The 144,179-nt window shown below is 31.4% G+C and overlaps 3 protein-coding genes and 4 long non-coding RNA genes across 8 annotated transcripts; 3 read left to right on the plus strand and 4 right to left on the minus strand.

Moving 5' to 3' along the window:
- Positions 1 to 8,311: 8,311 nt before the first annotated feature.
- LOC145326941 (uncharacterized) lies at positions 8,312 to 10,546 on the plus strand. The gene is made up of 2 exons (XR_013882026.1): positions 8,312 to 8,638; positions 9,255 to 10,546. It is a non-coding gene; the product is annotated as an uncharacterized LOC145326941 (long non-coding RNA).
- A 4,519-nt stretch (positions 10,547 to 15,065) lies between these two features.
- On the plus strand, positions 15,066 to 24,261 carry LOC145326954 (salivary endonuclease-like). The gene is made up of 15 exons (XM_080170409.1): positions 15,066 to 15,174; positions 15,609 to 15,678; positions 15,929 to 15,997; positions 16,360 to 16,427; positions 16,770 to 16,797; positions 17,299 to 17,336; positions 17,718 to 17,802; positions 18,194 to 18,304; positions 18,538 to 18,624; positions 20,866 to 20,999; positions 21,422 to 21,480; positions 22,450 to 22,527; positions 22,915 to 23,002; positions 23,658 to 23,736; positions 24,050 to 24,261. The coding sequence occupies exons 1-15, from the start codon at positions 15,122 to 15,124 to the stop codon at positions 24,158 to 24,160; spliced, it is 1,158 nt and encodes a 385-aa protein (XP_080026535.1). The 5' UTR covers positions 15,066 to 15,121; the 3' UTR covers positions 24,161 to 24,261.
- Positions 24,262 to 24,899: 638 nt separating this feature from the next.
- On the plus strand, positions 24,900 to 26,298 carry LOC145326955 (uncharacterized). Of its 2 annotated transcripts, none has more exons than XR_013882028.1 (2): positions 24,900 to 25,004; positions 25,746 to 26,298. It is a non-coding gene; the product is annotated as an uncharacterized LOC145326955 (long non-coding RNA). The 2 variants fall into 2 exon arrangements; XR_013882027.1 differs by lacking the exon at positions 24,900 to 25,004 and adding an exon at positions 25,036 to 25,126.
- Positions 26,299 to 26,303: 5 nt separating this feature from the next.
- Positions 26,304 to 31,197, minus strand: LOC145326611 (uncharacterized). Its single transcript, XR_013881929.1, has 5 exons — positions 31,157 to 31,197; positions 30,658 to 30,748; positions 29,793 to 29,884; positions 29,139 to 29,181; positions 26,304 to 26,348 (listed from the first exon to the last, which is right to left on the minus strand). It is a non-coding gene; the product is annotated as an uncharacterized LOC145326611 (long non-coding RNA).
- A 137-nt stretch (positions 31,198 to 31,334) lies between these two features.
- LOC145325304 (uncharacterized) lies at positions 31,335 to 32,209 on the minus strand. Its single transcript, XR_013881433.1, has 3 exons — positions 32,147 to 32,209; positions 31,824 to 31,857; positions 31,335 to 31,397 (listed from the first exon to the last, which is right to left on the minus strand). It is a non-coding gene; the product is annotated as an uncharacterized LOC145325304 (long non-coding RNA).
- Positions 32,210 to 32,215: 6 nt separating this feature from the next.
- LOC145326612 (uncharacterized) lies at positions 32,216 to 48,359 on the minus strand. The gene is made up of 13 exons (XM_080169982.1): positions 48,204 to 48,359; positions 47,794 to 47,875; positions 47,404 to 47,564; positions 46,825 to 46,950; positions 44,689 to 44,770; positions 44,200 to 44,505; positions 44,046 to 44,097; positions 43,110 to 43,339; positions 42,301 to 42,848; positions 33,753 to 33,793; positions 33,292 to 33,343; positions 32,880 to 32,928; positions 32,216 to 32,219 (listed from the first exon to the last, which is right to left on the minus strand). The coding sequence occupies exons 1-13, from the start codon at positions 48,280 to 48,282 to the stop codon at positions 32,216 to 32,218; spliced, it is 1,812 nt and encodes a 603-aa protein (XP_080026108.1). The 5' UTR covers positions 48,283 to 48,359.
- A 296-nt stretch (positions 48,360 to 48,655) lies between these two features.
- LOC145326613 (rho GTPase-activating protein 26-like) lies at positions 48,656 to 100,203 on the minus strand. The gene is made up of 28 exons (XM_080169983.1): positions 100,135 to 100,203; positions 98,231 to 98,322; positions 96,636 to 96,668; positions 95,078 to 95,150; positions 93,369 to 93,423; positions 89,002 to 89,102; positions 86,507 to 86,582; positions 83,585 to 83,632; positions 83,082 to 83,145; positions 80,915 to 80,982; positions 76,824 to 76,881; positions 71,155 to 71,211; positions 69,793 to 69,848; positions 65,582 to 65,663; positions 64,210 to 64,289; positions 62,419 to 62,463; positions 61,904 to 61,982; positions 60,123 to 60,197; positions 59,470 to 59,541; positions 58,214 to 58,297; positions 58,009 to 58,053; positions 57,357 to 57,498; positions 56,837 to 56,901; positions 55,241 to 55,314; positions 50,640 to 50,691; positions 49,584 to 49,631; positions 49,158 to 49,271; positions 48,656 to 48,865 (listed from the first exon to the last, which is right to left on the minus strand). The coding sequence occupies exons 1-28, from the start codon at positions 100,151 to 100,153 to the stop codon at positions 48,656 to 48,658; spliced, it is 2,067 nt and encodes a 688-aa protein (XP_080026109.1). The 5' UTR covers positions 100,154 to 100,203.
- Between the last annotated feature and the right edge of the window lie 43,976 nt (positions 100,204 to 144,179).

Genomic DNA, 144,179 nt, shown 5'->3' on the forward strand with positions numbered 1-144,179 from the left:
TTTTGTAGGTAAGATGGAGAGCTGTAACTTCATGACTTTTTAAGTTTAGTAATTATACGTCGGCAAGAGTTGATTTTATTAAAATATCTGGTCTGTGTCGGTCGTGGTGTTCGGTCAAAGTCGGTTGGGTAGCAAAAAAAATTAGAAAAAATTCTAAATAAATCTTAATTTCTACATTATGACTTGTGTATAAGGTAGAAACCTAAAATTTTTTGGTGAATACTTAGATATCAATGACCTTCTGAGAAAAGTGGTGTTATGACCGTTTGACCGCTCCCTGACCGACTTTATGACCAATTTTTGTCCGGCTTTTACTACAGACACATATCATGAATATCTTGGCTTCTATTACAGCTAGAGACCTATAATTTTTTTTGGTAAATCCTTGAGCAATAATAAACAGATAAAAATATTAATTTGCGCCGCCAACCGCCGTTTTAACGCCGTAACCGCCGAAAATGGCGGTTTCCGTTATTTGCCGTTTTTCGGCGATGATCAGAAAAAGTAATTTTTTTGTTATGAAAAATAAAAGTTCGTCCTAAAATTTGGTCATCCTAGCTGCAAAATTGGCCGCTCTACAGCTGTTTTAAAATTTAGCGGCTGGCCGCTAAAAAGCGGCTAAGGAGCGGTCTGACCGCTATGACTAGAAAAAGTAATTTTCTCTAAAAATACACATGAACCACCAGAAAAAATTTTTACGTCTTTATCTTTACCAGGAGCCGAGATAGAGAGGGGGGGCTCTTTGAGCCCCCCCCCCCCCCCCCCCCGATCTATTAAGGTGGGAATTGGGGCCCGATCTGTTAAAATTTAGCGGCTGGCCGCTAAAAAGCGGCTAAGGAGCGGTCTGACCGCTATGACTAGAAAAAGTAATTTTCTCTAAAAATACACATGAACCACCAGAAAAAATTTTTACGTCTTTATCTTTACCAGGAGCCGAGATAGAGGGGGGGGCTCTTTGAGCCCCCCCCCCCCCCCCCCCCCCCCGATCTATTAAGGTGGGAATTGGGGCCCGATCTGTAAGGGTTAAAGAAAAATAATTCTCTATTTGGTTATAGGCACGTTCGTGGCAACGAATCTTAGGGGCGTTTCATCGTGTATTTTCACAGTAGCTTTTCCCCCATATCTAGCCCCTGCGGGCCCAACTGCCTAACACTTCAGAGCAATTACCTAACCTAATTGAAAATAACCTATCTAAAGCTACTTATATATATATGGACTATACACCTCTAATATAAACTGCTTAGATTTTTAGACGCGTAACTTTTTTATTAGGATCCGCTTCCCTTACTGACTAAATCACTCCTTCCACAAACAGAACAATTGTATACGTCTATTAGAGAATATGCTATTAGAGTGCTCCTAGACAGAGTATATACTTGAGATGTACAATGCATATTCCTTTTACTATTAAATCAACCATTTTGTATTCTCTACACGTTTTCGAGGAGGGAGAGATCCATGAAAATTAAATCAGTATTTATTACATTTTCTCCCTCAGACTCTCTCTCACTCTCTCTCTTCTCTCTCTCTCTCTCTCTCTCTCTCTCTCTCTCTCTCTCTCTCTCTCTCTCTCTCTCTCTCTCTCTTTCTATTTCTCTTTCTCTCTTTCTCTCATTCCGTTCCTTTTTGCCTGTATCTACATAAAAATATATAGTAATTATGTTTACAGTAGTAATGTATACATCTGCGTATCTATGACCGTTTTCAGCCTTGTGTTAGATATACAAAAAAATGTAGAAATTTAAGATAATAAATAACGGAACAAAAACTTTACATGATAAAAATCAATATACTTAAAACTTCACCATTGCAAGACTTAAGTAAACTAATACTTCATAATAAAAATGATTTAATCAAAAAAGGCAAGGACAGAGATAAATATTCGATATATTTATATGAATTCTAAATATTGAGAAAAAAATAATGTTGGAAAATAAAAAATATGTAAACAGCAGAATAATATAGAAATTTAAAAAGTTAAATGATATTCACTTGCATTCAAGTTCTTCCTGTGCATTTTGACTATTTGTATCAGACTGTCTTTATAGGTCTGCTTATTCTACTGTAATATAACTCAGAACAAACAAAATATATACATTCAGCCGTTTGACAGCTTTTTTTTAATAACAAAACTATAAAGAAAGCTCCCTGGAGGCAACGGCCGTAGCCACAAGTATGTATAAAGTAAATGTTCAGTTTCTTAATTTAAATTATAACGTAAATGTTATACTACCAAAATAATCATTAAAGAAAAATAGCTTAAATCTATCTCAAGACTTAGATATGAAAATAAATTAGCCTTAACGACTACAGGACTTATGTGAAGTCTACCTAAAATAGGGAACAAAATCGGTTCAGTGGTTATTGAGATCTTAAGCTTCAGTCAAAAATCCATACTACTTTATATAAAAGGATAGTTTTAGGACAACCTTAAAATTTTCCACTAAAATCTTTAAAAAAATTAAATTATTTTAACCAAGGAGTAAAAATAGTGCTTTAAATTATGCTTTGTTGTCTTATTAGCTAATTTTCTAACAATTTAATTTTTACATTGCTTAAACACTTTTTAATACTGCTTAATACACGCAACCAAATCCAAGTTAAAGAAAGCAAATTAGAATATACAAATACATAAATAGGAGGGAAATAATGTGTTGCACAAAAAATCATTTATACTTTTTCTTAATTTTGTTTTGTTTTTCAACTTTTTTTATGGAGCAATTTTAGGAAAACGTTTAATAAGAAGCTTGTCCGAATCGGTTCAGTGGTTAGAGAAAACTTTCGGAAGAAACACACACACAGTAATTATGGTTCTTTGACAAGGAGAAGGAGAAGTTTTTGTTTTGATAAAAAGTGTTTAAACTGACATACCTAAAACGTTTTACTTACTTTAAGTGTATATATAGTCGCTACTTTTGATACTAAATTGTTCTTGTTACAACAATTAATTTGATAATTTCTATAAATCACTTTCTCTCGCACTAATTACTTTGTATTACCCGTTACAAGTATGACAATATCCAGAAAAAAACAGTTAAAACTTAAAAGTACAAATCAAAATTTTGAATTATTAGTATTGGATAAGAACGACAACTTCCCTAAAAAAATTTGAAAATCGTTTAGGAGAATACTTTTTTAGACTAACCAAAAAGGCTCTTCTTTACTTATGATATATAAAAACGTATAATTTAAGGTCATACACACATTCTATCATTATATAAAAGCTATGCGTTTAAAGTTTTATGATAAGAAACCGTAACAAAACATTAATGCAGTAATGAAAACTTAACAAAAAACCTAAACTTTTTCATTCACAGTTAAAACTGAATTTAGGACTGAAGTCGGTTCGTTCAAGAAGGCAATAGTAGATTCCTAAAAAAAATCACAACTTTAATATCACTTATTAGTTCTTTGGAATCAAAGGCTGATTAGGTACTGTGATATTTAAGAGGCCATTGGCTAAAAGAACCCGCCTTGATATTATTGCATGGCAGGAAACAGGCAAAGCCTATTTCTGCAGGTTCTATGGTTCTACAAAACAGTGACTGCTTTTTAGAATTATTTTTATTGATTAAGTAAAGTTAATGGTCTTAGACAGGTGGAAATTATGAAAAATGTAATTATCTTTTGTCTTTTTATTTTCCATCCAATGTTTAATCTCGAATGATTATTGTAGAGAAACAAAATTTAGATTTCAATGATTTACACATATTTTATCTAAACTTTAGCACTGCTTCAAATACAATTCACTGGGTACTTTCTTATTGGATTATTCAAACTTATACCACTATTATAAAGTTATGTATATAATTATAGAGTTGGACATATTTAGTTTTGCTACTTTTAAAGATTTCTACGGTTTTAAAATGCTAACTTTTCAGGTTGCCTTTTTCGTTATTTTCGAGGGTAAACACACCAACAAAGGATAAATAAACTGAAATACAATAAAAAATCTACTTTTTTCTTTTACTCTTATTAATTCAGTCTCTATGTAAGGATCTCTTTTACAGTGAAGCTTCCTGTATGTACAGGGAAGGTTTATAGCTACTCTAAGGGAGTGTAGCTCCGCTCTCTCGGGAGAAATAACCCCTACTTTTAAAAAGAAAATTAAAAGTGGAAGGTCGTTTTCCTTCCGTCCATTGTGTTCCAAGTCAAAAGGCGCTATAGTGATAATAAAATAACCTTTTTGTCAGTCCTTTTTAATTATTTTCAATAATATATATCCTTCCCCAGAGCATTAAAGTCGTAATGGTCAGCGAATGTGGGTTGCCTTAAAAAACTGTGGAATAAAGGGGGGGGGGGGGTAATACCCTTAGTGGGAAATAAACAGGTGGTATGAAATCATGAATAGGGGGACAAAAAGCTCTCTCTCCTCAATGTTTTTATACTTTCCCCAAAATCATAAAAAATCAAAAGAATACAAAAAAAAGATCTAGAAGGGGGGGGGGATGTTAGTTGTAAAAGTAGATTTTATATAAGAAGGGAAACATCTAATTCCCCTTTCCCTTCGAAAAAAATTCTAGTTTTAAAAGGGAAGTTTTCATTTAATCGGAAATGAAGAAATTGGGGATGGAAGGGAAAATATAGCAAGTAAAGGTAAGGTTTTTCTCAAAACTGACTCCCCCCCCTCTTTGCGCGGTCCCATCTTTAAATTTGTTTAAAAGGAAAAAATCATCTACTGGAAAGAAGGGGGGGGAGGGGGAGGTTAAAGCTTACTTCTGTTTAATCAATGTTAAATTTATTAGACAAAACGCTCAAAGACCAATTCAAATAAAATACATACAACTACATTTATTCTACTGTATATTTTTTAAAGCGAAGCTTTTCTATAATTAGGGTCGGTCCGTACGTCCGTCCGTCCGAGATAGATAGCTTTTATGCGTTAATTTAGGCATGTTAGAATTGTCCTATCGATTTCAAACTTTGCATGATGGTTCCTGTATTAGTTGGGTACGAAAAAGAAAGCGTAGCAACTCTATAATCATTACCAGAATGTCCGTACGTCCATTTTAGACATGTCGATTTTTCTACTTTTTTAACAACAAATTTTTAAGTGATCTAATTATCCGTTTGATCTGATTTTTGGTATATTGATTCCTGGAACAACAAATAACAATATTATAAGCGAAGCAACTCTATAATCAAGTCCTAAAAATGTAAGTATGTCCAGAAACATTATCCTGTAACAAGCAGTTTTTCAACAAATATACTTACAATTTAGCTTCGACCCTTATACTTTTATGTTCTGATTATTCAATTCAGACACTATACAAGTGTTAATGTCCGTTTGTCCTACCGTTTCGGTGCTTCGCTTTTATGGATGTTGTCATCCTTGTTACATTGTTAATTTAGATTTCTTTAACAGCTGATAAGTTAACTTTCTTTTTTAGGACAAAATAAGTCATATTATTTTTAAATTTAAAAAAAAACTGATCACAAGACAACAAAAGGAAATTTGAAATCCATCAACAAAAAAGGAAGATATTCATAATTAGGAAGTAAAATGTAGATAGTGGAGAGGGGCAATACCACCACCCACAACTCAAAAAAAAATTTAATTTTACTTCTCCTCCCTCATGAAAAAGCTTGGACGTCCTTGCAATGTGTCAGTTAGGTCTAATGTGTACAATTTTGAATCTGGTAACTTCTTTACCATTTGAACTTGACATTATAGAATGTATGGAATAGATAGATAGATAGATAGATGCCCTTGCTTAAAGAGAAGTTTCGTGCTAATCAAATGCACAATTGGCGTACAAGCCTAATTGTGCATAAGCCTTGCGAAATATTCCAAAGTCTATATTGCATGAAATATTATATTGTAAAAAAACAAGGTTGAAAAGGTCCAAAAATAACAAAAAAAAAAGGGTAAAAGGCAGTGTTGAGATAGACTGAAGGTAATAGTAAGATATCATATAGATAAAAGTTAACATAATTTTATAAACACATTATTTCATTCGTTGGCTTCAAACTTTGTGGACGTCATCAAATTTTGATTTGGTTGGACAAATTTTCCAACTTATCTTCAGATGGGGTAGTTTTCTGTATCATCATTGGGATGTACATTAATCAATGTCTTATCTTTTCCCTTAAGGTCCCTGAATTTTCCCCCGAGAGATTATTAGACAGACGGACAGACATTTGAAATACAAAGAGTAGCTTCGTTAATAAAAAGTAAGGCCGAGTAAAGCCAAGGATGTTGGAATGCCGGTACTTTACATTATTATGGCTTCAAAACCGATTAATATCCGCTGGATTAGAAGTGACTCCGAGCCATAATAAAAAAGCATGTATAGTACGGTATTACAGACAATTTTCAACAAATAGTAAAATAAAATCATAATATTAATTTTTATTAAAGGTGACTATAATAAGAGGTGATAAATAACTTTTTTATTCCGAATAAGATTCATTTTCGCTGGATTAGAACCAGTTCTCAGTCATAACAAAAATCTTCAATCATATTGGGTCATAAAGAATTTTAATTGAATAGTCAAATAAATGGTGAAATAAAAATCATAAAAGTAATTCCTATGTTGGACTATCCCGTCAGACTCTAGGGGCCAACAAAACTGAAATTAATCTTAATCGTGTAACTTTTAGTCAAAAAGGTTGTCTTTACTCTTTAGTCTTTACTACAACATCCCACCACCACCTCCCCCAAACCATTTATTTGAATTATTTGTTTTGTGAAATATAAAAATAGAAATGGTTTATTACTATAAATGTCGTTTTCCTCTGGCGATGTTTTTAAGTGAATGTTCATTAATAATACTGTTTTCACTGAATATTTCGATGTTGCATCATCTCAATTTAATATGTCTAAATGCCTTTGCAATAATGTAAAAAATGTCTACATTAGCTATAATAATTCTTAAATTTTAACTTCTTCTTAATAATCCTTGCTTTTGTAGAATTTATATTTTAACTGATAATTTTATTGGGTTGTTTCCCTAAAAGTATTCTAGCCAAGAACTTCCCTTTATTTTTCTTAGAAAACTGGCACTGAACTTCGCCTACTTTGATTAGAAATAAGAATGATAGTATTGTATTTGTAGCGAAGCTTTTCTATGATTAGGGTCGGTCAGTCCGTACGTTAGTAAAGTTCGTAACGGTTATCTCTTTTCGTTAATTTAAACACCAGAAAGTCCGTACGTCAATTTAAAACATGCTGAAATTTTAATTTTTTGACAACAATGTTTTGTATGTTAGAAATATCCGATTCATCTGATTTTTTAAATAATGATTCCTATTAGAACGAGGTACAATATTATGAGCAAATTATCTCTTGAATCAAGTCCTAAAATGTAAGTATGTCCTTGCAACAAATTTACTTACAATTTTATTTGGACTATATTAATATTCTGCTTATTCAGATCTGACACTCTACAAATGTTAATGTTCGTTGTCATTTCATTTCAGAGCTTCGCTTTTATGGATGTTGTCATTGTCATAGATGAAAAAAACTATCAAATTTGTTTTTTAGAAAAAGTGGAGAGGGTTCTGTGCTTGCCAGGCACATTTAGTGAAAACACCATTAATTTTCTATCGTACTTTTATTTCTTCAAAAAAAACATTATTGATTATAGATATCACCATAGAAAAAGAAAGCATTATAAAGAAAATAAAAATATATAAGCAGACATAGTACACTTTTTTGTTTTTATTCTGAAGCAGAAATAACCAGGGAGGAAGGGAGGGGACAATGGATCGAATATTCATATTTTAGGAGTCTCAGACTTTGGGGACTGGCTTAAAGGGAATGTGCATGAATTTAGCAGTTTCTGACTGACTTTGGGGACTAAAATATGAATGACGTCACGAGAAATCATACAACATGACGGGGCATTCTTATGCTAACTAGCGCAATAATAAAAATGTAAACAATAAACAAACAGACAGAAAATTTTCACTTTAATTATTTTAAAATCATAATGAAAAAATAATTATGGAATATTTGTTTGCAGTTATGATTATAGAAATTATTGTATAAATTTTTTTAAAATTAATAATTAAATTGCTTTTAGATATCTTTTATTAATCAAATTTAAAATAAATGAGTTATAAAGTAGCTACGCTAATAGAATATATTTTCTGCTGTTGATTATAGCTCAGTGTATGGCAATATTAGAAAGAAATACACAACCAAGCGTCTCAATATACACACACATTTCTGAATAAAAATTTAGTGACACGTGGCGATTTTTGGTTTCCTTTTTCAAATGTTTTATTGACAAGATATAATATAATATTTGTATCCTTTTATATATATAGTAATACGTTTTTTGTATGTTAATATAGTTCTCCATTTTAGAGGGCATTACATTACAAGATAAAATTTAGTCTAGTGATGATTTTATAAAAATTTTAAAAGCGAAGCTTTTTATAATTTAAGGGTCGGTCTGTCCGTACGTCTGTTCATTACGGTTAGCTCATTTTGTTAAATTAAATAGATTAGAATTGTCCTATCGATTTAAAACTTTACATGATGATTTCTATAACAATTAGGTATGACTTGGAAAACGAAGCAACTCTATAAGAATCTTTAATATTTTTCAGATGAAATCTTGTATAAAATGCAAACAAGCAGAAAATGTGATACTGCCTAGGTTTCCAGGAGAACAACAAAATGGTTACGGTATATATACATTTTTTATCAAAACAAAGTTGACAACTACCAAAGCATAGAAATTTAAATGTTAAGAAAATATGTTGTAATTAATGGAATGTTAGGAAGGGAAAGACATACAGATTGACATTTTTAATCATACTGTACCTTTGCCACTAATTATTAACAGTTAGAAGATTGCTTTTCGGTTATCATTTCATTCTTATTAGGTACCTAATTTTGAGAAAATAAGGGAATAGTGAATAGTCCCTTACGTAACATCGCCCCATATGGGGCTATTATTCGTATTTTTAAAATGGCTTTTTATAGGTTATTTTAGGTTAGGCTAGGTTAGGTTATCTTAGATTGGGTTAGATGATTGCCCCACAGGGTTAGGTAATGGCCCGTTGGGTTAGAGCCTCCCGCAGGGGCTATAAATAGGAAAAAAGCTACTGTGAAAAATACGAAGAATCGCCCCATATGGTGCGATGTTACGAAAGGGACTATATCCAAAAGTAATTTCCAGTTATGGTTTTTTAACTAGGTAGCAGTAGGTAATAATTTCATTGGTATTTATATTAGTGCCGAATTAATATTTTTGCCTTTCAGTGAAGCCTATAAATACTAAAAAAAATATTTATTTCAGATGACTAACAAAGAGAAAATTAGCTTTCCTGAAAGAAGAAGTTATTGATATGGTGCGAACGTGCAAGAAAGAATTTAAGTTACATCATCGAGGGTATCTGCAGCGTGTAGGGGTGGTCCGTAGTTTGACATTTACATAATTTTATTTTTTTTAAAGCGAAGCTTTTCTATGATTACGGTCGGTCCGTCCGTACCTCAGTCACAGAGAGTTAGCTCTTTTCGTTAATTTAAACAGGTTAGAATTGTCCTATCGATTCCAAACTTTGCATGATGATTCCTGTAATAGTTAGGTACAATTTAGAAAGCGTAGCAACCCTATAATCAATACCAGAATGTCCGTACATCCATTTGAAACATGTTGATTTTTAACTTTTTTGATAACAAATTATCCGATTCTTCAGATTTTTTGAAAACTGATTCCTATTACAACAAGGTACAATGTTATAAGCAAAGCATCTCTATAAACAAGTCCTAAAAATTTAAGTATGTCCTTAAACAGTATTATCTATTTATGCAGTTTTGCAACAAATTTACTTACAATATTGTTTGTACTGAAGCATTAATATTCTGCTAATTCAGTTCTGACAATCTACAAGTGTTAATATTCGTTTGTCCTTCCATTTCAGAGCTTCGCTTTTATGGATGTTGTCATCCTTGTTTAATTTTATTTAAAAGGGGGTCATTTAGAAGTTTATTTTGCTTTCATCAATTTGTTTTATCTGATACTTTCCAAAATATGTTTTATTAAGACTTTATCAATAAAAAGTAAATTTTTTGTAACTAGACCAAATATAATTAAGAATTAGAACCATAAATCTAAATACAAAACTAAAAATATCCTTGAGACATTCTATTCTGCAACCTTTTTTATTCATAAACATTTTTAATCAAGTTATTTTGTTTATACCTAGTGTGTGTAACTGTGTAGGTACGTCTTAAACTGACAATTTTTTTAGATTTTAAAAAGTTAATCTAATTGATTTTATTTTTATTTATTATTTTGTTGTAATTAAATCAGGGTAGCCCCTTTCGTGACAACACCCCTTAAGGGGAGTTTCTTTGTATTTTCACAGTAGCTTTTCTCCTATTTCCAGCCCCAAGCATTTTTGAAAATATGACGAATCGCCCCTTAAGGGGTGTTGCCACGAATGGGACTATACCCATAAATCATTTTTGATTCAATTGTTTTATATTTACCTAACAATTCTATTGTGATATGATATATACATATATGTATTATTTAAGTAGAATTTGTTGTTATTTTAATAATTTTTAATACAATTGTTTTAACTGGTTCTTGTTTATTATTTATTACGATTTAGAAACCATAAAAACTCAATTGTTACTAGAAAATCCGTACGTCCATTTATAACATGCTCATACACATATAGTAAGCTGCGCTAATATCCAATAAAAAGTAGTAAGTTTTGTTTATATATAGCTTAAGAATTTGGTTACCGATCCGATTAAGTTCTACATTTTAGGGAAGATGCATAAAGGTCCTGAAATCCTTTTAGACTGTTTTTATCATTAAAATCTTAAGATGGTTTTATGCTATTTTTCTACGCTAAATTCTAAAACTAATATTCTTTAGTAAATGAATTGCTACCAAGTTCTTTATCTTGATAATCAGAGGCTTTTAGTAAAGTAGAATTTGGGGGATGGTGCATTTTGAATTAAAATTAATTAAAAAATGAATAAATTTCCAATAAAAGTTGCACTATCAGAAATACTCGTTTTATCTGGAATTATCTGGTTTTTCAACCTTAAAGTGTCACAACTATAAAATTGAATTAATTGCCCATTGTCCCCTCCCTTCCTCCCTGAGAAATAACAGTTTGTTTTTGTTTGTGTGTTTCAATTGTGTATTTAGTGGAAATTATATAAACATTTATTGTGATAAAGAAGTCTTAATTTTGAATATAATCTCATTTTTTTAATGCTTAGCCTTGAAGAGTAGAATTTATTGGTATACTGTTTTAAAACAATGCCAATGGATATAATTATAGAATATGCGTGGATATTATGACAGAAAAAAACTATCGTCAAATTAAATCACCATAAGAACTTCAAATCTTGGAGATAGACCCTACAATGTTTAGAGTTATTGATGGGACATGTAAAAACCTCTATAGCCACCTTAACCAGATTTCTAACTCAATTCCTGCCAATTTGGTATAAAAAAGATATACTCAACCAACTTTAAGGCATGACGGCTCTCTCTATTTCTAGATCTTGATGATTGACAGGTCTTTATTTTTTATGTCAAATTAGCTCAGATTGTGTTAGAAACCTTGTTAAGGTGTCTATAGAAAGGTCATGCCACATCAAAAACTCCATACTTTATAGGGTCTATCTACAAAATTTCAAGTACTTATGACAGTTGTTCTTTTTAAAAAAGACAAATTTGCCTTAATTTGTAATAAAAATGCACTTTCGGCGTAGGGTAAATTTCTCTGCAATGGCTAATTCTGAAGCTCAGTGCTCTGGAAGGGTGAGTAGATTCAAAATTCAATATTGTTGTATCTTTGTCATTACATGGGCATAAATTGTAATATTTTTTCTCGTATTTATTCGAATCCGGTGGATAGGAACCGGTTCCCATCCATACGAAAAAACTATGTCTAGCACCGTATTATATCCAGCTTTCTACGAATATAAAAATGTACAATCATAAGATTAAAACTAGTTTTAATCTCATAATTGTACTTTCTATATCCGCGGAAAGCCGTTTATAATACGATGCGAGAAACAACTATTATTAGTTTTAGACTAAAAAGTAAGGTTTATATTGAAAAAAGTGAAGCGATTAGTTTTTTTTTCTAATACCCTTTAGGTTGCTAACATGGTTATTTCGTTAATCAAGTAGGAGAGAGGTGATGGATTAAATGCGGAGAATGGAGGGCATCGTTATTTTAGCCAGCTACAAGTTTCACCTCATTATAGTACATGATCTGGAGTAAGATCCATGTAATATTAAATTCATAACAATACCAGTCCAAGAGTGAGGTAATCACAGGGAGGGAGGGATCATTGGACTGTAAATTAATATGGTTCTCAAAATTTTATTAACACGTTCTTTACTACGTAAATTTTAAATCTTTTATTAAATCATTTTGATTACTTTATCAGTGTCCAAACATTTCCATCATTAATTCTAATTTAATGAAAGAATAATATAGTTTATTGTAATAGGGGTTGGTTAGCACACCAAAGTATCCTCTACTGTCTTATCTTCTAAGATCCCTGGATAAATATAAATGATATATATATGTTCCATTTTAAACATGTTGATTTTTTTACTTTTTTAACAACAAATTTTTATATGATCTAATTATCCGATTGATTTGATTTTTTGTATGCTGATTCCTGGGACAACAAAGTACAATTTTATAAGCGAAGCAACTCTATAATTAAGTCCTAAAAATGTAAGTATGTCCATAAACATTATTCTGTATCAAGCAGTTTTTCAACAAATTTACTTACAATTTTGCATCGACTCTCATACATTTATATTCTTATTATTCAGTTCTGACACTATACAAGTGTTAATGTCTGTTTGTCCTACCGTTTCAGCGCTTCGCTTTTATGGATGTTGTCATCCTTGTTTTATATTTAGGCAGGTGCTTGATATTGCAGCTATTCTATAATTCAATATTGTTTATCTCTCAATGTCAAATTGTACGACCCCCAAAACGTTTTAGACAGACAGACAGAGAAATTAATTCAGTTAATTTTAATATTTCTGATTTTTTAAAGTGAGAGGCATGTATTTTTCATCAAAATTCAATTTCACCGTTACTTTGGAAAGATCATCCTGTTTATATTTTATTTTATTTGCTTTACAATGCAAGTATCACGCAACAAGTGCATGCCTATCCATGACAGATGAAGAATTCATGTCTCCTGCATGTTGAATGTCTGTTTTGGAAGTGTACACTACACATCTTGTAAATACGTGTAATGTATTTTTAGAGTAGAATTGAAGCTGATCTATAGCTTATTTATGTTTACTAATTACCTTATTGGGGAGGGGTTCTCCCACGATTTCAAGACATCATCTAAAAAATTCAATGGTTTTATACGCTTGTAATTGGATGAAATATTTAAAAACCTACTTATAACATTAGGTAACATCCAATAGAGCACAAACCCAGCTTGTACCATTAACGAAATTAATTCGGGATAAAATCACAAAACCTATAAGTGTTTTTCAGCTGTTGTTGGGGGGCAACACATCGTAAAATTGACGACTTCTCCATTTTCCCCCAAATTATTATTTCGCTGGTTGGTTATACCTTATTTCTGGCACAAACCATTTGATTGCACGACTTTTGTCTAGAGGTTCTAACTTTGCATGATATTGAGTTGCACCTGTTCATGAGCTAAGGTACTCCACCTACTCTCACTATTAGTGTCACAAGCCAGACATAGGAGCATTTTAACCAGAAAATTTTGATAAGATTTATATTTAACCTATGCTAGGTTAGTCTAAATTTGGCTTCTAGGAGCAGCTGTGGATTGAACTCATAGATTTTAAGGGATATGCTTAAGGTTTTAATCAAAGATTTCGGACACTACTGGTTTGAACAAACCAGTAAATTAAAGATTTATTGAAAATCAAAGTTTAAAATTAATTAACAGTCTAATTCCAACCCCCCCCCCCCCCCAGCAAAATATCATTAATTTCAATTTAATTTAGCAGAGCATTCCAGCTAAATAAGGGGTTGAAGGTCTTGATACTTGAAATGATAATGCCCATTTGTGTAATTTCAATAGGTCTCGCTTTTATGAACGTTGTCACCCTCGGTGTTGTCGTCCTACAAATTTTAAAGGGGATTCAAATATCAAAGGTCAGACAAAAGTAAAAAATAATATTAATGTTTGTTTAAAATAATGGATTTATTGTTACTTGGATCTTACACCAGAATTATTTCTTTATTATAAAGTGAAACACGCAGCGGGCTAAAATAAAGATTCTCCCCCCTCCCTCGCTTTACCGAATCCTCTCCCATTCTGCTGGATAAATAAAATGACAAATAAATTACGACTATTTCTCCCCTGTCCTAATATCCACATATATTTTAAATCTATTGTTTGGAATTATTTAACAACTTTGAAAATACCTGTCTGTCAAGTGTATAGAAAAGAACCACTGAAATAGACCATGTAATGGCCGGTATAGAAACTAGAACCCAAATAATATAAAATAGAAGAAAAATTACGTAATTTGAAGTAATTAAACTAAATAATAATAAAAACTTTATTAAAACCTAAATATAAAAAAAGGTTCTGATTTCTGAGTAACTTAATTTGATTCAAATATAAAATTCCTGGTCTATGGAACCAATCATTTCCGAAACTTATTACGATATCTTAAAAAGAAAAAAAGATCCTTTAATTTATTTTTTGTTTCAGAAAAAGTTAATAGTATTAATGCTTTAGATTTGAATAATTCTCAAGTTAAGGAAGATAATTTTTTTTCATAATTTGTAGAGATCTATAAAAATAAGACAGTGGCCGATAAATTGATAATACACAAAATTACCCCCACTATAGATTACAATTAGTAGTTGAAATGTTTGGACACTCAAATTAATAAACCAACTAATCAAATATGAATTGTTAAGCCAACGGATAAGAAAACGTTATTGTAAATCTTTGGGAACTATTGTAATAAACAGCCCACTGTACCCTTCCTCCAAGATAATTTGTTGTCTGTTTTTTGTACTCGAACTATGCACATTTCAAAGGTTCACTATTGTATACCTATTTTAAAGATAAGAGAATGTAAATAAATTGATTACTTGTTTTTTATATCCATACAGTTAAATTTAAAATATTCTTCATTACAGTTAACTTAAAGATATGATGGAAAGAGCAACTTTTATATTTCTGCTGTCTTTTAATGTTGCATTTAGGTGATTGTTTAGATTTTAGCTCAGCTACTCTATAAGTAAAAATATCTGTCTGTACGACTGTCTACATTCTTTTTTTTATAATCGGAATGTTGTTTTCAACTTCTACAATTACCAATTACAATGTATACTGGCCTGCTATTGGTAATTTAGTCTGTGTATTGGCCAATCATTTTTTTAGGCTCTATAAAAAGGACATTCTTAGATATTTTTGGGAAGACTTATTAAGAAGAATTATGCTATTACATTATGTCCTTTAGGCATCAGGATTTTAATCGGCAAAATGCAATTTTCTCAGTTGCTATGTAAGATAGGCTTGAAAAGTAGACACACTGAATACAGCTCTCTTATATAGCTGTAAGCAATGGTATCAGTTACAAATGATAATTGATTTAAAGTTACAGCTTTTGATATAATCATCCTTGTTTTATATTTAGTTTGAATGCTTCAGAGAGATGTGAATTAGTTGTTACAGATTTAACCTATCCACCTATTATTACAGATCAAGTAATAACTTTTTTGTAAAATATATATATATTCGTAGCATTTTTATAAGTATTATCTCCCTCACTGTCTCACTCATTCCTACAGAATATTCATATATTGCTATTAGAGAAAATGCTTAATGTCAAGGCTAGTAGAGTAAGCTAGGATATATGTTAGATAATATTTTTTAATTGTACAATTTTCAAATTTTAAGCTTTATCAATTACGAACATGTTGTTGTTGCGCTTCTTATTGTCCTTGTTAATTTCAGAATTTGGAGTTTGTTCCTCCACAGCTGAACTCAGATGAAAATACTTTCATACCTTTAGAGTTTGGTCAGGTACGAGACCATATTTTAAAGAAAATCTTTGTATCAATAAAAGTTATTTATTGCATTGTATTATAGAGAGCTTTCTGTGGATATTAAAATCAAACATTAAAAGATTAAAACCAGGTTTGTTAGCCTGGAGGGGCCGTAAGCCCGGCCTAACAAAACTAGTATTGGTTTTCTTGATTTCATTTAAATATTCGTGGAAAATTGTTTGTATAACGATGCTATACATGATTTTTTTATTATGGCTGAGAACTGGTTCTAACCAAGCGTATATTAATCGGTTTGGAAGCAATACTAGAAAAACATATACATTTATTAATCTATCTAACTTATATATATTATATATATATATCCATCTATCTATGTAGGAAGCGTTGTTTTCATGTCCTGGTACTGAATTCCAAGGGGGGTATGGATCTGAAGGAATCATTGTCAAGTAAGATATATACATGTTTCCCTTTTTTTCCAATTTGTTCCATAAAAAAATTACATAAACCCTCGACGGTCAGCTTGGTCCTTGGAGCTTGCTGGAGACCTGCAGGATCATACCTCGAACAAAGGACTTGTGTCTTTTTGCCTTTATGACTAATTATTATTGAGGTAGTCAGATTTTTGACTCAGGAAATTGTAACTTGTCTTATAAAAGTCGTCTTACAAAAAAAGGAAATTAAAAATAACTCTATGGCAGCTAACTTTCAAATGTTTTATAACGTCACATATGACACTATCCAGCGCTTCAATTTTAAACTAAGATTAATTAATTAATTTTTATTGTTAGGTGTGAGGGTGGCCAAGATTTGGAAGTTGTAAGTATAATAAATTTTGTTTTGATAATAAGTATGCAGGGATCTAAAGGGATAAGACAATGGCCGATGTAATCCCAATGATAATGCACAAAATTACTCCTTCTGTTGATTACAATTAGTGGTGAAACGTTTGGACACTTAAGGAACCAACCAATCAAAAATCAAGTCCCCAAAGTTAATAAGCAAACGAATAACAAAACGTTATTATAAAACTAGTGTAATTAACAGCCCTAAGTCCCCTTAAATCATGATAAGTATGTTTAATTCGTATGTTCGTTTTTAGTAAATTGTATCAAAGTGAAAAAGAATGTTTTTTTTTATTGTTAAAAATCCTAACTTTTACTAATGGTTACCTACTTTTATTTAACTAAAACTTAATTAAACTAACATAACTTATAAACCAACAGTTTCTAATAGATAGATTATGATATATTTACTACTTAAAGTACTAATTTCCAAAAAGATGGAAAATTAAGGTTTTAATGGCAGTATATATTATAGGGAGCAGAAAAAGCAGTTTGGCGTGATATGGGATGTAGGTAATTTGATTTTACAGTATGGCTTCGAAACCGACCTACATCCGCTGGATTAAAACCGGTATCGTATATTACAGACAATTTTCCACGAATATTAAAATAAAAATCATAAAGTCAATAGATTGATGTAAACCCTAATTATGAAAAACAAAATTACACTTTTATGTAGATTTACATTATTGGCGGATAAGTTTGGACACATCTTGAACCAATCCATCAAGAATTATTTAAGGGTTATAAGCCAACAAATGAGGGAACGTGTTTATTAAATTTTGGTTAACTGTTCATTTTATAGTCCAATGTTACCTTCCATCCTTATTGCTGGCCTACCTTCATTAGTGAATATAATTGCTTCACTTATAAATTAATTCTTGTTACTTTTAGAAAACAGCCCCAGGATGAAGCCGAAGTAATTGGATCCTGCGGGGGCGAGGAGGTCAATGGGGTTCTTATAAGAATTGGGTTCCAGGTAATATATTCATAAGGATAGTAGTATACTCCAGACAACCACTGCCCATATGCTTCAGGGACCCCTTGCCTTGCAGAAAACATTTTCTTAGTATATTAGTTTTCTCACCAAGAGGATAAGTCTTATATTTGTTCAGTCAAAACAGCACATAAGTTTTCAGAATTCTAATTTTGATGACAACACTGTAAAAAGTTTATGCATTTAAACTTATATGCTGTGAAAAGAAAATGTAAGAGGTTTACTTGAACTAAACAAGACAATCGACTTATTGGTTTTAAGGATTTTAAAGCATACCTGAGGTTGACCCTTATGTAGCCACTATTTTTGTTGTAGGTGCATGAGTCCAGCATACCTGATGTTGACCCTGATGTAGCCACTATTTTTGTTGTAGGTGCATGAGTCCAGCATACCTGAGGTTGACCCAGATGTAGCCACCATTTTTGTTTGCCATGATGAAGAAAGATCCAACTCTATTTGGGCTAAACATTCACTATGGGATGAGGTATCTATCTATCCGTCTCTATATGTACATGGCTGTTCTCCTAGCATCTAAGAGCGCTGAAATCTAAGGAAAAATAGCTAACTTAATATGTTCAGTAATTAATGCAATCTTAAGCTTCAGATAAAAAAAACGTTACTACTTTTTACCAATCTTGAATTTGAAAGATCCAATTCAAGATTGGGACTGGATCTCTGCTTATGCCTCCGCTATTACTATTTTACTTTAATATTTAGATAAGTGCCCAGCAGCATGGTAATGATAGGCCTGACTTTAGAACAGATGGTTTCTATGATTATGATGTGGATCAAGCCTATACTAGGGTAAATATTTTTATACAAATAGATCAATTCTGAAATAACTGAGGTTTTAAAGAAATTTATTTACGCCCAAAGATTTGGTGATTTTGAAATCACAATGTTTGCAGCAAGATAATCCGGCGTTATCCTCTTAGGAATTTTTTTCTTCATTTTTTTCAATTTTATCCTTCCCCCCCCCCCCTTCCCCGACTAAATGACTGGGTTAGGTTAGGTTATATGGCTAGGGGCCGAGCGCCCGCGGCTAAGCAGGCCAGGGGGCCGTTATTTCTGGGGGGGGGGGGGGGGGGTATAAAAATTGTCAAAGAAGTTGTATCAACTTTTTTGCTTTTTATTTAAGATAGCTAGCCGGTTCTTTCAGTAAGTAGTAGATGTAAAATTTTTCATAGAATTCAGATATGCAATCGGTTTTTTTGTAGACCTCTTATTTCTTAAGTACTTTAAGTTTTTTAAAAAAATAATTAAGTCGGTTTTAAGGTACTAAAATGCAACAAAATAAAAGAAGAAAATGGCCAGTATGAACAAAAATAGTAAGATCTTTAATTTGACACCTTACTTTTAAAATTCTGTTGAGTAATTATTGAAAAAATCTTTTTTTTTAACCTCGGTTTAATAAAAACTTTAGACCTAAATATTTTCTCAAACAGACATAAAAAACATGGGTTCATATATACCTTTAGAATCAGAAAAATATTACGAATCTATTCTAAGCAAAATTGAAAAAGTTTTATAAAACTATTATAAAAAAAATAAGTTTATTTTAAGAATCATAATTTTCGGCTTTAATGGGTTAGCTTGAACCAAACCTAAACAAAAGACAATGCAATGTAGCAGATATTTTTTAAACACAAGAAACAATAATGTATTTTTAACTGCATTGTTTTGAAGTTTATAAACAGACTGATGCATATTTGTTCATAATTTTTCATTCTTTACATGTTCTTTAATATCACTATATTTATTGTAGTATCTATTGTATATTAGGGTGGGTTCATATCGGAATTAGACAAAGCGGGGATATGCAACAGATAAAATTAACCTTAAAAACATTTCTGACCGAAAAAGAATTTTAAAAAATTGAGTTTTAGAACACGACCACTTAAAAATATAATTCATTACTTATTAGTATGCAAAGACGACATTCAAATTTTTTTTGAATCAGAACTATGGCTTCATGGTGCTCCCTGGAAAGGCCTTGAGGAGCTGAATCAGGAACTTTTGTCCGTTTCAAAATATCTCGTTCCTAGCCTTAGAAATCACTAAAAAACCAAAAAAAATTAAGGTTTATTGAGAATTGTCCAATTTGTAGAGGTTTTTTAGATTTTCTCAGGCTAGGAACGAGATTTTTTGAAACGGACAAAAGTTCCTGACTTAGCTCCTCAAGGCATTTCCAGGGAGCACCATGAAGCCATAGTTCTGATTCAATAAATTTTTGACTCCCATTTACAAATAGCTATACAATTGAATGTCTGGTCGTTAGCGGTTTTAAGACTTAGGATAAATTTTAAATCACCCAGAGGTGTATTATATCTATATCAATTGAGTGCAGATCCCCGCTTTGGCCTCAGAAAAAAAATGTCCAAAATCGACCCACCCTATTGTATATATTGTATGAACGTTCTCCTTTTTTTCTGGCAATTCTATAGGTTAAGTTTATAGATTAAGCTTCCCGATTCGTCAATTTTTGCGATTTGTGATTGGCTAGTTTAGTAGTTACAATTCTTAAAATAAACTTTTTATTTTTTCTATTTTTTATTACAATTTTTTTTAACTTTTTCAATTTCGCTTAGAATGGATTCATGTTATTTTTCTCATTCTAATGGTATATATGAACCCATATTTTTTTATGTCTGTATGAGAAAATATTTAGGTTTAATGTTTTGATTAAACCGAGGTTAAAAAAATAGATTTTTTCAACAATTACTCAACAGAATTTTAAAAGTAAGGTGTCAAATTAAAGATCTTACTATTTTTGTTCATACTGGCTATTTTCTTCTTTTATTTTGTTGCGTTTTAGTACCTTAAAACGGACTTAATTATTTTTTTAAAAAACTTAAATTACTTTAAAAATAAGAGGTCTACAAAAAAACCGATTGCATATCTGAATTCTATGAAAAATTTTACATCTACTACTTACTGAAAGAACCGGCTAGCTATCTTAAATAAAAAGCAAAAAAGTTGATACAACTTCTTTGGAGAAAAATTTCCTAAGAGGATAATACCGATAATCCCTATCCTTACAATTAGGATGACCAGCAAGCAGCTGTTGCAGAGTTAGTTGGTTCTGAAGACCTTGCCCGCAAGTATATTGAATGGTACGGCAGTGATGTTTACCTGGCTAGAGGCCATCTGGCACCGAATGCTGATTTTGCTTATTACAGGTATGTTGATCTGCTGAAAATTTCGATGGGAAAAAGCATTTTTAAAAACGTTTACATGTATTTTCTATGTAAATCATTTGTCACTAATATTAAAATAGAAATCATAAAAATAAAACCAGGTTGCAAGCCCGGGCTCTGTGTCCCTCGAGGTTAACAAAGCAAGTTTTAATCTTAAAACTTTTCAATTTAATATCTGCGGAAAGTTGTCTAAAATACGATGCAATAAATAACTATTCCAATATGGCTTCAAAACCGATTAATATCTGCTGGATTGATACTATTTTTAGTGATACTAAAAAAACATGTATCATATTGTATAATAATGAGTTTTCCACAAATAATAAAAAAAGGATGCCCTGATAATATTCACGGAAAACTGCCTATATATAATACAATGCAATAAATAATTATTATTATTTTAGTTTGATGGATTCTACCTTCCATTTTGTTAATGTAGCTCCTCAATGGCAAACTTTTAATGGTGAGCTATAGTTTTTATTATTACTCTTTGAAATTAATATGTAATAGTATGCCATTAGGAGTAGGGTCAGGTTAGCTAATTTTCATGTAATTAAAGTTTTCAATTCCTATTGTACACTAGACTATAAAAGTTGGAAAGATTTTTAATCAATATAATAGATTTGAAATCTGCATAAAATTTTAAGGATTTTTTATAAAATTAGTTTTTTATATAATTCTTTATTTAAAGGCGCAAATACAAATTAAGTTAAATAATTTTAAGATCTGTGATTGGTGGATTGAAAACTATCTGCGCTCTGATTGGAGAAGCTTAAGTGACGTACATCTTTCAACCAATTAGAGCGCAGGTAGTTTCCAATCCAGCTATCCTATTGGTCAAAATTTATTAACTTAAATCGAATTTGCGCCTTTAAATAAAGAATTATATAAAAAAAGAATTTTATAAAAAATCCTTAAAATTTTATGCAGATTTCAAATCTATTATATTGATTAAAAATCTTTCCAACTTTTATAGTCTATTGTACACAACAACCCTTAAAATCAGTCGTAATCAAAGACATCTAATGAATTATCTCTAAACCCGGAATTGTTAAATTAGTTAAGTAGTAAGACATAATACTCATTTTTTAAGGAGTTAAACTTTATGAAGAGTATAATTTTTCATATTCTATGGTCAGATTTCTTTGCTATTACATGACTTAATCCTAAGGTTCTCTAGATATCAAAGATGAAAAATTTATAAACCTAACCCCTAAAATCGATATACCAAACTATCAAAAGTGTAGTCAATTTAGCTTTCTAAAATGGAACTCGTTTATTGGTCAGCTTGTTAATCCAGTAGGAGAGGATGGGAAAAAAGGGGTGAATGGGGGATATAGTTATTTCAGCCCGCTGCGTGTTTCACTTTATTAGAGAACATGAAAATCTGGTGTAAGAAAAGATCCAAGTAATAATATATCCATTCACCTAGGTGGAAACTGGATGTACTTTGAGATTGGGTTGAGAGATTTTGTTGTGGAACGCGGCATTGACGCTACTGTATATACAGGTTATATTTAAAACAGGGCTCTGCAGCTGCTCCTCAGCCGCGCATAAGTCTCAAATTAAACCTGCTTTGGAAAAATAAATTCTGAAAAGATGTATTGTTTGTTTAGCAACAGGTTTATACATCAAGCTAAACTTTAAAGTTATAAAAAGATGTTCTAACATTAGGCTTACATGCGGCTGACGCGCAGCTGCCGAGTCCTGTTTTTACTTTCCTTTCCTTAATTTTTATATAACTGTTCTTAATTTTATCTTATCATTCGCAGAAAATTGTCTATAATACTACAGAATACATGGTTTTTCAATATGGCTTAGAATCGATTGTAATACAGCAGATATTAATCAATTTCAAAGCCAAACTGAAATATTTTACACATTTATGACTTTATAGGTACACATGGAGTAATGGAATTAGCAGATATTAATGGAAATATGGTTGATATCTATCTTTATGGTGGTAATCAGTTACCTGTACCAAGGTACAACATTTTAATAATAGTTGGGATGTCTGTCTGTCTTTCAAAAAGGTTAAACTTGTTTGGTTTATGTTCATGGGGAATCTTTATAATGGCCATATACAGGTTTTAAGCTGTTTAAGGGAGGGTATGTCAGTGAATCCGCGAAAAAAAAACTTTTTCAAGTTGAATTTCCACCATTTTATTTAATCTTTCTTTTGAATCAATAGATATAGAAGATCTACATAGATAAACACTCGGTCACCATAATCTGTCAAACTTTTAAAAGGATTCCAAGCAGACTAACCATTTTGTATATTTCTAGTTATATACACTTTATTCCAATAATATGAGCCACGAATTTTTTTGCAGTATAATTTCCCTGCGAAATTTATCTTTTAATAGCTGACTGAAAATAACTGTCATTTCATACCAAAATCTGTAAACTCTAATCAATAATATGAACGGATTCTTCCTCCACTGTTTTTTTTTATTGGTTAATTAAGAGATTATGTATCTAAATCTTCTATATTTATTATTAAATCAAACATGAAAGATAAAAATGAGTTGAATGTTAATCAAATTGATTACAAAGTATTACAAATAGGCAGCTTTTTCACGGCTTGCGTATATGCATAACCAATACCATGTACAATTAATAGTATCTAAAATGAATTAGGTTTTTCTGGAAAATAATACACGATGAAGCTAAGAACGAGGGAGTTGCAGTTGTTGGTGTTAACAATCCTCATCTAGAGGTAATTCTACTACAAGTCATAGCATACCCTATAAATTCACGAGCTAGAGGTTTTCTATATATCTTAATATACTATTCCTCACACATGGATTCTAAGGTATTAGATAATGAACAAAACTAAATTCATCTATGTATATACGAAATTACCTTCTCTGTAGTTTAGGAATATTGGTTTTAAAGTGCTAGTTTGTACAAACCAATCAAGAGTTGATAAATGAATCCAACGTCTTTAAGCCAACAAATGACGTTAGGGCACTAGTATAATTTACATTCCATTGTCCAATCTCAATCTAAAATTTCTTCTTTATTTGTAGAGTATCAAAGAGTCTTACATCCTGTGCCCACCAATAGAGGATGCCAGTATTCTATCCAGTGTGTATCATGCTGATGATATTTATAAAGGATACATGTATGCCTGCAGGTAGGTTCTAGTTTTCATTAAGATATCAGGAACATCCTGTGCCCACCAATAGAGGATGCCAGTATTCTATCCAGTGTGTATCATGCTGATGATATTTATAAAGGATACATGTATGCCTGCAGGTAGGTTCTAATTTTCATTAAGATATCAGGAACATCTTGTGCCCACCAATAGAGGATGCCAGTATTCTATCCAGTGTGTATCATGCTGATGATATTTATAAAGGATACATGTATGCCTGCAGGTAGGTTCTAGTTTTCATTAAGATATCAGGAACATCTTGTGCCCACCAATAGAGGATGCCAGTATTCTATCCAGTGTGTACCATGCTGATGATATTTATAAAGGATACATGTATGCCTGCAGGTAGGTTCTAGTTTTCATTAAGATATCAGGAACATCTTGTGCCCACCAATAGAGGATGCCAGTATTCTATCCAGTGTGTATCATGCTGATGATATTTATAAAGGATACATGTATGCTTGCAGGTAGGTTCTAGTTTTCATTAAGATATCAGGAACATCCTGTGCCAACTAACAGAGGATGCCAGTATTCTATCCAGTGTGTATCATGATATATATAAAGGATCCATGTATGCCTGCAGGTAGGTTCTAGTTTTCATTAAGATATCAGGAACATCATGTGCCCACCAATAGAGGATGCCAGTATTCTATCCAGTGTGTACCATGCTGATGATATTTATAAAGGATACATGTATGCCTGCAGGTAGGTTCTAGTTTTCATTAAGATATCAGGAACATCTTGTGCCCACCAATAGAGGATGCCAGTATTCTATCCAGTGTGTATCATGCTGATGATATATATAAAGGATACATGTATGCCTGCAGGTAGGTTCTAGTTTTCATTAAGATAACAGGAACATCCTGTGCCCACCAATAGAGGATGCTAGCATTCTATCCAGTGTTTACCATGCTGATGATATTTATAAAGGATACATGTATGCCTGCAGGTACACATTGTTGATTATGAAGATATCAGAAACAGCAATAACTCTAAACTTTCTTTTTAGTTCAGTACATCATGAAACCAAAAAAAATTTGAGCATAAGACATATATTAGAGTAAAGCCATGGAAGGGGAAGGGTTTAAATAACAGTATGTTCCCACCTCTAGGACCCTTTACCGACTTTCAATTGGGTCTTTGAAAATAAATCAATAACGTCGGGAAAATTAACACAGCCTTGGCACTACGAAAAATCAGAAAGCAATTTACCTGCAGATGAAAAAGGTCCCCAACAGAGGGATCCAGGTAGTTGTCTAGTTATACATCTATATTTATAGACTTATTAGACAAATACAAAGGGTATAGTATTCTTATAATTTACCAGATCTACCCAGAGTTTACCCCAAAAGTTTTTTCGAATAAAAGCTTCCGGGTATTAACAAACACGCTTATGCAGTCCCTATAGCTTTGGATTGTTTTCATAGGCGAATTATTGACTGACCGTCCGACTGTTGAGCACTGTTCATTTAACTAAATATATTTTATACTGTTTCCATTGTTATATTTTAATTTTATAAAAAAAAGGCTACTTGTGGATTAATTAGTTTAATTTTAAATACTTTTAGGGTTGAAGATTTAGCCTTCGCAGTACCAGAAGTACCTGAATTACCCCTCATGGATTTACTCAATTAAAACTTTACGTAAATCTTTTTTTAAATGCTACTTTTTTTTCTTCAGTTTATTTCTTATCTAATTGCGGTCCTAGCGTCTAGGGGCTTTGTATTGAAAGGGGTAAAATGGGGACATGAACAGTCCAAAACCTTCATACTATTTAACTATTTAAAAGAAAGGTTTAGAGTCTAAACTTTAGACTATTATATATATTTGTAAAATTTCATTTGGGTTATTTTTATGCTATTTTTTTGCTTCCGCTAAGAATAGAGAACTTTTAGTTGATTGAACATGAACCTAACGTACTGTATTTGTAACAATTTTTCTTTTTTTTTCTTCTCATAATCATTTAATTTTTTTTATCTTTTTGATAAAAATACCGTTCATTTTGAACTCTTATCATCAACATACGCATTTACTTTTATTAACAAGAATTTATTATTTTGTTTATTGTTTTTATTTACAATTATTATATATGTTTATTTTTAATAAACTTTCAAATTTTAATTTTCTTATTTCTTTGCTTTTGATTGTACACCGTGTTGGAACCAGAAATCCTAAATAAAATGATCATAATATACATAACTAGCCTACAGCTCACGTTGTTCACTGGTCTGTAATGTTCTTGAAAATATTAAATATCCGTACTGGAAAGGTAGAAGGCTGATGCAAATATTAAGGTATAAAATCCGATGTATTAAGAATTTGTAGAGGGCCCGATCTTTCAGGGTTAAGACAGAATGCTTATTTTATGTTTGCTGACCAATACATGTATACTCTAAGAATAATATTGTCTGTCGGTCTATCGGTAATACTCTTAAATAATTTTCCCAGCTTTTATAGAAGATATTTTTTGTGTAAAGATTCAAATACCACTAAGTATCATTACTCAGCATGTCTGTCTTTTGTGCACCCTTTTTGCTTTCATTTGCTTTGCATTTTATTTTTTTTAATTCAAGAGCTTCTATAGTTATGGATTTTGTCATCCTTATTTATCTGTTAAATGTTAGTAGCGAAGTCAATAAATTTAAATTTAAAAAGTTTTACTTTCTGTCTTAAGTGCTCTGAAATAAATAAAATTACTGTAGGAGAAATATTTATTTTCCCTTCTGCTATTTAATATAGAAGGTTTAATTTTTTGGAAAGCAATACACTTCTGTCCAACTATAGCTAAAATATTTGTTTTGGATTACATTTTTTATCAAGATTATAATGGAGCATTTGCAAAATTCATTTTCCGCTGTTATTTAGTAGCGAATCTCATTTATAATTCAAAACGTCTGTCCGTTCGTCTGTTGGCTAGGATTAGGGGAAAATGTGATTTTTATCATTTACTAATCAATGGCTGAAAAATTGTGTAAATATTCCCAACATAGCTTGCCAGTATGGACCTCATTTATTGGTCAGTTTGAAAAGGGATTGTATAATGTTAATGATCTATTTCTTGTTAAAAGCATAACTTTTCTACAGTGGGGGTTGGTCTGTCCATCCGAATATCCCTAACAGATAGTTCTGATTGTTAATTTAGGCATATTAGAATTATCCTATTGAATTCAAACTCGACAATAAAATTTTTGAAACTGTTATGTCCTTCAATGCAGTCAAAGTCAAAATCTTTATTTTTTTTCCATTGCTTTACATAGCTGCTCTATCACGTTAGTATGTCCAAATAAAATATCTTGTATTTAAGCTATTTAATGATATATTTACTCAAATTTTATTTTACAAAAATTCAATATGTACTTCCCCCCCCCCCCCTTTCTCTCTCTCTATTCCCCCGTTCTCTCTCTCTCTCTCTCTCTCTCTCTCTCTCTCTCACTCTCTATCCCCTAATTCTCTCTCGTTCTCTCTCTTTCTTTCTCTCTCTCTCTCTCTCTCTCTCTCTCTCTCTCACTCTCTATCCCCTAATTCTATCTTGTTCTCTCTCTTTCTTTCTCTCTCTATCCCCCCGTTCTCTCTCTCTCTATCCCCTAATTCTCTCTCGTTCTCTCTCTTTCTTTCTCTCTCTCTCTCACACTCTCTATCCCCTAATTCTATCTTGTTCTCTCTCTTTTTCTCTCTCTCTCTATCCCCCCGTTCTCTCTCTTTCTTTCTTTCTCTCTCTCCTCTCTCTCTCTCTCTCTCTCTATCCCCCTGTTCTCTCTCTATATATATCCCCCCGTTCTCTCTCTCTCTCTCTTTTCTCTATCCACTCGTTCTCCCTCTCTCTCTCTATCAACCCGTTCTCTCTCTTTCTTTTAAAAATATTAAGATTACGACTTTGACGTCTTATTTTATAATATCTGTTTAACTGATTTATTCAGTAATTTTTTGTTTTATCTATATTTAATGTAACAATACATGATATAACGTTTTGCTTCATTTTTTAAACATTTTTTAAAGAATATACACCTAATATTTTTCATTTCAAATTTTCGTCATGAAAGGGCTAAAATGTTTAGTTTAATATCAGACCACATTACGGGAGTGTCGCACGAATCAATTTATATTAAAACTAAGTTTTCTTAGATTTACTATATTATGAATTTAAATTTTCTGTGTTATGAATATAAATCAAATACTTCAATGTTATTCAAATAGCAAAATGAATTAAAAAAACTGAATTAATGATGCTAAAAGTAGAATAATGGGTCTTATTGTTCTGGTCAATGAGAATTTAATAGGGATTATTGGAGCACTATGAGTTTTATACACTATACGTTTGGAAGATTCGAGCTCGATTATAGACGTTTATTTCCTATATAGATCTGTCATGAATCTTGATGCAATACAGCAGGCCGTTTTGTACATGTTAAAAATTAGAAGATTTCATTAAATAAAAGTAATCGCAAATATACTTAGTAAATAATACAGTAGCTTTTATGGGGGGAGGGAACATTGGACTGTAAATTTTACCGGAACCCAAAGTTTTATAAACCTACAGCACTCTTATTCGTGGCTCAAAAACTTTGGGTACTTTTATTAAACCTTAATTGGTTGGTTCAAACTAGTAGTGTTCAAACTTTTCAACCAATTATTTTAATATACAGGAGAAGTAATATTGTTCATCATCATTGTCAAATTTCTTTGCACTTTTGTTTTGGAAGCCATAGTATTTTTCTTCTAGCTGTAGCTTCTCTTGAACTATTTTATATCCAATGTCTTTTCAAGCAATCTAATTTGATATTTTTGTAACTTGCAAAAAAGAATATGTCATATTTTGTGATTTATTTAACATAATGCAAAGTATTTAGATTTACCAGTCTTATATAAGAGAAATCAGTTGCACCCGTTTACATGCTAAAGTATTTCATCTTTGATTACTTACTTTATAGATATTTTGTGTGTCTATATTCTGTTTTGATTACCTGTCTTTTTGTAAGAAAACCAAGACCCTTTTCTATCTCATCTCTGTAAAAAAAATATTTGTTAAATAGTGATAAAAGAGATATGTTTTTTTTCAAGGGTTATTTCTCTTGGTAGTTTGTAGAGTTGATACTTCCCCAAAATAGATATATACCTTCTTTTATCTTATTTAAAGTTCCACTGCAAAGGAGAATCATATTGGTCTAGCGTTTTCATTATCATATCTTGTTACTTTTATATATACTAGCGGCTTCGCCCCTAGCCTCTAGGGGCTTTGCCCCAAGAGGTGATAAAAAAAATTTGGGCGAAATACGTATAAGGACCAAGGAAATCCCCAACAACAAAAAATAATAAATGGGGGGGATTTTTTGTTTTTTTGGGGGGGTTGGGGTTGTCCAACCCCCCAAGAATAGCCTAAAACCACCACTAAATTAGCCTACAAACACCACAGGACCAGTAGGTATATTCCCTGAAGAGTAGAATCCGATCGGATCAGTGGTTACCGAGATCTTAAGGGACGGACGGACGGACAGACAGACAGACAGACGGACGGACAGACAGACAGACGGACAGACAGACATCGTTCTACTTTGTATTATAGATTAGGAATAGGATAAATATAATTACGAACCTAGTAATAGTGTCTAACTTTTTACCTTAAACTGCAGTTTTCTAGCTGATCAGAAAGATTTGAGAGATACACTTTCTCTCCTCCAAATTCTGATAAAAAGTTTTTATCCTTTCGACCCTGAAAAATATTTGTTAAAACTAAAAAAAGTTCATAGCTGTCAAATCCAAGCATTCTTTAAATATTTCTTCAAAAGTGATGTTTCATATCTACAGCTTAGAAACTTGATAATTACTAACAGAAATCCCATACGTTCATTTGTAAAAAATTTAATTTTTTGGTGTGAAAAAAAGGCACTTATTCACATGCGTGCTTAGGGGGTAGTTATTCCCAGAGAAAAGTGTACCCTCGGCCTCAACCTGAAATGTTTTGCCGCTTACCGCTGTTTCACCCAGGGATCTAAAGGGATAAGACATTGGCCGATAAATAGATGTCCATCTACAATATTGAGTCTCTAAGGTAACGAATAAGAAAACGCTATTTTAAAACCTTTGGGACTAGTATATAAACAGCCAAATGTCCACTACCTCCATGATTTTACCCTGAACCCAGGGTAGGAAATATTTTTAATATTTTTTTATATCCCAAATCATGTGCATGACTATAATAGAATGATGTTATGCGGCTTAGATATTCAAGAATAGTTATTTCTTTCATCGTATTATAAACCGCTTTCCGCGGATATAGAATGTACAATTATTAGATTAAAAACAGTTTTCTTAGACCCGAGGTGCTGAAGGCACGGGCTGAAAAACTGGTTTTAATCTTATGATTGTACATTTCTATATTCCTAGAAAGCGGTTTATAATACGATGCTAGACATAGTTTTTTCGTATGGATGAGAACCGGTTTCCTATCCACCGGATTCGAATGAATACGAGAAATATACTTACAAATTGTTGTTCAGGCGCCAATATTTCTTGTCTCTTAGTAAAGTCAGAAGAACTTGCCATTATATTCAGAGCTCCCTCCACCATCTCTTTGCTAAAGTCAAAACAACAATAGTACAAGAATGACAAAATTTCAGGGATCTGAAGGGATGAGACAATTTTATATCAATAGATGTATAATGTACATCCCAAATGATGATATGCAAAATTACTTTTTCTGTATATTATAATCAGTGGATGAAACATTTGTAGTTGGACACCTTAACAATTAAAATCTTAATAAAAGAATTGGAATACGTTATTATAGGACCTCAGGGACTAGTTTATAAACAGTCCAATGTCCCCTCTCTACCTGATTAACAATGATAAAATTGCATAGCTTATGAGAAACTGATTAGCCTGTAAAATCTTGAAAAAATTCGAGTGTAAATTTGTCTTTTATTCCTTGAAATGGATGCATAGCATCATGTCTTATTGGCCTAGGAATCGCCAAATCTGATACCTGAATTGTATTTTATCCAGAGATGTATAGACTGCACATTCAGATCTACAAATAGTCACCAAAAAACATTGAATAAAATTGTTCTTTTTTTCTGGTTCTTTTGTCCATTTTCTGGGAAAGGAAACATAGACACTAATTACAACTACAACTGTTTATGGTTATTGTATTTATGTTTTACCTTTTGATTCCTTTCAACACAAGCTCTTTTTCATGTGTTAGTAAATCAGGTTGCTTTAAAGCTCTGAAAAAAGTATCTTTTAGCAAAGTATACAAGGTAAAAATTCTTTAAATGAGAAAAGAACAATAGAGAATAATTAATTTTTTTTTCAATTTTATTTTAAAATAGTCAAAATAAAATGTTTAATTGCAATGGTAGAAAAAGAATTTTTGACCGATGAATTAATAAACTAAGGATGACGCGAAATTAAATATGGCTTAGAAATCGAATAATATCCGGTGGATAAAACCAATTCTCAGCAATACTGAAAAATCATGTATAGCATCTAACTACTGAAAATTATAAACGCATATCAAAATAAAAATCTTGAAAGAAACACCAGTTATTATAGACCGGGCCTTCGCGGCTAACAATACTAGTTTTAATTTTTTCATTTTAGTATCCACGTAAGGCTGTCTATAAAATGATGCGATAAATAACTATTATTACCTTTTGAAAGCTACAAGTGAATGTTCAAACCAGCCTTAAAATAGAACAATGTAATATGATTATATGTTTAATTTTCATGGTAAAACAGAAAAAATAGTATGTTCTCTTAATCGTTGACTTAAAAACTTTGGGCACTTTTATTAAATCCTGATGGTAGTTAATTGTATCCATTAACATTAAAACCAAAAATTTCAATTTACAAAGGGGAAATTTTATCTATCAAAATGGGGAATATTCATAAATTTATCATTAATTGTTTTATCCCTTTAAATTTATAGTCGTACCTACTTTCTATCAATGACATGGTAATTGGTAAAATTTACCTAAATGGTATAGGGCTTCTCCTTTAACATAAAGAGCTCCTGGGTGGTTAAAATCTTTCATTTTAATCATTACCTGAATAATTATCAAATTAATCAAGTTTAAATCACTCTAAATTGGTCATACTAATTAACAAGAGGCTACGCTAGAGGTGGAATTGGGGAAGGTGAATTTAACCTCTACATCTTTTTAGTTGAAAAAGAAAAGTAAAAAATATCCTAGTAGGAGGAGATTTTTTTAAGCAGAACCATATTGGTTCAGAGTTCCTTCTGCACTGACAGATTCTTTTAGTTTTATAAAAGGATTATCTAGTTTGTATTTAGGTAAAACTTTTTAATTTAGAAAGACTGCTTATGTTCTGCTTCTAATAAACACTAAGAAAATAGGTTTATTTTTTTAATGATTGGACAATCAAAATTCATACCGTATTTGCATCGTTAAGCGCTCCTGCAAAGTCTCCTTTTAATACTCGAGATTTACCCCTAAAAAGTTGAATGTTTAGGACACTAGCATCGCTTCTTATTAAATCTGTAGCCTGCTTATGGACAAGTAACCTGAATCTAATTACATGTAAAATACAATAGTAACAAACAGTAGGTTGATTTAATTTGATAAATATTAAAAATAAGTAATAAACAATATTAAGCACTTTTTTACGTCTTGCTTGGTGATAAAAACATTAATTTTTAAATTTTCCTATAAAGATTTGTTAGCTACAATCTTTTCTTAACTTACCTTTCAATCTGTGTATCCAAATCCATATCTTCTTTCAAACATTCATTTCCTGTAAATGTATATATTTTTTTAAGTCTTTTAAAATGCACTATTTCATCAGCTGCCACAGCCGAGAATCTAAAGCCAGCTGTAATATATAAACAGTTGCCTAAAGTAACATAAACAGCTGTTTGTCAACTTTATTTTTGATAATTTACAATCGCAGCAAAACAAGTTTCTAAAGTTTTTTGAATTTCAGCCATTTTTACAAGTTTAATTCCTATTTTGAACTTTTAGCAGTAATTTGTAGTATATTGTTGGCAAAGGTATTGTATTGTCCTAAAACGGGCAACTCAAACTTGATTTAAATACTATGAACCATAACAAAACATAACACCTAATATAAATAAACCAAAATGTTAAATTGCCCTACCTACTTTCATAGCTCTGTCAAGATAGGTGCAAGCTAATTCTGGCTTTTTCAACTAAATAGAAATTGTTGGTAATATCTAAGAAATTGTTTGTTTGTAACTACAGTACATATAAAGGTTGAAAATCTAGAAAAGTTTACATAAAGTTTTTTGCGAAGTTTTACAAATGTCTTTAGATGGTTTTAGGCAATTTTCCTGACCTCCTATGCTTCGCCTCTAGAGGCTATGGGCGAAGAAACTAGTCCTGTTTTATAAAGTAGTAATGTTTTTTTGTCAGTACATTAAGATATCGATAATTATTGAACCGATTGAGTTCTCCATTTTATAAAAGGCTATTTATATTTCTGTCCTAGGTTGGATTTAGGAATTTTCTCCCGTTCCAAACTCCTTAAATACAGAGCAACTAAATCCTAGGGACGCATCCGCTAGTAGAGATATATAAAGATAAAATTTAAACATTTACCCTCATTTCTCTATCAGCTTGTTCTCTGAGTAGTAAATAATCTGATGAAAAACATATTTTTAATCAAAATTGGTCACAAAGGTCAACTTTTGGTCAATTTGACTGAATTTAAATATCAAGATCGGCGTTGCTACAAAAGACCAACACCTACAATAGACCAACTCTACAAAAGACCAACACCTACAAAAGACCAACACCTACAAAAGACCAACTCTACAAAAGATCGACACCTACAAAAGACCAACTCTACAAAAGACCAACACCTGCAAAAGACCAACACCTGCAAAAGACCAACACCTGCAAAAGACTAACACCTACATAAGACCAACACCTACAAAAGACCAACACCTCTCTTGTAGCAACGCCTCAAGATCAGGCTTCTATTCAAATTTTATATGATTATAGGACTATTTTACACCCTCTAATAAATACTTTTTTAGCTTCTTTAGTCAAGTTAACACTATGTAATTTGTGAAAAGAAAAAAAAGGGGACAGCAGAAAGTGTCATGTGTAACAAAATAAAATATGTCTAAAAAGAAAGGAGAGGAAACCCTTAAAAATGAGATGGGTAATTTCTATTATTTTCTTTCCGATATCCAAGAAAAAAGTTTGCAGAGTTTAATTTTATACAAAATTAGGAATATAAATTATGCAAAATATACTTACCATAAAAGCTGCACTCTGCCTTTGAATTTTCTGCAGTCCTTCGAGATTTCCGTCGTTTTACTATTGATGCAATCAGGTCTTTTGGTCCCTATGGGTAAAATTATTAATTACAGCAGCTGCTTCTGCGTTTTTAAAAGAATAATAATATTTCTCGTATTCATTCGAATCCGGTGGATAGGAACCGGTTCTCATCCATACGAAAAAACTATGTCTAGCATCGAATTATATCCAGCTCTCTACGAATATAAAAATATACAATCATAAGATTGAAACCAGTTTTTTTAGCCGGTGCCTTCGGCACCTCGGGGCTAAAAAAGAACACAGTAATAGTGTCTGACTGATTATGACGTAACAAAAAAAAATAGCCAATGAGAGGCCGTTATTGACCAATGGTAAAATTTATAGTGGCCTCTCATTGGCTAATTTTTTTTGTTACGTCATAATCAGTCAGACACTATTACTGTGTTCCTAAAAAAACTGGTTTTAATCTCATAATTGTACATTTTATATCCGCGGAAAGCCGTTTATAATACGATGCGAGAAATAAATATTATGGCAATATAACGTATATGGTTTACAATAATCAAAAAATATGAAATAAAAGTTGTTACCCCTCCATTTAGAATTGCTCTATTTTTGTCAACAAAAATATCTTCCTGAAAATAATTTAAATAATCTGCAAAACTAAGACGAACCCCAAACTGTCTCAGTTTTGAGCAAGACGATTCCAGTTACGTCATATACGTTTCGGGAAAAAAAAGGGAAGGGGGGAAGAAAATCTCTTCAAAAGAGATGGGAGAAAAGGGAAAAGATGTTCTTCCCCCCTTCCCTTTTTATATGACGTCACAGGAATCGTCTTGCTCAAAACTAGGACAGTTTGAGGTTCGTCCAAAACTGATTTTATATAAGTACATTTTCCTTTAGATAACTACAATTTTGTAGATATGCATAAAATAAGACTTTTTTTTATAAATGACTAGCGGTTAATTTATCATAACAAAGCAAAACCATATGGTCATGTACGAAGCTTTCCCGAAAACCTTAAATCATATTTTTACACAAGAGCTATTTATTTCTTTAACAATTATGTTCAATTTTACCGCACTGAATGGACTTTCATGCTTCTGCCTTTTTAATCTTATTCTTTCACGTTCTTTTATATCTAAATAGATTTATATTTCCAGTATTGCTTTGAAACCATCCGCTGGATTAGAACCGGTTCTAACCTATACTGCAAGTCATGTATCGTATCGTATTTCAGACAATTTCTTATGATTGAAAAAATTATGATATTAACACCAGTTTGTTAGATCGGGCCTTCAGACCCTCGAGGCTAAAAAACTGAAATTAATCTTATATTTTTTTAGATTAACTATCCACGGATAGCTGTCCATATCACTATTCATGTTGATTTGTATTTTTAATTATGTAATGTAAAAGGTATAACATATAATGACAAAAGAAAAACTGATTAAAATCAAATAATTCAATTATCTTGTTTTCTGTAAGGGCAATGTTATGATAATCAATGTTAATGAACAGTGTCAAACTACATTTTATTTGCATTACTTTTGTCTACAACTGTTGCAGAAATCTTATGTATTATATATTTCTAACACCTTTAGTTATGTCATGGACAATCCAAAATTGCATGTTAGCATCATAACAAAGAGTTAAATTTTACCTGCTTGAATAATTCTAAACTGTTTGTTTGTCAAAGCAAATGCTGATCCTCCAATAAATAACAAGGATGATTACATACAATAGTAGAGAAGAAAATAGTCAAATATTCAAAATAAAAGAGAGCTAAAGTGACACAAGTAGATAGCATAGAAACAAGGATGAAAACATCTAAAAGTTGTGAATAAAGGATAAATAAAAAACTTTTACTGAATTATTAAGTAAACAGATTTACTGAAAAAGTAAGTTATAAAGTAAATGAACATTAGTCAAAAGAATTTTGTTAAGAAATTGCAGAATCCGATTTCATCACGAAAAGAATCAGCTTTGTAATTTAAGTAGGAGCCGAGAAAATCTGCCAGAAAAATAGCTTTGCTACTAAAAAGTAAAGGAAAAGTTTGAAGGAAATTTACACCTGACTTGTTCAGAGGATTCTCTTTTGTTTAAAAACAAGGACAAATGTTTTCATAGAGAACACAAATAAATACCTTGGCCAGGAATTCTTGTCTTGTCCCTAGAACCTAAATCAAGGACGATCATTCTAAAGACTTGAAAAGCTTACAAGAAAACTTATTAAAAAGATTGTCCTCTTTGATCATAGATTTTATATAAACAATTCTAAGTAATAATAAATGCATTTACTAAAGAAAATTTTAAAATGTTCTTTCTCGTATTCATTTGAATCCGGTGGATAGGAACCGGTTCTCATGAATACGAAAAAACTATGTCTAGCATCGTATTATATCCAGTTTTCTACGAATATAGAAATGTACAATCATAAGATTAAAACTAGTTTTTTTAGCCGGTGCCTTCGGCACCACGGGGCTAAAAAATCTAGTTTTAATCTTATAATTGTACGTTCTATATCCGCGGAAAGCCGTTTAAAATACGATACGAGAAATAACTATACTTGTATTAATATAAAAGGTTAAATTTTTGTAAGGATTAATGGTTTAAATATAATTAATTCTTCATCTTTTGTGCAGTTACAATTGATAAAATGTATAATATATTTATATTTGCTAAAGGTGAAGAGGATAAACTAAGCTGATAGTTGCAAAATATAGGACTTATACCTATGTATACTTTTAAAAAAAATTAAATCAACATAAAAAGAAAACAATGAAGCATTAAAAGTGGTTATTTACGGTCCATATGCGACATGAGAAAATCGTCAAAAAAAACCTTAAAATCTTTTACCTCTGCTATTAAAGGTTTTAATACCAAGCGCGCTGGCATTCGATCCAGAACTTCGTCGGGAAACACTCAAATTATCTTAAACAAAGACAATTTGATCAAATCTTTTAAAATGGCTTAGGCTGTCCTTAGAGTTACCTAATTCCTGGTTCTTATGGGTAGCGCTTTTTAGGGAAGCTCAATAAATGTATTGGGTGGTTTTAAAATATATTCTTTACCGCTCTACCTTCCCCTGAGAGGATAGAGGCGAAGCAATTAGGCTAGAAACTCTATGGCTAGCTTAACAAATTTTATATGATTTCACCTAATAAATTTGACTAGTAGAAAGAATATTTTGATAAAAGAAATCAACACTGTATGTTTCAGAGAAAAAACTATAATACAGTAAATATATTTTTACTGTATTATAGTTTAAATTTACCTATAGTTTCCAAAAAGTTGCGTCCTTTCAAACGATTCCTTCCTTCCATCTTTTCTAAAAACAATTAAAAAACACTGACAACAAAAGCTTCCCTGGAAACATTTATAGCGACTGTTATTCAAGGAATCGTTATAAATGTCTTGAATAGATTTCTTCACTTTCCAAGAGAAAAAATAATAATAATTGGATCTGTGTTTGTTTTTGTAGTTAGATTCTTTTCAACACTTAAAACGTTTATTTTTTATTTCTAAAAAATGTGGTTGTAATTGGGCAAGGAAAGGGGGGGGGGGGCGATTCCCGGAGACTAGTGCCAAAGCCGAATGTATCCTAAAATATAAAGTAATACGTTTTTGTTTGTTTGAAGCTTTAAGATCTTGGTAAATTATGGCACCAATTGTTTTCGAGATAAATATCCCAGTGTGGTTTTAGGCTATTTTCCAGACTTTCCTCACCCTCCCCTTGAAACAGCAGCAACTAGTTAGAAACAAATCAATAAAGACAAATACTTCCAATACCAAAATTGTTTGGAAATATAAGAAGAAAATTATACTGTCAAACATTAAAAAGAAAAATACTTTTGTTCCATTTTTGCATTCTGTTAAAGACAAACTTTAAAACATATGAAACAAAATAGATCATATACACATACCTATAGAGCAGCCTCGCTCCTAAAACCTAAATTCTTAATTAATTACTAAACAGTTGCTAAAAAGATCTTGACTGACTAATCTAAAATGACCTTCTGTTTGTAATAAAAATAATATGATCTAATATTCTGTTTGCATATTAGATCAAGACAAATAGATTGGTCATTAGCATAAAATGATCTGGGAATTGATAAAAATTAAAAAATATTTATTCTATTATATAAAGTAGTTTTTGAGTGTTTAGGTATCGTCCCTTTCGTAGCAAGGGGCGTTTCTTCGTATTTTTACAGAAGCCTTTCTCCTATTTCTAGCCCCTACGGGGCAATAACCTAACCTAACCTAAAATAACCTATCAAAGTCATTTTAAAATATGACGAATCGCCCCTTAAGGGGCATTGCCACGAAAGGGACTAAATTTTATATTCAAGGAATGGGATGGTTTTAGGTTATTTTTCTGTCAAATTCTTACCCCTTTTGAAATTAATATTTAGCTGCTAGTGGGAAGTCAGGAAGTATCAATCAAAAAGAAAAAAGATTTCAACAAAAAAACTATACAAATACAAATTTTATAGTTACAACTTTTTGTAGAAGAATTTTTCAAAGACCACTACTCTAGCAATCAAAATGAAATATTAGTAATTTTGGCTACCATCAAAATAGTTTTTCTTTGCCCTTTAGAAAACCAAATATCTGTAATTAATTACTATTAGTATTACATTCCATATATATTACATTTGGTATAAATTAAGTTTTTTTGAGATTTTGCTAATACTTTTTGCTTTGAAGGGAACTGTCAAAAAAAGGCGTATGATCCAAAGTTAATTCTAATACCTATTTTAAGTTATTGGAACTCTTACTGTTTCGCCCTTGGTGGCCATTAGGGGCCGTTTAAACAGAAGGCAGGTGTCGGTCTTAAATTTTATTTTCTGAGGGCGATTTCTCATGAGAGGGTTAGAGTACCGTCTCCTTATACCTTCCCGAGACCGTTAAGAAGCTCTGCAGTAAAGGAGAGCCATATAGGTAGTAGGTACAAGCACACACAGAAAGACATCCTCTTACTTTTATGTATATTAAAACTAAAGTTAATTCTGATATCTCGATCTAGTTATTACAATTGTAGAACATAAAGAGTAATAAAAATAAAGTCATACAATATAAAATAACCAATAATTTCCCTGTTTACTTTATTTACAACAAACAAATGCGCCCTTAGCAATAGGGAATATAATTTTTAAAAAATTTATTTATTTCCTATTGAGGGAGGGGCCATGGGACTGTAAATTACACCTTTAGACTAGGTTTATAACCTCGCTTTCTTATTCGTTGACTTAGAAAGTTGGTTCCAAACCATAAGTGTCCGTACTTCAATCAATAGTTTTAATGTAAAGAAGAGGTAGTTTTGATTAAAATCATCGGGAATACACAATAATTTATCGCCCATTATTTTATCCCTAAAGATCAATTTGCTTGAAAGATAGAGCTACCTTTCAAAATCAGTATTCAAAAAATCAGATGAATAGGATAATTTTAACATACAAATATTTGTTGTCATAAAAGTAAAAAATAATCTTGATTTAAATGGACGTACGGACTTTTTGGTAACGATTACAGAGTTGCTACGCTTTCTAATTCTTACCTAACTGTTACAGGAATCAGCATGCAAAGTTTGAAAACGATAGAACAATTCTAACCTGTGTAAATTAACAAAAAAATAACCGTTACAGACGTACGGACGAACCGAATCTAATTATAGAAAAGCTTCGCTTTTACAAAATCTAACATTTTAAACATTTATTATATAATTCATATTGTAACATTTAACAAAAATGATTTTTTAATTAACAAGGACAGTTATATCCACTAGTAGTATAAAGTATACATAGACTGGTAGTACACGGAGCTCTCTAGATTAGTTATCACAGATATAAAAAAATATATTTTATAAAGCAAATAGTAAATTTTTACCAGGGCTTGACAGCCGCCTGTCAGACGCGTATTTCCTCAAATGTAAACCTGATGGGATGTTATGAATTTTTTTTTTTTGAAAAGAGTGATTACCATATTAAGGATAGTTTCAGACTTCAAGCTGTGTTTTTTTTAAGTGTTAAAGATTAATTTTTCCAAGCTAAACATGCGGCTGAGGCGCGGCTCCCGAGCCCTAATTTTTACATAAACAATAGTTGTACCTTTATTAAAATCAAATTAAACAAAAGTCCTGAAAACCTTATTAAAAGAAATCAAATGAATGATCAAAATTTGCTTTATTGTAAAACATATTAAAAATCTCTTGAATTTTTTTCCTTCTTAAAAAGCATTATTTTGTGTTGTTTTAACATTAACAAAGCAATTAAGTTACAAATATAACTTTTAATAGTTATTAATCGCATCGTATTGTAGACATCTTTCCACGGATATTAAAAAGAAAAACTATAAGATTAAAACTATATTTGTTAGACCCGAGGGGCCGAAGGGCCGGTCTAGCAAATCTAGTATTGATTATGTGATTTATATTTTAATATTCGTTGAAAATTGCCAGTAATACAATATTATATACATAATTTTTTAGTATGGCTGAAAACCGATTCTAATTCAGCGGATAATATTCGGTTTCGAAGCCATACATGAAAGGTTTTTAAACACATTTAACACAAACAATATGCTTTTATAATTCTTAGGACAATTATAGATTTTTAAACATTTTTTACTTAAAACATTAAATTCATATAAACTTATAATGCTTTGTGACTCACCAAAAAATCAATTCAAACAACCATTCTGTTTTTTTTTCAATTAATATTAAGTTTATTAAGATTATATTGAAAACACCAATTACGTAATACGCCTTAGCATGATACGAACAATTATGTCAATAATTAGCGCAGATACAACAAGAAAACTAAATTAGTCAAAAGAACAGTAAACTATAAACAGTAAATAAACGTCCATGGTGGGGGGTAAAGAAGTGTTTACCCCCCTCAAAACTTTGACACCTCTCATTGCAATCCCCTAAAAATTCTTTTAAAATCAATAAGATTAGCCCCTAAAAACTTCAAAACGCCTAATTTGACACCTCTAAATATAAAAAGCTTGGACGTGCCTGGTATAAAATAGCTATACCTAAAATTGTATTCTAAGCTTTTTTCAATGTTTATCTTTTTACAGACATACTTTAATTATAGAGCAGCTGCTTCTATAAACCAAAATGCAGATTACTTTTTAAAAAAACGTTTGAAGCATCTTGAAGCATTACATTAACATTAAACATAAAACCGGGATACATAATTTTTAAAATTTTAACTTTTTGTAGGAATATGGGATAAGGCATCGATGAAAATTATTTTTACGCCTATTTTTACGTAAGTTAAAGATGTCAACATTTTCTTTTTATGTCAGCCATGATACATATTAGCAAAAAATAAAGGGTAAAAAATGATTTTCTTCGGAGCACTATCCCTACTTTCTCTGAATATATATTTTAACGAGTAACAAATATGAATGTCTTAAACATTTGATGCCGGACTAGAGTTCAGCAAATTTTTCAAGGAAGCTCGGCCTGAAATCAAACAAAATTTTATTTCAATCATCATTTGAGAAAAATAGTTGTACACCCGAAATTATGACAAATAAAATTATCCTTTCCCTTCGTTGTAATGTGTGGTAAAGTTTGGACACTGCTAGCTTGTACAAACATACCAAATCTAATAAAAGTTCCCACAGTTTGCAAGCTAACGAATAAGGTAACGTATATATACAAGTTTGGGTATCAATTTACACCCCCACCCTTCTGGAAATCAAAGAAAACGACTGTAGAATAAGCTTGGTTAGGTTTGGAGAGTTTAATTATGGTTTGAAGATGAGCAAAAAAAACTAAAAAATAGTGTGTTCTTTCGGTACAAATAGACAGTCAGACATCTTGTTACTTTTATATAAGCTTTACCTAATGTAAATGAAGAAGTAAGATCAGAACTCCTACCATCCGACCAATCTCCCTCTCCTCTGTCATCTCTAACAGGACTTGTGACGTCACGAGAATTCGTTGATTTATCCGAATCAGCTGATAACTGGGAAAGAAATTGTTTCGTAGATTTTCTTGTTTTCAAACTACTGGGGCGTGCCGGTTTGGTTTGGCTGTTTTTTACCGCGTTTTCTAGGTCGTGAATGTTTTGTTCAATTTCGTCATTCTCGTAAGGACCACTTGCGCGTAGATCTTTACGGGTAGGACTATCTCGTAGAAGCTCAAGTAGGTTCAGTTTATCCTCAATTGTCATATTGTCTTGTTTGGCCAGCCTGCTTTTATCATCGTTGTGCGAATTATAGGTAGTATTATCATGCTTTTTACCATATTTTGAAGAATAATAGTCCACGGGGTCGTAATGTGGGTTGGGTGAGTTGTCCATGTCTCTGTGGTAGCCTCCAGAACTTGGATCCTGCAGCCGTGGCGAGTCTGTGTTCTCATACCTGGATACACTGGCTTCCGAACTCTCACTAAAATAATTATAATTAGAAGCACAACTACTATATATGTCAATAAATTAATCATGTAGTTAATTTTTTATACAAATAGATATTTCATTTATCTTTTTTTAAATGTTAAAAGGATAAATATATTAATCTTAAGAAATATAAGATTTTTCCATATGCGAAACAATAAAAAGGTAAACGAAAGAGTGTTTTTGGAAATATTTCCAATTTACCAAAGGTTGATTCTCCAAGATAAGAATTAGGATATTCCTAGGTGTTTTATACCTGAGGCTTAGACTGGCAAGAGACGAAGTATCCTCAGACTGATTATACTTGCCCACTCCATGGCCAAGCCTATCCAAACTGGGGGAGGCTGTTTGGCCCCGCTCCCCCCGAGGGGTGGGTGAATTGGCCTTGCTCCTTCCCCCTTCCGTGTTGGTGGACAGGGTTCTCCTTCGCTCCATGTGAGGGGAGGGGGATAACAGAACTCCTGAGTCTTGAGAATTGTTTCTTTTCTGAAATAAGATTTTAATTAAAATAAAAAATAAACTTTTTAAGGCGAATTTTCTGCTTAACTTTTTTAGAAAAACTTTTTTGCCTCCCTATTGACCTCACTTTTTCTTTAAAGTAATGGTACTTGTTAAATAACAAGGATGAAACATCCATAAAAGTAAAGCACTGAAACGGTAGGACGAACGGACATTAACACTTATATAGTGTCAAAACTTAATAATCAGAATATAAATGTATAAGAGTCGAAACAAAATTGTAAGTAAATTTGTTGAAATACTGCTTGATACAGGATAATGTTTATAGACATACTTACATTTTAAGGACTTGATTATAGAGTTGCTTCGCTTATAACATTATACTTTGTTGTCCCAGGAATCAACATACCAAAAATCTTATCAATCGGATGATTAGATCACATAGAAATTTGTTGTTAAATTAGTAAAAAAAAGCAACATGTTTAAAATGGACGTACGGACATTCTTGTAATGATTATAGAGTTGCTGCGCTTTCTAAATCGTACCTAACTACTAAAGGAATCACCTTTAAAGTTTGAAATCGATAGGACAATTCTAACATGCCCAAATTAACGGAAAAAAGCTATCTCTCTGTGGCGGACGTACATACGGAAGGCCGGACGTACGGACGGACGGACCAACCCTAATTATAGAAAAGCTTCGCTTTTAAAAAGAAATTAAAAATATTACTTACATGCTTGTCAGCTTTAGTGCTCAAGTAGTTAATGCTGTGCTCTGATGCTCTTCTAAAAAAAATAAAAATGCTGTAAAACAATTTCAAATATTTGCAAGAAAAAAAATTTTCCTATGTATTGTCTTTCTTAATTCAAACAAAAATTTGCATTTACCTGTGATATGAGCCAGGCCCGTGATTGTGATTGGTTGTGTAGCTACCAATCACCTGCAGTTTAGGCAATTCTCCCGCGTTTTCTGTCGACGAGGACGACATTGTGGTCATGTGACTGTCGGCCGCCATGACACCTCCCCTCTCTTCTGAGCTAGCCTTGCTGTAGCTCACAGTTGGTAGGGGGGAGGAGGGTTCTTCGTGGAGGGGAAATTGTGAAGGTGGGTGGGAACAGCTCGGGGAGATCATACCTGGAAGCTTCGGCAATGGCGGCTTTCGGGTTACGTCCTGTTTTAAGCTCTTTTGGGATCTAAAATTAATATTGAAATTATATTGGTGCTTTCAAAAGAGGAAAAAAATATATAATTTTATAAGAGAAATAGACAATAGATAAAAAAAAATGAAAAAGGAGAGAGAGAAAAAAAAGTTGTTAGGAATATTGTATATCTAAAAGAAGCATATTTTGAGACAAAATTACTTTTAAAAAGTTAACCTGGAAGCATTTGTGGTAGATGACCTTCTTAGTGAGGATGTTAAGGATCCGGGAGATACAACTGGAAGGTCAGAGGCCAAACCTATGATGATAGATTAACATGAAAATTCTAAATGCTGTAAAACTATCTAAGGATAACTAACCAAAATAAACATTTTCTAAAGGGATAGTTGCACTAAATGGATTTAAACTTATCACGGTTGGACCCTCAGATGTCAAAACTTTATTTTAGTGTTTGGCCAAAATGACTTTGCAATTGTATCTGTAAGTACGTCTAATAACACCCTTTGCTATTTTTAAAATCCTAGAAAATTTTTTTTGCAAGAAAATTGCATAAATTCGCAACCTTTTTTAGAACCACTACATAACTCGAGTTTTAAAACTTTTTATATAAAATCCTTTTTACAAAAAATATCAATAATTACTTAAAATTAAACCTGAAAGAAAAAAAATCTCATTACACGTGTTAATTTGCATGTTTTAGGTCTTTTTTTGAGGAAAGTATAACTTCCACATTTTTGACAATAATTATATTTTTTTAACATTTCAAAGTAAAATATAATAAAACTTAAACGATTTTTCTTGAATTATCAGTTGAAAATTTCATCAAACATGCAATTTAAGTGATGAAAATTTAATAAAATCATTTTTTGAATGTTTAGAATTACCAATTTTCTACATTTAAAACAAAATGTTAACAAAATTTAAAAACATTTTAACATATAACTTCAAAAATCAATAACATTTTATAAAAAGATGTTTCAAAAAATAAATCATTAAAAGGTATTAAAATGCATTTCAAATTACTTAAAATTAAAACGAGAACATCTTTTTACAATGTATTCTGTGTAATAGAGTTTAAATGACATGATTAGTGAATGAAATATTTCCTAAACTCATTAAGCCTTTTTGTGACTATATTAAAAATAATTTATTTTGTTTTATATAGTGTTTTTTTATTCAAATATTTGACAAAATTTTCCCTACGTCAATAAAATAAAGTCAGTTTTTTACTGTTTCCAGGTTTTTCTTTATAATTATAACAATTAAATATAATATAAATCTTCATTATCTTTTATTTGAATTATCATACACATTAAAATGTAAAGTATAAGCTAGAATAGCACTTTTTTTAACGAATATTTTAATGACATTATATCAAAATAATTCCTCTTAAATATCACACAACATATGATTGGGAAGTATAGCCATTTCTTGGAGGTATAATATTTACAAAAATACCATTAATTCTGTTTTTATCAGAAGTTAAAAAAATTGAACAATTCTAAAACAATGGTTGGCTGTCTAGATATTGAGTACACTAAGACTACGGCTCTGTTCTATTGAAATAACGTTGCAAAAAGAGGGGTTCTGAAAGTAATCTACCTAATTATTTTTAAAGAACCAACAAGTACTGTCAGTATCTTTTTTCTTGTAATCTAGCAGACAATCAAATCATAACACAATTTTCATGATAAAATATTCAGGTTTCTACTTCACATTTTAAAAAATATACTGATCAATAAAATGTTCAAAATTTTACTTTGTACTAATTGAAAAAATATGTTGTAATTCTTATTTTAAAGTTACATTTTTATCCCTGACAAAATCATAGACGACTTTTAAAGGCATCTTATCTAAACTTTTTGAAGAAAAACTTAAAAACTTTAATTAAGTATTAAAACTATTTTCTTCGATTTTTCTGAAGTTATTATCGCATTCTATGGGTTTTTTATTATCATTTACTTATATCGAAAGTGCCAAACATTGTACCCTAACTTATTCATTTAATAAAAAACCAAGCGTGTTATATTTAGCCAACTGATTATTTTTTCCTGTTCAATGGTTTAATCTAAATTTATAGAGGGGTTATATTTTTCAATAATTTATATTTTCTACTATGTGGTTTTAAAAATATCAAGACTTGAAAATCGTATTCTTGTGATACATGCAATTTTTATGGCTGTCTTATTTTCACAAAAAACAGCATGACAACTATTTTTGGGGTGCCTAATTGTTTTTTTATTTATTGTAATACATAATTAATATTATATATGGTAGATGGTATGCTTGTAACTTATGCGTTAAATCATTTTTCTGAAATGCGCTTCATGCAACTATCCCTTTCCAACTGACCTAGCATCAACTCGACACTGGAAGTGAGGTCAGCATGCGAGCTCGTCATAGAGGTTGACAGTGACATCTTCATGGGGGCAACTATCTTCTCCAGCTGGTAAGACTTCGATCTTGGCCGGTCTTGACCTGCAAGTATAAAAAGAGTTACATTCAAAAAGATGTAAGAGACGGGTTTTTTAACACTCACAATGCATTTTTAAAAAAAAATAGGTAAGTCTGAAAAGACGACCAAGCTTAAATTTTTGGGAGATGGATAAAATCGTGTTTATTTTTTTGTGGGGGGGGGGGACGAAATCACTAATTTACATTCCCCCCTTGGAGATCCTTGGATTAAAATCCCCACAAAAAAATAAATCTTTAATTAATATGTTTACATTCCACTTGCATGTAGTTTCATCCACTAAGTACAAACAGGCAAGCGATTTACTTTTATTTATTCATTCCTTTTAATATTTATTTTTAACATTACATCGGAAACATACTGATTTAGACATAAATACAAATAGACAGATCATCGGGAAGCTATACCTCATAGAACACGCAATAAGTTTTTAAAAATATTAAATTAAATTTCATTACCAAGAGCAGTTTCTTCGTCAGTAACCGATTCTTGAATGGTTGGACTCTGATGTCGTATTCCCAGCTTCCCGCCAATTTTTTCAGAGTCTGTGATTGGTCGGTTTGTGGTGGAAACAGCTGATGACGTCATTATTTCAGGTAGAGAATTTACAAACAGCTCACTATAAAAATAAGTTTTCATTATGTTTTTTTAAAGAAATAGAAATCAAAAGAAATTAAAATTTAAAAAAATTAATTTCATACAGCACTATTCAAATATCATTATTTAATTTTTTCAGCTGTCTATATATTTTATCAGCAAAACTCTTTCACCAAGCCTTATCTAAGAGACTTACGTACTCGCATGTTCACTTAATTACAGGGTAGCTCCGCTACTTTAAATTCCCTTACCTTAGAGATTGAGCTCTTTTACACTTGTGTGGATGTGCCTCTTTCTCATTCCATGTATTTGTACTAACTGGCGTGTCTCCGTCTGAATAAAGTAAAATATATCCAATACAAGCAGATCAATAATAAGTTGGTAATTTTTTAAAGTTAAGAAAATAAACATGAATTAAAAAGAAAATATTTTGACAATAATTAAATAAAATGATTATCTGTAATAAATTCTGCAATATGTAGCTAAAAAGGACTAGTTAGTGAACTTTTTCTTATATGGGTCAGGTAAACTTTTTGCAATATGAAAACAACTTGGACTATTTTTAAAAAAAAGTATAGGTACACTATAAAGCCTTCCTTTAGGTTACATAATCATTGGAGCCCATCTTAATGAACATATTTAAGAATTGATTGTTATTTACCTTGAAACTTGTGTGTAGAACCAGGACTGTTGCTTTGACTAGCTTTAGAAGAATTTAGGGACCTCCAGGAGGTCGTCATGTGGGACTGCAGGCCTGTACTGCTGCCAGAGGTCTCTGATAAGCCCCGTACCTGGAAAGATAGAATGATAAATAAATATTTGTATGGATAGATAGTTAGATAGAGACCTCCAGGAGGTCGTCATGTGGGACTGCAGGCCTGTACTGCTGCCAGAAGTCTCTGATAAGCCCCGTGCCTGGAGAGATAGAATGATAAATAAATATTTGTATGGATAGATAGTTAGATAGAGACCTCCAGGAGGTTGTCATGTGGGACTGCAGGCATGAACTGCTACCAGAAGTCTCTGATAGACCCCGTACCTGGAGAGATAGAAAGATATATAAATATTTGTATGGATATATAGTTAGAACCAGGACTGTTGCTTTGACTAGCTTTAGAAGAATTTAGGGACCTCCAGGAGGTCGTCATGTGGGACTGCAGGCCTGTACTGCTGCCAGAAGTCTCTGATAAGCCCCGTACCTGGAGAGATAGAATGATAAATAAATATTTGTATGGATAGATAGTTAGAAAGAGACCACCAGGAGGTTGTCATGTGGGACTGCAGGCCTGTACTGCTGCCAGAAGTCTCTGATAAGCCCCGTACCTGAAGAGATTAAAAGATAAATAAACATTTGTATAGATAGATAGGTAGATAGAGACCTCCAGGAGCTTGTCATGTGGGACTGAAGGCATGTACTGCTACCAGAAGTCTCTGATAGACCCCGTACCTGGAGAGATAGAAAGATAAATAAACATTTATATGGATAGATAGGTAGATAGAAACCTCCATGAGGTTGTCATGTGGTGCTGCAGGCCAGTACTGCTGCCAGAAGTGAAAAACCCCTTACCTGGATAGATAGATATATAAATAAAAAAACAAGAATATATCTCATTACCTGTAAATGGGTGGAGCTACCACTAGTTTCAGAGCCCCTAGCCTGCAGATTAGGTGAACAGCTGCTTGACTCAGAAATGGGCGTGGCCGTTCCTCCATCTACTTCAGTCTCCGCCTTAAAATAAAAAGTATCATTGCTTATTTTAGAATGAATAAAATCATGAGACTTAGTGATTTTCAAATATAAAATAAACATTGAAATACGTATTTTATCTTTCTTAAATACCTATTTTTTAGGGTTAACCTAACCTTCTTACAAATAGACCATACAACCATTTACCGGAGTTACATTAAAACTTTCATATGCAAATTAATGAAGTCTTTTCTTAAAATAGAATTAATTTGTATATTGCTTAAAGTTATAGAGAAATAAAGACCCTATATTTAACTTAGCTTTGCTACAACAGGACATGCTGAAAAATATTACCTGGTCAGAAAAAAAGTATTCAGCTTGGTCTATCAAAATTTCTATAACCTAAAAAATAATGATTATTTAAATTCAATATTTTTTTGTGACAAATAATCACGAAACCTTTACATGAAATTCTGAACACAGTAATAGTGTCTGACTGATTATGACGTAACAAAAAAAATTAGCCAATGAGAGGCAACTATAAATTTTAACATTGGTCAATAACGGCCTCTCATTGGCTAATTTTTTTTGTTACGTCATAATCAGTCAGACACTATTACTGTGTTCGAAATTCTTAATGAAGACAATTTGCAGTATATCAAAATAGATAGAGCATATAAAAAAAAATACTTACTAAGCTGAAATATGTTGAAAATTAATTACAATGTTACTACGAAGCTCTTTATAGTGCCTATACAAAATGACGTCATTCAATACAAATGATAGACCAATACACAGACTAAATTACCAATGACAGGCCAGAATATCTTTTAATTGACGAATGGTAGGCCAGTTTGACGTCATTCTTTATAGGCACTATAAAAAGCTTCTGTTACTAATTCTATGCTACGGTTGCGATTGAGGATTATTGACTTACAACCAGCTGAACAAGAATATCAGCTGTGGCTGGTTAGATATAGCTGCAGCTGAAGAGGTGGGTATTAAAGAAAGAATATTTACTTATTGTATCGTAAGCTTTCCGCGAATAGTAAAATGAAAATTGTTAGGATTAATTCTAGTTTTGTTTGCCCCAAGGAAACGTAGGTCTGGGTCAACAAACTAGAATTATTGTCTGTAATACGATACAATACATGATTGTTCAGTATGTTGGAGAACCGGTTCTAATCCAGCAGATATTAATCGGTTGCGAAGACATACTGGAATAGTTATTTATTGCATAATATTATAAACAGCTTTCCGCAGATATAAAAATGTAAGATAAAACCAGCATTTTATTCGTAGAGAGCTTGATATAATACGATGCTATACATAATTTTTCAATATGGCTTAGAACTGATTATAATACAGCGGGTTTTAATCGGTTTCGTAGCAATCCTGGAAAATAAATACCTGGTTTCTAAACTTGATGTCAACAATGGAGGCACATGTTTCTTCTCGTGGCCTGAACAAAAAAAGTATTATTTAATTTTAAAATCTAACAAAGTCAGGGATGTAAAGGGATGAGACAACGAAAGATAAATTATATACACCCTTTTAAAACAAAATTATCACTTCGACAAATAAAATTATTGGTTGAAGGTTTTGGGCATTGGTAGTTTGTATCAACCAATCATTATTGGGTAAAAAAGTATTTATGGTTTTAAGCTGATGAATGAGAGAACGTTTTTATAAAGCAAATATATTTTACAGTTAAATGTCACCTTTCCTCTCTTTAAAGTAAAATACATTCTTTTAATTTCTATACTTATAAAGCATCTCTTTAATTTAATTAAAATTTCTATTTAAAGCCATAAAATATCAAATTAATAAAGTAATTCTAAGGTACTTAAGGGTTTCTAGCAAAAGCAATTAGCTTTTACAAAACCTTTTCAATTCTTTTCTTATAAAATAGAAATTAAATTTAAAGTTCAATAGGTTAAAATCTTAAATTCAATTACATATATCAAATGGAGATACAGCAAGTGTCATGTGTGACGTCATAAAAATACGCCTAAACAGGAAGATGAGAGGAGAAGTTAGAATGGAAACCTCTAAAAAAGAGAAGGATTTAGATATATTTTTATGACGTTAAACATGACACTTTCCATATCTCCATATTAAATTTTAGGATCATGGAAAGAAAACAAAGTCATTCCTAATTAGGACAGAAGTCACTAGAAATTGATCTAAAGAAGGCTACTTATGTCCTTCATCTAACAAATTCTAACTTAAGGGAGGTGACTTATGTCCTTTGTCTGACAAATTCTTACATTAGGAAGGCTGTTTATGTCCTTCATCTTGCAAAACATAGCAAATTCTTGCAAAACATGGCAACTTCTTGCAAAACATAGCAAATTCTTGCAAAACATAGCAAATTCTTGCAAAACATAGCAAATTCTTGCAAAACATAGCAAATTCTTGGAAAACTTAGCTTTTCTGTCCTTCACATAGCTAATTCTTGCAAAACATAGCAAATTCTTACAAAACATAGCAAATTCTTGCAAAACATTGCAAATTCTTACAAAACATAGCAAATTCTTGCAAAACATAGCAAATTCTTACAAAACATAGCAAATTCTTGCAAAACATAGCAAATTCTTGCAAAACATAGCAAATTCTTGCAAAACATAGCAAATTCTTGGAAAACTTAGCTTTTCTGTCCTTCACATAGCTAATTCTTGCAAAACATAGCAAATTCTTACAAAACATAGCAAATTCTTGCAAAACATTGCAAATTCTTACAAAACATAGCAAATTCTTGCAAAACATAGCAAATTCTTACAAAACATAGCAAATTCTTAGAAAACTTAGCTTTTCTGTCCTTCACATAGCAAATTCTTGCAAAACATAGCAAATTCTTGCAAAACATAGCAAATTCTTGCAAAACATAGCAAATTCTTGCAAAACATAGCAAATTCTTGCAAAACATAGCAAATTTATGCAAAACATAGCAAATTCTTACAAAACATAGCAAATTCTTGCAAAACATAGCAAATTCTTGCAAAACATGGCAAATTCTAAGAAAACTTAGCTTTTCTGTCCTTCACATAGCTAATTCTTGCAAAACATAGCAAATTCTTACAAAACATAGCAAATTCTTGCAAAGCATTGCAAATTCTTACAAAACATAGCAAATTCTTGCAAAACATAGCAAATTCTTACAAAACATAGCAAATTCTTACAAAAGATAGCAAATTCTTGCAAAACATAACAAATTCTTACAAAACATAGCAAATTCTTACAAAACATAGCAAATTCTTGAAAACTTAGCTTTTCTGTCCTTCACATAGCTAATTCTTGCAAAACATAGCAAATTCTTACAAAACATAGCAAATTCTTGCAAAACATGGCAAATTCTAAGAAAACTTAGCTTTTCTGTCCTTCACATAGCTAATTCTTGCAAAATATAGCAAATTCTTGCAAAAAATAGCAAATTCTTGCAAAACATAGCAAATTCTTGCAAAACATAGCAAATTCTTGCAAAACATAGCAAATTCTTGCAAAACATAGCAAATTCTTGCAAAACATAGCAAATTCTTGGAAAACTTAGCTTTTCTGTCCTTCACATAGCTAATTCTTGCAAAACATAGCAAATTCTTACAAAACATAGCAAATTCTTACAAAACGTAGCAAATTCTTGCAAATTATAGCAAATTCTTGCATTAGGGGTCCCAAACTCAAAAACAAATGTTCAGCGTGATCCGACCACCGGTTCTTGAGATACAGTGACCTGGTGTCCTTGGTACCGACTGTAAGATTTGGGAAATGGTTCGAATCCTTAGTAAATTTGGCTAAGTCCAAAAATATTCTGACACTTAGTCAAATTTTTGAAGAAAAAATACCCAGGTGACACCAAGCGTACCTACTGAGTGGACACCAGGTCGAAAATATTCTAAGTGTCAAAAAATTTTTGGACTTAGCCAAATTTACTAAGGATTCGAACCATTTCCCAAATCTTACCCTCGGTACCAAGGACACCAGGTCACCATATCTTGAGAACCGGTGGTCGGATCGCGCTGAAAATTTGTTTTTGAGTTTGGGAGCCCTATTGCAAGAATTTGCTATGCTTTGCAAGAATTTGCTCTGTTTTGTAAGAATTTGCTATGTTTTGTAAGAATTTGCTATGTTTTGCAAGAATTAGCTATGTGAAGGACAGAAAAGCTAAGTTTTCCAAGAATTTGCTATGTTTTGCAAGAATTTGCTATGTTTTGCAAGAATTTGCAATGTTTTGCAAGAATTTGCAATGTTTTGCAAGAATTTGCTATGTTTTGTAAGAATTTGCTATGTTTTGTAAGAATTTGCTATGTTTTGCAAGAATTTGCTATTTTTTGTAAGAATTTGCTATGTTTTTCAAGAATTAGCTATGTAAAGGACAGAAAAGCTAAGTTTTCCAAGAATTTGCTATATTTTGTAAGAATTTGCAATGTTTTGTAAGAATTTGCTATTTTTTTGTAAGAATTTGCTATGTTTTGCAAGAATTAGCTATGTGAAGGACAGAAAAGCTAAGTTTTCCAAGAATTTGCTATATTTTGTAAGAATTTGCTATATTTTGTAAGAATTTGCTATATTTTGTAAGAATTTGCTATATTTTGTAAGAATTTGCAATGTTTTGCAAGAATTTGCTATGTTTTGTAAGAATTTGCTATGTTTTGCAAGAATTAGCTATGTGAAGGACAGAAAAGCTAAGTTTTCCAAGAATTTGCTATGTTTTGCAAGAATTTGCTATGTTTTGCAAGAATTTGCTATGTTTTGTAAGAATTTGCTATGTTTTGTAAGAATTTGCTATGTTTTGCAAGAATTTGCTATGTTTTGTAAGAATTTGCAATGTTTTGCAAGAATTTGCTATGTTTTGTAAGAATTTGCTATATTTTGCAAGAATTAGCTATGTGAAGGACAGAAAAGCTAAGTTTTCTAAGAATTGGCCATGTTTTGCAAGAATTTGCTATGTTTTGCAAGAATTTGCTATGTTTTGTAAGAATTTGCTATGTTTTGCAAGAATTTGCTATGTTTTGTAGGAATTTGCTATATTTTGCAAGAATTAGCTATGTGAAGGACAGAAAAGCTAAGTTTTCCAAGAATTTGCTATGTTTTGCAAGAATTTGCTATGTGAAGGACAAAAAAGCTAAGTTTACCAAGAATTTGCTATGTTTTGCAAGAATTTGCTATGTTTTGCAAGAATTTGCTATGTGAAGGACAGAAAAGCTAAGTTTACCAAGAATTTGCTATGTTTTGCAAGAATTTGCTAAGTTTTCAAGAATTTGCTATGTTTTGTAAGAATTTGCAATGTTTTGCAAGAATTTGCTATGTTTTGTAAGAATTTGCTATGTTTTGCAAGAATTAGCTATGTGAAGGACAGAAAAGCTAAGTTTTCCAAGAATTTGCTATGTTTTGCAAGAATTTGCTATGTTTTGCAAGAATTTGCTATGTTTTGCAAGAATTTGCTATGTTTTGCAAGAAGTTGCCATGTTTTGCAAGAATTTGCTATGTTTTGCAAGAACTTGCTATGTTTTGCAAGAATTTGCTATGTTTTGCAAGAATTAGCTATGTGAAGGACAGAAAAGCTAAGTTTTCCAATATTTTGCTATGTGATGGACCAAAAACCAATTTTATGCAAGATTTTGCTATGTGAAGAATCAAAAAGCTAGGTTTTATGAGGTGAAGGGAGGCTACTTATGTCCTCAATCTTGCAAAATCTTTGTTAAGGGAGGCATGTTATGCCCTTCATCTAACAAATTCTCACTTAAGGAAGGCTACTTATGTCCTTCCTAGGAAGGTGACTTCTGTCCTAATTTAGGAATGACTCTGTTTTCTTTCCATGATCCAATTTTATAATAAAGCGAGGTAGATGGTTTTTTTGTTTGTCCGTTGATTGAGATTTGCTAACCATTTCTAATTAAGAAAGCTTTAAAAGAGTCCTGGGATGGTTTTAGGCTGGTTTATTTATAGATTTAAGTCTTGAGATTGTTCATTTTTCTTGGGGCGTAGTCACTATTTTTAAAACAAAAACATACCTTAATAAAGTGGGACCAAAAACAACTCCCAGGTTACTAGCGGTCATTTTGTTCTGATCACTGTTTTCTGCAACCTAAAATTTAAATGTTATGTAATCATAGAGTTTAGTGAAATTTTAGAGCAAAAGTCAATCTCTTGGGGAAGGGTGTAAGAAATTAAAGCTTCCAGATCTACCATCTAGACCTTTTAACACAACATTTTTTAAGATAAGAGGGGGGGGGGTGTCTGTACACCCCTCTATTAAGATATGTCTACCCCCCTGAGACGAGTTTCCTTTCTTGGAAATGAAATGATCAGGGGGGTGGGGTTTTCACAATTACCCCCCCCCCCATGTACACATTTATGCATCTACCTTTTTAAAAAATTCAAACTAATCTCTTGCAAAAATATAACATATGCCTTAAAATGCCCTTCATATTAACAACTCTTTAATATTTTAAAACTTACATAAACAACATACTTATAACTGTGAAAGTATAATATTACTCTTTTAAGCATAAATTTTCAACAGATTATAATAACTCGTCTATATCCAAAAATAAACTCAGTTCAAGGTTGTTTAAAATTATTCTGTATACGTGGCTATTATGACAGGGAAAACATTTAGGTTACTAACATGGATATCATTTCTTATCATGTAGAAGGGGAAGGTATGGGGTACAGAGATGTATCGTTATTTTAGCCAGCTAAGAGTTTTATTTGAGTACATTATAATCTGGTGTAAGATCCAAGTAAAATAAATCCTTTATTATAAAGTCATTGTGTGCCTAGTAAGATCTTTAAAATGGATAGATCAGTTAGTATACAATTTTTTAAAATTCAAATTTGTTTTTCTTTCTTTTGGCTGATATAAAATCATGGCATTTTGGCGAAAGGTTTAAAACAGGGATCGGAAGCCGCGCGTAAGCCGCGTGTAAGCCTCAGTGAAATCTTCATTTTATCACTATAAAATTCAGCTGGATGTATAAAACTGCTCTTTAGAAGACAATCCTTCTTTCTGAAATTTCTTTTTATGCTCACAAGCAGGTTTAAAACTGAGGCTTATGCGCGGCTGAGGCGCGGCTTCCGATCCCTGGTTTAAAATACTATTTTTGGGACAAATAAATATCAAGTTACTTAATTGTTTATAACCCTGAATTTCAATGTCTTTAACACATAAAAAGTTATATTGTTTAATGTTTATCTATCTATCTGGGTGTCTGTTGGAATTGCTGTCCCTCTTTATGTTTAACTGTCTTTTTTAAATGTCAGTTTATTTGTCTGTTTTACGGTGTGTTTGTATGTATGTTTGTCTGTCTGTGTGTTAGTTTGTCTGTCTATTTGTATGTCTGTCTGTTTGTCTCTTTGTTTGTCTAACTGATTGTCTGTCTGTCTGTCTGTCTCTTTGTCTGTCTGTCTGTTTGTCTGTCTATTTGTCTGTCCGTCTGTCTTTCTGTCTTACTGTCTATTTGTCTGTCTATTTGTGTGTCTGTCTGTCTCTGTTTGGCTGTTTGTCTGTCTATTTCTCTACCTGCCTGCTTGTCTGTCTGTCTGTTGGTCTGACTCTTTGTCTGTCTTTTTGTCTGTTTAATTATACATCTATTATATAGTTGTACCTTATGTAAATGTTGAATTAAAACAGATATTAATTGTCTGTTAGCATCAGGAAGCTCGTTCACAACTGAAAATAATACAAATCAAAATTAATAAAAACTTTCTGACATTCGTTATTTAAAAAATGTTATAGACATCGCGCTAATAAAACAATAAATTGACTAAGTATTGGTCCAAACTTTTAAACCTTTAGTTTTCCTTATAATAACAGGGTGTCTGTCTGTTTATTTGTACCGAGGGATCTCGCTAACCGCTGAACAGATATTTACAGGGTAGCTTCTCATAGGTCCTGGGAAGGTTTATAACTATTTTGAGGGAGGATATCAACACCCTCCCAAGAGAAATCACTCCTAGAAAAATACCCATTAAAGAAATTATACTTTTTCTTTTAAAATATAAATTAAAAAATTGGGTTTTTGAATTCAACTTCCCCCTTCCTCAAGTGTTCTAAAGGTCTCTAGAGGCGTAGCTGCTAATAGTCTAATATAGTGCTGTGCTTCTATAAATATCAAAATAAGTTACCGTCTTTAATAGCCTTGACCCTCTCGTTGTCATTCTCCTTCTTGGCGGCCTCAATGAACTGGTTGAACAGGTGGTAGGTCATCAGTGGCAACTCTCGCAGGTAGTGCTTCACTGCGCTAGCAAGCGTCTTAGACTCCCATGCCTTTTGGGCAGTTGTGGTTGTTTATACATTTAGTTATAAGGAGTTGAAGGGTTAGGGGGTCGATGGTACAAGTCCTCCAGTAGAATTTGATTATTAGGATTTAGTGCAATTCACGATAAAATGTTCCTGGTAACGATTATCTTTAAAAATCTATGAAGTTGTACGCCATGTCCGCACACCGTTTTAAGCGGCATAAGAAGGCTTATCACTAACCTGGAATAGTCAGGGGAAATTAAAGTAGGACACCTGTCATACACGGGCAAAGGTAAGGTATGAATTAGTAGGTTCCGCGTAGGAATGAACTAGATTATGTTGTGTCTGAGATCTGCATGATAAAAATACCGCAATATATTTTATGTTTTAAAATACCAATAATAAAAGTGTAGGAAACTTTGCTCACAATATTAGTTAAAACAAACTGTGAATATGTTTAAAAACGTTTAAATACAGGACTTTTACTCGTTTAAAATCTTTTTGAAAAATTGTTGTTTGAAATGTATAAACTCTCGCCTTTGGATCTCTTATATCTGGGGTAGGTTCGTCTGGGTTCATAGCCTTTAAAAATTAAAATCTTAGATTACAAAATAGTTATCGTATCTTAAATAGTTTGCCGCAGATATTAAAATACTTTTTTTTTAATTTTTCATAATATAATATCGCAAAAGGTCACCAAAATGTTTGAAAGAAATTATTGAACTAAAAAAATTTACCATACCTGATTTAAGAAATCTTTTACTTTTGAATTAACCCCATCCACTCGGTATAAACCAACTTCGTTCATCCCTCGGTGCTCAAGCTCCTAGTATAGATAGATACCTTGATGCATGTATTCTTAAAATAAAGTAACAGGATGTGTGTACTGAAGGATCTCGCTAACTGCTGAACCGATCGGGTTCTCCTTAACGGGGTAGCTTCTCATAGACCCGGGAAGGTTTCTAACTATTTTTGGAGAGGATACCACCACATCGATAATTTTTTTTACATAGAAATGTTACGTATTATTTAAAAAAACATTTATAGAACCACTAGAGGCATCTAGGGGCGAAGCGGATAGCAGATAAATAAATTAATTGAGAGAAAGATAGTTGGTTAGAATGTGTCCAATAAAAAATTTACATTATGCAATACAAATGGCTAAAGATAGGCCAGTATACATTGTAATTTACCATTGGTACATTGTACATTGGTCATTTATCTTGTATGACGTCATTTTTATTGGATACTAAACGCTGTTGCGTTAGAAAGCTATATAAATGGTTATATGTAGAATGTAGATGAATAAATAGATAAATAGCCTGATTGATGGATAGATGGATAGACAGATGGATGCATAGAAAGATGGATTTATATATTAAATTATAGTTAGTTAGACAAAAATATTGATAGTTGGATTAATTAATCACCCTTTCTCCTTTTATACTTTCCAACAGGTAAAAAAAAATGGTAATTTTTTGTGTACGTCTCAGTCTGTATTAGTTAAGAAGGGAGGGTAAAACTGACTATAAATTACAATCGATATAAACGTTAGCTTTTTAGCAATATAGTAGTTTCAACTAATAATTCAATCCACAAAAGGGATGATTTTGTTCATCATAATTTGGGATGTATATCAATTTATCGTCTATTGTCTTTTCCCTTTTGTACACACCATTCACAGAAAATAATAAATCCTATTTCTCTAGAGCAGATTATAGCAAAATTATCATGAAACTATTCATTTTTTTCTATTCATTAAAAGATAAAAAGAAATAAAAACTTATTTTTCATTCTCTTTTTTTTAATGAAGATTTTTACACCCTTTGGGGGGGGGGGGGCCTCCATGTCTAAACGCTTTTGAGGCTAAAGTTAAATTAATATCAGCCACAAAAGACAAAATTTATTCACTTAAGAACAGACAAAGGTTGATTAATCGTCCATTGTCCTCTCCCAGTTTACCTTGTGGCTTTTCAACCAAAAGAAAAACAATTATACCTCTAGACAATCTTTCAAAAATAAGAACGCTGAACTGTTGAGATTTTCTTCTATGCTATCTGCCCGTAACCTCTGAAAATAATTTATCAAATGTAAAGAAGCAAATCTATAAACAAGAACCATATCGGTTTAGCGTTTGGCAATATCCTTCGTTAAACACATAAAGACAGACACACATCCTGTTACTTTTATATGGGGATACACAGCTGTGCGTACATATTTGCTCATCTACCTGGCATAGGAAGCCCAACATATAATCTGGACAAACTTATGCTAAACATTACAAATGAAGCAAATAAAAAAGGACTAATTTTAGGCGCATTTTCTCTTACCGCACCCTACTATTATATAATCGGGCCATAACTATAACATAATATTTGTAGACTAATTAAATTGCAGACATTCAACATTTTGATTTAACATCCTTTATCTCAAAGTCTTAACAATGCATGATTATGAGTTGCGCCATTTAAACCATGAAATCTCCCCATCTCTTACTATTAATGTAAAGTATCTGACATAGCAGGAGTAAGTACAACTTTTATCGTCATTGATTATGCTACGGTAAGTGCCGAGGTACGAACCCATAACCCCTCAGTCGACGAGCGGTTGCACTACATGTTACGCTAGAGTCGCACAGGTTATACTCCTACCTGAAGTGTTGATAATGTTGACCAGCTGCCTCCTAAAGCCTCTACCCATTGTTTTCTTTCTTGGTCAGAAAGAGCCTAGAAAAATATAAATCTATAAATGACATTTCCACCTGACATTTCAAATGAAAAAAGAACATTCGATACCCAAAAAAATTTTGGACTAATCTTTATTTTGTAGAAAAAAAACAGTCCAAGCTTGTATTATAATTCGTCACCGAGACGTGCAGAAGGTGGGTCTGCAGCCCATAGGCGTCCAAGGGGGGGGGGGGTAATGGGCCATTTGGCACCCCCAAAATTTTGTGAACAATACCCCCCCCCCAAAAAAAAATTACCCCTACCTTGGGGGTGCCGTTGGCACCCCCAACGATTTTGGGGGGGGGTATTTACCCCCCCCAAACGATTTTGGGGGGGGTAATTACCCCCCCCCCCCAAAATAAATGTTCTTTAAAAAAAAAATTTGGGGGGGGGGGTATTTACCCCCCCCAAATTGAATGTTCTTTAAAAAAAAATTTTACTGATAGTTTATTTTAGGATAGGTTATATTGGTTTAGGTGATTGCCCCACATGGTTAAGCAATTGGCCCCCCGCAGGGGCTAGAAATAGGAGAGAAGCTTGTGTGAAAAAAACAAAGAAACGCCCCTTAAAGAGCGTTGCCACAAAAGGGACTATACCCCAATATAGTCCAACCAGTTAAAACAGTTCTTAACCATGATAACAAAAAATTTATTAGTTTGATCATGTTTTATTTGCTTGGGCCTTTATAAGGGCTAAAACCATCCCGGGGATCTATGATGTAATTGTAAAGCACTGAAGATTCCATAAAATAGATACCTAACTAAATTAAATATTTCATTAAATAATGAAAAAGAATTTCTATAGGCGATTTCTTTTGGGAGGATGTCAGGGTGTCTCAAAACTAGTTATAAAACTTACCAGGACCTATAAGACGCTTCACTTTAAAGTATAATCATATTGGTTCATTGGTTAGTGAGTTAATTATTGTATTCTTATGTTCTAAAGAATGAGATACTACTATATATTTGAATAGTAGTGGCGCCCTTAGCATCTAAGAACTCGTGTTTTCTAAAGGGTAAAAAAGGAAGAGAAAAATAGCCTAAAACCACTCAAAGGATTGACCTATAATAGTGTGGAACCATCATGGGATCTATGTGAAGCTTTCCTAAAAAGGAGAACTCAGTATTAAAAGTAATGAAATCTGAAGCTATAGTCAAATAAACCTTACTTACTACTTTATGTTATAGGATAGTACTTATTAACTTAATAGATTAGGTAGGTGCTTTTTTTACATAATTAAATTACCCCCCCAAAAAATTTTACCCCCGGGGTAAATTAGTTTGGGGGGGTAATTACCCCCCCCCCAACAGATTTGGGGGGAGTATTTACCCCCCCCAACAGACTTTAGGGGGGGTAATTACCCCCCCCAATCAAATTTTACCCCCGGGGTAAAAATTTTGGGGGGGGTAAAAAAAATTTCGGCGCGCTTCGCGCGCCATTTTAGCACCCCCAAACACGAATTACCCCCCCCCTAAAATTTTTTACCCCCCCCCCAAAAAAAAAAGCTTGGACGCCCCTGCTGCAGCCCCTCGAGTTTAGTTTAAGGGGGATGTCAAAATCGCAAGGAAGGAATTTTTGTGTGCGCAGCGCATCGAGCATTCCCAGCTAAAACTCTTTGCACGCCACTAATTCGTCAAATGCATTAAATAAGTTTTTACATTTCATTTTCTACAACCCACCAAAAACTTAAGCACGTCATTGTATACCTGGAGGGTAAAGGTGACCACGGGTATCCGTTGAGAATCTGGATTTACACTTGAAAGGTCATGGCCAGTTACGGTGAATCTAAAATAAATGAAATTTTTTTTTATACCTATTTATTTGAACCATATTTAAGCATTTATAAAACTGACTCTAGGCCAAATCCAATAAAAATATCTAGGCTAGCATATTAATATAATTTAATGATTTCCTTAGCCTTAATTAGTTTTTGTCTAAGTAGAAATTAACAATTAGGAAAGATTTGGCCTATTATGACATTACAATAATTCTATATATTTAGTTAATATACAGCACTGAATTAAAACGTTTTTAAATATGGTTTTCATAAATATTACTGTATTACAGCATGCTGTTGTATCTACTCCATGACTACTTAGGTCCAAACACTAAGAAACTATGGCTACACACACACATGCTGTTGTATTACATCCAATTTGTCAGCTTGTTTTGTACTACTTATGGACATAATTGTCCATGTTATTTGGAAAAAATGGTTTACCTGAATTTTTCTGGGATGTCGTCTTTGCATAAACAGTTAATCACACTAAAACAAAAAAATCTTAATTTTCATAATATTTGAAAATGAAAACAAATACTTTCAGCATATTTTTTGCTTTCCCTTAAAGCGACCAAATTGAAAAAAATTATATAAAATCCTACTAGTGGCCCTAACTATTGGATCAATGCTTCCATGAAATATAAAACTTATCCTATGAATCAGAATTTGTATGTAAACTTGATGGACGCAAGAAAAAGAAATAGCGAAAGCACATACAAAGTTTTGGCATTTTCCTCTCAACGTTCCTATTGAGCTCCAACCCCCCTTCTCCCTGATTTAAAACAAAAATAAAATTAAATTAAGTGGAATGGGGAAGGTAGAATTTTAAAATAATACCTCAGGGTAGTTTAGGTTATATTTGGTACTAGGTAGTGTCATATATTTAAGTTGCAGACAAGTTTAAGTTTTTACTCTCAATTACTCTCAATTATTCTGGAAGAGTTAAGAGAACATTTATTACAACAGTTGCAATTGAGAGTCCACACACAGAACACTTCTGGTTTGGGGTCGAGTCTTATTAGACCAATTCAGCTACTTACAGACATCCTACTACTTCAACGAGTTTGCACAGGCAGATATTCCACCTCTTCAAAGTGTATAGTTAATTAATACATTTGTATTAATTAAACAGACAACCATCCTACTGCTTTGGTGTTTTTACACACAATCAGACATCCCGCTACTTCAGAACTTTCCAGCATATTAAATCAATAGTTTGAATCATTTAATATATTTAACCATTGCTAAATAAAGTATACATATTTAATCATATTTACCCAAAACTGCATTTAATCCAATATAAATAAATACTTAAAAAATCTGTTTGTATTTTGAATTAAATATTGAATCTACTCTATCGTTAACTGGTGTAAGTCTGTCTACATTTCAGTAGCCCTGTAGGGTTAGGGCACTGCAGATATAGAACCCTGATTTGGTTAGACTTAAGGAAAAAAGCTAACACGGCTCTCATTGTCAATTCATTTGAAAAATAAGGGGAGAGAGGAGGGTTCGGTAATCAATAAGCACTTAAAGGGAAAGCGTTAAAGTTTCCATCATTGATGGATAGTTGAAGTGGTTTCTCATCTAAAGTTTTAGCGATTTATTTTTAAAAGAATATTTACAATACAATGCATGGTCAGGAGATTAAAAAAAGCAAAGATTTTCTAAAATCATGTTGTATTGTCAGGGAGAGAGTGGACAATGGACTGTAAATTACACTTTTTCCTCTTATTGTGTAAATCAGTATATATGTTAATTGAACGGTGAAATTTTTATGTTAACGAGATTTAGTGTTTGACCATTAAATATTCAAATCCCCTAGATTATTTATGAATATGTATATATATAAATATGTTTTTTTTTGTTTTTTTTTTTTGGGGGGGGGGGGGTTGGAGAACAGGTGTATAATTTCCTTGGGATTTATCTCTTGGGGGAAGATAATTATTCTCCTCCCCAAAATATTATCCTAAGACCACTACATACACTGAAACACATATAAACACTCACACATCTGTCTACTTAAGTATGCAGAACCAGCGGACATCTAATACGCCCCTAGATGCCTCTACGGGCACTTAAGAGGAATATGGGATGGAGCCAAATCCAATTTCAATTATAGTTTTAAAAAGAGTAAAGGAGAAACATATCGGATCAGCGGGCAAAATGCTAAAGCATGACAGGCAGACATCCTGTTACTTAAGTAAATGTGTGGGATTTAACAAATATTTTAACCTGATTGTTTCGCCTTGTCCAATTTTTCCATCAGTTTGATTGTAAGGTATCAGGGTCAATCTTTTTGTATTATCATGAACCTAAAGAAAAGATAAAATAGATTAGCCAAAGCTCTTTATAGTGCCTATAAAAAATTACGTAATACAATACAAATGAAGAAATGATAGGCCAATTCACAGACTAAATAACCAATGGTAGGCCAGTGTGACGTCATTTTATGTTTTATATGAAAAGCTACAGATTGCTTTCTGGAGAATTTACACCTTTTAGCGGAAAAAAGACTTTGGGCCCCTATATATATAGATTCCACGTAAAAATCTCAAAGTTTTATTGGAGATTTCCCTGAAAGTGCCAAGTCTAGCACAGGGACCCACAACATTGTTAAATAAATGAAAATCAAGGGGAGGGGGCAGTTGTCATGTGTTTGTTTTTAACGAAGGTCACTATTACTATTTTTAAAATTAGGGAGGGGGGGGGGATGCATTATGTGCTTGCTTTGAGGGAAAGCACCCATCATAAGACAAAATAAAGCGAAATGTATGAATGGGGACTGCAAAATAACACCATCACCAAAAGTATTATGGGCATATTTCCCATTCGTTGGGAGAAATAACTTTGCTCCTTGTATTAAATCTTGATTAGTTGGTACAGACTAACAGTGTCTAACTAACTTTTCCTCCACTAATCTAAAGAAGGGGATAATTGTTTCACATAATTAATCTTGCAACGACCAGTGTCTTATCCCTCGCGTCATTAAAAATACCAACATTTCATAGGAATCTACGTCTTTAAAGTTGAAAAAGATTACAAAAATGAATCCTATTGTATTTTTAATTAATAACATCCTTTGTTTTTTTGTTAATTTGAAACTAGTTCGATGGAAAACATTTAATAAGATTATATAATTGTATATAAATTCCTATAACAAATAAATCAAACAAAAATTTCTACAAGTAATTAAATAATTTTAGCAGTGTATCTTGATTTAAGCAAAGTTAATCGCATTTCTCCAATAGCAAAACGGACTAACAAGCTGTTTAACTGACAAGTTAATTATAGAGTAGCCTTGCTTAAAAAAGGCTGTCATAAGAAAAGTAATACCCCTAATATATATATTTATCTATCCCGTTTGAAAAGATTCGCTCTAATAGATGTTGACATCCTTGTTTTATTATTTGCTAATGAAAATGAATGAAGAAATATTTTATTGACATCATGTTATACATTCTATCCATCTAGGGACAAGGGACAGTTTTTTGAGTTAAAAAATAAGATAACTTGGTAAACAAAACTTTGGGTACCAGTCACCAGTGAAATTTACAATTAAATGTAATGTACCCTCCCTCCCTAAAAAGAATGTAAATATGCATACCTGTAACAGTTGACAGAAATGTTTGTACCATCCTTGTCCCATTTTCATGGATTTCTTCCCTTGCACATACAAATATCCTTGTCTGAAATATAAATATAAATATTATTAATTGCACCATTTTCATAATATCTTCATTTGTACATACAAATATCCTTGTCTGAAATATAAATATTAATAATTGCACCATCCTTGCTATAATTTTCATTATTTCTTCCCTTGTACATTCAGATATCCTACTCTGAAATGTAATATTAACAATTGCACCATCCCAGCTCTAATTTTTATTGATTTCTTCACTTGCACATACAGATATCCTTGTCTGAAATATAAATATTATTGATTGCACCATCCCTGCTCTAATTTTCATTGATTTCTTCACTTGTACATACAGATATCCTTGTCTGAAATATAAATATTAACAATTGCACAATCCTTTATCTAATTTTCATTGATTTCTTCACTTGTACATACAGATATCCTTGTCTGAAATATAAATATTAATAATTGCACCATCCCTGCTATAATTTTCATTGATTTCTTCACTTGTACATACAGATATCCTTGTCTGAAATGTAAATATTAATAATTGCACCATCCCTGCTATAATTTTCATTATTTTTATTCACTTGTACATACAGAAATCCTTGTCAGAAATATAAATATTAATAATTGCATTATCCCCGCTTTATTTTTTATTGATTTCTTCCCTTGTGCATAAAGATATCCTTGTCTGAAATAAAAATATTAATAATTGCACCATACCAGCTCTAATTTTAATTGATTTCTTACCTTGTATATACAGATATCCCTGTCTGAAATAAAATCTTAAAAATTTCACCATCCCTGCTCTAATTTTCATTGATTTCTTTCCTTAAAAATGCAAATATCCTTGTCTGAAATATAAATATTAACAATTGCACCATCCCTGCTCTAATTTTCATTGATTTCTTCACTTGTACATACAGATATCCTACTCTGAAATGTAATATTAACAATTGCACCATCCCAGCTCTAATTTTCGTGGATTTCTTCCCTTGTACATACAGAAATCCTTGTCTGAAATATAAATATTAACAATTGCACAATCCTTTATCTAATTTTCATTGATTTCTTTCCTTGCACATACAGATATATCCTTGCCTGAAATATAAATATTAAAAATTGCACCATCCCTGCTATAATTTTCATTAATTCTTCAATTGTATATACTGAAATCCTTGTCTGAAATATAAATATTAATAATTGCACTATCTTTGCTATAATTTTCATTATTTCTTCACTTGTACATACAGAAATCCTTGTCTGAAATATAAATATTAACAATTGCACAATCCTTTATCTAATTTTCTGGATTTCTTTCCTATTATATACAGATATCCTTGTCTCAAATGAAATATTAATAGTTGCACCATCCTTGCTCTAATTTTCGTGAATTTCTTCCCTATTACATACAAATATTCTAGTCTGAAATATAAATATTAATAATTGCAACAACACTGCTCAAATTTTTATTGATTTTTTAGATTCATGTTAAGATATAGCATCCAAGAAAATACTGTTGCCCTAAAAGAAATTGTTAAGTCTGCAAGCGTTTGAGAAGAACGAACATACAAACGGACGGACGATGTAAGTTGTAGAGTAGATGCACCGAAAAAGTTATGCTAACCATCTTCTTTTTTTGACAAAGGCAATAATTATTTGGCATAATCTGTGCATAAAAATGATCAATTATGGATTGGTTTGTAAAACAAGGGATTGGAGGATTTTTTTAAAAATAAGAAAAAGTTAGTCTCGGCTTTTTTCAGGGTTAGGATCTCGCTAACCACTGAACCGATATGGTTCTTCTTTACAGTGAAGCTACATATAGGTCAGGGGAAGGTTTTAACTATATTGGAGAATACGAGATAGAGAAACAGAATTAAAAATATGGGAGCGAGGTCCACTCCCCTTACCCCTCACCAACCTTATGTGCCCCTCGAGGAATATTGGGAGCGTATCCACTAGTATGATATTAAAGAACCTAATTTGAGGGGGTTGAGTTAACTATCCGCCATTTCTTGAATTACTACAGATTTTCAAGCAAGGCTGAGCATAATTACTTTTTACTTTATCTCAAAATCAGAAATAAGCATTGCCTGTTTTAGTATCAAAATTTTGTCAAATCTTGCCTTTTTATGGGGCTAGAAAATTCACAAGGATTTTTATACAAGGTTTTGAAATAAACAGGTTTATGAAATATTAGAGAGAGGAAACAATAAGTGATCTTCATGGATAAGCTCAATTGTGTTACAATACTCAATGATGATAAACTAAACTACACCTTAAAATTAGAATTATTGGTCAAAAACATTGACCCTGCTTGTATGGAAACAACCAATTAAAATTCATTAAGCAAACGAAAATTATGGCTTTCATGTTTTTATAACTTTATGTACCAGTGTAATTTACAGTCCAATGTCTTATCACTGGGGAACAATAGACCACCCTAAGGTTTTTTTACTGTTGGAAGGGGGGGGGGGGGCGGATGATATTGAATCATAATTGGCATATACCAAGTAACTGTGTCCAAGAATTTCCACCAATAATTTCCATTAACATAAAAAAGCAATTTTGTTGGTATAATTTGAAGGTTATGAATTTATCGTAATTCTTCTTTTAATTGTAACTTTTAGGCATATATTTCCTAAACTTTAGAAATGTAATCCTGGAAAATTTATAACAATTATGGCTTGATAGATGACAAGTTTAGGGCAGAAGGTTTGCAACCTGTGTAACTACAAAACAACAAACATTTTAGTAAACTTTTAATAAAACTATTAGCGGCTACGCATCTGGCATCTATGGGAAGGAAGGCATAAAATAGCAAAGCACGATCCAATGAAATAGCATAAAAACATCCCGACACCTATTTAAAGCTTTACTAAATAGGAAAAACGTAACATTTTCTGTTCAAAGAAAAAGACAAATCTACTTTTTATGTTAGACATATGGTCAAATCAAATATAAAAAAAGCAGAAGACGAAGAAAAACATTCTGACGTCATAAAAATGAGGGATGAGGAGAGGATGAGTGGGAAAGAAAACCCTTAAAAAAAGAGATGGATAATCCCTTATTTTTATGACGTCACATTGAGCGCCTTTCTTCGTTCTCTTATTGTGAGTATACTTTTTTCCGCTCATATTGAAAATATTATGCTGTTTTCACATAACACCTTGTTTGCATTATTTTGCATAGTGTCCATATTTGTATCCTAATTTTTTGGTTTAATAAGATGACAAACACGGTTGTCGTACAAAACTACAAGTTTTCTGAACGCTAGATAATCAGCCGCTATTTTTGACATGATTTGATTTTATCCTTATACTAAAGTAACAGGATGTCTGTGTGTTTGTTTGTACCGAAGGATCTCGCTAACCGCTGAACCGATTGGGTTCTCCTTAACAGGATAGCTTCTCATAGGTCTCGGGAAGGTTTATAACTATTTTGGGGGAGGGTACCACCACCCTCCCAAGAGAAATAATAAACAATCGAAATTGTTATTTTAAGTATAGAGACTCCTACTTAACATTGCGAGGTATCGTATAAAGAGAATCTTGCGCAACATATTGTAAAAACTTGAACGCAACAAAAAAAACCAAACATTTAAAGTGCCACTAGAGGCTTCTAGGGGGCGTAGCCGCTAGTGAAAAATATAGCTTTAAATTAACTCCATTCTTTGATTTAAGAACTCTTGATTGAAAGTCCTATTGTGGCTTTTTGGGCTTTATCTAATCCATTTCTAAGTAGAAAATATTGTATTATGCGGTTTTTTGGATAGATATTTTTGCTGGATTTCAAAATAACTGAGAATCGATGTTTTAAAAGTGGTTGTATTACGTAATTTCCACTCCCTAACAAGCTAATAAGGATTGAAGGTATTCGGTAACTTTATCTGCAATACAAATTAAAACAATGTATATCTGTTTGACTAGCTGTCAAGGCGAAGCTTTAGATCTCGCTATGGGAAGGTTTATAACTATTTTGCGGGCATTTACCACCACCCTCCTTGGAGAAATCACCCTAGAAAAATTTCCCACGTATTTTTTTGTACTTTTTCTTCCTAAAAATTAAATTTAAAGAGGAGTAGAATGTACTCCCCTACCCACTTCTATAGGCCTCTAGGGGCGTAACCGCCAAGGTGTGCGCTGCACATAAAAAAATATTTAACTTACCTTATATACATTTTGTTAAATTGTGCAGGGTCCTGCAGGTTTTTCGTCATTTTATCCTGAATAAACAAATATAATAAGTAACGAAGATAAAAATGTGTTTGTCCGTCGGTCGGTTATACGATATAATTACCATTTTTGTCCTATATTTTATTTAAGTTTACAAGAAATCGTTTTTGCTATAAGTTACCAACCCATAGCTATACTTGTACATATCACAAATGAATTTAATATTACTTGGATCATACACTAGTAGATTATCATTTTCTTAAAATAAAGTAACAGGATGTTTGTGTTTGTATGTTTGTACCGAAAGATCTCGCTAACCGCTGAACCGATCGGGTTCTCCTTAACACGGTAGCTTCTCATAGGTCCCGGGAAGGTTTATAACTATTTTGGGGGAGGGTACCACCACCCTCCCAAGAGAAGTCGCTCCTAGAAAAAAAATCCCTTCCTCCCCAAACAATTTTTTTTTTTCCTTTTTCTAAAATAAGAAATTGGGTTATCAAATTCGACTCCCCCCTTTTCAAGTGCCCCTAGAGGCCTCTAGGGGGCGTAGTCGCTAGTACTCTAATAAAGTGAAACATGTAGTTGGCTAAAACAACGATTCCTCTTCATACACCCACTTTACACAATCCCCCTTCCCACTGGATGAACTGACCAATAAATCATGTTCATGACTCCCATTTTTCCTTTGTCATAATATCCACGTATATTGTACATCCATTACTGCTCCACTTATTGACGTATTTTTCCTTTATAGGCTTACAATATTATTAGAAGACAGAAAAATATGTAATAATGAAAATTATTAATAGTATTAGGATTAGTGGTTTTATAAGCATTTTTTCTCAATGGAATAAAACAATATACAAAATAAGGATAAGTTTTCCAAAAGCGGCGAAGTTATCTATTCTTTTGCTTCCTTATCCTCCCCCCCCCCAAAAAAAAAAAAAAAAATATTGGAGCTTTCACAATTGAATCTTTATCTTTAAGTCCTAACTGTGCATGATGACAATTGTTTATAGGCCAGTGCACCTTTTTTACTTTTAGTATACATCTGAAGCGCCTGACATTGCAACAGCATGTATATTTATAATTTCTGGCTCTTGTATGCCACGGTGTAGACAATACTCGAACCCGACAACGTCCGACATTTCAAGCAAATGCAGCGGAAAGTTAATTAGTAGCTTTAAACACAAAATATATTCTTAACTTCTTTTACATTTTACATATCGCAAATAAACACGCAACCTTTGAATTGTCAAATCATTTCTGTAAACCCAAATATCTTCTCTCTGTTTTTCTAGCATTTATTTTTTAAAAATTTACAAGCGAAGCCAATCTATAAACTAGTCGGCTTACCTTCAAGCTACTGTATCGTTCCACTGTGTTGCTGTAATTGTCTCGTGCTCTTTTCACCCTACAGTTCTCATCATATCAACTTTTAATTAGATTTATGCTGGGGCTTTTGAAGAAAGCGTAAGAAAACAGGGATCTAAAAGGATAAGACGATGGCCAATAAATTGTTGTACATCCCCAATGATGCTATAATAAATAACCCCTTCTGTAGATTGCAAATAGTGGTTGAAACGTTTGGATACTCATCTTAATAAAACCACCAAAAAGATCTCAATAAAAGCCCCCAAAGTTGACAAGCCAACGAATTAGAAAACTTTGGGGACCAGAGCTGGATCTTTAAATCATTTTAGTGGTGATTTAAAGATCCAGCTCAGTGTAAAAAAAAGTAAGTTTGAGAATCTAGAATGAAGAATCATCAGAATTTTTAGGTTATGTAATCTGAGATTGCTCTCCAAAAACTGCTCTGAAGGTAAATTTATTTAAATTTAGTCCCTTTTACCATTACAAAGATGGGTATGAGGTAACTTCTTTTTGCTTGGGACAAGCCTATAGTAAGCAAAAAAAATGCTGTTTATATGCCTATCTTTAATATTGTTAGAATGTCTTATTGTATTCATGAGATCATGTGAGTCATAGTAATGGATGTATATAACATGGATTTAGCCTTTAACAATTGAAAATTGAGAACTATTTAGATGGATTCAGTATATTAGATACAATACTTAATCAAATGACTAATGGATGAATGTACAGAAACCCTCTATTTATAAAGTAGTTGTGTAACTTTAAATAACTTAATTATCATATTCTTTTAGAGTTAGATACTATTTTGATATTGATGTCTAATATATTTGTGCATTTTCTTAAAACAATTTCAGATCTATTTTATGACTAAAATTCTCTGTTAATCCAATATAAAAAGAATTTGATGGAAAAAATAATTCTTATTTTGTTACTTAAAGACAGAAGGATGGATTGATAAAATAGTGAACTAAGTACATAATGCTGTATCCATAAACTTTAAACATTAAATGTAAGATTTATTCCTATCTATTATGCAGATCTATGCAAATAACTTCATTATAAAGTCCATCAAAATTTGTTTTGAAAAATTTTATTTGGTTCCATTTTAAGTTTTATTAGAATCATTACAATCCAACAGTTTAGGAATCTAATAATTTTGCTGTAAAGTTGCAAAATATATGACGAAATTTTTTTTAGAAATTACTGAAGGAGTAGCTTACCATTTCAAGAAATGTGTATAATACAAAACATCTTGAAAACATGTAAAACAATTTCATTTTCAGCATGTTTTTAGCTTCAAAAAGTAGTTTCTATACTACCCAGTTTTAATTCAGGACTGAACTGCAGTTCATCCTTATTTTTTTTTGATCTGCTAGCTAACCAAAAGCATGAAAAGTAGAAAACTAAACTTTGTTTAATGACGTCCAAGCTTTTGGGAGGATATAATAAGGGGTTTAAAAGAATTTTCAACAATGTTGGGAGTGACTACATTACCACAAAATTTGTTTTTGGGTTTAGGAGGGGGGGGGGGGGGAGAGGTGACAACCCTGAAATTACAACAAGCCGCACTAAGTTACATCCAAAAAAAGCCACTGACTTTTTGTGATTTTTTCAAGAAACACTCGTATTTTAAGAAAATGTGGTCTGAAACACGTAAGATTTTGTAGTCAGATAATAGGAAAATTACAATTTCTAAATTTCTTCTTGTGAGTACATCAGGGAACATTAGTATGTAAATTTTACTGGTTCCCAAAGTTTTGAAAGCACGTTCTCTCATTCGTTGACTTTGCATTTTAAAATAATTATTGTTTGGTCAAACTTTTACACCAATGAATTTATGTTACACACAGGGTACTTTTGTTTATCATATGGGGGAGTATTTTAATTTATTGTCTTATCCCTTAAGTTCCCTGGAGTAGAGTGAGTAAGTAGGGCCTTCATCCTGGGGCTATTCTTAACATGCAATTGTATTGGGAATAACCTTAACAAATAAAATAGTCCCCATCCCCCTAAAAACTTGATAATCACAGGAGAATGAGCAATGATTATCAATCAATCAATATCATTTTCCTCCCCTAATATTTTAAAATGAAAATTTAACTAATAGAAATACTGATGTGTAATATTTTTTGTATCCTTTCACTGAATATGGAGAATAACTATTAAAAAAGCTAAAGAAAGAGACTACAATTCTTTTAGATAAGATTTTATAGAAGCTTGTTCTTGGTAAAGGTAAGCAAAATTATCATATTTTCTTTAGAAATGTATCTTTTTTGTATATTATCTTTGATGAATATTTGACAATATGCACAGAGATGCAAATATATGGAAACTGTCATCCATTTTGGATTGATGAAATATATTAAAACTAGCGGCTTCGCCCCTAGCCTCTAGGGGCTTTGCCCCAAGAAAAAAAATAATTTTCTGCACCAGCACCAGCAGCACCAGCTGCACCAGCTCCAGCAGCTGCACCAGCTGCACCAGCAGCACCAGGAGTATTTTTTTGGGGGGGGTAAATTTTCATTTTTGGGGGGGTTGGGGGTGTCCCACCCCCCAAGAAAATAGCTTAAAACCACCACAGGACCGATAGGTATATACCCTGAAGAGTAGAATCCAATCGGTTCAGTGGTTACCGAGATCTTAAGCTTCAGACGGACAGACGGACAGACGGACAGACAGACGGACAGACATCGTTCTACTTTGTATTATAGATATTATTCATTACAAATTTGGAGGGTGTTAAAAAGTTTGATTTGAACACAAAAGATATTTGCAGAGTGTGTCATAATTTTGCACAATGTAAATATTTTCAGCAAAAATAGAGATGTCAGACACAGAAATGATAACGTACATTCTTTAGGTCCATAATATAAGGACCTAAGGCAATCCAGGGTTTTTGAAAAGCGAAGCTTTTCTACAATGAGGGTTGGTTCGCAATGGATAGTATCGTTTCTTTCATCATTATAGAAATTGTCCCAACAATTTGACGTAGCAACTCTATAATCATTTTAGAAAGTTTGTAAGTTTCTATAGTTTTTTAATGTTTATTTCCAGGACGATAGACATTACTAAGCATAGGTTTAGATTATTTTTAAAAATCTCATAAAATTCAACAAATTATAAGAATCCTATTATTCCCTGCATTGATTTTAATCTACTAAAGGAGCAATATTCCACATCTTACTTTGATGACAATTATATATTTATCACCCATTGTCAAATACCTTAACCATCTTTAAATATTCATTATTCTATTTAGGTATATAAAGGAAACATTTTATATCTTCATAAGATCAAAGAAATAAAGATGTTCTTATTTGCATATTATATTCATTTTTTTCTAATTCATAAAAAATAACATGTTAAAATATCTATTTAATGTTTTTTGTTGAAAAATTATATATCTACCCACCACCTTTTTTCATGGTTCAGGGGTGTAATTGTGTTAGAAATGTTTTCCACTTACTCCCAAAGAACGTTTGTCTGTCTGCTAAGATCTAGTACTCGGCTGTACAGATAATTCCACAATTATTTTTTCTATTGGGTTGAGAGAGGTCTTAGGTTGTTTGGAAAGGTAGGACATCCTGAGAAAAAATCTTATTTTAATAAAAACCTGAAGAGTACATTCCCCCTCAGATAAAGCCCCTAGAGGCAAATTGAAAAGTGCATACCTAGTCTTTTAAAAAGAGAAACCCAGTTGTAATTTGTATTTGAAAGAAATGAATGTGTCATGACTCATTTCAAAATAGAAATTGGTTACTTGGGGGAAGTAGGAAAGGATACTCCTTAAGATAAAAATGTTATTTTGACCATTTTATGGATAGCTTTTTAACAAAATTAATATTACCACCTAACACCACATAACACCATTAGAAGATTAGTTTAAAACAAAATTTAAATGGCAGAAGTTCTCTTTACTATGGATCTAAAGAGATAAGACAATGGATGATCAAATGAAGTACATCCCCAATACTGTTAAATAAAATCACCCTTACTGTAGATTCAATAATGTTTGAAAAGTTACTTTTATTTTGAACTAACCAATAAACATTTAATAAATAACCAATGTTTTTACCAAACAAATAAAATGAAGTGTTTAAATTTTGGTAATAGTACAGTTTGAAGTCCAATGTCCACTCCCTTCCTGTATTTTTAACCAATTGTTTGAGGTTAGCAAAGCCACAAATCTTTTGAAACTCCTGTTTACTAAGAGATCTTTATCTAGAAACTATTCTAAAGAACTCATGTCAGATGTTTCTTCATTCAGGTTAAATCACTTTTTATTAGCAAAACACAGGGATCTAAAGCCAAAAGCTGATAAATTGATGTACATCCCCAATGATGATACACAAAATCACCCCTTCTGTATATTAAAATTAGTGGTTAAAAAATTTGCACACTCAACTTAAAAACAAACCAATCAAAATTCACTGAAGTCCCCAAATTGTTAAGCCAACGAATAAGAAACGTTATTAAAAAACTTTTGGGACTAGTGTAATAAACATTGTCTCTCTCTGGTTAATCAGCAAAACCCGATAGAATTTTTTTTGCAGTATTTAAAAAGAAAATGTTACTTTTTCTAAGATATATTTATCTTGAAGGGTGTTTTGAGCTACCCTCGCACAAAATATAAATTTGCCCTTAAAAGTATAATTTAATCGATCCAGTCGTACAGACAGACAAACTTAACTATTTTAGCTAAATTGTATGATAACCCCAAAGTTAGCCCCCGGATCAAACAAAAAAAAAAGAACATTCTTAGGTCTCAAAGGCTGAAGTTTGCAATTTTATTCAGATGCAAATTAGTAGGCAGGCATACACAGAGACTTGGCTCACTCATGGTTTTTGGTTGAAGTTCAGCTTTTATAATTCAAACTAAAGGAGAAATTTGTGTTTTATCAATACTGGGCGGACGTTTGTTTGAGTGTGTCTTTAGATTCTATTGGTTTGCATGTTTTAACTTTGAGCGAAGGTGGAAAACTATCAAGAGCATAAAATGGGTGAGGTCAGGTATCTTCAAAACTTAGATTAAGCGAGTATTGCATCTAAATAAGTCAACAATCAAGAATTTATGAAAGAGAACCTTTGATTGAATAACCTTGATTTATGCATGCATGGCATTTCAAGATGGACAATTCTCTATAGAAATGGGTTTTAGTGTGTGTGTGTGTGAGAGAGAGTGTATGCGTCATTTTTGGCGCCAATTTGATCTGTCAAAAGAGTTTTGCGGCATTCATGCGCACATGTGGCAACTATTCAATGGGATTTGAAAGCATGATTATTGCTATTTCATTCCAATGATCGGAGGACAAAATTAGAAGGGAATGCCAAAATTTGTTCTTTGATGATTTTTTAAGAATCTAACTTGACCAACAAAAATCACATAATAAATTCTCATTGGCTAGCGAAATTTCATAAGAAATTTCAGAAGTGTATCTCAAATAGGAGCATAGCATGTCACATTGATATTCTATTTTCCAATGCATTATGTACAGACAGGTCATTTGTTATAAAAAAATGCCTATTGATCATTCTCTCTATGCATTGCAGACTAACGCACAAATAGACAGGCTTAGTTAAAGAGTAACTTGACTACAAACAAATGTATTGCATATGATACAATACTGTTATAAGAGTTGATATAATTTCCTATTGTCCAAATCCAGGATATATTGTTCAAAATTATTCGCCTTGTTGAATCCAAGCCTGAAACACATATATTATATTTTTAAAAATTAACAAATAACAAAATAATAATCAGGGCGCGTAAGCTGATCGTCAGCCACGACTAAGCTTCAATCTTCAACCCGTATGGATGCTTTGAAAAAAAAAATTGAAAAGAAGGATTGTCATGTTTGGGTCAGTTTTAGATTACCAGCTGAAATTGTAGAAGATTTATTTCCCTGATTTTTACAGGCGACTGACGCACAGCTGCCGAGCCCTGATAATAATACAATAGTGACATCGCCCCCAAGAGGTAGTTATATCTTATATCCTTTTTTTAAAGAACACAATGACTTTATTTTTATGTTGATACAGTTACAGCAATAAAGAGAATATCTGCTAGATAGAATTACAATAATGAATATAAATAAATAAAACTGTTTAGAATTTATACAATGGTCTAGTAACAAGAATAATATCATCAATTAGTAGAAACGTCGAATCTTTAAACAAATACATATTACATATTAGCAGACGGGAAAAGTATCAAATCTAAATATGCAAATTAAAGTAAAAAAATAGAGGAAGCAGGGGTAAATAAATGTATGTTCACGGGGTTGGGACCCTGTGCCGACTTTCAATTTTGTCTTTAAATATCAGCCAATAGCATCGGAAATATTAAAACAGCCAAGTCGCTACTGTTTTAACTGTTTTACACTTTGTATATACACTACAAAAGTGCAAAAACAATTTTGCTAACAGATGAAAAAGGTCCCCATAACTAGAACCAGGTAGTTTTCTTGGCTATACATCTATACTTTTATACTAACAAACTTAGCGACGGATAAAGTAGATGCCAATGTTTAAGTGACAATAAATAAGTAATTCGGCTGTCTATATTTACAAGAATTAAGAATATCAGAAACATAGAATAAGGAGGAATAGAAATGGAACTTGACTTGCGCAGTAAAGACAATAATGCTAAAGTACAAAACACAATGACTAGTTGGACAAAATTTAAAAAGTTTAATTTGTATCAAAACCTAATAGATACTGTTTAACATTTTGTTTTATGTAGTGTTTTGTAGGTTTAGTCTTTGGATTAAATAAATATCATTTTCAGTGGATAGCAGGTACTCTTTAACCCTTTACTGTCAGGCCCCTTGCTGCACCTTAATCAGTTGGGGTAATGAATTTCCGACCTTTATAAATATCAAAATATAAATTTCAGGGGCCACAGCTGTACTTGGCAGCTGCCAGTCGCAGCAGTCGGCAGGAAAACGGCGGCGGATCTTTATGAAATTTTAATACGTTATGAAGACATGTAAGAAAAGCTTAAGTTTAAAATTTGAAGTCTAAGCCAAAAATTGTGGCCACAGGAGCCTTTTTAAGATTTCTGGAGACCTGGAGGATCAGGACCTGCAGGATCATACCTGGAATCTGAAAGTGACTTAAACACCTGTATTTAATATAAGGATGTTCTACTAGAGGATATTTTTGTATTTTGGTATGATAAAATGCTTTGTTTCAGTCAAAAAAATATTTTTGCTCTTTACCCGGATGACCCTGCCAGGTTTGATGGCATCCTGTGCCCGCCAGGATGGAGATAATCAATAATTCCAACTCTCAGTTATGTGTCATACCCATACTTAAAAAGTCACACAGTTTAGGCTCTTTATCTTTCACACACAGAAAATGAGATTGAAAAAACAGCCCCTCCCCCCTGATGGTTAAGGGTTAACCCTTAAATACATTGTTGTCATACTGAGAAAGCCACCACTGAAACACACCTCATATGGAAGTGGTTCCATCATTTGATGCTTGGTCGTTTTAGACAAAGATGAAAAGTTACTTGTTACTGTACACCTTGTTTTGATAAGTATGATTGACCAAATTTTTGATTTTCAAGGGTCAGCCGAATAGGTACAACCCCTCCCCCCCCCTCCCCTAACTCAAGTTCATGTATGGATGTAGTTGCTAGTATGTATAATCAGCTGTTTGAAAACAGCATAGGAGCAAAACCTATCATATAAATGCTGAGACCAATAATTTTGGTACATTTTTGAAAAGTAAGTTGCTTACTAAATTAAATTTTTTAAGGCTTTGCACATAAAATTCAATTTTAATCCATTGTGAATAGGGTAAAGAAAGCTGGATACACGGCTACATGGCTTTTAGTAAATTATTGCAAAAGAAATTTATTTTGAATATTTTTTCAGAATAATTATTTAAATCATGTGATTTACTAACAGCCTTATAGCCATTTTGGTCTTTCAAATGTTCCAATTTCATTTCAGGCTAGCCAGGCAGAATCTTCTACCTGGATTCTATTCTATACTTTATCTTCTTTGATCAGAAATAAAAACAAAAAGACAGACGGACAATTTTCATTATAAAGTGGCTTAGCTACTAAAAACATATCAAATAGAAAGATATAATGTTGTAAGTCATTGGCTTTACTGAAACATAACCTAAAATAAATATATCGACTGCCTTTCAAAGCAACAACAAAAAATTAAATAGCAATATCAGAATTGCTATAAACTTGTTATTATCAGAATAAAAAACAAGGATGAAATCATCCGTAACTAGCGAAACATGATAAAATAATGGATGGACAAAGGGCAAAGTAAGTTACGAAACAGCTGTTAAGTGGTCATTAAAAAGAGCGGAAGAAAAAAGAAACCTATTTATGTAACATGACCGACGGACTAACGGATCAAGTAAATTATATGCATACAGCATGCGTCAGCCCAAGCTTCAGCTCAGAAAAATCGACCTTTTAATTTAAAAAATCCGAAAGAAATCTGACATATTATTATGGCATACCCTCTTTTCAAAAATATTTCACAGCATCGAAACGGGTGTAGATTTGAGGCTTTGTTGTGGCTGACGCGCGGCTGCCGAGCCATGCGCATTGGTATAAGAAATATTCACATATGACAAATTTTTTTGCTATTTAAAATGAACATTTAGCAAATATATCATGATCTGTAAATACAAAACTTAACTTATATAATAGATTTATACGAGAAGCTTAAAAACAAAAAAAGACTATTTTCAGGAATTTTCTTAATCAATAATAACTTGTTTATTTAAAGTCTTATTATTAGAAACACAGTAATATTTAATTATCGCATCGCATTATAGACAGCTTTTCGCGTTTTTAAAATGAAAAAATTATAAGATTAAAACCAGTTTTGTTAGACTAACAAAACTTGTATCAATTTTATAATTTTTGATTTAATATTTTAATACGATGCTTTACATAATTTTTCAGTGGCTGAGAACCAGTTCTAATCCAGCGGATATTAATCGGTTTCGAATCCATATCGGATTTTTTAGCGACCTTTCGGTAATTGTCGATCGAACTGTCTTACAATAGACCATTAATTGGACAGATGGAAACACTTAAGCTAGTTATAAGGTAGTTTCGCTAGTTATAACCTAGTTCTAGTGTAGTTTCGCTAGTTATTAAAATGATTATTGCGGGATTGAATAACAACCGATATAAACAAACACAATTTTTTTGTTTATTCTTGCTTAAAAACAAAGATAAAGCGTTTATTGCTACTGAAATGAATATCTTTAATTAATAAAAATATTCATTTTTATAGTTCCAGTCCTAAAAGTATTTTTTTAAACAATTCATAAACATTATTTAAATATTTCAGAGATATTTTTCTTTAGTTTGTTGAGTGACTTAGAGTATCCAGATAGAAATGATTATCCACTGGACAAATTGGTCTATAATTTTAAAGGCAGGATTTTTGAGTTAATAAAATGAGTTCTAGAATATTTTTTCAATCAAAAAAGGGAATTTGAAGAAGTATTTATGTATTCTAATTGTAAATGGTTATTTTGTTCTAAAGATGGGTATATGGTCCTTTGAATAAAAAAAAAGTAACTAGCATGCCAAGGACCTAAAACAGCTTCTTTCTTACTTTTAAATATCATTTAGGTATTTGTGTCTAAACATTAACTACAATTCCTACGTCAAATTTGTCCATATATATCAAAGCATAAACAATCTGTTCAAGAACAGTAAACCGTAATACAGTAAATAAATGTTTACCTGTAATAGTCCAGCCAACTTTGGGTGAACTTCAGCAAAATTTCTACAAACTCAAACTTCTTCTTTTCCTGAAAAAAATATTAAAAACATTTAAAATAGAAAATCCAATCAAACTCAGAAATTTAAAGGGATAAGATGAAACACAAAATTACCCTTCTGTAGATTACAATTAGTAGTTGAAACGTTTGGACACTCAACTTAATAAACCAACTAATCAAAATCCCCAAAGTTGTTAAGCCAACGAATAAGAAAACGTTATAATAAACCTTTGAGGACTAGAGTAACAAATAGCCCAATGTCCACTCCTTCCCTGAATTGAATTTAATTAAAGAAAAGTAGTGATTTTAGAAAACTAGCATCTCAACTAAAAAAAATCAATCCATTAAACTAAAAAAAAAATTTATTGAGCCAAACATGCATAAAATTCATGTTCATTTGCTATATTCTGACTTTTAGTTTATTTTAAGAAATCATAGTGGTTTTAAAAAATGAAAAAAAACATATTCAAACAATCAGACAATTTAATTTGCTTACAATTGTAACGTTATGACACCCATACCCTAATTATAGAAAAACTTTTTTTTATAAAAATAGGCGACTGATGATAATAGTTATTTCTCGTATCGTATTATAAACGGCTTTCCGCGGATATAGAATGTACAATTATAAGATTAAAACTAGTTTTTTTAGCCCCGAGGTGCCGGAGGCACCGGCTAAAAAAACTGGTTTTAATCTTATGATTGTACATTTCTATATTCGTAGAAAACTGAATATAATACGATGCTAGACATAGTTTTTTCGTATTCATGAGAACCGGTTCCTATCCACCGGATTCAAATGAATACGAGAAAAGACATTATGTTAGAAAATGAGAAAGGTCAAATAGAAATCATTAAAAATGTTTTCTTATGCAGAAGAATTGGGGTTCAGTGTTTATGCGAAAGTAAAGATTTTCTTCATTCCAATTTATATGTATACAAACTTTATAATGTTTAGTAGGAGAGAGAGTACCCAACGTTTTTTAATAACGATTTCTTATTCGTTGGCTTAACAACTTTAGGGACTTCTATTAAATTTTACTTTATTAGCTCATTAAGTTGAGTGTCAAAACGGTTCAACGTCGAATTGTAATCTACAGAAGGGGTAATATGTGTATCATCATTTAGGATGTACATCAATGTATCGGCCTTTGTCTTATCCCTTTAGATCCCTGCATAATGTTGTTGTTTTGCAACTACACTGCTATGTTTTGTCTCGCCTAGCTTTGATTACAAAATACACGAAACAAAATTAAACATGAAACAGTTGTGGGGCTGACAACATTACTCTTCTCCTCATTACCCCCCACCCTACCCCTCCTCTTTACTTTGAAAATAGAAGGGAGGTATTAATTTTGTAGCTTTTAACACTTTGGGGATTTACTTACTGGTAATGTTTTTTTTTAATGCCATTGTCTAGTCATTAAATATAGAGTGTACAAGACGTACCGGACGGACGAATGGCCGACAGACAAACTTTTGGGGACCATAGTTTTAGATGTCCCAAGGGCCATGCAAATGACGAGAAAGCATTGATTTTATTTATTGATGAAGAAGTGAAACCTATATGACTTTTTTCAAAAGGGCAAAAAAAGTCAGATTTTTTCACTTTTCACTTTTAATATGCAAAACTAGAGGGTTCAAATAGAAAAAATATACTTTATTATATAATTAAGAGAAGAAAATTATATTTATTTACCCATCTGGTAAGCGCATCTGTATAATAATTTTAATAAAATAAAACAAAACACAGAAGAAAGGGCAAGTTCATATTATTTTAGTCGCCTAGATACTCAATAAGGCCTACCTCTCCAAATGGTATGAATCTAAAAGATTGGTACCAAAAGTTTTTAAAAAGTTTCAAAGACTTTGGAGATTTGATTGTTAATAAAAACCAACAGTGTCCAAGCTCTTCCAATAAAAAAATTTAACTTTTAACTTTTTTTTTTAAATTAAAAAAAATTCTAAGAGGCTAATACCAATTTTATACTTTTCTTTTTAAATCTAAAGTTAAAAAGTTGGGTTATCAAATTTAACTCCCCCCTCCCTAAGTGACCCTAAAGGCCTCTAGGGGCGTATCTGCTAGTATCTTGATATAATAACAACATAAAAAAGGTGTAGAATCCTACCTGGATCAAATGAAGATTGTAGACATAGTCCAGGGAACTGGAATTTAAATTCTTTTGTTCACACCTAAACAGAAAAATTCTGTATATAATGAAAATAAGATGATAATCCTAATACGAAAGTACCAGAATAGCTGTATTTTTGTTTGTTTGAAAGTCTATCTTTATGTCTGTAGCTTAGACTACTGCTTGACCGATATGGTTTTCCTTTCTTATAGGTCCTGGAAAGTTTATAACTATTTTTGGGCAGAAAAACCTACTTCCCCCCCCCACCCACACCCAAGAGAAATACCCTCTAAAATGATATTTATTTTTTGATACTAAAATTAAAAATAGGGGGTCGACCCCCCCCCCCTCTCCCACCTTCCACCAAGTAAAGAAGCATAATTTTATAGAAATAAATTATACATTTAACATATTTCTGAAATGGACTGACTGTATAATACTCCGAGGTATATTTTTTATCCTTTGTGGAGATGCTATGCTGCTGAATTAAATTATCTGACCTGACAGATTCTGACAACTCGGATAAGCTCTCCTCTTTTCTGTGGCTCCTAAAATATAAATACTAGCTTTAGTACAAGCTGAGTAAATCCTATTTATCCTCTATCGTTTGACAAAAATACGAAGAAAGTGAATTATAGAGTAGCTTCTCTATTAATAATTACACCTTATGGTATTATGTTCTAAATAATTCCTTATTGGAAGACATGATTTTTCTTTACGGTTAAAAAAATAGTGGATTCAGAGCCGATCAAAAAGCTAGTTAAAGCTTTAATTGGCTCAGAGATCTAAATGTACAAAAAAAACTTTTCTACTTTATATTATAGTATAATGTTTTAGGTAAACGATGTAAAAATTGTATTTTTAATAAAATTACTATTAATTTAACCCATTACTAATTTTGTTTTGAAAAAGTTTAGCTCAAAGCTAAGCAATAATGGATATAGGATATACCAGGATATATTGACAGGGGAAAATTCATCGTCAAATATGTTAATATGGACCTCATTTATTGGTCATTTAATTAATCCAGTAGGAGGGGAGGGGATGGGGATAAGGGGGTGGATGGGGGGTATTGTTATTTAGCCAGTTATCTTACAGTAAATGAAAATCTGGTTCAACATCCAGGTAATAATATATAAATTAAGCTAAGCAATGTGTATGTATATTAATAAACGACTACGTTTAGACTGCAATCAAATGTTTATTTTTGAAACATAACATTCTATAGTGGTAAACCCCTAGATGCTTCTAAGGATACTTCAGGAAGGGTAGTCGACCCTTATTTCAAGTTAAAAAAGGTACGATTTCTTTTGAGAGGGTGGGTGCAGGTACCCACCCCAAAAATACTAATAACCCCTCTCTGGTCCACAAGGAAAACAAATCTAAAATGTATCACTTAAAATTATTAGAACTTATTATGTTTAGCTGCTGCCGAGCCCTGATTATAATTTGCATAATTTTTGTATAATTAAATTGTAGTGTGGCACTAATCATAAAGCACACCGCGACAGGGATCTTAAGGGATAAGACAATGGACAATAAATTGCTGTACATCCCAAATGATGAAAAATAAAATTATCCCTTAAGCACCACCTACAAGTTTTGAAAAAGCCAATCAAAATGCAATAAAAGTAAATAGTAAACGAATAAGATAATGTTCTTAAACATGTGTAATTTACAGTACAAAGTCCCCTCCCTACCTCCCTTACATTGCGGCCATATAACAAAATGTCTACATGCCAAAAATCTGGATTTTGCACGGATTGTGTGTTTTTAAAAAAATGTTTATTGAGTATAGGTGAGATTTTCGAAGAAATATTAATATGCATAGGGGGGGGGAGGGGAATTGTTTGCTTCTAGGGGCGATTTATTTTGATGTGGTAGTGGTACCTATTACCTAAAAACCTTTCCAGGACCAATGAAAAGCTACATTGTAAAGGAAAACCATACCAGTTCATCAGATACAAACAGAGAAAAAGATCTGTTTACTTTATTATAAAAATTGCTTCGTTATTGCTCTTTTGATTATACTTGTCCTTGTTAATAGTTGAGAGTACCAAATTATTATCTAGAGATATGTAGAATCATATACATACTATTGACTGCAAGTGTATCATATGTTCAACTTCTATATCATGAAAATATAAAATATTAACTAGAAGACACCCTTAGAAAATATATTTTACTTTCAAAAGATTAAAAAAAACACTATAATGAAAGTAGCTACACTTCAAGTATTATTAGCGGCTAGGCCTCTAGAGGCCTCTAAGGAACTTCAGTGAAAAGGGGGAGGAAAAGTCGTCCACCTTTACGAGAAAGAAAACATTTTTAGGGGAGTGTAGGACTTCTAGGGGCGATTTCTCTTTGAATGGTGAAGGTGAACTTTCCTAACAAAGCATGTAATAACCTTCCCTATACCTATAGTAAGCTTCACTGTAAATAAGGAACCATATCAGTTCAGGAATTTGCGAGGTCCTTCCCAACATACAGACGTCATTTTATATGAAAATAAACAAGCTTTGCTAACAAAAATATTTAAAACAACATACAAAATTGAAATTCTCATATAATATCAGAAGAAATGGAAGGGGTATAAATGGCAGGTGTTCCATCCTATTTTAGACTTGCTTACTCAACACTCGCCTTGTATTGCATGTTTGCAGATTTAACTATCTGCACTGAATTTTAATTTCTTACACAAATTAGCAAGGTCGACACAACACTGTCGAATTGGATATGGTATTGATATCATATTACAATGTTTTATGTCGATTTTATTATTCGTAGAAAGTTGTCTATAATACGATACATGATTTTTCACTATTGCTCAGTACCGGTTCTAATCCATCAGATATTAATTTGTGTCAAAGCCGTACTGGAAAAATGGCTATGGCTGACATATCAAAATGCCGCATTTTATGTTGATTTTTATAGGTTTGAAAGTGGTCATCGCTGTCATTTGTCGACAGTATGTTTTCACAAAGACATTATAACTACAAAAATGAAATCAATATTCAAATCAAAACATACATACTGGCAAACCAATAGAAGCTTAGAACACGATTTGGGTATTAAAATGATATATACATATATACAAAATATGACTATGATTATAAATGAATATAAAGAAGTAAGGTTTTTCTGTATGCAGCTTAAGATTTCGAGAAAACTACTGAACCGATATAGTTCTTTATTTTTACATGTGTCTTAGGATGGTTTTAGGCGTTATTCTTTTTTAGATTTTAGTATTAGGTTGGTTTTAAACTGTTTTCTGTCTCTCCCTACCATTTATAACCTCTTGATGCTAATTTAATCCTGTATTGGAAAAACATCAAACTATTATGCAAAAGAAACCAATTCGGTCCTGACCAATCAGACAGACAGACAAACATCCTACAACTATAAAATGTAAAATATCCTACCTTACATATCTGTCCTGTGCGTCACACAGTTTCTTAGAAGCTTTGTCAAAAGATTTCTTAGACTGTTTCACATTATCTGAAATAATTATATTAGGTGATTCAAATAACAATTAGACATACAATATAGGTTACAGGGAGGGAAGGTACATTAGACTGAAATTAAAGCAATTCAGAATTTTTGTCTAATCTTGATAGGTTGGTACAAATTTGGAGTAAATAAAATTTTATTCTTCACAAAGGTAATTTTGTTATAAATTTTTTTCATAATTATTTCGTAAATAAAATGATGTATTGGGGATTAAAAGCATTGATATTAATGTTCGTACACTTCTAAATAGTAGCAGACAATCAAAATTTTAAAAAACTACCCAAAGTTTTTAAAGCCTAAGTAAAGAGCAAAATTTTCAATTTCCCCTCCCTCCCAGAAAATGAATCATTTAACATTAAAAATGTAAATAGGTTTACTGTAGATAAAAATAAAATAACGTAACTGTGTTTTCTAACCTAGAACTAAAAACTAAACTAAACTAATGCAATCCTGAAAAAATAGTGTTTATATAGACATACAGATAATAAAATACAGTGTGGTTTTTTTTATGAGAACTTTTTTGAAAGCAATTTTACCCCCACTTATAGTCATCAGAATTTAATGATTAATGGCTTATTTTCTTCGTTTTTAATGCAATTATTAGAACATTAAAAAAATATTACCGTTTTTGTTTAAAAAGTACAGTAAAATGTAAAATTCAAAACTTAGGTGTCAACATCTAAAAATGGTTTTAGCGCATTTTTCTTAAGTTCAAATCTTCTACCTTTTGCAAGAATGGCTGCAAAACGCTTCAAAGTTGAGATCTATAGCTAAAAATTGATACAGATACTATTGGGGACATGTACTAGAATATATCAAAGTTTGCAGGTCATATCTCAATCAGGGAGGGAGTACTGGCCCCCCAAAGTTGACTACTGAAAATCCAATTTTTTTCTTGCAAAGATTTGATCATATGAAAAATGCGTCAAAATCATTTTGATGTTGTCACCTAAGTTTTGAATTTTAGATTTTTCTGTACTTTTTAATTAAAAACTAAATTTTTTTTTTAATGTTCTATTAATTGCATTAAAAAATGAAGAAATATGCCATTAATCATTAAATTCTGATAACTATAGGTGGGGTAAAATTGCTTTCAAAAAAGTTCTCATAAAAAAACACACTGTAATTAACCAAAAAAGTATTTTCCTATTTATATAAAAAAATATGCCTATAAGATTACAAACAACTAACCCTATCACTTTGTTTAGAAGTCTGTTTATGTGCCAAGGCATTTCAATTTAGCCAACAATTTAATTCATTTAATTTGTAGAAACCACTAAAATCTCTAACCCCATCTGTATACAGATTTGTGTGTATCTTCACTTCCACCTATTGAAAAATCATCAAATTGTTTCATATTCGAAATAAGAATGACAACATTCATAAAAGCGAAGCTCTAAATTCAGTATGTAGAACAATATAGAGTGTGAGAACTTAATGAGCAGAATATGAGCAAAATTGCATAAATACCTGATACTATTTCTGGGCATTTTTGGGACTTCATTATAAGTACGAAATGTTTTCATATTACGAAATATTATATCTCGTTGTCATTTGGATCTTTATAAAAAATAGATGAAGAGATACAAAAAAGAAGTTGAAAAGCATCATTTTTTAAGATTAACGTACAGACTTATTATTAACGATTATAGAGATGAAATGTTTTCTAAATTGTACCTAACTGTAATAAAAATTATCATACAAAACTTGAAATAAAGTTAAGCCAAGTAGACGAGGAGTTTTGACAGTAGTAATGTTTTGCTGTTCTGATGATTTGATAATTGCGGTATGGATAGCTAACCATATATTGAAATATGATATTATCATGATAAACACCTATATTAACATTATGGATGTGCCCTCGAAGCTACAAATAAGCCTATTTTATAATAAAGTAAGTAAGCAAAGATGTATTTGATGATTAACCTATTAATTCAAAAAAAATCTTTCAATTTTTTGTTATAAATGTCATAGGATTTATATTATTTTTTAGCCCTAATAGAATTGATTGTTTCAACTTATTTATGATAAAATATGCTTTTATTTTTTAAAAAATCTGCTTGGAAATGATAGCACAAATAAACATAAAAAAATATAAATGGTTTATTACAAAAATTAGTCAAAACTAGCTAACATTAAGTTTTTTACACCCCATAATAAAGATTTTTGTGCTTTACTACTTATGGATGTTGTAATCTTTTCTTATTTCATTATATCTTAGTTTTGATTTGATTTAATTAAGAATCTTGTTTTTAATTGCCCTTTAGGGAAAAAATTCTCATTTTAAACTTTTAATTTTTCTTTATACACAGTGATGCTACACAATAAAGGCAACATAATTTTAAAACACGGAACAGTCAAACGGACGACATTGTATAAAAAGTGGCGTAGCTGTTGAACAACTTACCTAGCTGGTTCTTCCTGAAGCTGACTAGCGGGTTGATAAACTTACTCTCAGCCTCGTCGATCATTTCTCTAATTTCTGTCTCCATGGTTGTAAAAAATCCACTAAAATCATAATTCAAAATTTCTATTCTTTTCTATTCGTTTTATTCAATAAGTTCATGGCTAGGACAAATGACAAAAATTTAAATGAGATAATCTGTATTTGGTAAATTTTTGGAAATAATAAGCGTTTAAAAGTAATTAAACCAAAATGTTTGGCTTTGAAACTGATCATTATCCGCTGGAATAGAACCGGTTATAAGCCATACTGAAAGATCATTACATAAAATTTTCTACGAATAATAAAATCAAAAGCATAATATTACAGTTTTGTTAGATCGGGTCTTCGGCCCCAAATGACTATCAAAACTAGATTAATTCTTCTAATTTTTCAATTTACTCTATCAGCGGAAAGCCATCTATAAAGAAGAAAAATCGATATATTTTATTATTATTAGATTTATGTATGTTTTATTATTTGCAAACCAAAATATTAAAATTCAATTATAAGTAATGTTTGTTTTATAGCTGAAAACAAATGTTTTATTTACCACAAATATCCTTCGCAGTGTTTCATCACTTCTGCATAGAGACTTGTTTATTAAGATATATAAGTTTTCCGGAATTTTAATGTTGGGGGGAGATTTGAAATCTGCATCAAATTTTAAGGATTTTTTTTATAAAATTCGTTTTTTTGTATAATTCTTTATCTAAAAGCGGAAATGCATTTTAAGTTAATTAATTTTGACCAATAGGATAGGTGGATTTTAAACTACCTGCGCTCTAATTGGTTGAATGATGTACGCCATCCAATCAGAGCGCAGATTTTTAAAATCCACCAATCCTCAAAATTTGATGCAGATTTCAAATCTCCCCCTAACTTTAAAATTCCGGAAAACTTATATATCTTATTGTTTATTTCATATTGTACATTTTCATTGTCCTCCTAGTTTTAGGTTAAGGACTTACAAACAAAGGTTGCTAAAAAAAAAGGGTTATACAGTTACACGGAAAATCTTTAAGAATAAAGAACACTATAAAACATGTTTTATACATCCAGGAATACAAGTAGTTGATATTGAAAGAAAGGTGGGTGGTTCTTTGACCTTCCCCCCCCCCCACCCCCTATTTATTAAGGTTTTGGATTCTGATTTTTACCGAGATCTTAATCTTCAAACAGACAGGCAGAGGGCTGATATAATTTTACTTTTCTTCCAAAACACAAACATATCATGATTCAAATTCACAAAACCTTAATTTAAATATACCTATCGCAATATTTAGTTATCACAAAATCCTGCAAATCATCTAACACGATAATTAATAAATTATGCGGAAATTTTTTGCTTGTTTGGTCATAAATTTTCAAATTGGCATGTTCCACTATTGGCTGTTTCTTCAGTTTTAAATAACTAGAAATTACAGTAAATTTGGTACATATATAATCAATAAATGTCTACGTTTATAACTTTATATGATAAACAAAAATTTAAATCCGTGCAGTGAAGCGGTTGCTTTTCAGATGGCTATTATTAAAAGAGAAACTTTTCTATGTATATAGGTCTTGTAAGTTGTAGGCCTTTCTATTAAAAATCTGAAATTAGTCCTAATAATTATGGTTCAAAATCTTGAAAAACCTTTTCTGCCGTTTTTTGAAAATATATCTTTTGCGAATATGTGGTCATATAGCAATAATTTTGCAAGAAATACTAAAAACAACCAAAAGTTTACCACAACAAAGCTATAATGTCATAGACATAGCATTCATAAAGTTAGTTTTTAAGCAGATAAGGGTGTGTCTGTAGTTCATATAGCTGCTTATAAAAATGATTTCGCTTTGAACCTGGGAGGAAGGTTTTTAGCTATTTAGTCGGTGTAAAAATAGCTAAAGCATAGGAACACTCATTTTTGCAACAAATTAAATTCTAGGAAGAAATTGAAAACCAATCTTAACCAATTAATTTCTCCGGTTTTACCAGAAAGGGAAAGGACAATGGGAGATAAAGTAATCTACAACAATTTTTTCTCCACTCCTTGAATGTCATCAGCTAAAAAAGGCAGTAGGTGGATGGATGATTATTCTGCTATTTTTCTATCTCTGATTTAATTGTTTGATGAGAAAATATAAATCTTTCAAAAAGTAATTTTTGACAACAATTCAACAATTCTTTATGTTATCAATTAACTTAGAAAATGAACTGTACTTGAGCAATTAATTCTAATCTTATTTTATCCTCTATAGACTCGTATTCATCTACGAAATAGAAAAAAATGAGTAGAAGAGAATGTGCAATGTCCTACTAAAGACCTATTTATATAAAGCTCCATTAAAAAGCAATACCAATTAAGCATAGATTTAAACCACCATTTGAGTTTATAAGATTAAAACTGTCATTTCTACGCCCCTAGAGGCATCTGGGAAAATTTAGACAGGGGGGGTAAACCTCTACTTTCAATTTCATTTCATAAAAATCTTCAAGAGAAATGAACCTTTTGTCATTACATATGAATTTAAACTTTAGACCTCCAACTAAAATTTCTTTTGGTACAATCACAATTCGGATCTTTTAAAAGGAAAAAAATTAGCAAAAGTCATCAACAACAAAATTAATTAATGGATGCATTTCCAATGATCTAAAGGTATAAGACAATAGCCACTATATTAATGTACTTCCACAATGATGATACACAAAATTATCCCTTCTGTATATTAAAATTAGTTGTTGAAACGTTAAAACAATCAACTTAATAAGCCAACCAATCAAAATTAAGTCCCCATAGTTGTTGAGCCAATGAATAAGCAAACGTTATTATAAAACTTTGGGGGCTAGTATAATAAACAGCTCAATGTCCCCTTCCTCCCTGATAAAAGTCTGTGGTATATCTAATTATGGCAATTACTCTAAGAAGGACTGGACTTACATAGTTGCTTACATTTAAAGAAGAAAAAAGTCTAGCTGTATTATGCTGGATGTAAAAATGGCAGCGTACCATTAATTATTTAAGAACGAGATTTAGAGATAAATGACCTAAAATATAATACGCAATCCAGAGGCAACTTGATATATAACAATTTATTGACTACTAGCGGCTACGCCCCTAGAAGCCTTTAGGGAGACTGAAGGAATATAAGAAGGGAGAAGGCGACCCTTCCCTTTTAATTTTAGCTTTAAAAAGTATAAAAAAAATTAGGGAGTCATTTTTTTTATAGGCGATTTATCTTGGGAGGGTGAAGATATCCTACCAGTTATAAACCTTCCCTGGACCTATCAGAAGCTTAACTGTAAAGGAAAACCTTATAGGATCAGCGGAAAGCAAGATCCTCCCCTAAAGACAAAAAAAGCTTTATATAATAGGATAACGCCAGAATTTTAAATTCTATTTACCTATACATAAAGAAATGTAATGAAAAAAATGTAGCTTAAATTAATTGTTTTCTATGGACACTTTTTCTCATGAGCCCAGCATATGAGCATGTAGGTAATATTTAGAAACAGAGATATTACTTAAAGTAAGATATTATACAGGGAGGGATGGGACATTTAGCTGTTTATTACACTAGTCCCCAAAGTCATATAATAACGTTTTCTTATTCGTTGACTTAACACCCTAAGGGACTTTTTAAAATTTTGATTGGTTGAACCATTTAATTGAATTTCCAAACGTGTCGACCTTTAATTGTAATATACAGAAGGGGTAATTTTAGGTATCATTATTGGTGATGTACATCAATTTATCGGCCATTTGATAATGACAATATGACAATATAACGGTAGTCTTATAAATATAAAGGGATCTATTTTAACTCTGAATGTTTATAAGAAACCTTGTCTCGTTTCTGTTAATATTAGAAAAGGTATATTTATATTTTTGCAATATGTTAGATTGAGTCGTGAAAATTTACCTTTGAACAAATATTACTTACACAAGACATTTAAACTTTAATTTTTCAAATTAAAAAAATTCTATCAAAGTCTTTCATTTGAAAGTCTTAACTGACCTGGCAAAATCCTCTGAACGTTACTGAACTAAGAGTTTTGCAGGTATTTAAACAGGTCTTAAGGGATAAGACAATGGATGATGACATAATTTACATCACAAATAATTATAAACAAAACGTCTGTAGACTAAAATTATTGATTTAAAAGTTCTGACACTATTCGTTTGGAACCAACCAATCCAAATACAATAAAAGTACCAAAGTTTTAGGCCAACGAATTAGTTAACATGATTCTGAAACTTTGGGTACTAGTATACAAATTTACAGCCATTCTGGGTACTAATATATGTTTACTCTATGATTACTGAGAATAGAAATTTAAGATTTTCCTGAATTCTTTGAGAGAAGAGGCTATGATCATTTCATCATCTGTTAGAGTGGTTCCTAGATAGTTAGATAAATAGATAGATAGATAGATACAGTGTGTTTTTTTTATGAGAACTTTTTTGAAAGCAATTTTACCCCACTTATAGTTATCAGAATTTAATGATTAATGGCTTATTTTCTTCGTTTTTTAATGCAATTAATAGAACCCAAAAAAAATATTTCAGTTTTCATTTAAAAAGTACAGTAAAATCTAAAATTCAAAACTTAGGTGTCAACATCTAAAAATGGTTTTAGCGCATTTTTCTTATGCCTAAATCTTCTAAGAAAAAAATTTGATTTTCTGTAGTCGACTTTGGGGGGCCATTACTCCCTCCCTGGTTGAGATATGACCTTCAAACTTTGATATGTTCTAGTACATGTCCCTAATAGTATCTGTATACATTTTTAGCTCTAAATCTAAACTTTGAAGTGTTTTGCAGCCATTCTTGCAAAAGGTTGAATATTTGAGCATAAGAAAAATGCGCTAAAACCATTTTTAGATGTTGACACCTAAGTTTTGAATTTTAGATTTACTGTTTTTTTAAAATAAAAACTGAAATTTTTTGTTGTTGTTCTATTAATTGCATTAAAAAACGAAGAAAATAAGCCATTAATCATTAAATTCTGATAACTATAAGTGGGGTAAAATTGCTTTCAAAAAAGTTCTCATAAAAAAAACACACTGTAGATAGATAGATAGATAGATAGATAGATAGATAGATAGATAGATAGATAGATAGATAGATAGATAGATAGATAGATAGATAGATAGATAGATAGATAGATAGATAGATAGATAGATAGATAGATAGATAGATAGATAGATAGATAGATAGATAGATAGATAGATAGATAGATAGATAGATAGATAGATAGATAGATAGATAGATAGATAGATAGATAGATAGATAGATAGATAGATAGATAGATAGATAGATAGATAGATAGATAGATAGATAGATAGATAGATAGATAGATAGATAGATAGATAGATAGATAGATAGATAGATAGATAGATAGATAGATAGATAGATAGATAGATAGATAGATAGATAGATAGATAGATAGATAGATAGATAGATAGATAGATAGATAGATAGATAGATAGATAGATAGATAGATAGATAGATAGATAGATAGATAGATAGATAGATAGATAGATAGATAGATAGATAGATAGATAGATAGATAGATAGATAGATAGATAGATAGATAGATAGATAGATAGATAGATAGATAGATAGATAGATAGATAGATAGATAGATAGATAGATAGATAGATAGATAGATAGATAGATAGATAGATAGATAGATAGATAGATAGATAGATAGATAGATAGATAGATAGATAGATAGATAGATAGATAGATAGATAGATAGATAGATAGATAGATAGATAGATAGATAGATAGATAGATAGATAGATAGATAGATAGATAGATAGATAGATAGATAGATAGATAGATAGATAGATAGATAGATAGATAGATAGATAGATAGATAGATAGATAGATAGATAGATAGATAGATAGATAGATAGATAGATAGATAGATAGATAGATAGATAGATAGATAGATAGATAGATAGATAGAAAGATATGATTCTTTAATACAAATAGGTAGATACATAGATAGATGGATTCCTGATTAATATAGAAAGATTGTTACTAACCTAGACAGTCAAACTTGAAATTTTCCATAGCTCTTGCCAGCACCATCTTTGCATCAGAAAGATGTTTAGCACACTGTTTAATTATACATTGTTTACACTTTGGAGCATTAAACAAGCAGGATGTCTGTTTGACGTATGTATGTTTGTACTTACAGATCTCACTATTCGCTGAACCGATATGATTTTCTATTTCATTGAAGATTCATTTAGGTCATGGGAAGATTTTATTTTTAGTTTTTTAGAGTACTTAATAAAAACTATAAAGCTAAATTCTCAACCACCATGCTTAAAAAATAAAAGGATTTAATAGTTATTTATCGCATCGGAGTATAGACAGGCTTCCGCGGATATTAAAATGAATAGTTAAAACTGATATAATTCTATATAAATATAATTATTTTTTTAAATTCGTGAAAAATTATCAATAAACGATGCTATACATGATTTTTCAGATTGCTCAGAACCGGTCATAATCCAGCGAATTTTGAGCCATACTGAAAATTATATACTGTTGCCTTATCCCTCTATCTATTTTAAGAAAACAAAATCTAAGAAAAAATATTTTTTCTATTGGAAAATTAAGTTTTAACAAGATTACCTAGTTAAAAGTTATCTTAACTTTCAGGATTTATGGTCTATTAGATTAGTTTAGATGATGAATTTATGAATGAACTATTTAGGCATCTAAAGAGATAAGACCATGGCCGATAAATTGATGTTGATCCCTAATGATGTTACACAAAATTACCCCTTAGATTAGATCATTTGGCTGCAACTAGCATTGTCTAAACTATTCAAATAATACTTAAGAAAAGCTAACACATCATTGGGGATGTACATCAATTTAAAGTCCATTGTCTTATCCCTGAAAATTCCTGCTGTCATCCTAATAAAAAGAGAAATAAAAATAGTAAATTCAAATGAGCGGCTAAGTAATGATATTTCAAAATTTTCAAGTGAAATTACAATTTCGTATAAAACAACGAAAAACTGATTCTTAAATGAGACGTTTTTTTCAGGGATCTTAAGGGATAAGACAATGGACGACAGATGGTTTTTCATCCGTAATAATTTAGACACTGCTAGTATAACCAACCAATCAACATTTAACAAAGGAGAACGGTTTTTTTCCATTAAAAACCTGTTTAATTGTGGATATATATAATCCTAAAATTATTGTCATGTTCAGTGATTTATTAACAAAAATATTAGCTTGTTATTGTTGCTTTCAATTGTTAAATAAGATGTCCCAATGAATAAAGAATATACGTGGATATTATGACAGGGGAAAAATTGTCGTAAAATCTTTTGCTATTTCACTTGTCATTTATTTGTCAATTTGTTCATCCAGTGCAGTGGGAGGGGAGAGGTTTGATTAAAGGGGGGGGGGGAATCGTTAATTTAGCCCGCTGCAAGGTTCACATAATTGAAGAACATAAAAATCTTGTGTAAGATCCAAGTAATAATACATCGATTCCTTTTGCTAACTTCTATTTTAACTTGAGAACAAGAACATCCTGTATTAGTGTGGGCGGGGTTTATAGTATAAAAAAAGTTCCTGTATAACGTTCTGAATGCCACTAATCAACTCCTAAAAAGGAAGAGAAATTAACAAATCAAAATTTATTTGCATAATATTTAAAAATTAAATTGCGCAAAATATACAAACATGGTATAAGTATTATGCAAAAAAAGGACAGTTTTAGAATGTTTTAAAATTCTTCTACAATATTGGTTCATTTTTAAAGATATGTTTCCCAACTTTAATTTTTTTTTATTAAATTTTTTATTTAAATAAACTTTGTTTTAACAAAAAAATATCTTCAACTTTTAAATTTAAATAAAATCAATGAAGTTATTTTATAATTTTCTCTGTGGGGTTCTTCTATTTCCATATTTGCACTTTATCATTCTTGTTCTTTTTATCTTTTTATGAGTTGGATTTTTTACAACGTGTTAATTGGTTAATTTTGCCTTTTTAGAAACTTTTTATTAGGAAAAAATGATAATTTAAGATAGAAAAAGTAGGAAAGGCAATTGTAGAATAACCAAAAAACGAGTTTAAAGTAGGGCATTACCATGGAAAATTGATTATTTTTTATAGTATTTTCATAAAGAAATCTTTGTAAATTTAAAGACATACATTAACTAATGAGCAGATACGCTACTAATAAAAAATATATAATAAACAAGCATGTCTAGAATAATAAAAAAAGGAAGTTAAAGAATAATAAACAAAAAATGCGGGATCAAGAATGAAACACAAAGAAGGATCTCTGTAAGTAAACTTAAAAAGCTGCTTGCGACCAAATGGTAGGAAGCACAGTATATAATGGACATTATAATGATGTAAATCCCCTCCCCAACCTTGACAAAATGATCTTACTTTTTTAGACAAAGTTAGTTTATACAACTATGCTTTGTTATAGTTGCTGTATCCCCAACAAGATCCAAAAAGTGTTTGAATAATTTTTAAAGCAACAAAAAGAATGTAAAATTCAAGAGTCATTATGTTTTGTTTTAAAGGCTTTTAATGGTCGCTGTAAAAAGGCTATTTACATATGTATAATGTATTTTTTATACGTTAATAATGTACATATAACACTTCAAACAAAATGTTTGATTGGTATATCATAATCCTTATAGATAATGTAACAGGATGTCCGTCTGTATCTGTTTTGCTAAACCATCTAATATTAATCGTAACAGATTTGCTTAAAAGGGGCAAGGAAAACTAAAAAATAGCCTAAAACTATTCAAAAATTAAAATGCTCAACGCCACCTCGGGACCTGTATGAATCTTTTTTCAAATCAAAAAGTCAATTGGTTCAGTGGTAATACAAATCTCAAACCACAGAAATAAATCTTACTACTTTATATAAGCACTAGCGGCTATGCCCCTAGAGGCCTCTAGTGGCACTTTAAATGTTATTTTTATGTTGCGTTCAAGTCTCTTAGCAAAAAATATCGATTTTTTTTTGATTTCTCTTGAAAGGGTACCCTCCTCAAAAATAGTTATAAACCTTCCCAGGACCTATGAGAAGCTTCCCTTTAAATGAGAACCATATTGGTTCAACGGTTAGCGAGATCCTTCGGTACAGACAGACAGACAAATTTGAGTTGGAGCGTAGCTACTCTATGATATATACTTGCCTTAATACTGGAGCTTGTTTCTTCGAGCTGTCTCTCATGGCTCTTTAAATTTTCTCTAAAGTATGGAGAGTCCAACAGGCAGTCTCCAAATTCTAAAATAAGGACAATTATGTTGTTGAATAACGCAGCAATAACAGATAACAAATAACGCATTGATATTGGCAATAACAATTGCATTTTTTTGAAAATCAACGGAAAAAAACATGAGTTTTCCGTGACTTAATTGAAGTGAAGTTAAAAATACAGAAGGTATTTTATACCCAAAAACATTGAATTGAACTTTATCAATTTTCAATTTAAGTTTTTAAACGAAAAAGTAAAAAACAATTGTGGGGCTGGTAATTTTTTTCTTGGGGTTATTTTTCTTTGGAGTTTGGAGAGCCCTCCCCCAAAATAGTTATAAACCTTGTCTAGACCTATAATAAGCTTCACTGTAAAGAAGAACCCTATAGGTTAAGCAATTAACAAGATTCTTTGCTACAGCCAAAAAAGCTTAGTTATTTGTATAAAACAAGATATTTAAAACCTAATAATAATTTAAATTAGAGAGGCAGTATCATTAAGATAATTTTCCCTTTTTAAAACTTGAGTACATTTTCGGTCTAATGGGTGTCTGTAATCTCACATCAAAAATGTTGTTTTAACTTTCATTAATGTAATCAATCTCCTAATCTCTTGATACAAACTTTAAAATGTTTATTCATTCAAGTGGGAAAAAACAAGGATAATAATAACAAAAAGAGCGAAAATGTTATATGCGCTTTTTGGATTAAGGCTACTATGGCATGTCGTTGGGTATTTTTTTTTCTGTAGTCATAGATAATGATATGTAACATATATAACTTTTTTACTTAAACCAATAGCTTCACCCCCCCCCTTAGACCCGGGCCTCTAGGTGCCCTTATGAGGAGAAAATGGAGGGGATAATTTTTTATCATCCCCAAAATCGATAAAAATAATCCAGGGACCTAAGATTAGAAGAAGTTTATCTGTAAAGAAGAACCATATCGGTTCAGCGGTTAGGGAGATCCTTTGCTACACACACATCCTCTTAATTTATATAGGGATGAAGTTTTAAGAATATATTTTAGCATTTATCTACATATTGTAACCTCCTATAAATTAAACAAGACCAAAAAAAGTGGCAAGAACATCAATTTGAAATGTTTTCTAAATGAATTGCCATGTTCTAAATGTGCGTACTTTCTTATATAGACGAAAACATGCATATAAGTAAATAATGGCTCTTGCTTTTTATTTACTTTTTGTCGAGGCGTAGTTGGAGCTTTTATAGGGGGGTGTAAAAAGGTGTTTTTTGTTTTGTTTTTATAGCTTCCTTATTCAGGCTTAAATTTTTTTTGCAATCATAATATTTTTTACATAGGTTTTTTTAGTTTTTTTCTTCAAATTTGCGGCTTAACTGTCCTTATGTCTAATCATTTGCCAGGCCATTACTTAAACCCCCTTCTTTTTTTCATGTTGGTTTAACACCTCTCTTTATTTCTATGACAATGAATTTCAAACTTTGTAATGAATACTGACTAAATAAATAGAAATTTTTATGATAGAAAGGAGTAATTTTTAAAAAGCCTGAAAAAATATGTATTTAAATTTTTTAATTAGTTTGAGAGTAGCTATAATAAGTGCATAGATCTTTCAAATTTCATAATAAAATGTACAGAGCTAGGCAGCCGTTCACTTTTATGATAACTTGGCTGCAGATTATTGAAAAAGGACGATTCGGCTGTGGCTTATTGCATGATATCTGAGGCCAGACACAAATCCAACAGCTGCACATAGAAATCAATAGCGACCATGGATTGTAACTTCGACTGCAGAGTCCTTAATAATAAAGTCTTTGATGCAGCTGCAGCTGCCGAGCCCTGCTTTTAAAAAAAGTTTACCTAAAGGCAGAAGGCCCATGTTGTTTAGTCTAGAGTTAACCTCTGAAATCTCACATCTTTAATAATTCTGAAAATATAAATACATATTTCAACACTTTAACAAAATTAAATATTAAACAATGATGACAACTTAGATTTTTAGGGAAGCTCATAAATTTAGAATAATTTACCAAATTTCAACATTTGCGAGAGACTTTTTTTAATAATAAGCAAAAATTCATGGTTTATTTATAATATTTTTAAAATTTCTTTGCAACGTTAACTGTTCATTAAAAAAATTGCATTTTATTATTTAAAAAATGTATCATTGGCCAAAAAATTACGGTCTTAGTAATTTTAAAGTTTTACCAAAAAGGTAAGGGAGAAAAGACAATAGTTTATTAATTATTTACTCCTATGCACCCAAAGTCATAATAATGCATAAGAATAGAAATAAAAATATTCTTTATTTTCTTATCCCATATGTCAATGTATCTAAAAAAATCCGCTTCCAAGTATGTTTTCATCCATGTTACTATACTATAATGTCTATAATATAAGTATTTAGGACAGGGAAAGAAATCCACTGATTTTATTCATTTGCATCATGTATTGCCTAAAAGTACCTAGGTTAGAATAATGAATTTCTGCTTATTGAAAGGAGCGTGATAGGATTCAGTCTTTGTCCAGACCTCGTCATAATTAATTAAGTTAAAAACTCTTTTAAACAGCTGTCATGTCCAGCAGCAAGTAACCTTAAAACTTAAAGTAAAAGGAATATCGTGGCCCACAAACAGGCGCATCTCTTTACAATGACACGTTTAACAAATATTTTTCATCTTCAGAAGTGGTAATTTTATTTATCGCAATTGGGAATGTAAAAGGTCTTAAGATACTTATAAAAATCCCTACATTATTTTTATCTAATTAAATGTATAAATGTATGTCTGTGTATCTGCCTGAAATAGCCTACTGAACTACTCATTTTATTGTTGAAAAGAATATAATTATTTTGCCCTTAGCAAGGAGAGAAATAAATGTTTGGTAAAATCCAATTAATTGGCAAGTGGACCAAAAATACACCTAATCAATTATTTTATTAATAACTAGTGTGTGCGCCCCTAGCTTTTAGGGTAATGAAGGAAATCAGAAATAAGCCTAAAACAATGTTAATACTTTTAAAGAATAAAATAGCCTAAAACCCAGGAACCTTTCTAAGCTTTTATTAACAGACAGAAAGAAAAACCTTACTATTTTTATTTGAAGGATATAAAGGGCTATTATGTGTATAATAAACACAGCAATAACAAGCATATAGGGTGCAGATATTTTGGTGAAAAACAAATATTTTGGGTATCATTCGTAAATAAATCATCAAACATAAAATATTCTATAGATGGCTTGTCAAATTTTATGCAAGAAATTAATTTATAAAGCTTCACTTATTAAATTAAGGGGGGAGGGGGGGGGGGTAGATATACCACACTTTTCTGGGATCTTGCTGCGTCAAGTATCAACTGTTGGGAATATCAAAGGATGATCCCATGCAAAATTTGAGCCGGATCCGGCCAAAACCGGCCGTGAATTTTATAAAAAACCGGTTTTTTCCGGTTTTTATAGGGTATCTGTAAATCGATTCAGCTGGAGCAAAACCGGTTGGAGGTACAAAAAATTTTACTTCACATGAAATTTAGCCAATGCAATTGCCTACAAAAATGTACTTCATCATCAACTTGATTGGACAACTCTTTCCCCTCCTAAATGTCCATTAAAACCTCGGAAACGGCAAAAATCGCCAAAAATCACGCCTTCGGCGGCGAATAACGGCTAAACGGTCAGCCGGAGGCGAATGAAACATAAATAAAGAAATGTTCGCCTCAAAAAGTTGTTCAATATCAAAGAGATGCTTGAAGTCTCTAAAACGACTCCTTCCCCTCCTTTAAGGGGAAAAACTGAAAAAACGTTATTTTCAAAAGTATGCCCACTTCGTGGGTGTGGGGGGCACTGAACCCGTCACCCCAGGGTCACCAAATATAAAGTCTAGGCGGCCCACAATGCTGAATTTTCACCAAGTGAAAGTCTTGTGTCATTATCTCTTATGAGAAAAAAGTTATTAATTAATTAAAATTTCAAATTGTGATTTTTTGATGGATTTCTTTGATGAAATGACAGGCCGGTCAATTTTTAGGCCATTTTTTGTGGTTTTTGGGCCGTCACGCCCAAACGGTTTGAGATAATCTCACGGGACCTTTTGCCCAACCTAAGTCTGGTTATTTGTGAGGTCTAGGGAAAAAAATCAGACTTACGCAAAAGATTATAATTATAATCTTTACACAGAAAAATGGCACGAGGTGAGGGTTTGAGGGGGCAAAATGAGCCGACCAGCGATTTTTGACGGCGCGCAGCGACGTCGTGCTTCATCCAATCCGGGATTTTTTCTTTCTTAGACCTCACAAATAACCAGACTTAGGTCGGGCAAAAGGTCCCGTGAGATTATCTCAAACCGTTTGGGCGTGGCGGGCCGAAAACAGCAAAAAATGGCCTAAAAATTGACCAGCCTGTCATTTCATCAAAGAAATCCATCAAAAAATCACAATTTGAAATTTTAATTAATTAATAACTTTTTTCTCATAAGAGATAATGACACAAGACTTTCACTTGGTGAAAATTCAGCATTGTCATCCTTTGATATTCCCAACAGTTGATACTTGACGCAGCAAGATCCCAGAAAAGTGTGGTATATCTAGGGGGGGGGGGGATAAGCCTTACCACTGCTCGTCTAAAGGATGTTGTAAAAATCTTTTCATTTTGAAATATTCTTTAATTATATACTATTAATAGACTATAGAGTGTGAGAAAGAAAGAGAACGAGAGAGGAAAAGAGGGACTGAAAAAAGAGAAAAATAAAGAAACAGAAAATAAGATGGTGTTGAACCAAGATTTATGAAAAGAAAAAATATAAACAATTAAAATATAAATGTATAAAAGTTGAAACAAAATTTTAAGTAAATTTGTTGAAAAACTGCTTAAATACTATTTAAGGACATACTTACATTTTTAATACTTGATTATAAAGATGCTTCGCTTATAACATTGTACTTTGCTAGAAATCAGTATTCAAAAAATTAGATTAATCGAATAATTATATCCTATAAAAATCAACTGTTAAAAAAGTTAAAAATCAACACGTTAAATTGATTCTGGTAACGACTATAGAGTTACTTCGCTTTTGAAAATTTAAATATTCTTTAATTATCATTAGATGCTATCAGTAAATAAGTTTAAAAAAACATGAAAATACACTGTAATAAATTAGGAAATACAATAAAGTGTAATACAGCAATAATAGTTCTAGGAAGATAAGACAACAGTTGGTTGCTTGCATTTGCTTGGATGTTAGTGCCTTGGAACCTTCTTTAAAGGTCTGCTCTGCTGGTTCTAAGTTATTATCAATATCAATCATTCCCAGAGGTATATATCAGGGCTTGGCAGCCGCATGTAAGACCAGTAAAAACATCAAATCATGACTTTAAAATGCAGCTGGATGTCTAAACCTGTCCCTAAACAGACAAACATTGTTTTCTGATTTTTTTTCTGCACACAAGTGTGTTTAAATTTGAGGCTTATGCGCAGCTAAGGCTTCCGACCCCTTGCATGTTATAATGTTGAACAAATGACAAAATTTAAACATCTTTTTCTTACCTATTAAAATCATTTATAGCCATAATCTTATGGTTGTATTCATCCTTGCTTAAAAGCCTTAGAATTATTAAGAGCATTAGGCACTTTAATCTTTTTCAATTTTCAATAGAGGTTAATTATTTAAAAGGAACTATATAATTTTGTATAAGTATTCTTAATGAAAAACAACATTTATACGGCGAAACTCATAAATGGGAAACGCATCACTTGTGCTAAGATCAGAGAATAGAATGTATGTTATTAAAAAGCTGTGCTCCAAATTTCTTTTTAAAAATTGCTTCAAACCAGTGTTAATGTTATAGAAATGCATTACAACAATCGATATACTATTTTTTGTATGTTGGATATTGACGACAAATTTTCCCCTGTCAATATATCCACATATATCCTATATCCATTATTGCTACATATGTAGATTATAGAAAAATTATGGTTATGGTGTTTTTATTTTAATCTTTGTCCTTCCTTTTTTAATATAAACAATGTTTCTACGAATACTTATTTAAACGAAGGTTAAACTATTATTTGATGCAGATATGATTCTAATCTTACTTTTAGAGACACACAGACTAACTATTTTAGTAGTTTCATTTGCAGACATTTAGATTAGTTGGTTCAAACTTTTTAATCAATAATTAGAATCTAAGGAAGGAGTAATTTGATTTATCATCTTTGGGGATATACATCACTTTATTGTCTATATTAAGCAGGGCTCGGCAGCCGCCCGTCAGCCGTGAGTAAACCTCAATGAAATCGACATTTTATTACTTTTTAAAACTCAGCTGGATGTCTGAACCTGTTCCTAAACAAACAATCCTTCGATTCAAAAAAATTGCACACAAGTGGGTATTAATTTGAGGCTTATGCACGGCAGGGGGTGGTTGACGAGCCCTGATATTAAGTTTTTTTTATTACAGAACCTTCTATAAGGTTTACTGAATACATTTTGTTCTAAATATTGTTTTTTTCAGTAGTTGAATGATTATTTATCAGTCCTTAAAGGAAGCCTGCAAGAAATACCACGCTGTAACTGCTGAAAGACTGCCACTAGTAGACCAAATACCCCAAATTTGAAGCCTTCAGCTTCTATAACAAAAAAGTTCTAGGCATTTTAAAATGACATTTTATGTACAATGGAAATTTTGAAAGAATTGCAATGCTCATGTTGAAAACTTTAAAATTAAACTACGTGGCCTAGAAACAAAATTATAAGCTTATTTTTGTCATAAATTTAGGTTTCCAGTAACTAATTATATTTTTACAATAAAAATACCCATTTTTATAGTCAAAATCATTAAAAAAAATTAAGTTTTACTTGCGTTGTACCGAATGTACTGTAGCCAATCAGAAGGCTGAATCAGCTTAACAACCAATCACAGCTAAGCTTGTATTAGTGTACCCCTTTGTTTCCGCTATGATTTTCGTTTAAAAATGCAATTTAAATCGAATTTTTTTCATAGATTTTGACTATGAAATGTGGTGTTTTTATTGTAAAAATGTAATCAGTTACAGGCAATCTAAGTTTCTGACAAAGATAAGGTTATAATTTTATGTCTAGACAACGTAATTTAATATTGTTTTTTCTTTTATAAGCATTGGAAATCTTTCAAAATTCCATTGTACATAAATTGCTATTTTGAAATGCCTAAAACTTTTTTGTTATTAGAGCTGAAGGCTTATAATTTGGGGTATTGGGTCTTCTTGTGGCAGTCTTTTAGCAGTTAAAGCGTGTTATTTCTTGCAGGCGTCCTTTAAGCTCACGTTAAAATATTATAACTTAGGTTCTTTTATAGTTTTCAAACTGATGTTACAGGGAAGTGTAGGCTGTGCTAATATGGCATTATTGTAAATCTAATATTAACTTATAAAGGTTCTTTTGGAGTGTTCAAACTTGTGTTTTAGAGAGAAGTGTGGGCTGTATTAATTATGGCATTATTGTAAATCTAATTCTAACTTACTTAGGTCCTTATGCAGTTTTCAAACTGATGTTCCAGAGAGAAGTGTGGGCTGTATTAATTATGGCATTATTGTAAATCTTATATGATGAATCGTCTATGTTTCTTATCTGTTAATGAATTACTAATTACAACTGACTTTAAAATAGTTATGGTACTAAACAACCAAAGACGTATATATTAAACAAGTATACAGCAATAGTTTGGATTTTTTACATATAAAATGAATTTTGTGAATATTCAGACATTACAAATTGTTTCGTGCATGTTTGCACTCTTGAATTGTCAATGAAAAAAAAATTTAAACAAATCTAAATTTAAAGGATTTTTTACAAATATTTTGTAAGATTTTTGTACATAATAATTTTTAAAAACAATTATTAAAATATATGCACATACTAGTTATAGAGTAGCTGCGCCACTAAACTATGATAATCCATACTATATATAAAAGGCTATTTTATTTTAAGGATTTTGTAGTATTGTAAGACTTCCACTTCCTAAAGAGAAATAATTATGTTTCGACTAATTTAATGATAAAAGATAAGGCTTAAGTATCATTTTAAAATTTTGCTTAAAATATATTCATAGTTTAAAACAAGTATGATAACACCATCTAAAATAAGTATATGAAAAAAATTTAAAAGTTTATTTAATACTAGCCATTACGCCCCTAGAAGCCTTAGTTTAAATTTTAGTTATATTTTTTTGGGGGGGGAGGGGGCGATTGCTCTTTGCACGGTGGTGTAACCTTCCCCCAAAATAGTTACAATCCTTCCCCACAGTTATGGAATCTTGACCACAAAGAATTTTTATCCAATCTTGACAAGTGAGGTATTTTTGGAAAGAGGAATATACATAGAAAACGCCTATGTAAATTGAAAAATCCGCAGAAATCATATTTGCAAGTTATTTGCAAAAATCTGCAATGTTAATTTGCAAAATTAATTTCATGCCTTAAATGACAGATTTAGAAAAAAAACTTTTTATGAAATGTGTTTATCTATAAGTTTAAAACATACTTAAGGCAAAAAAATTTCTTTAGTGTTACTTTTTTCACCTTATATATGAAAAAAGCAGTTTCTCACATTATATGATAAAAAAAAGGTATAGGAACAAAAAATATGTTTTTTCTTGATGTAAACACACTAATTGGCATAAAATCTATCATCCTGAATGTAAAAATCAGATAAAGAATCCTTTTTAGAGCAAATATAGTGCAAAAAGTAACCAAGACATTTTTGCAAAGTATGGAAATCTAAAGAAAATAGTTCTTTTTGCTTTTGATGTACATATCAGATAAATGTATATAAAATTAGTGATCAAAAACTATAAAACATGTTATAAGTTTTGTCAACACTGTCATTGATTAAATTGCACTTTAAGGTTTAAGAATTACCGAAGTAGTGCATAAAAACTCTTTTTATGAAGTAATTAAACAAAATTAAGGCCAAAAAAAAACAACTACAAAATGGTCTACTGCATTTTAAAAAACGCCTAATTGTTGATGTGAATTTATTTTGTTTAATAACTTAATAAAAAGAGTTTTTATGTGCAACTTTGGTAATGAGTAAACTTAAAAGTGCATTTTAATCAATGATAGGGTTGAAAAAGATATAACTTGTTTTATAGTTTTTGATCACTAATTTTATATACATTTATCTGATATGTATATCAAAAGCAAAAAGAACTATTTTCTTTAGATTTTCATGCTTTGCAAAAATGTCTTGGTTACTTTTTGCTCTATATTTGCTCTAAACAGGATTCTATATCTGATTTTTACATTCAGGATGATAGATTTTATGCCAATTATTGTGTTTACATCAAGAAAAAATACATTTTTTGTTCCTATACCTTTTTTTATGATAATTTGTGAGAAACTGCTTTTTTCATATATAAGGTGAAAAAAGTAACACTAAAGAAAATTTTTTGCCTTAAGTATGTTCTAAACTTATAGATAAACACATTTCATAAAAAGATTTTTTTCTAAATAAGTCATTTAAGGCATGAAATTAATTTTGCAAATTAACATTGCAGATTTTTGCAAATAACTTGCAAATATGATTTCTGCGGATTTTCTAATTTTCATAGGCGTTTTCTATGTATATTCCTCTTTCCAAAAATACCTTACTTGTCAAGATTGGATAAAAAAAACTTTGTGGTCAAGATTCCATAACTGTGTCCCATGAGCTTGAGAAGCTGCCCTGTAAAGAAGAACCATATCGGTTAAGCAGTTAGCAAGATCCGTCGGTACAGACAAACAAACAGACATACAGATAGAAATCCTGTTACTTTTACATATGGTTAAAAAAGTAAATGTAAAGTACTTATTGGGCCAAAGTTAAAGAGATGCAACGCTCATTGTTTATTGAAATAAATTTGAATTAATTAATTGTTTCTAATTAATTTATGTTAATACAATCAATCAATAAATTATTAGTGAAAAGTTGAAAAATATTTTAACTATTGAAAATAAAAAAACTGATGTTTATGTAATCAGTTCTTGTCATGCAATGTATACTAAATTAAAAGTTTTTGACATTTTTTATGAATTTATTTGTGTATACCTGCCTAGCGATACTAATCACTGTTTACAAATTCTCAATGACATTGACAAATTTATTAGTAAAAAGAAACTATCAAAATTTACTCTAATTGGAGATACAAATATTTCTTTTTCAAATCCTTCTCATAAAACTAAAGCAAATGCTTTTCTAAATATAACAGAAAAATGTAATTTATATGATTTAGCTGCTCATTTAAAGCAAGATATTAATTATTCTTGGCGTGGACGTGGTAATAGAATTAATAGTATGTCTCTAATTGATCACTGTTATACTAATGTACCTAATTTTATCAAAATTGATTACAAATTTAATTCCTTTTCAGATCACAAATCTCTATTCATTGGGACAAAAACCAAATTTAAATATTGTGCACCTTCCTGGAAAAAATTTTTATTTAATAATTCTGAATTTCAAAATCTTATGAAAAAAGAGTCTATTTCTTTCCTTTTTGACAATGCTGATTTGATTTCAAAAAGTAAAGGTGTTGAGTTTTATTTAAATAACCCAAATTTAATCGAATTTGATCTATCATTTTTAAACACTGTATATGAAGAAACTTCTGTTCTGTTTGTTTTGTTGAAACATTTAAAATTACATCATGATAAATTTTATTCCAATTTTCGTCTTAAAAGTTATCTTAAAACCAAAAAATTTGATGAATCTATCTCCCAAATCTTAGAAAAATTAAAAGCTTCAACAATCAACAATACAGAAGAAATCGATATTTTATATAAACAGCAAAAAGAATATTTTCTAAATCTCACACATTCTCGCTCTGAAACTATTTTTATGAGAAACTTGCTACTAGATGGAAAATCAAATTCTTATACTTTTAGCCATTGTCGACGTAAATTTAATCAAAAACATTGCATAATGATTAATGACCAATTAAACAATGACCCCCAAGAAATAGCTAATCATTTGAGTAAATTGCATGCAAAAACAGTTTCACCCAATTCTATACTTAACTATGATTTAGATAGTTTCTTACAGAAATTTCACCTGTCAATTGATCAAATTTATCCTCAGATCTATAATCTAACTTCCCCTATTTGTACTGTCAATGAATATAAGGATGTTATCAAATCTATGAGTAATAATAGTTCTCCTGGGTTGTCCTCTGAACCAAAAATTTTATTTCAATACTTGTTTGATTTATTGCCTAATTTCATGACACGAGCTCTAAATCAACTTCATCTAGTTAAAAACATTGATAATTCTCCTTTTGCATGGATTAAGGATAGGAATATTGTTTTCATAGATAAAAAGGGAACTGATCCCTCACTAGGACAAAATAAACGACCTATTTCGTCTATGGAAACACTATATAAAATACAATCTAAATCTTTAAACAAAAAGGTGATTCCATATTTGAGCAAAATAATTTCAAATGATCAATTTGGCTTTACCCCTAAACGTCATATGCACTCTGCAAGTGTTTCTACTATTGCAACAATGAATTACATTCAATCCCATAATTTAGACAGCCAACTTATCAGCTTTGACATTCAGCGTGCATTTGATCGTATTATACCCGAAGTGTTACATAAAATAATTAAACATATATTTCCTAATGGAAATTTTGCTCAGACATGGATAAACCTTACTTCTAAAGGCCGTTTTAGAGCTAAAGTAGAAAATTGCTATTCTTAATTTATTAACATTATCCTTGGAACACCACAAGGAGGCCCAAGCGCCGCTACTCTATTTAATATTTTACATCATATATTTCCTTCTGTACTTGATTCTATAGTTTTTCATCATATCTCTTTGAAAATAAGTAAAAAAATTTTAAAATCTTTAGCATTTGCTGACGATACTTGGAGGTTTTATTGTATTCGATTCTCGAGGGATATTGAAAAACTATATTGCATGCTAAATGAATTAGAAAATAGTACTGGTTTAAAAATAAACTTCTCTAAAACTAAAATTCTCGTCCATGGTACAATCCCACCAAATCTTAGCAAAATAGGAACTATTCAATCTAGCCTTAAACATTTGGGTATCCATTTATCATTTGATATGAAAAATGCTGCCCAAATCACTTATGATGAATTATTGAATAATTTGAACAAAAAAGCAAAGTTTCTTCCCCTTAGAAATAGTTACAATATCTTCAAACGACGTAATCTTTGCATGTCTTTACTTAATTCAATGTGTTTCCATATTTTTCGTGTTTACTGTCCTAATATTGAACAAATAAAAAAACTATGGAATATCATTTCTAAATTCTTGTGGTCTAATAAATCTATGGATGGTATATCACATCGTTTCAAAGTCTCAGAAAAAAGAATTGAACTTGATTTTGTCAATGGAGGATTAAAATTTTTAAAACCAGAAAATCAAAGTTTATCTATTTTTATTCCCAGTTTACTTAACACTCTACATCATGCTTTTATTTATCCAAATTCAATTCTAGGAATTATTTTTCGTCACAAACATGTAGATTTAAATAACCTTTTAAGTAACTTTGGTTACTCTACTTTTCTTCAAAATAAGAACTCCATTAAATCGATATACCCTAACTGTAATGATAGATATTTTAATCAAATTATATCATTTTTAAAAGATTTGGAAACTAATAAAAACACTTGTTTAAAAATTTCATTAACCTCTACTTCTATGCTTAAACACAAATTATCATCAAATGAAATTTCCCTTCTTAAACAAAATAATATCATTACAGTTGCAAATATTTTTGACCACAGAATAATTGGAGATAGAATTATCATACTTCCTACTCTACATACTAAAATAACAAATAACCCTGCATGTACTACTCTAGTTAATAAATTAAATGTTTTGAAATCTATTGCATCCCACTTTCCAGTAGTCACCAAAAAAGAGTTTATGAATTTAGGAAAACCCCTCATTAACCTAAACAATTTTAATCCACAAATATTTTCTCTACACTTCAAAATCATGTTAAGAAATAAATTCAAAAAACAACATCCTGCAATAAAAACTCGTTTGAGAGATGGTCTATTTTTTCCTGACACTGAGTCTTTTGAATTGAGTTTCAATAAATTATTCTCTCTTCCTCTACCCCTATATTTTAAAAGTTTCTTTTTTGAACAAATATGCCGCACTCTTGTATCAAAACGAAAACTAGGTCTTTTTGGTCATAGTGACTCTACCAAATGTAATCTATGTAATGTAGAAAGTAGTATAGAACATTCATTATTTTTTTGCCTTTACCCAAAATTCTTCATAAATGCACTTGCTTTATATTTAGACTATTATTTTAATAATGATACCCCTGAATTCATTTATCTCAAAGAAAATTTCTATCTTTTTAATGTTTGGTACCCTATATTTGCTAAAAATGAAATATTTTTTCAACTATCATTGCTAATTCTAATTGCCAAAGATCGCTCATTAAAAATTAGTAAAGATGAATGTTTATCAAGATGGACCATTCTAAACTGTTTCTCTCAATCATTGTTTGTTGTAAAATCTGCTTTATCAATTTTAAATAATATGGGTCTAAATTCTGATTTTCTTAATGATTTTCTTGAGTTTCTATTAAAACAAAAAAATAATATCTCATACTTCAAATGTACATGATTTATATTCCGTAATTCGTAATTTATCTATTATAAACATTTAAAAATACATAAATTCATAGTTTGTTTCATGTTTAACTCGAAATAAATTATATAAAAACAACAAACAGTTATAGGTTTGTGTCCAGTCCATTAGGATCCAAAGAATGACTTGACAATTAGTGTATATTTACATTATCAAAAAATTATTAGAAGCTTAATTAGAGACTTTATGCCAAATCGACAAGAAAAGATAGTTCAGTTACAGACATATATTTGTTTATTATAATTTGATTCAGTAAAGCAAATTAAACGGCTTTGCATTAACTAACACTTTTTGAAGAAAATAACTTATTGTATGCTTATTTTAAGTTAGATTAAGCAAGGATTTGAAAAGCCATCTAGGTATAGTAACTTGTAGGTATAAGGCCCCGCAGGATTTGAGTCATTAATTAGGTATTTAAGAAAGCGCCATTTGTTTTAACAATTTTAAAACCAATTAAATTTCTTTTGCAGATGTAGTAAGAAGAAAAATGAAATTTTAATAGCATGACTTAATCAAACAATCAATTTTTCAATTCAACTATAGCAAGGGTAAAAAGTTATCAAGATGTTAGGGGAAAGGGGGTGTTCTTAAAAACCAGCTAATATTTTCGAACATTTTCATGGTTCTAACTTCTAATATTGCAGCTACTAGGAAATTTATCTTATTGCCTATGCCTTTTCTTGATTTTAATGATAAACAATACCTGTCAATAAGTAAATTTAATTTTAATATAATAATTGTATAATTATAGATGTATAACCCAGACTACTACCTAGCCCAAGATGTGGAGACCTTTTTTGTCTGCTAGCAAATTGCTTTCTGTTCTTTTTTTAGGGACTTGGCTGTGTTAATATTTCCAACGCTATTGGCTGACAAGAGTTACAAATAGCCCATGTCTCTCTATTATTTTACTTTTATTTACTAATTTACCCATTTGAAGGATTTTTCTTATTTATTTCTAAAATTGCAAATTACAACATAGGAAAAAAATGTTGTATTTAGAAAACATCTATTAAAGTTTTTGCTCTACATATGATTTCTTTTGTGTATGTTTTGTTTTTATATCCTCCTATTCTGACCCCACCCACTGTTTTCCAGGATTCAAGGACATTTATTTTAAAAATAATATATTCAGGGATATTAATGTATGAGATAAAGAACGACAAATTAATGTACATCCCCAATTATAATAAAACTTATACTAATTTAAACTCATAAACTAAAAAAACTGGTTTTGATCTCATAATTGTACATTTTATATTCGCGGAAAGCTGTTGATAATACGATGCGAAAAATAACTATTTCAGTATGATTTCAAAACAAATTAATATCCGCTGGATTATAATTGGTTCTTCGGCATTTCGGGGTTAACAAAACTGGTTTTAATCATGTAAGTTTTTCATTTAAATACACTGTCTATAATACGATGCGATAAAAAACTATTCTTCTAAAAAAAACTAAAGTTAAAGAGTATGCCTTTGATATATTCAAATATAACCCCCTACAAAGAAATGTTTAGACATATATAATTTGAGACAGTTTCTAAAATAAAATCAATTAAACATTACAACTTAATAAAGACCTAAAACTGTGCCACACTACTGTTATATTATATTAAATGATTGACCATGGAACTAAGAATTAAATAAACCCTTTGAAGTGCTATCATTCAATTGAAGCTTGGTCAATTAATATTTTATTTATCATATATATGTCTTCCTTTTCATAATTTTATGACTGAACTAGCGGCTATGCCCCTAAAGGCATCTGGCGGCATTTTAAAATATTTGTTGGTATTTCTTTTCTAGGGACTATTTATATTGTGAGGGCGGCATGACCCACTCCAAATTGCTTATAAAGGACATATGAGAAGCTGCATTTTGGTTCAGCAGTTAGCGAGATCCTTCGGTAGAGACAAACAGACAAACAAGATCCTGTTAATTTGTTATATGCATAAGGTTTTAATTTCTATTCTGTTTATCTGTTATTATCTCGCTAACCACTGAACCAATTGAGTTCTCCAATCTAAGTAGGCTTCTGGAGATTCTACTTTAAGAATGAAACCATCCGCAAAATTGGTAAAATTCTGAAAATGCTTATACGGGAAGCATGTTGCTGTTTTGTTTTTAAATATGTTAAGTAATATTGACAAATTCCATGGATCCCCTGACGTATTCATAAATTTATATGTTATTACTTGCACCAGATTTTCATGTTCTCTGATAAAGTGATGCAAGCAGCTGGCTAAAAAACGGTACCCCATTACCCGCTTTACCCCATCCCCTCCTCTCAACGAATTGACCAATAAATAAGGAAGCAAAATTGACAACAAATTTTCCTCTGTCAATATATCCACGTATATATCCTATATCCATTTATAGATATAAGAAACAACTCGTTATCTAACAATGGGTTTACCTATCCTTTTATCTACCCACGCTATCCTGGGTAAGTTTACATTATATCTAACTCATTTTTGAAAGTGAAGCTTTTCTATAATTAGCGTTGGTCCGTCCGTTCGTCCGTTACGATAAAAAAATCCTTTATAAGTTATAACCCAAAAATGAAGAGATTGGATAGTTTTGGATCCATATCCTACAGAGTAAAACAGCTTACAACCTGCACTGTAAATATAAGATTCCTATAAGTCTAATGGTTTCTTTATTATTAGACAGACAAACATACATCTAGCTACTATCATATAAAGTACCAAGGTTTTTTGCCTGAAGCTTTAGATCTCAATAACAACTGAACCGATTGGGTTCTCTATTTTAGTCTTAAATGGGTCAATCGATGGTTTTAGGCTATTTTTACAGCCTCTCTGCCCTTTCGAATCCATAGCCCCTAGATGCTTAGTATACTATTATTGAACAAAATATGATAAAACCGAATGTAGCCTGTCCCTATTACGAATATGGCACGGTTAAGATCTCATACGGAGCTAAAATTGTTCCTAATCAAAATTTAATCAATATATGGGCTAAAACGGGCACACACACACATACACACACACACACACACACACACACACGAACACACACACACACACACATATGTAAAAGACAGGGAAACAGAAAAGAATACTAAAATCAAATGAAAAGATTTTTTGATTACTTAACGATCAAAGAATGTTTCCCGTAAAAAAAAGAATCTTAATGGACGACAAATTATTATTCTTTCCCAATTATGATAAACAAAATGATTCTTATGTATTCTAAAATCTGTAGTGGACCTTTGGAGACTGGTTTAGAACCTATAATAGTTAGATTTTATAAGAGTACCCATAACTCTTAAGTATACTTAATTATGTGTATTTTCATTAGGTACAGTATATTTTACAGTCAAAAGCCCAAGTGTCTTCCTGCTAAAACTTCACTTTTCAACTTTTGTACACTTTATTTTACTGAATATTTATACCTGCTAATAATATAACATATTTATTCTATATGTTATACATACAAATACGTATAGGGTTGATTAGCTAGTCAATTTTTTAAAAGAAAGGAAGCAACTCTATGATTCCAAATGTCCGTCTGTCAGTTACGTTTAGGGGGAAACATAATTTTCTCGGCCGCTATTAAAGATAGACTGCTTTTTTAAAAAGAAGATTTACTATTTTTGCCTATTATCAAAATTCTTGATTGGATGGTTAAAACTATAATAATAATATAATAATAATTTATTTCGGAAAACAGAAGAATACAATATTGCAGTGGAAAAGATAGCCACATGGCTATACGGATTGGATAAAAACACATAGTGTTGTTGGCCCATCCGTTGTACAATATACTTTACAATTTACATTATACATTTAAATTATACATTTTAGTATGATTGTTTCCATACACTATGTATCTACTGGTTGCCTATAGGGGATGTCGTGGTTGTGATTAGATCACACCAATCACTGCTGTGATTTTGGTTCATAGGACCGACATGCCATTTGGTTAGTTCACACGCCGTGTTGTCCTTATCCTGAAAAAGGCGTCATGCACCTGATCCAAGCATCAAAGAACACAGCGTGACCATGTGACCGTTGGTGTCCCAAGGGTGGGTTTGCGGGGGTTGCCTGGGGGACAATTGGGTGGGGTTTCTAGGACAATATGTTATGGTTTGATATAGTACAATCACTGTTACCCTCACAATTGTTGTAACAATGGTCGTACCATACTCCACAATGTCTCGATAAAATTTCTAATAAGATAAAATACTTATGAAAAGGTCGAATACTTCATTATTTTGGTTAATAATAGTGTTTTTCCTTATATAAAGAGTAAAAAGAATAAAATTAAAGAGATTTAATTTGATGATGATTAGAAAAAAAAAAGTTACTAACTAATAAGTGTATACATCTGTTGTGATTCTTTAATTGCGATTAATATCATAATTGTTAGAGAGATGGCGCTATAGTACTGTTAATGATTAAGACTAAGTTAACCTTGAATTTAACAAGAATTAAAGAATTTAAAAAATTTAGAATTTAAGAAAAATTTAGTAAATTTAAAATGTAGAGAAAATTTGAAAAATTTGAAGGTAGCTTGAAGATTGAGAAGTTTATTTTTATAATGATGGGGTGGCATAGGTATCATGCATAAATGGGTAGGTCGACTAGTCTTGGTAGTCAATGAAGCATATGCATACGCACCAACAGACATATTATTAAATATCAAACATAAAGAATCTGTGATGAACGTACAAAACCATATGTTCTGAGCGTGCGTTGTTGTTGTTGCTAGGCTCCCGGGAAACATATCTTAACCACCCCTTCCCCTTCTTATGATTTAAATGGCAACAATACTAGAAAGTCATTTTAGAGTGTCAGTGAGGTCAAAGGAGCCGACTGTATCGTCTTAAGAAGGAGGTTGTGCCGGGTGGGGAGTTGGGGGGGATGGGGGAGACAAAATTGAGTGTTTTTTTGGGGAGGGAGTTACCTTTGCGCAAGATGTGTTTTGGCCCGTCCGGGGTTATCTTTGTTAATTAATTTATTTAATTTTGGTGGGTAGGGGTAAATCTAACCAATTTGTAAGGACCTGCCGGGACATGTCACGTGACTTGATTAATTCTATTTAATTGCGCCCTTATTGTTAACTAATCATTGTTCTTCCGGTGCTCATACGATAACCATCAATTTACGTCTATTTTTAATATTAAGTTTAAGTTACGATTCACCGATTCTTACAATGGCTAATCATAGTAATCTGCTGCTCCTAATTGATGATGCTCAAGAGATCCTAGTGCTGCCTCATCACGAACCCGCTCCTGAACCAGTGGTTGACGTCCAAGTTCCCGCCCCTGTGCCGTTTGTGGTTCCGGATCCGATGCCACATCAGCTGATAGTGTTCTCCGAAATGATGCCCGACTGGTATTATTTTGGGCGAAACCTGCGCAAGAGCTTTCGTGATGCCTGCCGCTTAGCCTTTCAAGAAATTCCCAATCAGGAGTCCCTCGATCTCGTCAACGAAGGTATACGTCTGCACCGCCTTCTGGGCGATGCTATGCCCATGCCCTCTGTCGACCGGTCTCGTGAGGAGAATCTTCATGAGCTGTCTGTCCTCGAGGCTCAGTGCAATGAGTACAAGGAATCAGTCTTAATAGCAGTACAGTGATCAAACTAATAAACTAATATTTATAATTTATACACAGGGCTATTTTATTCATCATTATTTGGGATCTTATTTTATAATCTTTATTAATATTATTGACTAAACTATACAAAATTTACAAGTTACTCAAGGAAGAATTTTTAATGAAAAATTTAGAGATGATTATTTCATATTCCATTGTCCTATCCCTGATATGTTTAGGGGTTATATCCGTATCTGACCTAATTTATAACACAATACAAAATAATTTCAAGTACCTCTCCATTGTTGAAAAAATTGAAGCTTCTAGGGATAATTAATCTAAAGAAATATAAAATTTAATATTTAGTGATAAGCTAATTTACGATAAGTACTCTTTTTGTAGATTATAATTTATGATTATAAAGTCAGGACTAATTTTGAATCATCCCATCAAAATTCGATAAAAGTGCCAACGTGGCCATAAAACTTTGGGTACTTTGTAATTTACATTCCTTTGTCCCATTTTTACCTGTCGCAAGTACCTTTAGCAATATAAGTTTTAATTTTGTTAAACAGTCGATAAAAAAGGAAATTACAACTACATATGTACATGCAACTTATTTTATAAGATAAACTAAGTTAAGCAAATTAAGCTTGAATACTCAAGACTCAAATAAAACTAACAGGATGTCTTCTCTCTGTCTGATTTTTGTAACCGATGAACCGATATGGTTCTCCTTTAGACAGTTAGTGCCTATTAATGACGGACTAAAAAACTTTCCAATATTGACGAACAGCTTCTCTTATATTTTAAACTTTTTTTTCAAATGAATAATTCCTCTATTCTTGACTTGTATAAAGGCAGTTTGTTTATTCTTTCAGTTCAGACAATATGATTAAATTATGATAACATTTATTCATCAAGCTAGCTATGTTTATTGTTTAGTTAAAAAAATTTTAGTAGCGTAGCTACGGTAGAATTTCAAGAGTATGTCTGTACGTCTTCAGAATTATACAATTTCCTCAACTGTTTATTAAGATAAATGCAGGGACAAGGGAAGGCTATTCTGGCAAACAATGCTTTAGAGCTGATTTCATAGATTTCCAGTTAAAACTAGATGATGAGATTATGCAACTTTTGGCAGAATTTGATTCGAATCTCAAGCATTATTATATTAGTTTTTGCTCACTTTACTACAAGCCATGCAAAAATGAGAGTCAGAGATTAGTTCCATGTTTAGTTTTGAGATGAACGAGTTGAATAATGCTTTTTACATATTTTATATATTTTATCTAAATCATAGACTACTCGTAAATTATATGTTTAATAGTGAATAAAATTTATTGAAAATCCCAAAGAGTGGATAGCTGTAATATTTTCAAAAATATTTAAGATTGTTTAGATATTTATCTCATCTAAAAATTTTACATAAAAAAGTTTTTACGACACCTATCAATACAATTCTGAACTACATAACTATTCTTTTCCAAATCCTAAATTTTATAATATATGTTGTGGTTTAATTTGGTATTTCTTGACAACTTCTTGCCTCTAATTGTGAAACAAGTTGGAGGGAAGTGGCGAAATGGGTAATGTAAATTAGAAGCTTCCCTGAAATCATGATTTATTATGTACTGCAATACTAAAAACAACCAATCTTCTCCGAATATTAACATTTTCAAACTTTTCACAGAATTTAAAATATGGGGAATTTCCCCCACAGTGCCTTGTAGAGCACAGAATCCCCACTTTCCCGACAATTAATTTAAAACAAATTGTAAACGACCAAAGGGGAGGGAGTCTTGGTATAGCATTAAAGAAACCAAAAGATATAATTCAAATAAGGAGGGGGATCAGTGCTTGATAGGCAACTTTGTGGTAAGGCACCAATATATGTTTTTTATGATTTATATTAAATTAAGTTGATCGTCAAATAGAATTTAGTTCTTTATGTTTCTAGGTCATTTATTTTTTAAAAGCGAAGCTTTTCTATAATTAGGGTCGGTCCGTAAGTCCGTCCGTACGTCCATCCGTTACAGTTAGCTTTTCTCGTTGATCTAAAAAGGTTAGGATTGTCCTTTCGATTTCAAACTTTATATGCTAATTCCTATAGCAGTTAGGTACAAATTCGAAAGCGCAGCAACTCTATAATCATTACTAGAAAGTCCGTACGTCTATTTAAAAGAAGCTTTTCTATAATTAGGGTCGGTCCGTAAGTCCGTCCGTACGTCCATTCGTTACAGTTAGCTTTTTTCGGTAATCTAAAAAGGTTAGGATTGTCCTTTCGATTTCAAACTTCAAATGCTAATTCCTATAGCAGTTAGGTACAAATTGATAAGCGCAGCAACTCTATAATCATTACTAGAAAGTCCGTACGTCTATTTAAAACAAGCTGATTTTTTACTTTTTTTACAACAAATCTTTATATGTTCAAATAATCCTAGTCATCTGATTTTTTTAATACTGATTCCTATTACAACAAGGTATAGTGTTATAAGTGAAGCTTCTCTATAACTAGTCTTAAAAACGTTAGTATGTCCTTAAACAGTAACATGTATTTAATAAGTTTTGCAACAAATTTACTTACAATTTTGCATAGACATATGTTCAGTTTATTCAGTTCTGTCACTCTATGAGTGTTAATGTTCGATTTCCTTCCAATTCAGAGCTTCGCTTTTATAGATGTTGTCATCCTTGTTTTAATAAGTAATGAGCAAAGGATTTTATTTTTGAGCTTTAAAGTAAGATGTTTTTAAGTTATTGAATCAATTTGAAACTTTTACTTTAACTTGCTCTAAAGGGTTAATTAGGAAGTGTTTGAAAATGAGCCAAAGTAAAAATTTGTCAAAATATTTTGTTTTTCGTCTTTAAACAGTTACAAATTTTATGGGTAGGAAAAATATTTAAAGATATTATTTTTAGGAAGTATTTAAAAATGTTTTTTTAATCTCCCTACTGTGTTATTTTTTTTAAATCGGTCTGCTAATAACATTAATAATCAGGGTTCGGCAGCCGCGCCTCAGCCTCACTTTTAAACCTGCTTGTGAGCAGAAAAAGAAATTTCAGAAAGAAGGATTGTCTGCTAAAGAGCAGTTTTATACATCCAGCTGAATATTATAGTATTAAAATGACAATATCACTGAGGCTTACACGCGGCTTACGTGCGGCTGCCGATCCCTGTTAATAATCTACAAACATTTGATGAGGTTTAGTGAATTTAGATTAGCGAACTTATACTCAGACATAATTACTACAAGCCCCTTTTAATAATAGTTGAATCATCAATAATATTACACACTCATAAAGGTTTCGTGATTAGATTGCGTGATTTTAATAGACTTTTTGGTCAAGGAATACTTCCCTTGTCCCTGGATAAATGACTGATATTCATTCGAATCTGGTGGACAAGAAAGGAAGAAACGGTTCACATCCATTCGAAAAAAAATTTGTCTAGCATCGTATTATATCCAGCTTTCTACGAATATAAAAATGTACAATCATAAGATTAATAATAAATCATAAATTAAATTAAGCCCGTTCCTCTGGCACCTCGGGCCTAAAAAACTGGTTTTAATCATTTACTTGCACATTCTATATCCCCGGAAAGCTATTTATAATACGATGCGAGAAATAACTATTCTTATTCCATTGGTGTACAACAGACATGAAATATTTATAATGAAAATGTCTTTATTCGGCGTCCCTTAAAGATATAATAGTTTCTTTTAATAATTCCTTTAAAAAATGAGCAAACATATTTCATGTCTTATTTAAAAGACAGACGACTGGGTATATATTTATTTGCTTCGCTACTTACAATGTTACCATTCTTGTTATCTTATAATATAAAATCGTCTGATTATTGATTGATTGAAATAAAAAACTTTGAAAATTTGAAAACATAATTTTAAAAATAAAAATAATATGTAGTCAGGGAGGGGGGAGGGTTGAGTTGACATTTGATTGTTTATTACATTAGTCCCCAAAGTTTTATAATAAAGTTTTCTCATTCATTATCTTAACAACTTTGGGCACTTCTAGATAAATTTGATTATTTGGTTTATTAAGTTGAGTGTTTAAATGTTTCAACCACTAATTGTAATCTAGAGAAAGGATAATTTAGAGTATCATCATTTGGGTCTGTACATCAATTCATCGGCTATTTTCTTATCCCTTAAGATCTCCGATAAGTAGTACAGCAAATAAATTATATCTACAATTGCAAAAAAAGTACCTAACTGTTATAGGAATCATCATGCAAAGTTTTAAATCGATAGGACAATTCTAACGAAAAGAGCTAACCGTTACAAACAGACGGACGGAACCTAAATATAGAAAACTTCGCCTTAATAAAAGCACAAGACATACATAACAACAAAACATTAAAATAACAGTAAAACATGAATTCTAATAATGAGTATTTTAAAATTATAATAATGTTCCTGAAGCAGAAGCCAAGACATGCATATCAATTAAAATACAATATGTTAAATATACAAAAGTTGTTGTTCTAGAAAAACAGCAAATTTTATGCGAAGATATTTATAATATTTTTTTAGTTACCTAATTATATTTAAATTAGATTTACCCCCCCCCCTGAAATCTGTTGGCAGGGGTAAATTTTGTTTACCCCTCCCCCCCCCCAAATTCACCCCCGGGCAAAATTTTTTTGGGGGAGTAATTTAAATTTTATTAAATATATAGTATTAAAAATGCGCGTGAAGCGCGCAAAAATTGTTACGAGATTTTTTATTTTTTACCCCCCCCCCCAAAAAAAAAACTGTGTTTTTTTTTTGGAGGGGGGGGTTAATACCTCCTCCTAAATGGTTGGGGGTGCCTACGGCACACCCGGGGTATGGGTAAATTTTTAATGGTCTTTGACTATCCACAACCTTTATCCCAATCCCCTCCCTTCTCAGTGGAAGAACGAACTGACCAATAAGTGATATCTATGTTAGCAATCTGAATTGACAACAACTTTTTCATGTAATAATATCCACGTATATTCTATATCTATTAATACAATTTTTTTGTGTGGTATCAACTCCTGTAGTATAAAAATGCCACCCTCGTGGCATTACATTAATACATATAGCATACTTTTAGTGTTTTTATAATGTTACATAGAGTGATTAACAAAAGAATGAAAGCGGAACTACACATGATTTTTAGGGATCTAAGGTATGAGACAATGGCCGGTAAATTGATGTATATCCCCTATAATGATGCACAAAACTACCCCTTCCGTAGATTACAATTAGTAGTTGGTCAATCAACTTAATGTACCAACCAATAGAAATTAAACAAAAGTCCCCAATTTTGGTAAACCAACAAATGAGGAAACGTTATTATAAAACTTTGGGGACTATTGTAATAAACATGCCCAATGTCCCCTCCCTACCTTCGGAATTCCTCTTTTGTCTAACTTTTTGTATGCATTTCTTCATTTGCAAATTATTACTCATTTAAAATTATAACATTTATTTTGCTAATAAATAATAAAATATTTTGGTTAGTGTGCAGAAACATCTTATAGATGGTATATGATTAAAATAAAAAGGCTTTAAGTACAGTGACACGCAGAGATTAATGTCAAACAAATTAATATTTACAAATTTTCCAGTATGGCTTCGAAACTAATTAACATCCGGTGAATTAGAACCGGTTCACAGCCATACTGAAAAATTATGAATAGCATAGTATTACAGATAATTTTCCATTTCGATCAATAACTCTTCTTCTTATTCATTAAATCAGGGTTCACGAGGAATGAATTAGGGTAGGATTCATTTATCATCCATAGTCCAGTCCCTGTATCCCTGAGAGGATCGTGGTTAGATCTTTTAAAGAGGTTACATACAGGGGTGACCTTTGTCACACGGGTGTTCACCAGGGATATACAGGGAAAAGACAATAATCGACTACTTGAGGAACATCCCAGATGTTGATAAACAAAATTACCACTTCTGTAGATTAAGAATAGTGGTTGAAACCTATGGACACTTCATTTCTTAAAACTAATTAAATTCATTAAAAGTCACCAAAGTTGTTAAGCCAACGAATAAGAAAACGTTATTATAAAACATTGGGGACTTGATGTGTAACAAACAGCCCATGGTCCCCTCTCTCTCTTTCTCTGGGTGTTCACACAATCCTCCTAGTTGCCTGTTTAAATAAATAGCCAACTTTAAAAATATTTTAACAGGTGTACTTGCAGGATAGTGTTACCCAAAATTATAAAACAAAGTTCTCCAATTCGTTAGCTTTAAAATATTGGGTAATTTGGTTAAATCTTTAGATCAAACTTTTCAACCAATAATTTTTATATGCAAATGGGGTAATTTTGTGTTTCATGCTTGTGCACGTTAATTTATCGGCCATTGTACTTATCCTTAAGATTCCTGGTAGTAACCTATTACAACCTCCCCCCCCCCCTGGCCCCAACTCTGTGGGGGCCTATTCATAAGATAGTTAAATATAAAACAAGATAGGTTCTACAGCGATTTTGTTATCTATAATCCAGTATAATAAGACTGTAAATTTGCTGTTTTTTAATCATTAAAGTGGATTTTTAAAACCTGCTAAAAATCAGTTATGCTGTAAATATGTGTCCTTAGTAGTATACGTTGCAACAAACTTGCCTATTTATTTCCTGTTATAATATTATCAATATAAGATTGTTTCTAAAATTATTATTAAATAGTATATCAGATAAAACCACTCCTAAAAACCTTTGATATTTTTGGAAAACAATATGCTGTTTATGTAGTATCTTTTTGAAGTCTTGGTCTTTTGTAAGCTTTGGGCGAGGCCTCTAGGAAGTTGGAGGAAGTCGACCTCCTCACTTTCAATATTAGTTTTAAAAAGAAAAAGTAAAAGCTATTTTTTTGTGGATCATTTTTTTCTTAAGTTGATTTCTCTATAGGGGGGGGGGGGGGTGGAATGGCAACCTCCTTTAAATCGTTGTAAACCTTATCATGACATATGAAAAGCTACTTAGTACAGACAGACAGACACCTTGTTAATTTTATATAAATGTATAAACTATAATTTTGCCAATTATAAATATATAAATAAGGCCCGTAACAAAAGCAATCATGTCCAAAATAGTTTGAATAGGGATATATTTACCAATGTTTCTTCAAACAATCAGAATAAAGGATACGTTTAATGAAGGATATTTATCTCTTTTGTAGCGATGCTTCTATTAAATCTCCGTATGTCCACCTCTCTGACAGAGAAAATGATTTTCTCCTCTGCTTTTAAATACATAAGTCTGATTTTTTTATGTAGATTCCCTTTGCTTTTGTGCTTGTTTAAGAATGTTATTAATATGACAGACATCTAACCTGATTACAACCGCTTTTATTTTTAGTATTTTCATTATTTCTCAAGTTTTACCGATTAAAGCAATCTAAAATGTATTCCAACTGACACGTTGATTGTTAAAAATATAGTATCTCTGCAGTCTTTAACTATAAAAAGCAATGTGACTGAAATATATGTAGAATAGTTAGGTTACTAACGTTGAATATTTTATACATCACTACTGTATTATAGTCTACTGTATTCTTCTTTTTTATTATTATTTGTATTTCTTTATTGCTGCGCTTTTTATGGGCGTAATTGGTACATTCAACAATATTTTTAGATATTCTAGATATATCTTAAATTGTTCTATCCCTCCTTGCCCGCTAATATTAAACCTTTACCTTAAACTTGTATGCTAACAAATGAGAAAATTAAGGACCTCACAAAATTTGGAGACAAGGTTACTTCATAACAGAGTTAAAGTAGAATAATCAAACCAAGGAAAAGTGGTAGCTACATTAATGAAAGAAAAGTTTTGTAAAACTACAAGATTTTTAATCGATAAAAAAAATCCAACTTTTGATTATGTTCATATCATAAAAATTTCAATTTCATAAGAAGTTTTACTTAAAACTGGGGAATAGAAATTGAAACAATTTAAAACGGTCAGACAATATATTGTCTACAACAAAAGATCCAAACCTTCCTCTGAAGACGCAAATATCTTAAGGGATGAGACAATGGATCCGTACTGATGATAAACAAAATTACCCCTTTTGTAGAATCAAGGTATTGATTGAAAATTTTAAAAGCAACAATCAAGATTTTAAAAAAATACACACTTTTTTTACACCAACAAGTATGTAAACGAGTTTATAAAACTTTGGGTACCAGAATAATTTACAGTCCAATGTTCCTTCCCTCCCTGTACTGTTGGATTATATTTTGGATATCGCCATTATTGACAATAGCTGATGATAGTATACAACCAAAAATTAAACGATGTGTCATCGTTTCCGCATAACATAAAGTCTGCAAAGTGATTTATTTTCGCAAAAGGACACTGTAGCAAATACATTAGAGGGATGTGTAAGAATCGAAATAGTATTGCTTGGTTGGTGCACGAGATTTTCATGTACTCTAATAAAGTGATACTCGCAGCTGGATAAAATAACAATACCCCCCATTTACCTCTTTCACCCCATCCCCTCCCCTCCTACTTTATGACCAAAGTGACCAATAAAATGACCATATTAGCAAGCTAAATTGACAAATTTTCCACTGTCAATATATACACGTATTCTATAATAATTTTGTATAAGGGAAAAGCATATAGGAAACATTTAATTACATTTAATGTTTAATATGCAGTTCCAGTTGGTAATGTAATTTTCAGTAAGCTAATATTAAAAAGCGCAGATTTTTAAAAATAAAAAAGTCTAGCTTTCTTATCAAATGCCTTTAAAAATGAAAAAAAAGATTATTGCATTTTCGTCCATGGACTCAATAGAACGTCTGAAAATTATTTGTTACTAGCAAATCTAACTTTATAAAATAGACATCTAATTACTACAAAATTACTATTATTTCAATAATAATTCAAACTGTAATTTTTTAAAAAATGTTTAAAGGGTATCAAAATTAACAGTCCATCTATCCTATTGTCTAGCTATCCAACTTTGAGAATATATTGGTTAGATGTAGAATGTTAAGAAACTGTCAAGTATAAATCACGCCTGGTATGAGAAAAAAAGGCCTGACTAACCAATACAAGGGGTGTTCATTCCTTGCTGCCCAAATAGTGTTCTTCAAATGCAGAATAACAAATAAATTGATGTACATCCCAAATGATCATTCAGTAAATAAACCCTCCTGTAGATAACAATAAGTGGTAAAACGTTTGGACACTCAACTTTATAAACAAACAAAATGCAATAAAAATCTCCAAAGTCGACGAATAAGAAAAAGCAATTATAAAACTTTGGGGACTAGTGTAATAAAAAGACCAATGTCTGCTCCCTCCCTGTAAAAATTGATATACAATACGGGGATAGTGTGAGAGATTCTCACATACACTGATATTATGCTACTTCCAGCTGGCTAATTTAACGACCCCCCTCCCATTTACCGCTTCTCCTTCCCTCCTACTGAAAGAACTGAGACTCATTGTAGCAACCTAAATTGACGACAAAATTTCCCCTGTTTTTTCTAAAATTATTTCTTTACCAAATGCGAAACAATAACCAAGAAGAAAATAAGTAAACAAGAAAATAGGAAAAAAAAAGACAAAAAAAATACATCGAAATAATCAAATAAGAAGAAATGTATTAAATCCATTTGTGGTTTTACAACAACACCATTTGGTAAGCATTCTGCTTAGTACCTAAAGAAATAATATACCTCATCCATAGAGTATTGTAGAAATAAGGCAGGTCTATAGATATTTGCAACAGGGGATAAGGCCTGCAAGAATTAAATGCAGGAAACCAGAATCCCCAATTTAATGTCTAAATTAATATTAAATGACAAAAGCATGAAAAACTTAAAATATGAAAAGGCAATTTCATTTTTGTAAATTAGTATGTCAAGGCAAGCCGAAGCAAAATAAGCTGCCTGACCACCAATCTATTAAACTATTTGTCTATGGTTGTTCTGACCAAAACGTGCAAAAGTGAGAATGGGTAAAGTTAACTGAAAGGCAGTAATACTGGACAATATTTGGTAGTTGGTAAAAACCAAAATATCTAACAAATAATATCAAGTTTAGTTTTTGTTTGTTTTTCAAGATCTCGCTAACCACTATACTTAATTGAACTTAATTTTGGAGAAGCTTTATATAATTCCTAGAATGGTTTTAGGCTGTTTTATTTCTTAAATAGAGTCTTTCATTGATTTAGGCCTTTTATCTTTTCCTAAAGCTTCCTATAGGGCAAGCTACACCTTTTATCAAATTAGAACATATATCCCCCCCCCCCTTAATTTTATACTATATTTAAGGGTAAGATGGGAGAGTTTTTTTTAAAATTTGTCGTTATGGGACGCAATCGTTTGGCATTACAAAATGTTGATCGTTATTGTAGCGAATAGGCCAAATATAGGCCCGAGGCATTTTGATGACTCATCTAAGATTCTTTCATACCACCTTTAAATGGTCCATTTAAAAGGCTTCTTATGATAATTTTTGCACTGGTTAGACACCACAAATATTTTTCAAAAACATACCCATTCAAATAATTTAACATTTCAATTGCGTAAGTCGACTTAAAAGTATTAATGACTAACATGTTATTTTTGTCATCTTATGTCATATGACTTCAGCATGCAAGTTTGACAATAAGGATCAGAGGTTTATTTTTACAATAAATTTTAAATTATATAATATTAGCTCTACTCTTTACTACTTTTTAAATACTCAACCAAAGAACTTTCAGATTAAGGTAATTCTATGAAGGGCCAGAAAAGCAAATAACTTTATTAATAATCCTATTATATAAAGTAGTAAGCGTTTTTAGCCTGTCCCGAAGGATCACGCTAACTGCTGAACCGATCGGCTTCTCCTTTACAGGGTAGCTTCTCATAGGTCCCGGAAAGGTTTATAACTATTTTGGGGGAGGGTACAGCCACCATCCCCAGAGAAATCACCCCTAGAAAAAAATTACCCCCTCCCTAAAAAATTTTTTTAAAATTTTTCTTTTTAAATCTAAAATAAGAAATTGTGTTATCAAATTCGATTCCCCTCTCCTTAAGGGCCCCTAGAGGCCTCTAGGGGCGTAGCCTCTAGTCCTGGGCAGGTATTTAATTATTTTCCTCCATTCGAAAACAAAATTTAGATGCCTCCAGAGGCTTTCCCTCCTAAAATATATCTGATTAATCTAGGATCTAGATATAGGACAAATGACGATAAATTATCCTCACCAATATTTTTTCCCTGCGTCCCTAGATTTTGATTTGTTGTTTATACTAGCTACGTCCCTAGAGGCCTCTAGTGGCACTTTGAATGTTTTTTATTTACTTAAAATATCTAATTAGAGAAATAATTGGTTTATATGTCGTTCAAGTCTCTTTTTTAGGATGGGTATTTTTTTCTAGGAGCGATTTCTCTTGGGAGGGTGGTGGTACCCTCCCCCAAAATAGTTATAAACCTTCCCGGGACCTATGAGAAGCTACCCTGTTAAGGATAACCTGATCGGTTCAGCGGTTAGTGAGATCCTTCGGTACAAACACACAAAGACAAACAGACATCCTGTTACTTTAGTAAAAGGATAAATTATCTTCTTCAGTGAAAACAATTAACTCCTTCAAAAATAAACAGACAGATAGGACAGTTAGGGAGTTGAATCCATTTTTATAGAAGCAGAAATATAATCTATGATTATGGTTTGGACCCTCTAAAACTGTAATCTACCTTTCCACTTTCCCCTCTCTTGGTGAAGATATCTTCAACGCCGATACGATTTTTGAAATGTAAGATTCTACTTTCCCTTCTCTTGGTGAAGATATCTTCAACGCCGATACGATTTTTGAAATGTAAGATTCCACTTTCCCCTCTCTTGGTAAAGATATCTTCAACGCCGATACGATTTTTGAAATTTAAGATGCCACTTTTGCCTCTCTTGGTGAAGATATCTTCAACAAGAGAGACAAAAGTGGAATCTTATATTTCAAAAATCGTATCGGCGTTGAAGATATCTTCACCAAGAGAGGGGAAAGTGGAAGGGTAGACTCCAGTTTTAGAGGGTCCAAACCATAATCATAGATTATATTTCTGCTTCTATAAAAATGGATTCAACTCCCTATCTGTAGGAGACAGACAAAAATACAAAAACACATAAAGCAAACAAAATAACATACCTGGTACATATTTGCTTTCATAATTAGACAGTATACCTATGTTTTAAAAAAAGGCTAAATAATTTTTTTAAATAGCAAATGAAAATGCCATCAAACACTTTCATAAAAATAAACACTTTTTTGGTTCATTAATTTTGTCATTAAATAATAAATTAAGTTTATAACTAAATTAGCATATCTTATATCTAGAAAGCAGATATCGCAAATAGAAAAAAGCCCCAAAACTAAGTGTCTTAAGAGGCCAGAAGAGAGGTAATTAAACAAAATTGTAAGAACATATATTTTAGTAAAATATTTAGGATTATAATTAGCTTATTACAAATGAGGTGTACTTCCTTCTTGTGAATATTTACATCAACAAATTTTTTTTTTTTTTTGAGAAAGAAAGCGGAAAGAAAAAAAACCTAAGTCAAACCAAAAAAAAAAAACTTAAATAATCTATAACAATCCATGACCTATGTTAAGCTTCCTCAAACTTGAAAAATTAATCGGTCCTGTGGTTATAGAGATCTTGACAAAAAAAGTTTTAAAAATTGCCCAACATTTTTAAGCCAACGAATGAGAAAATGTGTTTATAAAACTTTGGGTACCAGTATATAATTTATAATCTAATGTCTGTTCCCTTCCTGCTTATTGCTTCTGCCTTGGGTTTAACTCAGGGAGGAAGGGGACATTGGGCTTCTTATAAAACTAGTCCCCAAAGTTTTGTTATTCGTTGGCGTAACAACTTTGAGACTTTTGATTGGTTGGCTCATTAAGTTGAGTGTTTGACAACTAATCTTATCTATAGAATGGGTAATTTTGTGTATCATCATTGGGATGTTCATTAATCTATCATCTATTGTCTTATCCCTTTAGATCCATGGTTTAAGCTAGCTACTGTGCCTTTATTTGTTATTGTCATGTGTAGTTAGTTAGATAACTTTTTGGGTTAGGGAGTTCATTCTTTATCACTAAAATTACAAATGCAGTAAGCTAGTCATACACTCTTGTATTTAGATAATGGTTAGAGAATACATGGATATATTGACCGGGGAAAATGTGTCGTCAATTTGGTGGTCTGTTCGTTCATCCAGTAAGAGGGGATTAATGAGGTAAAGGGGGTGGATGGATGGGGGGGGGGTCGTTATTTTAGCCAGCTGCGAGTATCGCTTTATTAGAGTAAACGAAAATCTAAGTAATAATTTATCGATTATTTAGATATAAAAATGACGACTTGTTTCAATAGGTATATCTAGAAATTAGGTTTTGCTAACCTTTATTCAGCTATCTAATAACTATGGAGGAGGGGACATTAGTCTGTATTTTACACTAATATCTAAAGTTTTATAAACACGTTTCCTCATTTACTAGCTTACAAACTTTGGGTATTTAAAAACTTTATTAGGTTGTTCAAACTAGAAGTTTCCAAACTTTTCCATCAATTATTTCAATCTTCATTTCATAACAGGTGATTATAGAAGGTTGTACATAAAATATATTTCATTGTCTTATCCTTTAAGATCCCTGCTAATATTAAAGAGTAAATTTTACTTTATTGTTTGAACAACTTGTTAATTTGTTTCAATGTTTTGGGGTTATGGGTTAAAAACCTTTTCCGAGTACAAATTAACTATTTTGGTTCAGTTATTTAGCTACCTTTAACTTTTCTTGTTAAAATAGCCATTTAAGAATCGTTCTTTGGATTTAACCTTTTAAAATGATACCTAATGTTGTTATTCTTTCGAAGGAAATTGGAATAGAAAAGAAGAATTTGAACTATTTTATTTCCCAATATTCTTCAAGTCAAGAATTATTTCAGGACAATTAGGTTTTGTTAAACACTACTCTAATAATAGAATAGTAAGCTTTTTTTCTGTATCTAAGTATCTAGCTAACCGGTGAACCAATATGGTTCTCCTTTACATGAAGGTCCAGGGAAGGTTTAAAACTATTTTGGGGCATCTTCAGCCTTCTAAAATAAAATGGCCCCAAAAAAAATTATCACCAAAAAAATAGAAAATAGTGGGGAGGTACTTAACCCCAACACTCCATCTCCACCTTAAGTGCCATTAAAGACCCTTTAGAGGAGTAGGCGCTAGTTTTGATAAGAGATTAAATAAAATTTCCTTTAATGATTGGCTTAAATTTTGGGTAATTTATTAGATCTTGGTACAATCTTGCTTGTAATAATTATGGTGTATATCAAATTATCGTCAAATGTCTTATCCTTTAGGATCCCTGACTTAAGGGGAAAATCTAAGAATATTAAAAAGTAGATTAGTCGTTAACAAGATTCATTGTTAAAAATTGGAACACAGACAAATATTTTCATAACAACTTTGTCCGTCCGTCTGTCTGTCAGTGTGTTTGTATTGCCATAAGGGAAATATTTCCTACTCAGCTGCTATCAGAGACATCAGAACATATTTTTGGGTTCTCCTTTAATCTTAAGAAATGTGACATCTTTGTTTAAATTTTACTAACTCAGCTCCTATATGAGATAAGCTTCTTCATTTTCAGAGAAGATTCCCCTAGCCACTAAATTCATATCTATGAATAAATTCTAAATATAATACATTTGAATCAAGTTGATTAAAAATCAAACTTATGTCTCTCTCCATAGCTAAAAGATGCATTTTATTTTAATGGATTTAAAAAAGAACTGCAAAGTTGCAAAAAATATGTTTTCACAAAAAATATATATTTAAAATGAGGACAAGAAATTCAAAAACTAACGCCTTGAATATGTCATTGAAGATTCAGTAATCTATGATCATTTAATAACATAATATCTTTGTGAAGTACCCTTGTATACTGAGTAAATGTGATTTATAAATTTTTTATATATAGCCCACATAAAATCACATTTTGCAGTATTGCAAAACAGCTGCAAAATTTGGGCAGAAAATTGAGTTCTTTGACTGAACTATGCCAAATTCTTTTTATTTTATACTATCACAATGAGTTCAATAAGATAAAAATTAACTTTATATTAAATATTTTAATCTTTTCTAGTATGGCTTCAAAATCGATGAATTCCGCTGTCGTAATGTAAAATCATGCATATCATCGAATTACAGACATTTTTCTAATCAGACTAACAAAAGTGGTTTTCATCTTATTTTTATTTTAATATCCGCGAAAAGCTGTCTATTATACGATGCGATAAACATCTATTCCAATATGGTTCTAAATCTATGGTTCAGGTCCGCCATTACTGAATGATATCGTATTATAAACATCTTTTTACAAAAAAAATATAATAACATTATAGAAATAATCCCTGTTTTGCTGTCCCGGGCCTTTGCCAACAAAGTGGATTAAATACTATAATTTTTCATTTTCTATGAACACAGTAAAAGTGTCTGACTGATTATGACGTAACAAAAAAAATTAGCCAATGAGAGGCCACTATAAATTTTAGAACCTAGTATTAGTGTCGGACTGATTATGACGTAAGAAAAAAAAATAGCCAATAAGAAGCCATTATTGACCAATGTTAAATTTATAGTGGCCTCTCATTGGCTAATCTTTTTTGTTACGTCATAATCAGTCCGACACTAATACTAGGTTCTAAATTTTACCATTGGTCAATAACGGCCTTTCATTGGCTAATTTTTTTTGTTACGTCATAATCAGTCAGACACTATTACTGTGTTCATTTTCTATCCGCGGAAAATATTTTAATACGGCGCGATAAATGACTATTGATTAATTGCCATATCAACTAAAAACTATTGGTGAAAAACGGTTTTTCTTTGGGTTTCATATCACCTTCAAATCCCATTCAAATGAAAAGCCTAACATTATCGGCCATTTCGATAACGAGTGTTATTTCTTTCAATCCTTTATTTTAATGTGTTGTAACTACATTGCTTTTGAAGTATTAAGATTGAAAGTAAAACAAGAAGGATAATATACAAAGTAGACTAATAACAAAAGAAACAAATGAAGATTAATAGTCATCTATATTAAAAAGTTAGAGTCAGCTTTCCGCGGAGAGTAAACTCAATTCTAATTGTGTTGGCAAAATGGGGCACAAGACCCAGGCGAACAAAATTGATACTAATTTTTTATGGTTTTATTAATAGTGAAAAATACACTACATTTCGACACGATACATGATTTTTCTCTATGGCTTAGAACCGGTTCTAATAATCCAGCGTATATTAATCGGTTTCGAAGCCATAATGTAAAAAGGGTCCTTGTACTAATGGTGTTTTCACTGAGTCTGCCAATTATAAGCTGATAATTTTAGTGTCCGTTCATTATCACCAAAATCGTATATCATTAGTAGTAGGATGTATGTATTTCTGTCTCTCATGGATTAAATGCTATATGTAGAGGTAGAAACTATAATTTTTAGAGAAGATTTATATTGGCCATAGTTAGTTGTTAAGATTATTAAGGAAGTAAGTAAATAAAACTAAAATGAACTAAAATCCTTGTTTGATTTAAGTAGCGAGATAATTGAAAATGTCGATAAAATTGTATGGGATATGTGATTCTTTCAGAGCAGCTCAGATAAAGCAACTTTTTTTTAGATTTCCATGGCTGATAAGTTCCCTTATAGTCAACAACTAACGCTATCCGTCCGTCCGTACATTTAGCTGTTTTTCAAAACCTTAAATAAAAAGGCATGAAACCCATTGAAAGAATTGCCAAATAGATGTAAAGATGACAAGATTAGCAAATTAACAAGGAGACAGGGATCGTATAATGAAGAAAAAAATAATCTAAAAATTATTAAGTGTGATATTCTACCTTTGAAAGCGTAAAAATGTTTTAAGTGAAAAATTCTGGGATCTAAAGGGATAAGACAATGGCCGATAAATTGAAGTACATCCCCAATTCTTCTGTAGATGAAAATTAGTGGTTGAAACGTAAGGACACTCAACTTAAAGAACCATGCAATCAAAATTCACAAAGAGTCCCAAAGTTGTTAAGCCAGCGAATAAGAAAACGTTATATAAAACTTTGGGGACTAGACTAGTGTAATAAACAGCCCATTGTCCCCTCTCTCTCTCTGGAAAAATTAAATATAAAATATTTTTCACTTTACCCTCTTGCCTGAACAATTGTAAAGATATAAGATAAATATTTAAAGGTTATTGTCAGTAAAGGATAGGATATCTGAAGAAAAAATAACATTTCTTTGAATAAAGCTATGGTAGAAAATCTTTTAATTTGTTTAGTATAATCGATTATATGTAAATCATTTACACTAATCCAGCTATATGTAGTTAAATAGCAAATGATAATAAACAAGGATGACAACATCTATAAGTAGTGAAGCACATAAATATAAAAATACGATAAAGTATAAAAAAAATTTTAATACCATTAATCGATTTACCTTTAGAAATAAATTTCCTTCCGAAAAGATATGTAAAAATAAAAAAAAAATAGTTATTTGCAGGAAGGGAGGGAAAATTGAGCTGATTGTGACATATGTCTCCAAAGTTTTATAACAACGTTTCCTTCCTCGTTGGCTCAACAACATTGGGGACTTTAATTGAATGTTGATTGGTTGGTTCATTAAGCTTAGTGTCCAAACGTTTCAATCAATAATTGTTATATACAGAAGGGATAATTTTGTGTATCATCATAAATTTATTGTCGATTGTCTTTTCCCTTTAGATTCCAGATATATTTGTCCTTTCATCTATAGATACTATAGTGTACAATTTCAGCAGAAAAAACCCCTATCAATTTGACAAAAACCACTAAGTACAGATTCTATCTCTAAAATGGGATAAATTTCTTTTTTCATTAATCTTGGATTAAATATCTGCCTTGCCCATAAAAAAAGGCAAGTTAGTTTGGAAATTCATTCAAAGCAAAGATGACAACATTCATTACAAACAGTTCAATTTACTCAGATGCTATGAACGATAATTTTGGGTGAAGATTCCTATGACAAGTAAGAATCTACTTTAAATAACTTTTTCCATCAGTTCGTTCATTTCGCTGTTGTGCCAATTGAGATGTGTGCAAATTTATGTTTTTTGGCTACTTGTGCAGTTCAGGGATCTAAAGGGAAAAGACAATGGCCGATAAATTGATGTACATCCCCAATGATGATACACAAAGTCACCCTTTCTGTAGATTACAACTAGAGGTTTAAATGTTTGGATACTCGATCAACTTAATGAATTAACCAATCAAAATTCAATAATAGTCCCTTAAGTTGTTAGGCCAACGTTATCATAGAACTTTGGGGACTATTATAACAAACAGCCCAATGTCCACTCCCTCCCTGGGTGCAGTTAGACTTCTGAAATTTTGCGCAAAGATTAATATGACAATATTCTACGAAAAAATTGCATTTTAATAAAAGACTTATCTTCATATGGATGTTGTTATTCTTATTTATTTTCAGCAAGTTTTAGCTTAGTAACATTAATTGCATATTATTATCTAAAAAAGGAAAAAATAGGGTTAAAAAATTCAAATGAAGGGATAAGAATATCCTAAAATAAGTTGAATGATTCTTTTTTTAATGTTAAATCAAACTTCACCCCTTTTTTTACCAATGTTTTCTAGTTACTAACGGCAGATTTTCACGATTTTAAGGTGTATAATAGTTATTTCTCGTATCGTATTATAAACAGCTTTCCGCGGATACAGAATGTACAATTATAAGATTAAGACCAGTTTTTTAGCCCTGAGGTGCCGAAGGTGCGGGCTAAAAAACTGGTTTTAATCTTTATGTTTGTACATTTTTATATTCGTAGAAAGCTGGATGTAATACGATGCTAGACATAGTTTTTTCGTATGGATGGGAACTTGTTCTTATCCACCGGATTCGAATGAATACGAGAATAGTTATTTCTCGCATCGTATTATAAACGGCTTTCCGCGGATATAGAATGTACAATTATGAGATTAAAACTAGATTTTTAAACCCGAGGTGACGAAGTCATCGGCTAAAAAAAAAGTTTTAATCTTATGATTGTACATTTCTATATTCGTAGAAAGCTGGATATAATACGATGCTAGACATAGTTTTTTCGTATGGATGAGAACCGGTTCCTATCCACCGGATTCGAATGAATACGAGAAATATCTTTCTCCAATTATCATATCATATCATTGTATTTCTACATATTTTTCTATTGGTATCTTAGAATCTTTTACTCTTCTGTTTTTGGTTTAAATCATCTTTAAATAACCAGTATAAATAATGTATTAGAGTTTTTATAGAATCTTTAGAAACATGTTCTGCTGAGCACAGAACCAAACCTCCCCTTCCATTGTTGAAATAGTTTTTCTTTTGTTTATTTATGAATTTAGGTTAGGTTATATTAGTAATTTGGTAGCCCTATAGGGTTAAGGCACCGCAGTTATAGGCAGTACCTTTAATTTGCTGCGGTACTGCTGGCTATGATACTTCTAAATATATTTATCTTTTATGACAAGACACAAGAACCTAACCTATCATCCCAGATTTACCACCGCTTCCGCATATTGTTATAGTTTTCCAAAATAGTGAAAAACACAATTTCAAAAAACGATAAATTGATGTACATCTCCAATGCTGATGAACAAAATTACCCCTTCTGTATTATTGTAAATCAAAATTTATGGTTGAAAAGTTTAAAACCAACAAATCATAATTTAAAGTCCTCAATGTTTTTGAGCCAACGAATACGATAAAGTTGTTATATTGAAACTTTGGGTAACAGTGTAATTTACAATCCAATTTCCTATCAATTCCTGTTAAAAATACTTATTTTGAAGTGAAACATTTGGCGGAATTCATATCACACCTATCTTCCTACACATTCACATTAAAAAAATACATTTTTCATTTTTGTCGCCTTTTCATTCTCAACTTATTTGGGAGTGGAGGTATATATTTACAAGCATAAACATATTAAAGGCTGAGTTTAGTTATTCATCGCAACGTAGACAGCTTTCCGAGGATATCAAAATGAAAAATATCATTTTATTTCTACAACTGTCGAAATTACAATACATTTTGGTTTATTCATGAAAAATCAGAATGACGAAAAGTAAGGGCAGTTTATCTCAGGAGTTTATCTAATTAATTAATTCACATTTACATTTATAAAAAATATGGCCTCGGAGGAGGGTTCACATATCTATATTTGTTCCACCCAAGAAAATATTTTAAAACCCTCCAAGTACCATTATAAAGCAACCATGAATTTATCTTAGTTACAAACTAAAAGACATTCACTTAGCTTAACTTGTAGAGATCTTAAGCATGAAAAAAATCTACCAATAAATTATAAGAAACTTCACAACAGCTAAATTGAATTGCAGCTAGTTCTATCTCCAGACAAGTTTCTTTCTAGTAGCGAAGCTTAATCCATATTTTTGTGTCAGTATGTGCGTCACTTCAATTGTACAAGTTACGAAAGTTGAATATCTGTATATAATTCTTGTTTATTGCCGGCTTTAAGAATTGTTAACGAATATGCTATAATCAAAGACTTTTTTACAAAAAACCTACCAAAAATAAAAATTTACAAAAATCATGTACGCTCACTGTATATTCTACTTTACTGTCCTTTTTCAGTACTCAGTACTCTTTTGCACTCAGGAATATAAAGACAATGTCTAATAAATTGACCTACATCCAAAATATATTACACAAAATTATACCTTACAATTACAATTAGTGGTTGAAACGTTTAGACACCCAACTTAATAAACATACCTATCAAAATTCATTAAAAGTCTCCAAAGTTGTGTAGCGAACGAATAAGAAAACGTTGTTATAAAACTTTGGGGACTAGTGTAATAAACGGCCCATTTTCCCCTCCCTCCCTATGATGAAACATTTTTGTTCTTGGTAATTTTTGTAATGCCCCAATGGCTATTAAAATAATTGTTTAAGTGTACTTAAAAAGAATTTATATAACTATAATATAAGCAAACATTTACAGTAAAATTACTTTCGAAATAAAATAAAGATTCAAGAAATAAACTACAGAACCTAAATAAATGTCAGTTTGTCCATTAAAATCCCAAAACGGCCAGAACGATCAAATAAAGTATGTTTTAAAAATCAAAATTGATTAAAAAGCAATTTTAATTTTGAAAGATTTTAAACAAAAACAAACAAAAACTTGTGCTTTCTCAAAACTAAACCAATTTATATTTCCAAAAGTAGCTCTAAAAACGCCAAGAACTAAGCTACGTTTTAAGGTACATTTCTAGAGATGTAATTATAAAATATAATAACATTAGAATGGTAGGTTAAAATAAGCTAAAATATTCTGTTATTTTGTGTAAGAACCAGTTTTAGAACTAGTCCTTTGATAGTTTGTCAAGTTATGGAAAAGCCTAAATAATTTGATGGGTAAAATCCCTTTATAAACAAATAGACCATAAGTATCCCCACCCGCTTAACTTTTTATCTTACTTAGTGGGGGGGGGGGGAGGTTTGATTTAGGAAAGTGGGGAGGCAAAAAGGGTTAACGGACAAGGAGCAAGGAGACATTGGGCTGTTTATTACACTAGTCCAGTCCCAATAGTTTTAAGGTAACGTTTTCTTATTTGTTGACACTACAACTTTGCAGACTTTTATTGAATTTTGATTGGTTGGTTCATTAAGTTAAGTGTTCAAACGTTACAACCGCAAATTGTAATCTACAGAACGTGTTATTTTGTGTATTATCATCTGGGATGTACATCAATTTATTAGCCATTGTCTTATTCCTTTATATCCCTGATTTGGGGGCTATGGTGCTCTACATTAACGTTAGGAGGAATATTACCATTTAAGTTTATTCCAAATATGGAGAGGTCTCATAATTGGCCCAAGCAGAGCAGACCAGTTAACATACAAAACAACCAAAATTATATTTAGTACAATTTAGTCTTGATGTTATAAGCTTACTAGCGACTATGCCATGTAGGGCTATTACAATGTTGGGATATAAAGGGATAAGACAATGGCCGATAAATTGATGTACATCCCCTATGATTTACACAAAATTATCCCTCATATAGATCACAATTAGAGGTTGAAACGATTAGATACTCAACTTGATTAACCAACCAATAAAAAGCAACAAAGGTGTTAATGATTACGATTTCTGTTTTATGCCCGTAGTTTAATGTAGATTAAAAGCAACACAGTTTTAAATAAACATCTAGCAACAATTTTCAAGTTTGATTCTTTAAACGTCCATTGTAATGAATAAACTAAACTTAAAAGGCAAAAATATTAACATATAATCAATATAGAAAAATAGACCAAACACTTTATGGTGATGATGCTGTGAGTATTGGTGCAAAAAATATGACGTAACAAAAAAAATTAGCCAATGAGAGTCCACTATAAATTTTACCATTGGTCAATAACGGCCTCTCATTGGCTAATTTCTTTTGTTACGTCATATTTTTTGCACCAATACTCACAGCATCTATGGTGATGTTTATGTATTTTTTTTTTTTTTTGGGGGGGGGGCTGGCGGGGGGGTTGTCCGATATTATTTTATTTATTTACTTTAGCTTTATAAAAAAGGTTTTTAATGCTTCATTATCAAAGCACATAATTCAGTCTTGCTATTTCTGAGATCTTAAGGGTCAGACATTCTACCTTTTATGCCATTATGTTATTCAAGTTTAGAATAAAAACCTATTTTTAAAGAATGTAATATTTAATTGTTTTTAAACAATGTAATGTTCAAGGTTAAGTCTGACTCTGATCTTAAAGGATAAGACAATAAAAGATAATATAATATACGTGTAGCTCTTTATAGTATCTATAAAAAAGTTGATAAATTTATAAACTTTTGGCCGAAGTATCCCGAATGACGTCATGTTATCAAGTGAAAAAAATTTGTGAAATAATAGATTAGCTTCCCTCTAAAAAAACTTAAATATTTAATTTTTAAATCCTCAAATTACTCTATTAATTTTAAACCAACACCCAACCCTTTTTTAAGACAAGTTGATTTTTTTGAAAGGCATAAAATTAAAATCTAAAATCTACAAGCAGAAAATTTGTTATCAAAATTAAAATCAGGGTGAAATTTATTTTAATTTTCTTTCTTTTAAAAAGTTGCTGGCAGGAATAAGGGTAAGGTGATACTATTAAGTAAAGAAGTAAGTTTTTATTTCAATTTTTTGGATGGTTTTAGGCTATTTTTCTACTTTCCCTACCCTTTTGTATTCACTATTCATGATATATAAGAAACATGATGTCTGTTTGTTGTAAAGGATGCCCATGGAAAGTTTTTAACTATTTTCTTGAGGGTTACAGATACATCTATTAGAAAAGATACTTTATTTCTAGTTAAAACTAAAATTAAAAGTAGAGTGTTTTCACTTCCATCCTTCCCTCAAGTGTCCCTAGAGGCCTCTAGTGGCATAGCTGCCAATAATATTAAGTACACTTTTTTATGTTGATATTTTACCAGCGGATTAGTTAAAAATCAAAATATTTTACTAATTTAAAAATTTGACTTAATTGTACAAACAGGAGTGAAATTAATCAAGAAAATTTAGCAAGCTTGTCTTATCATTAATATAAATTCTGCATATTTTTCATCTAGAATATTTTTTATGTTGAAAATCATCTTTTCAATTGTATATTGTAATATTTTCAAAATACTATTCCAAAAATGTTATATTCAAGTTTCCAATAATTGAAAGGGTTAGGTTTTCATTTATTCTTTACTTTTTTTTAGAATTTGTAATTTTCTCGACTCTCTTTCAAGGGAGAAGGTGAATTAAGGAGAAAAGAACTTTTATATCACTTAAATGTTGATAGCTTATTCTGAACACACCTGAAATAGAATAATATCTATTAATAAAATATTGAAATTAATTGAATTTTTTGTACCAGTTTTGTTAGACCGGGCCTCCGGCTCCTCCAACAAAATTGGTTTTAATCTTTAATTTTTCATTTTAATGTCTGCGGAAAATTGACTATTATAAAATGGAGTGATAAATAACTATTCTTGCACCTCCTCTCAAATATTAACTACTAGCTACCAAAGGTAGAATAAACCATAAGAATTAGAGTGAAGAATAATTTATCGTTCATGGTCCTAGCATTGCCTATCCAATGTATAATAATTTGGTACAGATGTTATAGTGACATCACAACTGTAAAATTCTCAAATTCGCAAAATGTTTCAAAAGACACAATATCAATGGATTTATTATTACTTGGATCTTACACCAGATTACAATATTATATGAACTTCAATTTCAGAGAGAAAGGGGACGATAGGCTGTTGATTAAACTAGTCCCCAAAGTTTTATATAACGTGCCCGTTTTCTTATTCATTGGCTTAAAAACCTTAGGAACTTGAATTTTGATTGGTTGGTTCATTTATTTGAGTGACCAAATGTTCAAACCACTAATTGTAATTTACAAAAAGAGTAATTTTGTGTATCATTATTGGGAATGTACATAAATTTTTCGGCCATTGTCTTATCCCTTTAGATCCCTAAACAATTTGCACTTGATACAAATTTTGCGTGAGTGAGGGGACACCATGTTATTAAGGAAGATGTATGAATTAACATCAAATGAACCCCCACCTCCATATTCGGTCATTCAAGTGTAATATACAGTCCTGCAGGGGTAAATGTATAATTATCATGTAGGGATAAACCAATGGCCGATAAATTGATGTACAACCCCAATTATGATACCCCAATTATGGTTATTAAGTTAATGATCCAAAGGTTTCAACCACTAAATTTAATCTAAAGAAGGGGTAATTTTGTGTATCATTATTTGGGATGTACAATGAATTAATTAGTTATTGTCTTCTCCCTTTAAATTCCTGATAGGCACCCATACTGCACGCTAATGCTTTAAACTCACTTACCTAACCTTTTAATCCCTATTTATATATGATGCCTATATACGCGGAGATACATTGAAAATTAAGTCTTGCATTCAAAGCGTTCAATTTCAGGGATCTAAAGGAAAAGACAATGACCGATAAATTAATGTATACTCAATAATAATACATAAAATATCTCTTTTGCAGATTACAATTAGTGGTTGAAAGTTAATGAAACGTTTGGACACTTACTTAATGAACCACCTAAGTTTATAGAGGTTTTATCATATTTAACAAATGAAAAGTGACAGACACACAGACAATATACAAAAGTAGAGGAGCTTCGCTACTACTCGTAGAAACTAAACACATGCGAACTTATTAAAATTCATTTATGACTTATTTTTACTGAAATATTTGACATTTATTGAATTAATTAAATTATTGCTACGGCGGCAATTATGCAATGCTTCACAGTTTTTTTAAGCGAAGCTTTTCTATCATAAGATCCGTACGTTTGTCCGTATGATGAGCGAGAACGGTTAGCTCTTATCGATATTCTAGACATGTTAGAATTATCCTATTGATTTCAAAGTTAGTATGATGGTTAACCTGTAACTGTTACAATTTACAAAGCTTAAAATTTCTATAATCATTACTAGAAAAGAAGTAGGTCCTTTAAAAACATTTTGATATTTTGACAAAAAAAATATTCTGTAATTTTTGACAATTCATGTAGCATAAGTATAAATAAAAAAGTCTTCTGTCCATTTTAGATTTCGTTTCAATTGCCAAATTTTCAAAGTGATAAATAAAAGCTACACTATAATTGTAGCCAATAAAGTAAAACTGTTTTTATTGTCTGAGAATCGCTTTTATTGATGTTGTCATCCTTGTTTTTTAATTGACTATGTGTTAATAAGTTTATATAAACAGCTTACAGTTAGATAATTTGATAATAAATTAAACTTAAATTCTTTAAAGATTCTTTTTCTCTAAATAGCCCAAAATCTCTTTTTCTCGTTCGAAATAAAGAAGTTAAATCCGTATCCAAAATAATTGTGTGACCCTTAATTATAAAAAATAATAACTGACCCTTTAATCAAATGCACATAATTATTTAATTACAGAAATTAAACTATTCAGTTTAATGGCTTGTAAAACATTTTAATCAATCTATTACAAAACAGCAATTTTGGACTTCAGAGTCCTGAAACAATCGCTTAAAGTGCAGCTACTCTATAAATATATATTAGCAGCAGACCCGTATTGCATCTAAAGAGATAAGACAATGGCTAATAAACTGATGTACATCCCTAATAATGATACACAAAATTACCTTTTCCGTAGATCACAATGATTAAAACGTTTGGACACACAACTTAATAAACAAACACATCAAAATACAATAGAAGTTTTCAAGTTATTAAGACAACGAATAAGAAAACGTTATTATAAAACTTTTGGAACTGGTGTAATAAACTGCCCATTGTTCCCTCTTTCAATGGTTTAAAAGAGATAATAACGCATGTATTGAGACGTATCGTAAGCAAAGAAAATCTTGGTTTACACAAATTCAAATTAGTTATTCATATATTATACATAAAAATTTAAAACCACTAAAAATATCTCTATCATTCAAATTACATGCCACAGAAACAATAGAGGCGTTTTAGACTTCTCAAAATAAGAATATCTCGATCATTCAAATTACATACCACAGAGCTAGTAGAGGTATGTTAGACTCCTCAAAATAA

Source organism: Acartia tonsa, chromosome 8 (genome assembly GCF_053477335.1).
Source record: "Acartia tonsa isolate MP-2025a chromosome 8, ASM5347733v1, whole genome shotgun sequence".
Taxonomy (NCBI): Eukaryota; Metazoa; Arthropoda; class Copepoda; order Calanoida; family Acartiidae; genus Acartia; species Acartia tonsa.

What these genes read in the sequence shown, in the direction of transcription:
- LOC145326612 (XM_080169982.1), bottom strand. Translation starts at nt 48,282, where the DNA reads ATGACGACCTCCTGGAGGTCCCTAAATTCTTCTAAAGCTAGTCAAAGC. An exon ending in CAGTGTCGAGTTGATGCTAG is followed by an intron (nt 44,771 to 46,824) that starts GTCAGTTGGAAA and finishes CTATCATCATAG; the next exon opens with GTTTGGCCTCTGACCTTCCA. An exon ending in GGGCCTGGCTCATATCACAG is followed by an intron (nt 44,098 to 44,199) that starts GTAAATGCAAAT and finishes TATTTTTTTTAG; the next exon opens with AAGAGCATCAGAGCACAGCA.
- LOC145326954 (XM_080170409.1), top strand. Translation starts at nt 15,122, where the DNA reads ATGATGGAAAGAGCAACTTTTATATTTCTGCTGTCTTTTAATGTTGCA. An exon ending in TACCTTTAGAGTTTGGTCAG is followed by an intron (nt 15,998 to 16,359) that starts GTACGAGACCAT and finishes CTATCTATGTAG; the next exon opens with GAAGCGTTGTTTTCATGTCC. An exon ending in TGGCGTGATATGGGATGTAG is followed by an intron (nt 17,337 to 17,717) that starts GTAATTTGATTT and finishes TGTTACTTTTAG; the next exon opens with AAAACAGCCCCAGGATGAAG.
- LOC145326613 (XM_080169983.1), bottom strand. An exon ending in AGTTGGCTGGACTATTACAG is followed by an intron (nt 76,882 to 80,914) that starts GTAAACATTTAT and finishes TATGTGTTTCAG; the next exon opens with GCTTGGATTCAACAAGGCGA. An exon ending in AACGATACAGTAGCTTGAAG is followed by an intron (nt 69,849 to 71,154) that starts GTAAGCCGACTA and finishes TTGTTTATTCAG; the next exon opens with GATAAAATGACGAAAAACCT.